At 36.8% G+C, this 119,712-nt stretch overlaps 8 protein-coding genes across 16 annotated transcripts; 4 read left to right on the top strand and 4 right to left on the bottom strand.

The window, feature by feature from the left end:
* Positions 1–5,228: 5,228 nt before the first annotated feature.
* On the bottom strand, positions 5,229–9,935 carry LOC117407244 (proteasome subunit alpha type-6). Its single transcript, XM_034012045.3, has 7 exons — positions 9,680–9,935; positions 9,002–9,096; positions 8,612–8,693; positions 7,986–8,141; positions 6,986–7,164; positions 5,841–5,935; positions 5,229–5,409 (listed from the first exon to the last, which is right to left on the bottom strand). The coding sequence occupies exons 1-7, from the start codon at positions 9,753–9,755 to the stop codon at positions 5,352–5,354; spliced, it is 741 nt and encodes a 246-aa protein (XP_033867936.1). The 5' UTR covers positions 9,756–9,935; the 3' UTR covers positions 5,229–5,351.
* Positions 9,936–11,109: 1,174 nt separating this feature from the next.
* LOC117423068 (mitochondrial ribonuclease P catalytic subunit-like) lies at positions 11,110–29,171 on the bottom strand. Of its 4 annotated transcripts, XM_058991690.1 has the most exons (8): positions 29,067–29,168; positions 27,595–27,801; positions 26,594–26,641; positions 26,193–26,325; positions 21,285–21,392; positions 13,307–13,455; positions 12,883–13,078; positions 11,245–12,440 (listed from the first exon to the last, which is right to left on the bottom strand). In XM_058991690.1, the coding sequence occupies exons 2-8, from the start codon at positions 27,765–27,767 to the stop codon at positions 12,309–12,311; spliced, it is 939 nt and encodes a 312-aa protein (XP_058847673.1). In that variant the 5' UTR covers positions 27,768–27,801; positions 29,067–29,168; the 3' UTR covers positions 11,245–12,308. The 4 variants fall into 4 exon arrangements, with proteins under 4 accessions (XP_058847672.1, XP_058847671.1, XP_058847673.1 ...); XM_058991688.1 differs by having other exon boundaries at positions 11,240–12,440; positions 27,595–29,170; XM_058991691.1 differs by lacking the exons at positions 27,595–27,801; positions 29,067–29,168 and adding an exon at positions 27,131–27,221.
* A 53-nt stretch (positions 29,172–29,224) lies between these two features.
* LOC131698670 (serine/threonine-protein phosphatase 2A regulatory subunit B'' subunit gamma) lies at positions 29,225–37,047 on the top strand. Its single transcript, XM_058991693.1, has 13 exons — positions 29,225–29,396; positions 29,748–29,872; positions 30,302–30,406; positions 30,650–30,762; positions 30,851–30,948; positions 31,751–31,821; positions 32,207–32,339; positions 32,924–32,979; positions 33,753–33,828; positions 33,968–34,104; positions 34,595–34,732; positions 36,049–36,108; positions 36,245–37,047. The coding sequence occupies exons 1-13, from the start codon at positions 29,348–29,350 to the stop codon at positions 36,431–36,433; spliced, it is 1,350 nt and encodes a 449-aa protein (XP_058847676.1). The 5' UTR covers positions 29,225–29,347; the 3' UTR covers positions 36,434–37,047.
* A 515-nt stretch (positions 37,048–37,562) lies between these two features.
* LOC117423088 (protein FAM177A1) lies at positions 37,563–40,346 on the bottom strand. Its single transcript, XM_034038520.3, has 6 exons — positions 40,242–40,346; positions 39,874–40,029; positions 38,993–39,163; positions 38,466–38,532; positions 38,242–38,339; positions 37,563–37,982 (listed from the first exon to the last, which is right to left on the bottom strand). Exons 2-6 carry the CDS (start codon positions 39,940–39,942, stop codon positions 37,782–37,784), a joined length of 606 nt encoding a protein of 201 aa, XP_033894411.3. The 5' UTR covers positions 39,943–40,029; positions 40,242–40,346; the 3' UTR covers positions 37,563–37,781.
* Positions 40,347–40,440: 94 nt separating this feature from the next.
* LOC131698669 (F-box only protein 33-like) lies at positions 40,441–48,062 on the top strand. Its single transcript, XM_058991692.1, has 4 exons — positions 40,441–41,068; positions 42,471–42,581; positions 42,928–43,610; positions 44,568–48,062. Exons 1-4 carry the CDS (start codon positions 40,701–40,703, stop codon positions 44,831–44,833), a joined length of 1,428 nt encoding a protein of 475 aa, XP_058847675.1. The 5' UTR covers positions 40,441–40,700; the 3' UTR covers positions 44,834–48,062.
* Positions 48,063–49,452: 1,390 nt separating this feature from the next.
* Positions 49,453–72,003, bottom strand: mia2 (MIA SH3 domain ER export factor 2). Of its 6 annotated transcripts, none has more exons than XM_058991683.1 (29): positions 71,674–71,998; positions 70,811–70,944; positions 70,348–70,434; positions 66,089–70,100; positions 65,090–65,416; positions 64,833–64,939; positions 60,853–60,984; positions 59,951–59,972; positions 59,723–59,811; positions 59,548–59,619; positions 58,780–58,890; positions 58,447–58,518; positions 57,726–57,830; positions 57,400–57,522; positions 57,033–57,123; positions 56,709–56,752; positions 56,522–56,612; positions 55,802–55,940; positions 55,594–55,695; positions 55,344–55,404; positions 55,186–55,221; positions 54,916–54,983; positions 54,680–54,762; positions 54,289–54,423; positions 53,518–53,676; positions 52,439–52,567; positions 51,956–52,017; positions 51,346–51,538; positions 49,453–50,661 (listed from the first exon to the last, which is right to left on the bottom strand). In XM_058991683.1, exons 1-29 carry the CDS (start codon positions 71,780–71,782, stop codon positions 50,480–50,482), a joined length of 7,077 nt encoding a protein of 2,358 aa, XP_058847666.1. In that variant the 5' UTR covers positions 71,783–71,998; the 3' UTR covers positions 49,453–50,479. The 6 variants fall into 6 exon arrangements, with proteins under 6 accessions (XP_058847666.1, XP_034761553.2, XP_058847669.1 ...); XM_034905662.2 differs by having other exon boundaries at positions 70,348–70,405; positions 71,674–71,997; XM_058991686.1 differs by having other exon boundaries at positions 69,200–70,100; positions 71,674–71,972.
* A 328-nt stretch (positions 72,004–72,331) lies between these two features.
* On the top strand, positions 72,332–77,174 carry LOC117422625 (gem-associated protein 2). The gene is made up of 10 exons (XM_034037832.3): positions 72,332–72,690; positions 73,257–73,341; positions 74,311–74,400; positions 74,660–74,719; positions 74,816–74,935; positions 75,162–75,206; positions 75,494–75,562; positions 76,026–76,136; positions 76,465–76,523; positions 76,891–77,174. The coding sequence occupies exons 1-10, from the start codon at positions 72,572–72,574 to the stop codon at positions 76,925–76,927; spliced, it is 795 nt and encodes a 264-aa protein (XP_033893723.3). The 5' UTR covers positions 72,332–72,571; the 3' UTR covers positions 76,928–77,174.
* A 1,264-nt stretch (positions 77,175–78,438) lies between these two features.
* On the top strand, positions 78,439–85,788 carry LOC131698668 (pinin-like). Its single transcript, XM_058991682.1, has 9 exons — positions 78,439–78,638; positions 80,050–80,121; positions 80,394–80,462; positions 82,034–82,109; positions 82,246–82,340; positions 82,613–82,688; positions 82,878–83,033; positions 83,161–83,299; positions 83,717–85,788. Exons 1-9 carry the CDS (start codon positions 78,469–78,471, stop codon positions 84,943–84,945), a joined length of 2,082 nt encoding a protein of 693 aa, XP_058847665.1. The 5' UTR covers positions 78,439–78,468; the 3' UTR covers positions 84,946–85,788.
* The last annotated feature ends 33,924 nt before the right edge of the window (positions 85,789–119,712 follow it).

The raw sequence follows: 119,712 nt of genomic DNA, 5'->3' as shown, positions 1-119,712 counted from the left end.
ACATTTTAGAGCATTACTAATTACAGTAAAACATCTTACTGTGGGTGTTTTGGGGTATTTTTTAAAACATGTTTTTCCTTTCCTGGGTTTGGAGTTTATTCAGCTCGTCTATGACTGGTTTACTTTTTTTTTGTTGTTGTTGAGAATTTCCCAGGATTGTTAACAGCTCACGTCCCCTTACTAAAACTGTGAGAATTCTCATCTGTCTCATTGTCTGAATAAAGTGGACATGCTCTGTATATTAACTAATGTCAGACAGTTTCTCCCACCAACGTCATGCAATAATGAGAATTAGTCATTATAGTAACCCATGTTCACTTCCAGGAACAGGAACTGCGTAACAATAAAAAGTACAATTGATGCAGCTTGATGAGTCTCATTAGCTTGCATTGGATCACACGATTCAGAGAGCTCTAAGTCAGAGATAAGCAAGATATGTGTGACAGAGAAAGAGGATGCGCTGAAAAATAAAGCTCTGCAATGTTTGATACAATGAAGGAGAAGGGAGCAACTGTACTGTAGTTCTGCATGAACCAACACTGTATCATATTCAGGTAGGCAATGCTGACAGGAGATGAGAGTTACTGACCAGTCGCGTGCTGAACATTCATGTTTCATTGCATGCAGTGCATTCAAAACATTTTTCATAGCCATTTTCTACTGTTCTTTAACAGGTACGCTGAAAAAAAAACCCTGGAAATCCGCAATTTAAAGGACAAAATTATTACAGAATGTGAAACATCCCACTTAACATGATGGATAATGTCCTTTACTAATGTAACTGAAATAAGAAAATAACCATTTGCCAGGCCATTTTTAATGTTCTGTAATAAAAAAAAAAAATTCTTGCAAGTGTATCCAGCTTGGCTTAAGTATGCTGTATACGTTTATGTTGCTACCATCTACTGTATACTTATGATGCTAGTGAATATATGAATGCAACTTTTAACCTCACAGCCCCCTCTAACACGATATATATCACTTTGAAAATAAATGAACAAGTATGTTAGTAATATGCATCCCCTGCCACAACATCCAATTCAAATTTAGAGCATCAATATGATGAAAAAGTTGCTGAGCGTGCATGCACATGGATTAGGGAGTGGTTAACATGTAGAAAACAAAAAGTACTGATTAGAGGAGAAAAGGTTTCATTATTAAGAACAGAACATTTGTTTCTCTTTTATTTACTTGCTAGTTCAACACTGCTGCTGTTTTATTACAGTGCAGCTGGTTTGCATTGCAACTGCAAGAAACGAATGCCTGGAAATAAAAACAAAAATAACACACACACACGCACACACACACACGCACACACACACTGACACACACATTCACTGACACACACATACACACATACACACACGCACGCATGCACGCACACATGCACACACACGCACACACACACACACACACATGCATGCACGCACGCACGCACACACACGCACACACGCACGCACACATGCACACACACATGCACACATGCACACACACATGCACACACACACAATTCTGGGCTAATCTGGTGATTTATTTAAATTATGAAACTGACAACAAGGCTCTATTTTTCTGATCTTCTGCTCTGCAAATAAGCTTGTCATGTGACTATTTGCGTATGTCTCTTAACCAAACAGGAAATACAGATGATAACTGATTCTCTTTTCCTCTGAAATAAACCCCCACTTGAATTCCCCTGCCTTAACCCTGTAACCATCAAAGAAGCATTTTTACATTTGACTGGCAAAAAGGGGACATGTTTGATTTTTTTAAACCATAGGCTTACCAGCAGGAAGTAAGTTCTATTTATAGAACTACCAGTATCATGAACATCATTCACTGTTGAAATAAGAAATAATTTGAATGTTATAATATGTAAGGGGTTTTCATACTGAGCATCCCCGGACAGCAGGCAAGTGCGTACTGAATTGGTTAATTCTCATACTTTGAATTGAATGTGTCAAATGTCCAGGATGTGTTTTAATAGGTATTTATTTACAGAGTGTGGTAATTAAGAATAATCTGGCCAAAAGATGAATGGGTGTCTCGTAAAATGCTGATAAGGGTTTTTGGAGGGGTTCAATTATGGTGTTCGGAGGAACTGCTGTAGCCGCTAAATGAAGATCCTGTATACATTTATCAGCCTTAGGCATCATTTCAAATACAGTGTTAACTCAGGCTTGGCTCAGTCCTAATACAGGTAATTAAAATATGGCTAAATTCCCTTCCCTATGTGACTGGGGGCTGCACACAAGATATTGAATGTAATCTGTACTACAGCTTATATGAACCCTTACCTGAAATGGGATGGTTCTCTTGGAAACAGTAGTTGAAGCCTTCCTTGGCTCGAAGGTGATACTGTTTTTTAAAGGCTGGTGGTTCTTTTACTGTGGCTGCTCCGGTCAGACTTGGGTAGGTCTTGTTTTTGAAGCTGGTCACCTTAGAGGTCAGTGGGCATTCAGGGAGCAGACTGGAGCCAGCTGCAGGAAGAGATAGCCTCAAGAGGTGACACATATTTGAACAAAAGTACTATGTTGACCTGGAGACGGTATACTAAGTTGCCCTAGCAATAAATAAATAAATAAATAAATAACTGTGCTGGTTTGTGGTGCTTATATATGAACATAGCAACTTTCAGGAAAGAGGTGTTAAGTTGTTTATTGCTAGTTTTATATTGTTACAATTATTTATTCCTATCTGAAAATGTGCCTTATTTAATGTACTAGGGCCTGTTTCTAACTGGGACCAGTTCAGTTCAGACAGCTTTTAAACACCAGACAGCATTTCAACACAAGATGCTTTCTTCTTTTCAAATAACTGAAAAAAAATGCATTAAAAAATACTGTGGGTTTAAGTTTCTATAAGTGAATGGGAGAAACCAATTTATTATACCTGATGTGAAGGTGCTTCTAGCCTGGTCTGAGTCGGTATCCCTGAAGCCACTTCTGAATCTTCTGGCATATCTTCCTACTGGCAGAACTGGGATTGGCTCACCAAAGCTAGACTTGGTGAACAAGTCTTGAACTAGAAACAACACAGACAACACAAAATGATTAGTCACAGTGCACTACAGCATCATCATCAGTTGACCTACTGTAACCTCAAAACAGACCGTTACAGTTGATTAAGCCATTTGTATTTATTTATTTTTTTATAAATAAACATTTGTTTTGGTTTCAATGAGGGTGACAATACCACAGTTTATGCGCATGTGTGTCCCGGTGGGTGCTTGTGTGTTTTGATGGATTCTGTATGTGTGTTTTTGTGTGTGTGTGTGTCTCAGACTTTACACGCTACTTTCACTTTCCCTACAGTACAGGAAAGGAACGCTGCTGAAGCAATCGATTTCCCTTTCCTCAGAAATGAGAAGTAGTTTGAAAAATAAACGTGGTGAAAAACTACCTTTCGTGGCCCGTGCAGATATATATTGGTATTTTTTTCAGGATCTGTAGTGGACCAGTTGAAGTGCACTGGCTCTACAAAAGAAACAAGAAACAGGGTTCTGGAGAAGAAAAGGAGGCACATAAACATTGAAACTTTTTTTTTTTTTTTGGTTTTTTAAACTTTCTTTTGGCTTTGATATTTTAGTACGATACTGTATTTGAAGATACAGATCCCTGTAGTGGTTACTTTCAGTTTAACAATACGCTCACCTTTACGCAGTTCAAATGGGTTGTTTATCTGCGGTAATTATAAATTGTTGAGTGATGATTTGTTATGAAATTGGTTTAACCATCAAATAATGTGCATTCTGATTCCCAATAATGGGTACTAACCGCAATTCCTGGAAAATTTTAAAATGGCAGTTTCCCTGTTTAGAACTGTTCCAGTAAAACATGCTCCAGTGACATGGAAATATATATTTTTACAGCCCTGACAGCTTTAACTTAACTTTAAAAATGAAATGCAGAAAGGACTGTTGATTTAATAACTGACATAGCCAATGAAATATATATATATATATTAAATATTATTTATAATCAGTACCAATTACAAAATATAACATTTAGTTAAAAATATTATCCTACAATAATAATAATGTAATATATATATATATATATATATATATATATATATATATATATATATATATAGTAACACAGCAGGGAGGGGGTTAATATCCTCCCTGCAGAAAACATGTGCGTATGCACATTTTGTTAATTTGCTTATTGTTTAATTGTTTTTCTGTTAATTGTTTTATTGTTAATTATCACCTGCACCTGGCTATGATTGTAAATTAGAGTCAGGTGCAGGGTTTATAAGGAGAGCAGTCAGTCTGCTCTAGGCTGCTGAGTAGAAGGAGGCAGAAAGAGGTGCTCTGCTTCTAGCAGTCGTGAGGTAAAGTTTGTTGTATTAAACCTGTGTGGTTTTATTTACTGTTTGGTGGGGAAACAGCCTAGCTGTCCCACTTGTAGTCAGGGTGTACCTGTGTGTTAGTTAGTGCTCGTAAAAGAGTTAAGTGTTTGTTTTGTTTATTTTGGTTTTTGTGACTTTTAAAAAAAATAGCGCAACAGCGCTTTTAAAAATCAAGTTTTGTGTGTGGCTGGGTCATTTAAAGTGCTGGAAAAGAACCCGAAGGACTAAAACCCTTCACAATATATATATATATATATATATAATAATTACAAACCTTTGAGAGAATGTTCTACTTAAACATTGGCTCATATTAAGTCTCAAGCTACTTATTTATGACATCACATCAGCTGTGGTCATCAATGTTTTGATTTAATCATCTTTTTTTATGGTAACATCAGCTTCAGTATGCAGCATTTTCTAATGAGGGGAGGAATTTTAAAATACGCTTCTTGCAGTTCATTATGCATGTTCTATTTACAAACTGGTGCCTTTTCAGCTTTTCATTGTCATTGTGATTGATGACCAGCCTATCAGTGTAAAACTATGAGCCTATTGTGTATGCAAGTCATGGTGATCAACAGTACTAACAGCTCCAGTGTGCTATTTATATTGTAAGTAATACATATCAAGTTCATTACATACTCTACTTCATCGGATTAAGGAAAAACTACAACCCGATATTTCTCAGCAGAGGGGAAATCAGCTAGAATAACCACATGTAGTTACTTATGGCAACTGCCATATTTCCATGTACGTCAGCAGTCAATCTCAAATAAATATGATAATGTACTGTCACTGTTCAAAATAGCAACATATTTGGCATAATGTCTGAATAAAGTGTTAAGTGTTTCACTTCAAAGAAAAAAGACGACATATTTTCCAAAAACCTCAGCTTTATTTGAACAGGGTAAATGTACAGCAAACAATGGGCATACAGCTCTCAACCTGCAGTCTATATTCTTAAACAGTGCTCTAAGGGGCATACTCCCAGTCCAGTTTCAATCTCTCTCTGCTAGGGACACCAGGTGTGTATCAATCTCTGCTTCTGAAAGAATCCTGGAAAACAGAAGAGATGCAAAACATCTTGTACTGGTTTATGTCATTTAGATAAATGTGAACCATAAAATCCTGATTCAGGAAAGTATAAAAATGAGAAAAGTATAAAACCACAAACATTCAGCCATCTTCACATTCAGTAACCCTGGCAATATAAACACACTTTAAAAATACTTGGTTGTTACACCTTTAAAAACTGAAGCCAACCCTTTACGTCACTATTATTAAACCACCCAAAAATCCCCTTTCATTTATAGCCTTTGTTTTATATAGCCAAATGAAAGTGAAAAGTTTGTGGTGACTTGAACTTGGCCAACAATACTACAAACAAAAATGACAAACTAAAGTTTGTATTAGTAGTTCATCACAACACAAAACGAATGTTCTCCTTGTTAAAAAGCTCTTTTTTTTTTTACAGAAGACCCACTCACCTGAATTTCGCGTTTTCTGTTGTCACAACACCAATTTCTAGCTCAGAGGGCTTGAAGTCAATAGACAGGACTGTTGACAGGCAGGTTATTGCGGTCTGGAAAACAAAAATAATATTCTTTCATAACATGATCTGTAACGCAAGTTACAAAACCTAGACCAATGTACTAATCACTTCAATGAACAAAAGCAAAATATCCTCTTTGGAACACCGAAATGCGAGGACTACTTCAGAATACAGAGACACACAAAGACAGGCATGTGTACAATGTCATGCAACATCGCATTTGACTGAAAATATGGTTGTACCTGTAAGTGAACATTTAAAAAGTATACATTGCAAATTAACTGCACTTGAAATCTGCATGCCCCATTCTGATCACAGGCATTTTAAAACCACAAAAGCAAGGCGTCCTCAAACATCAGGGTATTGCGCATATTGGAAACGCTGACGACTTGCATCCAGTTTGCTGTTCATAGGCCTGTATTATTGTACCCTGTTTTTTCAGAATAATTGACAAAGTGTTCAGAGGAATGTTGAAATCTACAACATCTTTCTTTTTCTTGTACAGTTACCCGCCGCTTTCAACACTTGCACTTTTGTCTGCAGATAATGCATGTTTCTTGGCACTTCATAATCCACGTTATGAAAGAGCATCACCAGAAGTAGAGCAGTACCTATCAAACTTAAGAATAACATGGCTTCTTCTAACAATTTTACTGAACACTAAGCAACTAACAAAAATAGATTAGATCTTATATACTGCACAATCAATTGAGTGAAACATGATTCAGCTCCTTAATTATCAACATTAAGGAAACACAACCATTAATGAGATGATCATACGGGCTAAACATGGCATTATGGCTATTGTCCATTGACAATAGTTTGGGTTGAATCATGTTTGCAAGCTTGTGATGTTTCTTTAGCCAGACAACTGATGTACAGCGAGTGTTACACAATTAGACGTTGAGGAGCTTTGACATAACCCAAAATAAAATACAATAAAATGAATAAATGAAAAAAGGTTTGGGCATATCTAATGGAAACACAATCTGAACATTTCTTACTTGGCTACAAGAGTCAGTTTTGGAAGATGTTTGCAGATGAAAACCTCAAAAGTCACCTTGATGAGCTGCTTCTTACCTCTACTGTCTGCTCGAAAGTCCAATCCAATTTCTTCTTTACTTTCTTCTCCAGGAAGCTTGTGGCCTCTGTTTGTTTGACCCCAGCAGCAGTGGCCTTGAATCCACAGTAATAGCCTGCTGGGTCACACTTGTATACCTGAGGACCATTCTCTGCATCCACTCCTATCAGGATCATGCCTGCAATGAACCAAACCTTTATAAAAACCTAAATATTTCAGTCAGAAATGTGGTAAACATTGACAATCAATGGACTAATGGGTTAGCAGACGTGAGCTCACGTAACGCAAGTCTAAATTTGGGAAATAAAATAAAGGCATTTGCCAAATAAATAAATACATAAAAAAGACAACAATCTTGTGCATCTACAATTGTTTTTTATTTACTTATTTTTTTATTTGGAGTGCACAATTGTTTCCCCCCTGCCAGCAGCAATTCCCCCACACAGCTTAGGAGAACTGAAGGCTCAGCAGGTGTCCTCCGAAACCGTGACCAAGCCAGCTTCCTCTTTTACACCCAGGAACCCGAAAGCGGATGTAAGCGAGCTACCGGCCTCTGGAGGTCAAAGGCCAGCCCTGTAGGTGTGTGCCTGAGCTCACTAGGCACCTGGCCAGCAGAGTTCACTGTAGCACAATGAGGTTTTACCCACGGGAGCGTCAGACCCATTGCAACGCTCCGTCCGGAATCCCCAGCGAAAACCGGCGACCACATAGCCAGGACGCGAACCCCTGCACCTTCAGACTGTATGACTCACCGTGCACACCACAAGGTCATGCTTTTACCATGTGAGCCACAACTTGTAGATAACTAGCTGCTCTGGGTCATATTGCCCCGTGCAAGCAATACATATCACTGAACAGATTATTATTCTACAAACTGTCTTTCTAATAGGCTTAAAGTTACAGTGTATATAAACCCTAGGTGAGCGTTTACTACTTTCTTCCACACCGGACCTTTAACTTACACATGCAAATAATTTCTAGTAGCAGAACAATACTTACAACAGCCGAGAGGTCTCATCTCAGCGTTTTGTGTGTACACTTGAGAAATGTCTGCGATTCTCTTACACAGCATGTCTACTGGGATCTCATAGCCGTACTTGTATTTCCAGTTAGCAGCTTCATAGCGTGCTCTCTGGACCTGAGACCTGCTGTCAGCTGAAAGAGGTAGACAAAACCCAGGAACACAGTGAAATACAGTAAACAATCACATGAAATTAGAGTCAAGCACTGTGTGTGGTACCTCAGGCCAAGCATCATCAGCTGCTTGTGAATAATACACACTATGACTCAACATAAAAACTAATCGGAGGGGTAGAGAGCTGTATAAACTGATTAGAACAGTCAGCCCATCAGACTGCTGGAGCCACACAGCTGACAGTGAAAATCAAAATAAAACTTAGATAAGCACAGTACTACTTTCATTATCAAATATTTATTTGTAAATATTTGTTTTGCTACAAACAAGTTTCTACACTCTCATTCCCTATATAACAAACTGTACAGCATACACAACAACCCATGTTTATTACTGAAATGTTATAGTTGAAACATTTCCTTAATTCATCCTATCAGGATTTCTCTGTTTGAGACAGTTTGTACAGATGTTTCTTTCACAAGTAGTTTACCTGTCATCCCTGACATTACACAGCCAATGTTTTCAGTTATTCTGAACAAATGAGAGACAGTGTTGGAGTCCAAAAGCTTGTCCTGAAAGACAGAATTAAAATGACCTAATAAAAAGGCTTTCTGTTAAGTCTGTGCATAATCTGATTCAGAAAAGTGCACCCCACACACCTCTCTCAAAGATGCTCTTTTGCTTCATTTTTCAAAATTAAGTAATAGATTACCTCATTAAAGTGAGTGTGTTTCTAAGAAAAGTCAAAACTGCTAACTTGACTCTGGTCAACAGAGAGTCACGGAGGTTATTTTGTGGTCTAATCGTTATTTGGTGGTAAAACTGATCATACTAAACAGGGTTACTGCTAATTTGGGCACCTGCATCTTTGCATACATACCGGTACTTTTTTCTGTGTGACAACGACTGCACATTCCTTCCCACGGACAGCTACTGAGGTAAGGCCACCTTGGTTTATAGCCTTGAATGCATATTCTAAAATATTAAAATGAATACGTTAAAAATGGTAGCAGCAGAAATTCTCCCTACATGCAAAACTCTGTTTATGAATGCAAGTGCGTAAAAAAAAAAAAATCTGTAAAGATGCTATATCACAACTGCAACGGTTTACAGTGATAATCCTGATACCAATAGATCCTGAAACAGCTAACATAGCTCCCGTTTGTACTGCTTATGAAAGCAACACAAATTCACAAAAACATCAAATTAGAAACGAATGTGCAAACATTGTAAAATACTCTAAACGAAGTATTTCAAAATGCATATCAAAATGTTGCACGTTCCTTACGTAACACTAAACCCAACATAAGGCCTCATAGCCTGCAATTTCTATCGCACAACTATTCAATAAATACAAAATAAAAAATAAAAAAACCGAGGCACACCGTACAAATCCAAATAGTATTCAATACCTTAACTGATCTGAAAAAGGTACATTAAAAATAAACATATTTTAATATTCTAGTTGTGGGGGATGGGAGATCCATAATGACTGGGCAGTTACTAGAGATGCCGCTATACGTAATAAAAGTTGAAGATAAATAACTTTTATACTGACCTACTTGGTAGAGTCTGCCTTCGGGAGAGAAGATGGTAATGTGCCGATCAAAGCCCGCACTCGATCCCCGGGACATTTTGATACAATTCTACACGTACTTATATAAAAAACGATTGAACTGTATTACAAACTGAACTGAACTAGTCACAACATGCAGAATTCACCCGGAAGAAATTTACCCCTGCACCGAAAAAATTACTACCGGGGTCACCGGTGAGAGGGAGGCGTTCTGTGAGACAAAGGAACAGAGCAGCGGCGCAGAACTGAGTTTGCTTTTTGCGTTAGACCTACCTTACTGACGTGGCTGGTTGCAAGAGGTGGTGGGTTTTATTTTAGGCGAGATGTTTGTGTGTGTTTATAATATATATATATATATATATATAGAGAGAGAGAGAGAGAGAAAATAAATAAATAAACAAATAAACAAACACTGGAGCTGGAATGATTTCCTTAAAGAAAACATCTAATATTATTTGAATAATTACAGTATTTTTTGTTCACAATGCTCTGCAGAGCCATTTTCCGAGTGCTATGTCCAAGTTTTGCACCACCCAATAAAATTAACTAATTCTGCTTCATAAAGAATGAAACCTGCTGAACAATGTCATGTTAACATATTGAATTACATTGCTCTTTGTAGTTTTCTATATACTTAACAAAAAACTGACAAATTAAAATATGTGACATTTTCAAATCTAGTTTATTTGATTACATGATGTTGAATAAAATATCAAAATTATGTTCATTATATATTATTATTATTATTTTTATTTTAAATGATGTCTCATTCCTAAAATGCAAAACTTTTGGCTATAGCTGTAGATGGGGCCATAGAGGATAACATGAAGAAAAGCAGTGGGAGGATTCAGAGTGCATCAACAGTAAGGAAGTGGGCTGCTTGAAAGGTTAAGAATGGACTCGACAAGGGACACTGGTTCATTTGTAACTTTGCCTCATTCACAGTATTCCCTAATATTTTTAAATAAATTAAGTTAATGGTACTGAATTTGGTAGCTTCTTAGTGTGCTAAGTATGACATATTGAAAACTAGAGACTGAGGCTAAAGTAGAGAAAGTGAGGCAAAAGTATATTAAAAAAGCGGGTTTTAGATTTTAAACTTTTAGTAAATGCGTTCTGTGATTCTTACTGACCTGAAAATACCCAATATAAAATGCACAGAGTTAGACACTATCACATGTAGTCCTGTGTAAACAAAACAGACTGTCATCAATTCAGGCTAACATACACCAGTAATTCCTATTTCTGTGTAAAATTAAAGATTCATATTATTGTCTTTACAATCAACAGTAAATTACATTATACGAGACTGTTGGAAAGATAATTTGCTTCTTAGTTACTGTTGTGAAAGATTGTAACTATTATTTATTTAGGTGTGACAAATATGCAAATCTTCAGGAAAAGGAAACAACTTCATTTTTGTAGTAAGACTGACACACATGGCAGGAAGTTGATGTTGGTTAAACAATTAGTTGTAAAAATACATATCTTAACAGGAAATCTACACTGTAAAATAGGTCAGTTAACAATAGAACAATATAAAAAACTGATCCTTTAATAGTAGGTAATATATGCAAACTCACTTTTCAGTGGAGGGAGTTTATGTTTTATTAAGTTACTGTTCTTTGTTTAAGATAATATAAAGTTCAAAGTGAGCAGGACAACAATTTTGAAGTAGACTGGTTTATTTAACATATTTATAACATCATAATACATTAGGACACCCTGGTTCACATAAATGTTATTGATAATGAAATTAGGTACTCTCGGACTAAACCATTTATAGTAGGTAGGGGGTTTGTTCTGCTCTGTCTAAACTATAGGAAGCTTACATTTATTCACTCTTTGAGACATATACAAAATCTATCTGTACCACCTAAATATAGTCAATACCACACCCACTGAGTTAAACTCATTGCCAGGAAGGTAACTGACAATTTAACTACCACTTGTTAATTCCTGCTGAGCATAGATTGCTATAGTTAACTGTTTGTTTTTTCTCATTTACCTTTTTGAAAAGTGGCAGGTGAGCTACATTTGGAGTTTTAATAGGCGTGTGACTGTGCTTTTTGGTGAAGGAAGAATTGAAAAGGATCACTGGGCTCATCCCAAGCAAACTGTGACTACTGAAGCCTGTCTTCCCTTAACCCATGCAGCTGCAGGTATTTTAGGGGAAATTTGGTTTTTTTTATTCACAAATAGAGATCTGTAGTTGAACTTCTTTCTCTTTACATCAACTGCTTTTATACAAACCCTAAAATGCAGACCATATCAACTGATGTTCAATGGTGGATTATGAATTTAGTTCATAAAAACAGATCATTAGGTTGTTTCTTTTATCTAACTTTATTTTCTGGATGTGAATACTGAGATAATGAAGTTTCATACAGAAAGTTGTACACAGAACTACAGTCCAAGCACATTTTTAGAATATTTGTTTACAGAATTTGTTCCTAGCAGGGCATTTCTTTGTTTGTTTTATATATCACAAAATATGTAACCCTATTATCAATATACACACCATTTTTCAGAATACACTCCTATAGTACTGAAATATGTTTTGCGCTTTCAATAAAAATACACAGGGAAATACACATTTTGGTAGCTTTCCTCATCTTTTCATTTCAAGACACAACCATTTTCTTGGCACTTCATAAGAGTATCTCTCCACTCCGTCTTCATCATAAGGAATGTGCCAGGAGTTCTCTTCTGTCTGGATTATAGTGTCATACTTGGGCACAGTCTGGGAATAAAAAAAAAAAAAAGTTTAAATGACCTGCTCTTGAAGAGTTATTAGAGATTAGCCCTGATTAATAAAGTTAAGATTACCATCAAAAAAAGTGATAACAAAAATGTCGTATTAAAAGAAGAAGGTTCTGAATTTGTTTGGTTTTTTATTGGACTACCCCTCCAGTAAAATCAATCAGACCTGCCGAGTTACTGGTTCTCAGGTTCTGGTTGTCCATTTCTTTATTGTTCCTTAAGTTATTCCCTTTGTTTTACCTCATCTTCAACCATGCATTTCCTGATAAAACTCCACTACCTTAAAAAGGTGATCTGCTGGCAGAGGCAGGATAGAATGAGTATCCCCAGTTTCACCCAAAGCAGCTTTCTCAATGGTTCTGCTGCATGCACTGGCCTACTTTCTGAATCACTATTAACTCAAGCATTCTGTCCAGTCCCACCTCAAAGCGAATCCTCCTTCCAGCGGTGTAGCTGGACAGAACTAGCTGATGCCCGCGCTGCCACTTAAAGAAGAGGCGTCGGGTGCTGCTGTCGGGCAGACAGGCCTTGTGGTCTCTCATGAGGTCTCTACTCAGGAACTTGCAGTGGTTTCCTGAGTGTAGGGTGGCATACAGCAGGAATGGATCATCTTCTGAACTGGTTTAGAAAAATAAGTAAAACAGTTACGCCAGTAGATCTTTTGAGAACTTGAGCATTTTATGTTTAAGGTTTCAATAATGCTATGTCTTCTACATTTACCATTTTCTTTAAAACTCCATCAGTACTGATGAACTACCCACCCCCAGGACAGGCAGAATAAATCTTGAAACTGCATCTCATTTGTGGGTGTATATTCCCTATATTACTGTAGCTCATTGAACTCACATGTTGTCGGTGAAGAAACAGTCTGCCTTTTGCTGAATAACAGACATGTTTTTCCTGTCCCAACTGCGAGATCCCCTCAGCATGTGCTTGCGACCCAGAACGAGCAGTCTCAGGTTCTGCTGGGCCAGATGAGACACTACCTCCAGCAGCTGAGAGAGGGGGAAACAGGGATATCACATACCAGTATAAAAAAACGTACACTAAAAGCACCTCTTGCAAATGAGATTTGAAAGAACAGGCTGAGAGTGGGCGTTTGGTTGTCAGGTGTTTCCACACCGAGCTCTGTTTGCATTTCTGAGCTATCATAGTAGCAAAAGTGACATGACTGGAGATTTTCAAACGCAAGCAATGAGAATCAGTAATTGGCAAGGTGTGGTTTTGCATTTCTCCAAAACAACTTAAACACCCAACAACTAAACAATGGAAGTTTTTTATTGTCCAATTCCTAGCTATGCCCAGCTGGCCAACCACTTAACGTTAACAGTGTCATATTTTAAAACACAGAACACATTTTTGTTCAAACTTACTGTGCATACTACAATATTTAGAACAGCTAGACCCCTTATGTACGGCACAAGGAGGAGAAAGGGATTTATCCCAATAGAAGGCACATACTCCACACTGGTAAAGTGAAATCAGAACATGGTAAAGTGAAATCAAAAGTGACCGAATCTATTGTCAGCTTTTTACAATGAGATTCTCTTTGCGGAGTTCTAGAAGAATGAACCTACTCCACAGACAGGCAGGCACGTTTTAGACTTATCTAACCACACTTTTGTGCATTTCTGTTTTACCTTTTTACAAAGGAATATACTGTATAGTACATACTGTGTTTATTCCATCACTAAGTGATGTTTTGTACTTGTAGCTGAACCTAATGAGACCAAGAGATATACTTGTCCCCCCCCCCCCCAGTGAATGAGGGCATATTTGTGGAACCTTATGTTCGTCTGGTTATATCTAGATTTACTCCCCTGTGGTCCTCCCCCTAGTGTTGCATTCTTATTCTTTAAGAGATCACTGGGGGGATTTCCTGATGACAAGGAAGTGGGCAAAACATTTTTGCAAAGGCAGTTCTGAATTGAAGTTCAAGAATGAAGAGGACGTGTGATATTGTAGGAGGGACCGTGTTTTTTAGTTTTAGTTTAACTTGGCAGATTAAGTCATTGTAATACCCAACTTTTCTGAAGATTTCATCAGCTTTTGTAATGAGCCATAATCAGTGGCAGTGTAAAAAACGTTACTACTGTCTGGAATGAGGTGGGTGAGCTATTAAGTCAAATTCTGTGATTATTTTTCCTGCCATTTCAGGAATCACTGGGCTGGCGTATGTATTTGCAACATGATTTAGGTTAAAGGAGTGATAACCCAGGTTTAAAAGCTTTTTTTTTTTAGCATTTGTAATATTATCCCTACCTCCCTTTTGTTGTGTTGAAGGCAAGTGCATGAATTTTAAAGCCTTGGTAATCACTCAGTTAAATCTTGCTGAGTATACCTAAATGTAAACTGAATTTACTAACAGATACATTCAAACAAAGGCCTCCCCTGTAGAAAGGAGAACAGGATTCTCGAGTTTCTGCTAATTCACTGCAAGGAAGTGGTATACAGTCAGAGAGGTGTAATGTTTTACCTGGGAAACCACCACTGGCTGAGCTTTCCCCTTCCATCCCTGACATGCAATGGTACATGTTCATGTTGCATTGAGATGCATAAGACAGACTGCAATACAAACATGACAGAAATTCCTCTGAAAATTCCCCTAATGTCTTCCATTGTTTCACTCGCATGGAATTATGAAGGATCTACAAACAAACTGATGCACTTCATAATTACATTTATAGTGATGTGAATCATAAAACAGGGATAGAATTATGACTCATATTGTATAACAATTTGACACATTTCAGGTTTTACTAAGGAGTTAATTATTCGCTTCTGAGCTTAATTCAGGATAACCTTGGCGCAAAACCATTGTGCTAAAATGTGTGATAGTAGAAAGGGACTTGCTTTCTAACAGAGCCTACCGTAATGCTTTACAATGTCTTGTAGGTATGTGACATGGATAACAGCTCAGCTACATATTGGAGATTCTAAAGGCTTAAAATGCCCAGTTGGAACCTACCCACTAGGGACCCGGTGTCATGTCGGCCGGCTACATGATTTCACACTGCTTTTCGACCTGGGTGACAGAAGTAAATACACAACGTGCATAGGATTGAACTGTCGGCTCAAATGTTGATTAGAGCAAATGTTTCTTCATCCCTACTGCAATCTGGATTTATGGTGCGTCTCAAGCAACAAAAATATGGCTAAACAGAACAAACAGAAATGTTCCTTGCGGAAGTGAAACCTTCATGCATGTGTGGCTGTTTGTTATTTTGTCAGTTTACGAATGGCCGTCATACATTTTATCTCGCTCGTTACCCGGGTCAAAGTGTGTCGACCCACATCCTGAGGTGGGTCGCTGCGACCCAGGTACGACCCAGGTACATGGTTTCACACTATGCGGAATTGTGACCCGGGTAGCCAGAACCCAGGTCGGGACCTAGGAGTGTCAGTGTGAAAGGGGCTTTAGCAAACAAGTGCAATGCTCAAGTCTAAACTGTACTAATACTGCAGTATCATAACAACACCTTAAATAAGATTAGAAATTGAACCGAAAGGCTCACAATGTTCCCATTTAGACAAAGGAATGAAAAAAAAACAACACATACTTAGAAATGTGAATAGCTTTGGATCATGTTTCTGGATGCCAAACCCCTTTTATTTTTTAAACAGAAGGCCCAGAAACTTAAAACCACAAAAATAAAAAGAACAAAGTAGACTACGCTGTGGCAGAACTCAACTTCTAAAAGGATTGTGCGAGGATTGTGTTACAGATTATGTTAATATCTGTATCCAGATAGACTTAAAAGAGATCCCATTAGATATTAGCGCACCTTTCAATTGTACTTTTTTCTATTCTATTTTGTCTTAGGGGGAGCTTGATTTTCGTGTTTTTATTATTAGCTGCAAATACTGATTTTGGGCAGGTGTAAGTGGGCTGCACCTGCAATGGTGCATCTGATGCACCACGAGGATTCATAAAAGGAAAGACATTTATGCGTCTGTCATCCCACATGTTTCAAAGACACCTCTCCCCCCTCCCTCTCTCTTTCACTCTCACTCTCTCTTTTGTACGGGTGGGACTTTTCTGATTTTGTCACCCTGATTTGAGAAAGTCCCTGAGAGCTAGCGTGGAGATTATGGTACTCTTTTGGAAAGATATAACGTTTCCAACCCACAGTTCAGTAAAAACAGGCCTGCGAGATTCTTTCCAGCACACCAGCTTCCTGGATCCCAGCTCAGACTACTCCCTCATAAACTACAACAAAGCAGTTCTAAATGCTAGGCATTGTTTGAAATACTTAAAATATTATATATATTTTCTTTAACAAAACTAAATAAATACAGTAATTTAACAAACAGAATGTACAAAACAAAAGCAGCACCCAAGCTAATGCTATCGCGGTGCAGGGACAGAGAACACAAATTACTGTTCCCAGTCTATTCCGAAATCAACTCACTCCAGGAGCTGTCTCAGATCCTATATATGTGGCCAAGCTATATTAAATGATTAACTGCCAATCTAGCTTGACCACAATTCTCACATGCTTTTTTTCTTTCCCCTCCAGTGAGGTCAGGCCTTCCATTCAAACACACATTCTCACATGTTTGGTGGCCTGGCCATTTGGAGGGGTAAGTACATAGAATTCAACACTGCAGGGATGGGTTTTCACACATAATACTAATTAAGAAATCACAAATATATACACAATTACATACCACACACACGATTATATATATATATATATTTTTTTTTAAATGCACAGGGCCTCTGTCCTGCTACAAACACGTAATCATTATATCCCTGTTTTCCAGGTTCCTGAAGGTTTAATGGGATCAAATGGCAGCACAGCTTCTGTAATATTGTTAAAAAAACAATTATATGGGTTTGCTTTTTTAAATTCCATTGATTTTTTTTTTTTTTTACCACCTAATTCATTTTATTTGCATCATGCATAATCTTTGCACTTCATGTCTGGTGTTTGTTGCCAATACTATTTTCTACCACCAACAAAAACTACATGGTATAACTGAGACAAAGCCACAGACACGCACATAAATAAACAGACCAGTTTTAATAATAAGAATCTTTCACTGCTGCATTAGTCACTTCTAGGCCTGGTGGAAAGAAGAAATCCCCTTTCAGGCTCTGTGGGTGCACTTGTTTCCTGTGCAACATGGCCCTCCTGCTAGAAGCAGCATTTGACACAGCCTTTAACCCTGATTTTACTACTGCATTTTTTTCATTTTAACTGTGCCCCATCAGGTTTAGCAGGGTCCCCTTATTGCACTTGTTTAATAAAAGCTGGTTCAGTCCCTAAACATTCAGAGTAGGAATACCCTAGCTGGTAAAACAGGCTGCTAGTTAGGAGCACCACATTAGACAGAGATGAGGTACTATTCAAGACACCTCACAAACCTACGCCAAACAACCCAATTCTAAGAGGAAGGACCACTGTTGCTATTTGCTAATGTGCCACATTTGAGATCACTAAACTCATTTTGTTTATACCGTTATAATTATTTACTTTTCACAGAAAATGTGCCATTGCATTTGCACTTGTTTCAAAATAGGACCTCACAAAATTTCCAAACCTAAGAATTCAGGTAGTTTTGCAAAGGCAGTTTTTCATTTTGGTTGTACTAAATTGTTCTTTACTCAGACAGTCAGGTATGTCTCTTCATCTTCCTGCAAAAAATGCATAATTAATAAGGGGTTTTCCCCACTGTGCAGCAGAAGCAGCACTGTTGAAGCTGAGCTGCTTTGAAAGCTGAGCACAAGGACTTGGAGCTCCATGACAATATAGCCACTACAGAGAGCGTCAGCTCAATAGAAGGACAGACTTTTATGTTTTCATCCCTATGATATCAAGTAGTGAGTTAAAACACAAAGTTTTTCTTCAAATTACAGTGCAGCCATTATGCTTGTAATGGCTATTGCTGTGGGAAAAGTCAGTGTGTGTCTGTGTAAAAACCCCTCTTTTTATACAGTAAAATAGTATATCGTCTACTTTGTATACATAGAAAGAGAGAGAAACTCAACATTGAGTTGTAGTGTATGCTTAGGTTTGCTTCTAAACTGTTTCAGTTAAATATCTAAAAATATACTATCTTCCCCCACAGGAAGTTACTGTGGTAACAGCGCTCAGCTAACAGAGGCTGCAAAGCACCTACCTACCTCAGACCAAAAGTCAACAAGATTCCACCATGGGCTACAGTCAGGTGGAAAATACAGTTATTACATCAAAAATTCCTTTATTAAATGTGATCTGATTTCCAGCCACACACTGGACTGTAAAATACAAACAGAATATCACAAGGGAAGCAGTTTATAGAGTACAGGAAATGCTGCCTCAGAGAACTTGCAAAATGCAGTATAAACAAGTGTTTTAAGTTTGTGAACAGAAGTAGTAACGTGGCGCATGCACCAAGAGTTATTTAAAACCTTCTCACTTAAACAAGTCGTTTTAGTAAGCATTTAGGAACACAAAGGAAAAATATTGCACAAAGGATAAAACATTGCACTGAATGACAGACAATGTGTCATCTAGCCTAGGTTAGAATAATTAAAAATAAAAATAAAAAGGTTCAACCCAAGCTGTTACAGGTACTTTTATTTCTCCGATTGTCAATTTCAACATACCACTATTAGATTACCCCCAGTACTGTAAGTCAACTCTCTCTCGATTTCAATCCAAAACAGCTGAATAAAAAGACTGCATCATGCTAAGATGTAGTTCATGGGGTTTATTTGATTCTATTCAATCAATTTAATGCAGAGATTGCCCCTTTGAGTGTAATGGAATGTAAACAACATGGGGTCTTTACCGATTGCTGATGGAAACTCTGAAGAGATCCATGACTGCCCTTCGCTTCTGTATTAGCGGCTCTGGAAACTTCCTTTACCTGTGTGCACAGCTACTCTTGCAGCTCCACTACCCCCCCTGTGGCTGCTCTAGTGTTACACGCAGATCAGATTACACTTTTTATCTGTAAATGGTCTGTTTCTTTTCTTTATACTTCTATTCCAAAACCCCATCAAACGTGACATCTGCAGTTGACTGACTTCACTCTGTCTTGCTAAAAGTTCATTAATATGCCTGTAAGGGCTTAGGTGCAGTCATTGGCTCATATGATACTAAAAAAGAAAGGCGACTCAAAGTCACCACTACTCCTTGTTCACACCTTGTTGGAAAACCAAACCATTCCGGCTACTTTAAAGTACACATACTCTCAATACAAGGTACAACAGAGAGCTAAAATAGGATTGGGTTTATGTAATAAGACTAGCTGTCATCTGATGCATTGCGATTTACTTCTTTCTAAAGAGGTGGATCTCTCTCTATATTTAGTTTGGAAACGCAACTGAATATTACAAAGATGTGGGACAGATTTTACGTTGCATTCCTGTTGCCATAGTTCCCAGAAAACACAGTGAGAATGTTTGCTATGTTGTCATAGGTGCATAAAAATAGCGACACACCTTGTACTGAAACACACTGACGTTAACAGTGATGCAGGCAAGTCACTAAGCAAGCATTGTAATAAACTGTATCCTTACAGTGTAATAAGTGTAATAATCTTGGTGAAAGAAAGATACTGGAAAAGAAACCTACACTTAGCTCAGTGACTAGCACTATTAAAATGTATATACTTATTTTCACTTTGCAGGCCAAGCTTTCTATAGTGGTTTGATGGTTCTGTCATGGGATTTTGTACAAAAGAGTTGATGCTAATAATTTTATGCAATATATCCTTTTATACATATGCCCCATGTGGTAGTGCGTACATACTGAACTTGTAGTTCAAAGGGGGAAAGCCATGTATTTGGAAATAAAGAAATGCTCTAGAATTTAAATAAAAACAAAATGCTCAAAGTATGATGGAAAAATAACAATGCATTTCTAACTGGAAAAACACAATCCTAGTTCAAAGCTGGAAGTACAGTGATAATGGTTTAGGAATAACATTATTCTGTATATCTGGTTAGGGTTAAAGTCACCCTGCACTGCCACTGTGCAGTTCATAGGATCTGGTTCTATTTTAAAAACAATGCTCTGAGGGACTTTTTGCACTGAAGAAAGAGCTTTTTTTTACATCATTAAATGCTGACACATGCTGTGGCTTGTAGCTTCCTGAGATTTTCATTTCATAAGACAGAGCTGTAAGCGACCTCTCCACTGCTTTTATTAAGTTCCTCCTAGCCAGTGAGAACTGAAAACCACAGCATGTCATCTGGTTATCACTGACTTCCGATTTGTACATGTTGGATTTGCCATGTTGTGTGTGGATATATTGCTATTCCCCCGCCCAAATTAGGGAGAAATTCAAAGCTACAGTATTTATGGCTATAAACACAACAGTATATATATATATATATATATATATATATATATATATATATATATATATATATATATACATACATACTACTTACCAACAAGAAATGGGACAGATGAATATGTGTATAAGATGACTATGATATTTGCTGCTCATCGGACCCCTTGCTCACTAAATCCCTAAATAGATACACTTCAGATACAGGCAAACGATTTTAATGAACAATCTTTAATATTGAATGTTGTAACAGAGTAAACCAGTTAAGTAAATTAACCAATAGTTCTGCATTGGCAGTAAATGCATAATGTTTGTTCATGTTTTTAACACTTCCCATTGCATTGGTTGACAAAAGGTAACACTGTTCAGATTTAGAACATTGAAAAACAGGCTTAATGGAATAATGCTAAAAGATTCAGTTTCTGTCTAACGATACCCAGCCCTAGTCTGATACAGTATATACAGTACTACAGATTAGGAATCATGAGAGACCTGAAGCAAATAAGGGAGGTAGAAATATCTAACCACTACTCACTGTTTCTGACTGGTTTCCTTTACTGGTGGTGTTGGCAACGTTCAGTCCATCAATTACAACATCAAAGGGGGGTCTCTTCTTCACAAAACTCTTGAAGCTCTCCAATTCCTTAAAAATAAATCGACCTTTCCATTTTAAATCATGGAACATCAAGTGATTACTCTTTGTGATTGCACCTGAACTATCATCTAACGAATAAGGAATAATCCCAAATAAATATAACTGTGATCAGCCCTCAGAACATTGTTGTGTATTACATTGCTTCCTTACTAGCTGTAGATCAAAAACATACAATCAAAACACATTTGCAAAGCCAGCAATAAACATAAGCAGTCTGGATGTAAAGAATGAATATTTAAGAACATTAACTAATCCCATGCAGTAAGCTTTTAGAAACCCTTATTCTCACTAGTAGCTATGATAATAAATCCCATTTTTTACTGGTTATAGTTTTTTTGTAATTCGAGTATTTCCACAGTACTTGGAAAGGCACTATTGGCCTTGCATTGAACTGACTGTTCCAGGAATTTTACTTTCCATTAAATTGGCTGATGTGCACATACACTATGAATGATTCCAAAGTACGGGATGCCTTTTGCTGAATCCACGCTTCAGGGGAATTTCCAACTGTTTGCTTATTCACCTTTCAACTTGTAAACAACTCCTTAATGCTGCTCAGCTGGTGCTGAATAGTCCACATTATTTAGAAGAAGAAGGATCTCTTCACATTTTTAAAATTCAGTTTATTACGATTTTAAATTTTCATTGGTCAAAGGGGTACAATACATCACTGGAATCAACAAGCTATCAGCTATACTGTTTAATTGTTCTTAATTATATGATAAAATATATAGTTTAGTGTGCTGTGTAAGATATAAGCTGATTTCCACCCACTCAAAGACAGAACGGACAGCAAGTCCACTTGTGTGATATTCTATATATAAGTCGGACTACACTGAGCACTCCCCCTCCACCTTCTAAAGACATTCTTTTTTTAAACTTTTTTTTTAAAATTCTAGTGCACATTTCTGCCTTCCCTGTATTTCCTCTGGACAAAACTATGACTTCTCCTTTTTCAGCATAAAGTCTGCAGCTGCTGGCTCCAAATAAAACTGTAGTGTAGTCCCTCCCCTGGAGTCTAACCTGCCACAGTATACAGTATATTATCAGTAGTCTACCATGAAACCTTTCAAGGATCTTGTTTCGAAAGGACACACTATGTACTGACTTTGATAAACCCTTTGAAAGGTAAGAAATGCTAGCACCTATTAGAACACCACAGCTGCATATGGTGAATTGCACAACAAAATATTTACATCAATGCAGCATTAAAATGCATTTAAAATTTAAGCAACTGATTCTAAATGAGACCTTTTGATGCAACTAAAAGCTTCTGCCCTTAAGTTTTAAGAAGTCCCTAAAGGAGGATGGTTTATTCATTAATTATATGGTTCCTTTCGGTCATTGTCTGGCCTGAAAAGCAGAACCGCACTCCAGTTGTTAAAAGTGGGGAATCCCAGACTGAGCATGCTTATATGCACTGTACACATTCCAAAGCCTCGGGGATATTTAAAAGCAGGCGTGCCAAGAACAAAATGTTCTGTCTTTAGATACCTGAACTCGCAAGCTACCTGTACAGAACAAATGGTAACATTTAAACAAATGTCTACTCACATCCTTAAATAGACACTCACTTGCTCAACCAGTTTTAAAGACAAAAATGCTGTAACATAGCTTTCATTTTTTTTATATTTTGAAAGCTGGCTGATGTTGAGTTGCTATATTTTAATTTCTTTCTATATTTTATATTTTAAAATGCTTGCTTAAAAAACCTGTTAGGTTGGGAAAAGAACAACCCTTTCTTGTTTTCACAAGTAATAAAACAAGGTGTTTTCAACAGGTATTTAAGCTGGTACTTAAGAGTACTTGGCTTGGGTCCACTTCAAACAAAGGCTTGTACAAACAGGAATATGTAGTAGCATTGCTGTACATGAAAAAGGCATGAGGCAGTCATATTTTAGGTTAGTATCATATAGTGTTTTGATTGCACAAGCCAGTATTAAAAGCTCTGAAAATCCAACTATAGCACATAGCTAGTGCCTAGTCATTTGTGGTTTAAGATAGAACAGCATTTGCCACAAAATTCCTACATGTATGTGCAAGCAAGGACACAGGAAAGGATTTTATATGTAAGTGCATGGAAATTCCAACACTGGTGTATCATATGTTTGCAGTGCTTGATATATTTATAATCTTCCTTTTTTTCTTAATCCACACAGGAAACACCAAGTAGAAAGGAAAAATACCAAAACGTGATGTGATGCCAAAAGTCACAAAAACCCTTACTGTGCTAGCTGCTAATGCAACAGAAAGAGGAGTCAGCTTAAATACTGGAAATCACTAGCAAGCATTTTTTTTTGTAAAGATTTTAGTAACTGGCGATAGGTGGAACCATATGACTTATTAACACTGGGACCATAGATTCCACCTAGTTCTTCAGTGTGTTCCTGGGTGTATACAGCTGAACTGCTATTGGGGGTTAAAGCACAATGAGAAGGGACTTTCCAGGGTCATGCTGTGTTATCAGTTAATGGCTGAAATTTGAAACCAGTATCTGTTTTTTACACTGCTTTCGCTCTAGAACAGATTCAGAAAGCAAAAAGAAAAACTAAATGTTCATGTTACAAAACATGAAATGAATAACCCAGCTTGAGAGCTACCATGTACTGCACGTAGCTGCTTCTTGCTAGTGGTGTAACATTACCAGTTTATTGTTAATGTTACCAAAACCGTTGCAAACTACTTTATGCACTGAAGTAAATGCTTAGTGAAACTGCCTCAAGGTTGAAAGTCTTAGGCAAGTACATTTGAGCAAAATTAACACAATAAGCATAAACTTGCAGCAATGGCTTAATATTAATTATAAACTACATACTTAATCATGGCTTACTTTGCAGTGATATTACATAACTGTAGTTTATTTTTTTAAATCTTGTGAACCACTGAATTTGTACACAAGTCAAAGTCAAGATTCTGCAGGATGTAAAAGCAGTTAAATAATGGAAGCTCATCATATAAGATCAATACAAGGCAACACTGAAGGTGCAAGGCTTTACCACACAGTACTGCAAAACTGCAGACAGATACTTATTTTTTATTTTTTAAATGAACCTTTAAACAAGCTTTTTTGACAAAATATAATGAAACGTGGAATTTAGTAAGACTGGTCTTTACATTTTGGGCTATAAATTAGAGTTTTAAAATAGAAATATATTGCAGATTATGTACTATCCTGCAGAAGTGCGCAGGACACATTGCTGGAAATCCCCCGTTTAAGACGGAAGTTTGGAGCCAGCCTGGTGGAGGAATGGACAGCTTTCTGTTTTGATTCAAACTGTAGCGCATGACTGTAGGTGGGCTTTCTGTCTTCTGAAGAACATGAGCTCACCTTCTTGTAAGAAAATAACTTTTCCAATTAGTTTGTAAGGACTTGTCAATTTGAGAAGCCACTATTTCTTTGATTACTACCAAAGTAATATAACCCAGGATTTTCTGTTCATGAATCTTCAAAGCAAGTGCAAATGAAAATATAGAGAGATGAATACAGCAATTGCAAATGTATAAAATAAGCTAGAAAGAAGTGCTGTGCCAAGTGCTTTCCAGCTTTTTTTAGTTGACTACATTTGTTTTTAAAATGTGCATTTACTTTAGGAAAAATTGGGCCAATTATGTTTAGAAATATTCATGCATTTTATTAAAAAACAAAACAAAAACAAACAAACAAAAAAAAAACTGCAGTGAACTGTGGCCAAAACACTCCCAAACGGATTTCCCCTCATTTTTTCAAAATGTTAATGGGACAGTGGTGCCACCTAGGGGAAGCCATTTGTTTAGCTTCTGTTTTCTTTTTCTGCTTAAAATGTCGGCAAACTAGCCGAGTACTAGAATTTAGCATCGAAGTAAAATGGAGTTTTTAAAACAGGAAAGCATGCCAGAGCTACTTTGAAAAAAAAAAAAAAGCAACTACAGTGCACTTGTTCATATTAACAGATTATTTTTTTTCTCTTGATATTTCCTGTCTGGTAGATATTTAAATTTGCTCACTTCTCTTTTGAATCATGTATTTCGTTTTCCCCTTTAAACTGCAAATTGCTTTCGATACTTTGAAGCAGGAGGAAAGTAATGCTAATGTAATGACTGGAGTAATCTGCATAGTGGGGAAAAATGCTTTTAGTCCTCTTGCATTTGTTATAAATAAGTGTTAATCTAATTTAATGCTACAAAATAAGAATTTCACAGTTGATTCAACATAATGTGAATATCTCAACAGTATGCCCCTGTACTTTCCCATTTTACTGCAGTGTGGAGTAGTGGTTAGGGCTCTGGACTCTTGACCAGAGGGTTGTGGGTTCAATCCCCAGTGGGGACACTGCTGCTGTACCATTGAGCAAGGTACTTTACCTAGATTGCTCCAGTAAAAACCCAACTGTATAAATGGGTAATTGTATGTAAAAATAATGTGATATCTTGTAACAATTGTAAGTCGCCCTGGATAAGGGCGTCAGCTAAGAAATAAATAATAATAATAATAATAATTTTCACATTGTCAATTCATCTCATCTCCCACTTTGCTTTGTACAGTTTAGCAATCACAACCCCAGGCACTGCCCCCTGCGTCACTGAAATGCAAAAAAAACACAACCAAGCATGCAAACAAAACAACATATCTATTGCAAAAGCACTGCAATTAACTTCAAGGCCATCCAAAATGTTTAATTGGTTTAAAATGTAATCATACTTAATTGGGGCTTTAAAATACCTTACATTATTATTATATTGCCAGTTATGAAATTAAAATAAAGGTTAGATGGATACATGCTTTTAAAATAACATCCACTGTGAGCTTACCTGAGGAGTTGTCTTCTTAAACACGTCTTTGCCCTGTATGACATCATTCATCACCTTCTCCTTCAACTGGTTATACTCTTCCTCAGTCAGCTGGATGGACTCCAGGCTTGAACAGCAGTTCCTACAGTGGCCACTAAACCAAAGGGAATGACAAGGGGAAGCATCAGTGAAGCATGATGGCTGTTGCACTTGACTCAGCATTTATCACTTTTGTCAGACATTATCAGTAGAACGGACTCACTGTTTGAAGATGTGTCTTCGCTGGGTTTTCCAAGTATTATTTATTTATATATATAAAGAATGCATGTATGTATAATGCAATTGCTGCTTGCTAAGTAAGTACAAATGACTGTAAAAGAGAACAAGCTATCTCTTCTGAAAAGGGTGTTTACATTATGTACCTGTTTTCAGGGGTTGTCCAACTTCCATTCCATTTGTTACCTGGAACACTTAGAGAAAAAGCAAACAGAAAAAAACAAACATAATTTATCTTCATAAATTGGGTATTATTATTAAAACGTAACGCCTCACCCGTAACACTAAATAATATGAGATTCTGTATATCTTAAACACAACTCTTTAAATTTAAACATTGCTTACTAGATATAAGGCAGTACATGTTTCCCAGCTTTATAATGTGTTCTTGTGTAAAACTGTACACATTAAAATTAATGGTCAAAAGTGCACATATAATCTGACCTTGGATTTCATTAATTTATCCGAAAATACATATCCTATAATATTGTGGGATATGATGCCATTTTGTGACAGCTCACTAATGCTGCCACCTACTGTGCACTTAAAAGCATGTCACCACAAACTGCATGTTGGAATGAATGTATGATTGTCTACATTCGTAGATAATATAGATTAGACAAGCATAGTAAACTCATAGTGTAGGTATGGTAAAATCATGGTAAATCACCAAGCAAACTTACCATAGTAAACTTTATAACAGCAGGGAAATACAGAGTATTCGTTACTTATCATCAAACTACAGCATGGTCATTTGTTTTCCAAGGTCTTTGTCTTTACTTTAAAGCTTTTGTCATGTTACTCTCCTTTGATCTGCTCTGCTAACTGTCTATAAACCCTTTAAACCCTTTTTTAAGCAGGTCAAAGTGATTATAGGGAGAATTTCAATTGCTGCTCCATGTGTTGACGGAAGTACCAGTATGACTGGCTGTAATATAACTGCCATATGCATCACCTGGGTGAAACTCATGAGTTGCATCTAATCAGATGGCTGAACAGAACCTTTAAATTTAATTAATTAATCTGTCAATCAAGTCTATAGACTTCTAATCTGCACCTTGCCCATATAATAAACTCACATTATATCCATCCCCTACGGTTTCTTTAGTTTTTATGATTATTTGAGGCCTGTAGAACTGAAGCCTACCTTTCAAACCACGCCTTGATGCTTTTCACCAGTGCCTCTCCAGGATATATCTGATTGTTCCTCATATACAACAGAAGTGACGACAACTTGCTTTCACTGTCATGGGCTGAAAGGTCACTGTCGAAGAATGCCTGCCAGGTTTCCTGATTGGGAGTCAGTCCCTTCTCCACCATTTCTTCGTACAAAACCCAAGCAGTCCTGCTGTCACTGTGTAAGAGAGCACCGTTGATTGCATATCCATAGTTGCGAGGGGAGGGGGTGATGACCCTCTTGATGCTTTCTAAGAGCAATAGACATTCTCGCCACTTCTCTGTCCTGCTGAACCCTTTAATGAAGAGGCTGTAAGCCCCGGTTTCCAAGGTCTTGAACCGTTTTTTCATTATATCATACACATCAAAGACCTCTGATTCATGGTTGCCATGAACACAAAGTGTCAAGTACCTAAGCAGCAGTTCGTAGCTAACTGTCCCTGTCTCCATAGCAACGTAGGCCAGAAGGGACTTGGCCACATCAATGTCACTATTGGCAGCTAACATCTTCTCCATCATGCTCACTTCAAAATGATGGCTGGCCCTGGCATCATCCTTCAGTGTCTTCCATTGGGCTGCTGTGAGTGGTTGGCTTGGGATGTTGTTTTCTTTAGGCTTTCTGGGTCCTTTTAGCTCTTTGTCAAAGTCGTTCCCCCATTTCTGCTTCAAAAACTCTGCTTTTTTCCTTGCAGTTCCAGCTGCAAATACTGATTTGGGTAAAGCATGCGGTACTTTGCCCGACTGCTCTTTTTGCTTTGTGTTTGGTCTCTTATTATCTCCTTCATGACTGTTCCCAACTCGTGTTGAAAACCTCTGCACTTTAAGTGGCACCCAGACTTTAAAAAATGATGAGACATTTTTATGAACAGCAAAACAACTGGACCTTGAACGCACCAATAATGGATATATATTGTTTAAAGTGCATGAAATAAGGAGTGTTCCCATGCTTAAAAATGTTGACTAAACCTTTACTGCATCATTTAGTGGAATTACTGCTGACTTATTTGGCTGTGATCTTATTAATGGTACCAGTAATGGTTAGCCAAGTAGGACAATTTTCAGCTAGGTTCAAATTTTAAGATTGCATGTGTAAATTAAAACTAAGGAAGAGTGTGTATTGTGTGATACCCCTGAACTTTGGAAACTGGATGCCAGTTGTATACTTGAAGGAGTTCCTCTCATAAAATCTCTTATTTGCTCGGGTGTATTGTTTTCTAATACTTTTTTCAGAATCAGTAGCATAGACAATGCTGTTCAAAGATTTAGAAACCAGTTAATACACTGTATTGTTGTGGAGTGGTTTTAACATAGGACTCAGTTCAGTTATGAAACACAAAACGTTTCTTGTCGGAAGCCTAAATATCATTTCTAAGATCAGCGTAACAAAATGTTAATAATTTATCACTAGAAAAACAACATATAGTAATTCACGTATTACATTACCACAAAACACTGGCATCGATTCATTGCCCCCCTCTGTCAGTCACTGTCAGAAACGAAAACCATGCCTTTTGCTAATCGTACATTGTGACTTCTTTAGTGACGTCATAATAAAGCGATGCGGAGACACCGAGGTTAGAGGTCATTAGTACCCGCCCCTTCACTCTGTGTGAGCCAATCAGTTTGTGATTATGCGCTTTGGAAACAGACGTTAACTTCTTCAGAAGGGATAGGATATTTTTTATTTTGTTAATTTGATATTTAATGTGTCGAATAATAGCGTAATGGACTGGAAAGAGGTTCTTAAAAACAGACTTTCTGCTTCTAAGAAAGGTACAGTAAGTTAAACCCTCCCCCAGTTATCAAGTTAACGAGCGGAGCGGCGTAGGTATTTGTTATGACATATTTATTTTATAGTGATCCTCAAAATGATATACAGTATATACGTTGTATTGACTATAACTGAAGACAAAATGGAACATAAATGGTAATTTTAAACAAGTATAGCCTTTAGTAAAATATTACGATACTGCAATAAATGTACCGGGCGGTATAACTTATTTCATTCGCTTGCAAGGTTGAAGGAATATCTCCGTGGCCGGCAAGCGCTGGCAATTATATTTCATGACAACCTTAAGAAAATGTGCACAACTGTCTGTCTAAACTCTTCTATATTTCCTACAGTTGAAAAGATGGAGGAAGAGAAGAAGGAGGAAGAGATGGCACTGTTTACCAAGAATTACATGGAGTGGAAAGGGGGAGGAAAAAGAGATTATTCCTATAACAATATACCAAGATTTTACTACAGGGTACGTATACAGTATGCATGTATATATAATTAATTAATAATAATAAAAAAGTACCCATATGTATGTATGTTGAAGTACAGTGTTCTGTGGCAACCTTGTAAATATAATGTAAGCAGTGTTAGGAAATGTAGAGGATATGGGGCCATCGCCACAATATTCTGCATAAATGAGTAAGAGTCAGAATTTGTTTTCTCTAATACAAATGTATAAAGTTTGGTCGCATCTATTCTGTCTCAAAACTATCACCATCTGCAGCATAGGGCTCGAGACTACTTGTATGTTTGCTACAGCTGAACAAAAACAAAACAAAAAAACTATATAAAAGAAGAAAAAAACAACAATATGGTATTTATTTTTATTCATTTTAAAATGATTGAATATGAAAACAAAAAAAACCCTTTAATGTATGGCTTACATTCTTCCCCCAAGCTGCCAGCTGAAGATGAGGTTTTGCAACAGAAGTTACGTGAGGAATCAAGAGCAGTCTTCCTCCAGAGGAAAAGTCGTGAGCTGCTGGATAATGAAGAATTACAGGTACTCAATCAAGTGGTGACAAATATCTTGTACTGTAATTGTTTAGTTACTATGGTGATGGGCAAGAAGCTTGTTTTTATCAGGGAATGAATGAACAAGGCTTTAGGCACTGGTGTGTCTGGCTGTGAGTCCTTCAGCACACTTCTGTGCATTTATTTAGCAGATTATTGTTAGTGCTTGGATTGCTTTAATCTTTGTTAATTGCTCCTGTAGCTGTACATGTGTTTGTGCTTGTTGTTTTAGAACCTGTGGTTCCTGCTGGACAAACACCAGACACCACCAATGATAGGGGAGGAAGCAATGATTAATTATGACAACTTCTTAAAAGTCGGGGAAAAAGCAGGAGCGAAATGCATGTAAGTATTATTTATGATTAAGCATGGTGTACATTTACAGCGTATTGCCTTTAGAAATGCTAACTGCATTTTCTTTTTTGCAAAATAGGCAGTTCTTCACCGCCAGGGTTTTTGCCAAACTGTTACACAGCGACCCATATGGAAGGATATCAATAATGCAGTTCTTTAACTATGTAATGCGAAAAGGTTTGTACTTCTTTCTACTTGTTTATTAGCAATCTAGAAAATGAGTGTAGTGCGCAAGACAAGTTTGTTTTATTTGATTTCCTATACTATTGAACATTTAATTGACAAGGGACGCATTGCCCTCCAGAGGCTTTATAGGAAATTATTTGAGGGAACTTGAACAAGTTAAAATTTGAGTCTCAGCAGTACTGTAACTCTTCTGCTTTAAGGAGTCAAACTTTTTATTGTAGGAAATTTGTTCTGTTTATAAAAATGACTACAATACTTGCACGAGTAGCACATTTACATACCCACTGAATACCACAGAGTATTAATAGTCAATCTTTGAGAAGACCAGGTTTGGTTTGGTTTTAACAATCATCACAGGTTTGTACTATTAAAACTGAATTATTAATAATATTATTAATAATAATTTTCAAATGTGCCTGAGTGAGCTAACAAAAGCAGACTTAAACTACTAAAAAAATAAAATGTCGCCAAAAATTACAGTTCAATTATATCACATAGAAAAGATTCAATCCACAAACAACATATAAACAAAAACAATCAAAGTTAATAATAAATGTTCAACACCTACAAATAGCTAATGAGGCTTCAAAAAAAAAAAAAAAAAAAAAAAAAAAATATATATATATATATATAATTTTCATTATAAGAGAAGTTATGGTTTATAGTATTGTAGCAAGTATGTATTGCAAATACTTTTAAAAATCAGTTGTACATGTCTATCTATCAGATACATTGGAAATTATGTGTATTTCCATTTTTCTAAGTTTGAATTTCACTCTACATTACTTTCCAGTATGGCTTCATCAGACCAGGATTGGCCTTAGCCTGTATGATGTTGCTGGCCAAGGCTATCTCAGGGAGTCGGTGGGTGTTTTAATAAAGAGCCCAGTTCAATTAATTTTTTGCTGAGAGAAAAATATGTAATAAAATATAACAGAATGTTTAGAGCATTTTGCTGTATACATCATATTGTTTCAATCGTTTTGATATTTATATCCTTGAGCTTTACCGCTATTTGTTTATGATTACTTTGCTGCCTGCAATATGTTGTATTTATTCATAGTTGCAAAATATTAAAAATATATTTACAGAGCTTTTCTGGAGTATGTTCCATTAAAATGGATGTAGACTGTGGCAGAGTTTGTTTAAATCATTACAAGGACATAGCTTGAGTCTTGACTTGCACATATTGTTCACAGAAATCTTATACAGAGAACAGTAAAACAGGTTTATGTTTGCTATTTTTTAGGATTTAGAGAATTACATTCTGGAGCTGATTCCCACATTGCCACAGCTAGATGGCTTAGAGAAATCCTTCTATTCGTTTTATGTCTGTACGGCTGTTCGTAAATTCTTCTTCTTTCTGGATCCTCTTCGGACAGGTATTTAAAATGATATATATATATATATATATATATATATAATTACACATTATTGTAACACACACTTTAATTTTCTGTGTGTTATAGCTTTCATATGAAGGGCATCTGCTTGTTAGTGTTTATACAATTTTCCACGGGTAACATAAGTATGTTTACCAGGTGTTCATGTGACAGATTGGATTACATTGTAGTTTGCCTTCACTGAGCCTCTATAGAATTTCTTGGCTTGGCTGCAGAGGTGTGATGGTTGTGAATGGTTGGGGTGTTTTAATCCAACATATTTGTGATCTGTTCCATTGATCTAAATTGAAGAAGAGTTGAAGAGTTATTGAGAAGAATACATGTTATTGATTGCATAATGAAACCTCAGTGTCCCTTCACCTATCAGATCTTTAACAATGTAGAACATTTTTGTAATAAAATAACTAGTAGTTGTTTTTTTTAAATGTATGTCTGCAAATTAAAAGTTTTAACAAATAAAAGTATCACTGTTTAATGAAGATAGGTAGAATTACCATTGATGTATCTGAATTAATGTTTATCCACCAGAAATATAATTATTAACTTTTTTATTGTTGTTGCAGGCAAGATTAAAATCCAGGATATTTTAGCCTGCAGTTTCCTGGATGATTTACTAGAGGTAAAAGCTTCTTGTATTTTGTTTAACACTTTCAGGGCTAAATTCTCAATGCTACAGTATTTACTTCAATTCGTCATTAGCACAAATTTTTCAGAAAGGAGAAGCACACGCAATAAAGTTACCAAACCAGAAACAAACAACCAAGACTTTTAATTCAGGGGCTTGAATTAAGTATTAAGTTGTTTCTTATCTGTTTTACATGTTTAATTGGTGTTTTTTCCATTCTAGAAAAATTGCGCTAATGATGATTTGGAGTAAATAGTTTTGAGAATCTAGCCCTCAGTTTCCTTATGGGAAAATTAAACTTAATGGTATTACTTTGGGAGATCCTTTTGCAAAATCTGCTTGGATAGACTATTAGCGAGGATTCAGTTATTAAACTAATGGGACAATAGTGGGAGAGACGGATTATAAAAGATGTTTTTCAGTGAGGCCCTGTCCACACTACATAACTGATCCCGAGAACCATATTCAAAAACGCTTTAATTAATCCAGCTCAAAGCGTCCACACTAAAGTACCGTTTCATGTTTAGTTGGGCTTAATGTATACAAACACTATTAAAATAGTTTGGTTACAGTTCCTAGCAGCACAAAGGTGGTCTTGAGTACAGTATTAAAAGCTGCGTGGTATGGACGCTAAACATATTGCCAGTTTAAAGGCAACTAACACAGTTTAAAGGCATAGTGTGAACAGGGCCTGAATCAAGTGATAATTACCAGTGATCCTGTCAATTTTCAACACAATATATTTCCTGTCTTAATTTTTATTCCAGCTAAGAGATGAGGAACTTTCTAAAGAGAGTCAAGAATCAAACTGGTTTTCTGCTCCTTCAGCACTGCGTGTTTATGGTATGTTATAAGTCAGCGTATTCAAATTGTGTATGATATATTATTAGAGATAAAAAAGGAGGTGTAAATTATTTTCTTGGTATGTGGCATGTTTGCATCACTGGAATTGTATAATCTTTTTCATTGCTTTGCCCTGCAGGTCAGTATTTAAATCTAGACAAAGACCACAATGGGATGTTGAGCAAGGAGGAGCTGTCTCGCTATGGCACAGGAACCTTCACCAATGTCTTTCTTGACCAAGTCTATCAGGAGTGCCTCACTTACGATGGAGAGATGGTAATTTTAAGTTAGAATGAAGAGCTCTTTGAAATTTGGTAACGTTCCTTTGTATTAACCAACGACTTGGATAGGTGACCAGCAAGGAAACTGGGTACTGACATTATGGAGCTCTGTGCTGTAAATGATGGACATTAAATATTGTCAGGAATCTTTCAGGAAGACTAGTGATTTTCACCCAGGGGTCCTGATTAATTTCATGAGGCATATCAGTGTCACTGTCTGTCTTCTAGATAGACAGTAACCCGGGGTGTAATACTAGAACAAAAAAAAGTGAACCATGTACACGATAATGACAACAACAAAAAATCTGTATAGTACAGGTTGAAGTGTTCTAACAAATTGTGACATGCATTCAAGTATTGTTTGTGTGTTATGTGGTGCAGATTGCTGTCAATAAGACAAAGTAGATCATGGCAAAATGGTTAGTCCACTGGGCCAGTAAGCATACCTTTTATTTAACTAGTTTGTTTTATTGGGATTGTTTTAGGATTACAAGACCTATCTTGATTTTGTGCTGGCTCTGGAGAACAGGAAAGAACCTGCTGCTCTCCAGTACATTTTTAAGTTGCTGGACATTGAAAACAAGGGCTACCTCAATGTCTTCACACTCAACTACTTTTTCAGGGTGAGTAATCTTCTTTAAACAGACTAGCAAAACCGAATGTAGTTATTTACTATTACCGAAGTGCTGTTTTTCACTGGAAATCCAGCCCACACAACACTCAGTATTACTACTGGGAACAAAACATTTAATCAATGAGTTACGTTGGTTAACCTCTTCATCTGCTGTGTTTCTTAGCAACCAGTGGTGTCACATAATATTTCTATAAAAACCAGCCATTTCACAACCATATAATGTGTGCCGTTTTAGTCTTTTAAATTATATTGTTTTTAGAATATGATAATTTCAAAGAATTGCAAATATTGTTTTTTGAGTGTGTATTTGTAAATAAGGTATTACTGTGTACTTCTAGTATTTAGGACTGATATTGCCTTACAGACCCAGGTTGACTACAATTGTGTTTCATACGCAATTACACTTGCTACAAAATAATAAACATAAAACAATCATGTGTTTTATTTTAATTTTACTTTTTGTACTAATTTTAGGCATGTTTACTAAAAATAGCAGTTGCGTAGTTGGATAATTCTACTATTAACAATTTAAATAGACACTTCCAGACTCTCTTGACGACACACATTTTGTTCTAATAATCCAATTTATGTTTAATTTCCAGTATGTGTACTATAAAATACCATCAAATTTAGTAACAGTAGTAACTGCATTGAAGGAAATGTATATACTCTGAATACCTGTAAAGCTATTATTTTTAGGAAACTTTTACATTCTACTTTAAGGATGTACTGCATGTTTATTTATTTATTTATTTAAATATCTGCGTTGAAATAAGTCTGTAGACTCCTCCAAAGGTTACAGTGAAACAAAACCACTTTGTGTGTGAGCTGTCCCGTTTGCCCTTGGCCCTTGGCCTTCCTGTTTCCTGAAATAATACCTTCTTTGTGGTAATTACAGTAGTGCTGAATTGCTCAGCTCCAGTATTTCTCTAAGGGAAAGAAAGTGCCTTTATGCAACTAACGCAGGTGCACAAGTCTTAAATTGTGGCCTTGTTATATGTATAGGGTCTCTGATTTATTTTATCCAGTAGTTTGTGATTACTGAAATAGTGGTATTGAATTTTTTTTCTCCACCAGCTGTGCCTGAAGTCCATGGCTTTAAGATAATGAGATGCTAGAGACCTAGTGAAACTGAACCTCGTTTGTCATTCAATAGGCATTTGCCTGCTCTTGTTCAATAAATAACAGCCATCTATCCTGAGCTGCGTAATAGTGGGCTATAATTTATGACCAAAGAACAGTACCAAAAAAAGTGTCAATTAAATTAAGCAGATTATTAGACTTTTTGTTTTGAATTGTACACAGGCCATCCAGGAACAAATGAAATTACATGGACAGGAGCAAGTATCTTTCCAAGATGTAAAGGTAAAGATGACACTCTCTATCATTTTTCTTTGGTGCACTGATGATTGAAAAGCAAAATTAATGTTTTTTAAACATCCTATCTATTTTTTTAAGTGGAACATTTCAGATTTAATATGGTCCTTTTCTTGTATTGAAGGATGAAATCTTTGACATGGTGAAGCCCAAGGACCCTTGTAAGATCACCCTTCAGGATTTAGTGAACAGCAGCCAGGGAGACACTGTCACTAGTATCCTCATTGACCTAAATGGCTTCTGGACCTATGAAAACAGAGAAGTCCTTGTGGCTAATGACAATGACAGCAGTGCTGATCTGGATGATACATGATAAACATATCATCAACATATTTGTAACCATCAAATTGCAGAAGCAGACTATCTCTCACCTCCCCAAACACCTGGTGCATGCAACAATTAGTGCACTTTAAATACAAGAGCAAAATCTACTGGCCATTATTTGGATCACTCGTGACAAACAAGTGGCACCTTGGAACCAAGCAAGGAAAATTGATTACTGTAGCTTTGTAGCCTCTAGGGTTTGCCCCTGCCATTTTATTTATGAACATATTCAATTAACAATGTCATGGTTGTGCCTTTCTAAGCTGGACTCAACCTCCAAGGTTGTTCTAGTTGGTTGTTGCTGGAGATCAGCTGTACAAGGGAAAACACTGCAAATTACATTAGCCTATTAATATTTTAATTACATTCTCAGACAATGACATACAGTACATAAATACAGGTCTGATTAATAAAGTTTATTAAGCTGTATTATATACAAAATAACATACAAAACATTTTTTGCTCATTATAAAATCCTTCCCTTTTTAAACATTTGCATAAATAAATTATAAAATTGATTTATAGACAAAGGTATCTGTCGTGGATTCAAACAAAAAGTGCAAAACTGATTCCATATGGTGTGTTATTTTTAGTTTTTGTTATTTTGTAATTTAAGGCATGCACTTAATTTTCCAAGAACATGTTCCAAAAGTTTTGCAAATAAATATTCTATATATTTAATTTTCATTGTTGTGAAAAATGACGTCAATCTAATTCCCTTAAACCTAACGCACATGTAATTCTGTGCAAAAAAACAGTTTGTATGGCTGCGGTATACTGCCATTTTAGTATGGGTGTTTATATATATATATATATATATATATATATATATATATATATATATATATATATATATATATATATATATATATATATATATATATATAGCAGTACCAGATGTATCCCTTACATAAAAAAATGACAATCAGATATTCTGTTAAAACTTAAGTGAATAATCCTGTTAAAGCACTTTACAACCAATTGTGTTGATGCAAATGGTCACATATACACTGCAATAGCAAGATGCCCCAATGTTTCTAATTAAGCATTAGAACTAGTTGCAGGAGGCAGGTTTTCAAATTAAATTTCAGGCTTTACTACACTACTGTTAGCCAGTATTTTATTTTTTTAATTTTTTAAACCTCCATAGGCTTGTTGTATAAATGTCACTGGGATATAAAATATATGTATGATCTCAGATGTATGTGGTAAGACTATCTAAAAATTTTGCAATATTGTATATTTCACAAGGGAGATGTTAATGGCAAGAAAAACAAAAATAAGAACTGAAAACTTTTGCAAAGGATTTGATTCCGTTTTTTTAAATGGTTGTACTATTATGTGGGAATGGGTGCTGGAACTCTGCTGTTCTCCGGACTTGCACAGGGATCGTTTTCCAGCTCGAAAGTAACATTAACAAACGAAGCAGATCCCTCTGGCTGTTCAGTGTGCGGTTCTGGACTTTCCTGGCTCTGCTGCTCCTGGAAATTACGCTCTGCCTCCTCAGACATGCGGTTCTCCTCCTCCTCTTCTTCTTCCTACAGGAAATATAGCATAATAAGTCAAAGTGAGGGAATACATGCACAAGAGATGTACGGATAGCCCTTAACTGGATGAGGACACCAAGACAAAAAAATAATCATATCTTCTCTACAGATCTAAAAGACTGGTGGATCTAAATAATGTCACTCTTTAAACTAATCCTGATGTTGTTTACCCTTAAGGGTGATGTTACCTGATTGAGTGTGGCTCTGTTTAGTCTGAAGTTTTAAAACTATTGCACCCATAAATACACACCTCCTTCTTCATCCTGTAGTACTCATCAATGGCATACTGGTATTTAGGTGTACTTATTCCAAACAGTGAGGCCATTTTTTCTCCAAGAAAGTCACACACTGAAATAAATAAAATAGATTTTACTGTTATTTAAAATGCATCTTCCTACCATGATTTTGGCTATATCTCAACCTTCCTAGCAGAAACAGTTTTCCAGTCTCATTAATAGAATATTATGAAAGTACCTGATATCGTGGTAGTGGCTGCCCTCCACATGTGGAAAAAGAGGTATGGTCTCCAAGTCAGCTTTGACTGAAAAACAAAAATGTTCAATTTTCTGTATTGTCGTGCTCAATATTTATTTTAAAGATCCGATTTTATTTGAGAGCAAAACCAGTTGTTCTCAAAGCTGTGGCCAGCTGACTTGCAGGGGTTATAAAGCCATGTACTCACTGTTTTTGCTTTTGCACTATTTGATAAATTTAAATTGTATTTTACTTTTTGAAATAAGTAGTTAGTTAAAAGTCAAGATTGAAAATGATCATGCCCTCAGTCTTACGAGCGTAAAAAAAAAACCAGAATATGTGCCGTTGGACAAAAAACAAACGATAACTACTTAAATTAATATCCGGATTTGCCTACAGCCGCACAATCAGTAAAGTTAAATTCATGGTGGATATTGCAATAATAATAATAATAATAATATTAACAATAAAGTGCCTTTATCAACGTTGTGACAGTAGTGAAAAAATGTTTTCAGCAACCCACTTACTGGATCGACTGCAGGAAGCATTTCTTTTTTCTCCGGCTCCTGTTCTTCATCCGTGCTGTACTCTTCCATGGTGTCTCCGCTGGCAAAGTGAATAATCCGCCGTGGCACCTTCTGCTGCTTCTCCTTTCCAATCTCCCCTAGTTCCACACTTTCAAAGTCTTTCCCAGCATTCTGAGACATAAAAATACAGTTCATGGTGTGTCTGAGCACAAAGCACAAACAATCGGCCATTCCAGCCCAAGCTGAAGTCACAGCCTGAGTCTGCATTTAACATACTACACTACACATACAATATATTTGTACAAAAAGAGAGAGAGAATTGCTTAGACATTTTTTAAAAAAGTACCTCTGTATTATGATCTACGGAAAGTGAAGCAGACGAATATTGTATTGTGATGTTTGACTTGTACTGAAATGTAGCCATACTTCATGTACCTAAGGCTAAGCAGACATTTTCCGTGTAGCTTTGCCTTGGTTCTTTTGACACTGGAGGACATACTTCAAAATGATGTATTTAACATATTCGTGTCTTCAATAAAATGGTGATAGGACTATAGAACATGTCATTAAATGTTTAGTGGCTGCAACAGCAAACAAAACATTACAAAATAACTTGGTAGGAGTCTTAAACTGAGGGCCGCATTACCGTAATTAGAAAGGTGTAACGTACATAAATTCAACACAACCGTTTACCCTTTGAATATAAAAACAACATACTTTTTGTGATCACATAATTCTGCCACCTGGTTACTTCTGTTGCTGGTAGTTTCTCAAACGGCAACTTACAAACAAGTTCCACTAATTAAGAGTTTTAGTATTGTTGATTAAATCATGCATTGTCACCAAACCATTAAAATCATACCCATTACAGGTTAATTTACCTTACTGCCATCCATTTTTTGTCCCAAGGAAACGTTGACATTTGTTAGATAAAGCGACAGATCAGCCATCTCCAATTTCCCCTCCTACCGAGTATCTCGTTTGTGGTGCTTTTCTTCAGTGAATAAAACCAGGAAGTGACACAGCGTGAGTAAATGCTGGAGATTTAAAGAGACAGTTCTCGTTATAAGAGGTTGCGCTTAAAAAATGGAGGGATGGAGGACTTAGGAGACAAATCAAAACCGGCAGGGCAGAATATCACAAACGACTCAGTGACTGAACACATCAAACTACTGGCAGTTGAGACTAACTGATTTTTTTGTCATGACTTACATGTTATTGTTTAACTATAATCTATAATAAACTTCACCTTATTAATGTTGTTTATCCCGTTCTTCAGTCTTCGTTTTGGGCACGCAGATAAAACAGTATAACAAACTCCCTCTGCTGGAAGCAGGCAGGTATAGCAAAAATAACAGGTTGGACCATACCATAACTTTAAGCGTGTTTATCAGCATTGTGTCACCTTCAAGCAAGGGAGTAAACATGGGTAATAAAAATGGTATTATAGCGGGTAAAATCAAACGCTTTTTTTTCAATACTGTTATTATATTTGAATAAATAAAAAATAAATTAAAGTGTTGTTCCCCCTGTGTTAGGTTTGTGGTTCGCTCCAATAGTAGTGAAGGGGATGCTGCTGGGCGCTGTTTGTTTTCTCTAGTGAATCTCTGTTGAGTGCTGTAATTGTTGCATATTGATAGACTGTGTCTCAGAAACACAGATCGGTTAAATTACTTTATCAGGAGCAACAGTACATAGTGTACCGGCCATGGCTCTATACGGGGGTGTTGGAGCCTCGGCCTTGCCCAGCGAGCTGATAGTCCACATCTTCTCCTTCTTGTCGGCCCGGGATAAGCTGCGGGCCTCGGCTGTGTGCTCCCGTTGGAGGGAGTGTCTCTTTTATCCAGCGCTGTGGCCTGAGCTCAAACTGCGGCTCGGCAGAGGCACTGGCGGAGCAGGCTCCAGCTCTGACGAGACCCCCAAGCTGGAGTTTCTCATGCGGAAGTTTGGCTCGTTTGTTCGTGAGCTGCAGCTGGAGTTTGCTCCAGTCGAAGGCTACCCTGTCCGCTGGAGGGATTCCCTGAACAACTACCTGGAACAGGTGCTGTGCGTGCTGAGGAGTCTGAAAAATAACAGGTAATGAAAACCTGGCAAGTGTTGCATTATTAAATATATTGGTGGGTGCATTATTTTATAGTTTGATATGTCGTCCGTTTATACCTTAATATTACGTACCATTCCCTACTATACTTCCACTACGCATCTGTTACCCTGCTTTCCATTTAGGATATATATATATATATATATATATATATATATATATATATATATATATATTACAGGCGCCCTCTTTGTCATTCCCATGTCATTTATGAGATACACTACTAGTCACTTAGACAGTTGACCATCGATTTAACTCAGCAGCTCCAACTACGACGCATCTGGAAAAAGACCAAAAAAAACAGGTAGCTAGCATTGCCTGAGCACGCGCAAACAGAAGCATCGTATATTGTGTATTAAGCCCTAGTAAGTGTTGTAATAGCTTATTGTAATTTCACTACACACCGTGTGTTAATTAAATAAATAAATAATTGTCATTAAAAATTACATATCAATTGTTTTCAGGTGAAAGTTTATGTATTTATTTTCTAAATATAGGCCTAATGTTTACCTTTGTTGTATTCATAAATATTTACCGTGTTGGAAAATACTGTCACTGTAAGTTAAATTATATAACTGCATGGAATAAACATATAAGTATTTATTATGTGTGCAAACCTGACGCAGTTAAACCGTAGGCTAATTTTAATGTGATGTCATTTCCATCTGATACAAGCAATGCCTCCACTCCCAAAGTGATTTGAATCGTGACCCTTTTCTAAGATTTCCTTTTTTAAAATGTAGCATCACTGAATTTATTTTAAGTTACATTGTGTATATGCAGTACAAAAAAAGGACAACATTAAAAAAAACAAACAAAAGAACAACAACAATCCAAAAGTATATTATAGAAGAATGTTGTAGAGTCAAACAATTTACGGAACGTACGGTGCCTTTCTGTGCATTTTTTTTTTCTGCTGGAACAGCAAATCTGTTGTAGAATGGGGTTTACTCGTGTTTAGAAAACGATAGACTAGGCCAAGAGATTCGATTACTATTACAAGTAATGTATAAGTAAAGATGAGAATCCTTTTTATGTGATTATGCTATTTTAATTTAGTTTTGAACTTTACCAATAAGGCTATGTATATTTCTGATAAATGGTTACAAGACTTACGGGTCAGTGTTTAATAAACCAAAAACTTTTCTTTCTTATGATCATGTTCAGAGACTACAGGCATTTGTCATCTCAGTGTTCTGAACAAAGTGGGACAAAAAATGTTCATTTATTCAGCTTCACTACAAAGGATGTCTTGGCTACCATAGCTGAACTTTTCGACTTTCGTTTTTATCTTTCCCAGTTTCCCTAATCTGCGACTATCATGGCGATTTGCTCCCAGCTAGTCATCATTATAAGATTCTTGCTTGTGTTTTACAGGAATCTACAGAAGTTGAGCCTCTATGGAGACACATGCATCCTCCAGGAGGAAGGGATTCTAGATGGCACCCATCTCACCCAGGTGGACCAGGGAGGCAAGAAAATTAAAGAGTGAGTTAACTTACATAAATGTGTTCCAGGCCAAGGATGGGCAGTTCCTAATCTGGAGTTTTGTGGGGTCTAGTTACATTCCTTTTTCTGCTTTAGCTGTTTTGATGTTGTTCATAGTAGCAACCAGTATCCAGTTTCCAAATCGTTTATCAGACGCTAATCAACAATAATTGAAGCATTGAGAACACACACATTTTAACAAAAGCCTTTAAAAGCAACTGAAAACATTTAATGTGCTGGTAATATAATATACACGAGGTGTGAGCACAACGTTTTTCATAATGTTTCTTTTTTTATTTTATTGTTGTTTAGTTTTAGGGTTTTTAGCTATGCTCTATGCTTGCAGGATAAAGCAGCTGTTTGAAGAGACCCTGGCCAGTAGCAGGCAGCTGAAATGGCTGTCTTCTGCGTTCATGCTGGATATGGTTACCCCTAACTCTCTGTCGACAATGTCCAACCTCAGTGCCAACTCCCTGGAGCATCTGAGCCTGCTGGACAACCAGGCCCCACCCCTTATTCCATCTATCGAGTTGGGGCGCCTGCTTAACCTGCACTCCCTCGCCTTGGACTTCTGTGACTTCACCTCCGAGATGTGCCAGGTACTCTCCAACAGTGACCACATGCCTTTGCACCGACTCTCCCTCGTGCTCCACGGCACAGTGCTGCACAATAAACCACTGGACATCACGCCTGGCGAGGTGGATTGGCAGGCGCTAGTCCGCCACAGTGCCAATTTGCGGGTGTACATCATGGCACTGGATGTACACAGCCAAGATCTGCTGAGCGTGCTGAAGCCTAGCCTGCCCCTGGAGAGGATCCACTTTGACAGCTACTCCACCTGCGCCTCCGAGGCTGCCCTGGATCTCATTTCCAGGCAGTACTGCAAGACCCTCTCCCACTTCATCCTCGTGAGGGACCTGATGGAGAGGGATGACACCGGCTTCCCTGACCTCAGTGACAACCGCAACGAGGACCCCTTGGTCCTCCTCGCCTGGAGGTGCACGCATCTCTCTCTCCTCATCATTCACGGTGAGTCTTGGCACTTTAATTTGTATGGAGAATTTAATAATACAAATCTGGGCATTTCGGAAAGACCGTCATTTTTAAAATGTAATTGTTAATGCTAGTTGGCAGAGACTGAAAAAATGCTACAACTAAACTGTGAAATTCATTATTGTACACCCATTTGCAGAAATTCCAAGCAGTAAGAAACCCGAGTCATGCAACCTTTTAATTAAGACTGATCTTGAGTAAAGTTTGTAGCATCATAATTTTAACAGTGTCTTTAGATTGTATTTATAGTTTTCAAAGCTTTCTTTTTTTGAGGATCTGACCATGTTTAGATTTTCACTGCTTGTAATATATATTCTGTGAATAAAGCATGTATGATGGTGGTGGTGTGTTCTCTAACTTCACCTATGCATTATACCCAGGAAGGTGCATTATTAAATGATGATTTGCATTCCACTAAATTGCTGAACTGCAAGTTGAGTTTGCAATTTAAATGTTAATTTTAGTTTGTCATTAATTGGATTAATATTGTACTGTTCTGTAACACCAGGGATATTGTAGTTGTTCATAGCAACATTTTTAAAAAATACATATATTTAAGGTTGTCCATTAGATTAATGGAAACACAAACCCAATCAAAAAAGGGAACATTTAAGGTATTAGCATTTGGGGTATAAGCAAAATATGATTGTGTTGAAGTGTGTGTTGTATTTGGATGAAGATCTAGGCTTTTTCAGGGAATAATAATCATCATCATTTGTGGTCAATAATAATAATAATAATAATCGGACTGTTCTCAGCTTAAAAAGATGATGGATATAGTAGTATCAGTTTTATTTAGGTGTTGCCATCTAGGCTAAAAAAAGCGGAAACATTTTTGATAATCCATAATCACCCACTTTCCATTTTGTTCAATGAGTAGTTTATTTAAAACCCCAAACACTTTGAACATATCTATTTGTACATTGTATTTAGGTTACACTGTGTGGGCTCACAATTTGATTGCGATATCTCGGCTCCGTGGCTCCAACTTGAAGGTGCTGGCAGTATCTGAGGAGAGCATCGACTTTGACCAGGATCAGCTGCTGTTCCAGGATGAGGACCCCATCCACAACCTGATCGAGGAGGTGTCCTTGGGCCTTGGTCGACCCTGGAACCCCATGATGGACACCAATATTGTCCTCAGTGAACCAACACAGCACTTTTTCCGGGAGATGCAGCGATTTAGCGAGGGCATTTAGCCAGTTCTCCTTGTGGCTCCTTTAGGCAAATAAGGGCCACATCTTTTTCATTATTCTAATTATTATTTTTGTTTTCCTGTAGTGTGAACTAACCCTTTATATGTGCTGTGTTTAATCAGTATTAGCTCTATATTTATATCTATCTATATATCTTGCTTTTTATCTGAGAGTATAGTCGGGTATTGGTTTAGTAGCTAATGAGTGAATGTGAGGGAAGGGATTTCACGGCTAGCTAGCAAAATGATTGGACGGGTGATTCTTCATAGGATTTTTAGAGCAGTCATAAACTAGAAAACCCCTAGTCTACCATTAGTATATCCGTCCCTGCAACTGAAGTGATTGTGATCCTGTTCCTTGCTTGTCTTCCAGTCAAGGAAGGAAGACTGATGAAAACTGGTACTGTCCTATACTTCAGCCATCCTAATCATTTTCTAAGGTGTTGCTGAACTTGAGCAGAGGACCCTGCTGACTCCATTTGATATTTACAAACATATGGTTATATCTTTAACCTTCATTCCCAGGTCACTGTCAAGAGTTGCAGTCTACAAGAAGTGATGGGCAGAGCTGGGATCTAAACTTTCAACCTGCTCTGCCACATGTGGGTTAGTAGTTTTCTAGACTCATTATACCTCTCTTACAGATCAGATGTCGTGGAAGCAGCCTATTTTCAGTACTGTGTCTCAGAAAGGCAGCACAATGCTAGCTGTATGACGCAATCTATTTATTGGTCTTGAGTCACAGTTGCCTTGGATATCCAATTGTTCCTATAAACTGCTGATCTTCTGTAAACCTGTTATAGGCCCAGTCCTGTGCCAGTAGTCGGCGAGTATGTGACTGGTTGTTTGTCTGCCAACATTCTCCAAAGCAAGACTAAAATCATATTAACATCACTAGATGAAATTTCCGATTACAGCAAAAGTGAGCCGTTTAATGTTCGTGTACGTGTGAGTTGGTGATCAGAGGTCAGTTGTCCTGCAATTTATATTTAATTTATTAAACTACCTTTGTTCTAAACATCCAGTTAAACAGAACATATGCACTTATTTGGTACCAGTGCTGTTCACACTGACTTCATAGGCATAGGCCACTTATTGCAAAGAGTGATGAATGCTGTAAGGAATTTTTTTATTTTTTTTTGCAGTTGTTAAAATCTTCTAAGGAATGAAACATGTGTATACTTTGTTGCAGTTTAAACTGATACTAATTGATCATGCTGTGCCACATTCCAGAAAGTTTGCTTGTTTAACCAATATCTGTTTTTTTGTTCAATTGCATTTAGTTTTGTGAGTTAAATATTAATGATGATAGTCGAAGAATATACAAATGCTTCAATGTGTTTTGCTAGGAGGAGAAATGCAAGAGTTAAGATAGAGGTTTGCCTCATGGAAATATATCAATATGTCAAATCTTACCAGTGAACAGTGGGCAACAATCTTTCTCAGGGTTACTGTTAGACTAAGGGGTGGGAGAGGAGTTTACCTACTCAGGCCTGTGATTGAAAGCTAGTCGTGAAAAACCCTTCTCAGCAAGTCACTGGATTTTAATTCTGTCAGCGCCTGTGTCAGCTGCCAAAGATAATGGAAATAAAAACCTTATGAAGTGCCCACATGCTGGCAGGGGCAGACCAATGGCTGGTCAGCCAGGGTATACTACTAGATTTACGTACTAAGAAGTCAAAGTTCGACCTGTGTGGGACACAGCTGTGCTGTGGCTTGGTCAACAACTTTAGAACTCTTTAACCATGCACCTGTTTCACTGTGAAGAGTGAATGTAATTCATGAAAACAACTGAAACCGTTGGTTCTATCAAACCTGTAAGCTGCTATGAAACGTAAAGGAACATTCCACTGGGGAGTTGAAAGGCCAAATGTCTGCATTAAATAATTTTTATTTTTTTATTTGTTCTGTTTGGAAAGGGGTCCAAAAGCATCCAGATAACTGGTCTGTGATGAGTGAATACTATTTTTCAAATAGTCCTAAAAAGGGTTCAGTGTTTTCTTTGCACCGATCTTTATAGCAAGGGACGGACTATCAGTTGCTCATTAAAGTGGACGACCAGTTACTTATTTTAAAACTTGGAGCCCCATTTCTCTCTCTTTTTTTTTTTTTTTTTTTCTTTTTTTTTTTTTTCTTTGTTGGTTGGGTGGGAAAAAACTTCATAAGACAATGTACGCATTCCTAATCCAAATGCATCATTGCATTTTAATGAAAGCTCTTTCTACACTCCAGTGTTTTAATGCGGTCCAACAGTTGGCTTTGCTGTGTGTTTTACCTTGCATATTGTCAGTTTACCTTGTTTTTTAAGGTGGGACATACCAGCCTGAGCTTGGTAATAAAATCAGTGTGTGGCCTTTTACAGGAGGAGATGACCGTAGATGCTTCCTATTTTCAGGTTAATCCCATTTTGATGACGTCTTTTAAAACCAGAGATGTCTGAACAAAATCAATCTTGCATAATAAAAAATAGCAAACTATGCAAGAGGGATGCATACAAGCGATGTCTTAGGAAGTTTTTTTTTCTGTATGTATATCATTTAAAAAGGTAAAAAACATATTTGCATTGATACTTGGCCTTATTGTTTTAAAATCTTGATGCTTCGGAAGCCAATTTAGTTTCAGGGGCAACCGCGGGTACAGACATGGTCTCTGTGAGACTTTCCACCTGACCCCAGTTTTAAGTGGTACGAATGTTGTGCATTTATTGTTTAAATAAATCAGGACAGTTTGCAATAATGAAGTCGTAAAGTGGCTACCGTGGGTTACTAGCAGTGCTAAGACCTGGCTGCTACCTTATAAACTTCTTTGAAAATAAATAAATAAACTGTGTGTATGTATGTATGTGTGTGTCTGTATACATACAGTACATACATACATATGCAACAGATGTCCAGATTCTATTTATGAACAAAAAAAGTTTATAAGCGTATCGTTTTACAAAAATGGTTTTACCATCTTAATGTTTAATATTTTGACAGGTGTGCACTGTCTCTATTTTTGTCTCCAGTGAGCACATAGCGTTCGGATTTTATATGTACATCAGCAAACGTGAATCCACTGGCACCGTGAACATGCCAGATGTGGTGAGATTTTATTGAATGAAAGTGATCAGATTTATCTAAAGGAAAAAAAAAACCTGACAGACATGAGTAAGGCAATCCAGATGAATGTTGTTGTTTGATTTAGTGTTGAATGCATTTTATTTTAATCGATGAATAAAGCATTTAAGAAAATGCTGTTTTTGTTTTGAATTTATTTCAACTTTATTTACATTTTGATTTCTGCTAACCAGCTAATGTAATGCTACTAGTAATTCTGTCTTTTAATAGTCATTTAATAACCACAGTGCTCCCTTGTTTGACGATCTGGTAATTCACAAATTGAGCTAATTAACTGTTAGACCACCTTGACAGTAAAATGCACTGTGTGAAACTCTACTGTGTAAGGCCCATTCACTGCTTTTTTTTTTTTATGTTCACGACACATGGCATAATTTTGAGTTTTTAAAAATAACCCACTATTCCCTGGATGCACATGACATTTACACCCCCCTCCCACCCAAAAATTCCTCAAGCACAATAAAAATAAACGGTCAATCTGCTTTGTGAAGTAGGGGGCTAGGATTTGGATGGAGCACTGCAAATTGCCACACATCTTATTGACGGTGATGTAGGATCCAACATCATGCAAGTTTTTAGAAAGCACTTTCACATTTCACTTCCTGAAACTGCATATTTGTGGAGATTGAGAACTAGGAAGCTGGTTCTTTGTATGTGATGTGTTTTTGGACAGATTAAGTTTACAGTAAAATCTGGAATAGAACAGAAATGCCTATGCAGAAAAGACATGTTCTCCTCTATTCATCAATGCAAATGTTTGCATTATTCAAAACCAAACCAACTGCCCCAGTTTTATGAACATACCCTTACACACTAAGGTCTATTCAACTGATCTAATACTGTGAAGGTATGTAATACTTGTTAGTGTTAGTGAAATAGGGTCTTTATTGACAGTAACATCTTTCATAAAATAAAATGTGCAAGTTACCTTGAAAGGGTAAGACCATGACCTGCAATAAAGAGTATAAACATTGGAAGAAGTTTCCAAGATTTAAAAAATGTATCAATCAGGTATCCTTTCTATGATGAATTGGGTCCCCATTATTAAGTAGAGTAATATCTCCTAGCAATTGAACATGCATACATTGAGCAAAGTTAAAGTGCTTCCAGAGATGTTGAGAAGGTACTGTCCAACTAATCGGAGGCTAGATAAGTAGGTCATGGCGATCGGCTTTGCTTCAGAATAGATAACTAAAAGATAAGGATTCCCAAGATATAACCAAAACAAGGCATGACATAAAAATGAACAATTTATAGTACTTGGTATAGGTTTGGTATTGTAAATTACTTTGAAGATGTCAGCCCTTTGTTTTTGGTTCAGTAGACTTTGGCTGCAAGAGCCAAGACATGTTCTCTATTTGTTAGGTTGATTTGCTTTTTTTCCTTAACACTCCTATGGTGTGGAAGTAATAATGGGGAAGTAAAATAAATAAAATTATATATATATATATATATATATATATATAATAAACAACATTAGTAAAATTTGAACACATGAAAGAAGTCTGTAATAAATCTTTATTTTTACAATACACAATTATGCAATTTAAAAAAGTATCCTCCCAGTCAACTGTATACATAATTACAATGCAGTGTGTAACATGGACGGTTTAAAGACTTGCAGATTAAATAGGTGTAAAACTGAGAACACCTCAATAACAGTTTATACTCCTGTAGACTGAAATAATTAAAAAAAAAAAACAAACAAAAAAAAACACTACATTAAAATGACGCATGACAGGGACTCTTATACAAAGCCCATCTATTGACAACATTAACACAAATTCTCTACATACATTTAAAAATCCTGAGTCCAAACAATTCAGTAAAATCTGAAATGATTTAAAAATTAGAATGATGAATTAGCAATAATTAATAGAGTTGAAACATTACATGTGCAAAGCTGACAAGTTGCTCTGGGTATATTTGCTCATTCTGTGGGTTATCTAGTCGGCTAGCTGATTTTGGTACGGTTGCAAAACAAGGCATGGGGAACAGTGACAAAAAAATAAAATACAAATATGTTCAAATCACATGGAAAATAAACTATCAAATCCAAAATTAAAATAAAAAAAGACATGAAAACATCTGACTGTTGTTGCATCACTTTGTTTCACATTTCTTTTCTGTGCCAGTACCAATATTCAGAACTTGTCGGCTAGATAAGCCACGGCTGTGTGGATAAACCTTGTACATGATACTTTAGTTTAATTGTATGCAGGGTTTACAGGAAGCCAGACATGTGGTTCTTTCTTGCAGCAAAGCAAGTCTGTATGAAACAGCCCTGTGCTACAATATAGAAGGTTCCAAGTCAGGTTTGAGTACTGAACAAAGAATTCATTATGTGACTCGAATTTTCTTGAACACCAAATCACACAGGGCCAACATTGTTATTTCTTGGTGCACATCAAATCACTCTTGTATGTCTATATAGGCTCACTACCGCTTTAAAATCAGTACTATGACATTTCCACAATGAAAGAGATTGTGGCACATCTAGTAATACATGAACATAGTATCCGGAAGCTATTTCAAATAATATCCTGAGGTGGTTGTGGTGCTGCATGTTCTCCCGGCTGTTCACTTGTGGGAGGAGATGGTCTGGGTGGAGGTTCACTTGCACTTTCTGTTGGGTACCTTGCAGGGGGGTATCCAGGATGCAGTTGAGGAGGAGGGAACCTAGGGAACATTCCTGGTGGAGGGGGGCCACGCACTAAATAACACAAAGGAAATAAAAAAGAGGATTGTCAAGGAAGGAGATATGCTAGAGCAAACGTATATTAAAATGTAAACCAAAAGGTCATTAAAGATGAATTGCTTGAAGTAAATGATTTTATTTGTAGATTCCTTGCATACCATCTACAAAGTGGTGCCATTTATTTAAATATTGTGGTCTGTGTTTTTATGCAGCCTACATAAATAGTTTGTCTTTAAAAGGAAATTACAATTTGCATTTAACAAAACCATATGCACAACCACATGCTTTCTACATTGTTTTTTTTCTATGTTACACATTTTTTTTTGTAGAAAGCTATTATATTTTTTACTGTATTGGCAACTGAAAAAAATGTGAGGAATCGAGTTGCTTTTTTTTTTTTTTTTTTTTTTTTTAATAACATTGTTATTATTTATTGATTTTGCTTAAGGTTACTATATGGTGACATACCTGTACTGCACTTCAGACACCCGGCAGGCATTATTGTCAAGTAATTGCGCTGTAAAGGTACTCTTGTGGTATAAAAACATTTACATTACCACTTATAACTGTAAAGTCTGTATTTACTGTAATACATTATACTGTGTCTATGTGAACGGGGTAGCTGATTTTGGGTATGGACGAATCTTAGTAACTTCCAGTTGCCATAACAGAATTGTTAGGAAAGCAAAAGGCACTTACTACATAGTAGGGGACCACTTGGCCCTCTCGGGGGGAAAAACTCTGAAGGCCCATATGGGCCCCTACGAGGAAAGTGACCTCTCGCATCCATTGGAAGAAGAGGTCCTCGCATCACTGGAGGCCCAAAACCAGGGTCCATCCTTAACTCAGCATCAGAGGGAAGAGGCAGATCTCCAGACATAGGCAAGAGACTCTATACAGACCCAACATCAGTATAAACAGTTACATTGATACATAATTTGCTTTCATACTATTCATATTCATGTTGCAACCCTTGCCAGCGATTTCACCATAAGACAAATCTAGAAAGGTAAAACCTTCCACAAATGCTCGCTCCCCCCCGACCAATTTGGTGTTTGTGGAATTTTATGGGGGGTGGGGGGGGCTACAGTTATAAAATATATACATTTACATCGAATAGATAGTAGCTTATGTCTAGTTGTTATACTGACTGCATTTTATATTGTATAAACAGAATAAAATGATCTGGTGAGTTGCTTTTACTCTCAAAAAAAACAAATACCAGACAAATACATTTTAAATGTCTAAAATAATAATTACTTTAAATGTTCTACATTCTTCTAACAAATTAACAAGTTGTGTTACTTACATCCTTGTTTTCATTTCCAGCTGCCCCTGAATTGTCTAAACTGTTTAGAAGATACGATCCATCTAAAAAGAAGAAATTGAAAAGTTATTCAAAATACTGTGTTAATGTATGTATGTAGTGTATAGATTAATCTGCTCCATTTACCCTGTAAAATCTTTATCAGTGTTATTCCTTGCACTTGATGTAACCCTATTTTGACAAATTGTTGTTTCAAACAACATTTTATGTTTTTGTTTCTATATTGAACTGTAACATACACCACAAATGAAAATGTATAGCTGTGGGTGAAATACATATACCAATTTCTGGGGCATATTACAGTAAAATGATATATCATTGTATTTGTCAATTTAGTGATAATGACATTTCAATACAACCATTACAGAAATCAAATGCTGTATGAATTCATTTAGACTATTAACAATGTTCAAAATATGCTTCTAGCAGTTGTTCTCAAATTTAACATTCATCAAGATGGCTTACCTGCTGAAAGAGGGCTGTAACCACGTATTTCAGCTGGTCCTGATAATCTTCCTGACAGGGGAGGCATGGGGTATCCCCTCTCTGGGGGAGGTCTTCGGTAAGGAAAGGTGGGGTCTGGGTAGGGGTATCCTGTTACCACATCAAATAAAGTGAAGTCTTACAAAACTCATACAAAACTGAAAGAGGGACAAACATGTTTAGGGAAAGAAAGGTAATTTATAAGTATATAGTATCTTGAGAGCAGTGAGATTTCATTTTAAGGGACAGTGCGACAACCATACTAGAAGAAGTACACAAATACAAGGAGAAACACTGTAGTAGGTTGCAGTACTGTGAGAAAAGGAATCAAGTAACTTAGAAATAAGTGCAATATACAGTGATGCTTACATGTATTAGCACCCTCAATAATGAAAACAAATGTTTTTCATTCTACACAATTAATAACAACATAAAGTATTGTAAAAGACACACTCAATTTTGGGAAATATATATTATCTGAAGTATTTAGAATGTTACATAACCATTCGTCGATTATCATTCAGTCTATGCCACAATTTAAATAGTGCTTTCCAATCAATGTGTTTAGAAATCTCTGGAACACACCAATTGATCAATTAGGTTCTGGGAGAATCTGTCTGCTAGGTCAGCTTTTCTACAGTAAGTGGCTGTGCGCTATTCATAGTGGTAAAGCTCAAAGAATTTCAACCAGCTTTGTGTGAAAGAGACACAAAATTGAGCAAGACAAAAAGTTAGGAGACACAGCCATAGATGTCAGAGAAAACAAACAGATTAAGACTACTTATGCACATACTAAGATACTAAGCAAACATAAGAAAAGCAAGGAAAACCAGATTGAATTCTGGGAACATTAAATCTGGTTCATACAGGATTTCTGTTGATCAGAAGGGCTGTCACCATGATATCTGCAGGCTCCATTGCACAAGCCAAATGAGCAGTCCATTTTACAATGAACAATTGATTACTGTGATTTGTACAGTGTATATTTGATGAAGTAAATGTTTGTGTACAAACATTTGTTTTTTTTAATAGGATGCCAATACTTCTGAGCATCACTGTACCTGGTGGGGGTACATGAACCCTTCGTTCTCTTTCCCATGTCGGAGACAATGATCCACTGTCAGAATGAGTGCTGTAGTTATCAAAATTCCTGTCACAGTTTGGGTCCAAACTTTCACTAAGAACTGGATGAGCTGCATGATTTGGTGGACCTCTTGATGCTAACAAAAATATAAAAAATTGCTTTTTGTTAATATTTAAACACTAAATGTATTCCACAAATAATGCATCAGTCAAAAGTTAGGGATATTGAAATATACTATATGCTATAGTATGGAGTTCCATTTGAACAGGAGGTTGCTCAGATTGCACTCTCCTAAATGGTGCTGTAGCTAGAATAATCCTAACTGCTTACTAGTACTATTTTCTCCAACAGCCTTCACATAAGAGAAATCCTTGCTTCTGTGTTAAGGCAATGTAAGTGCGAGGATTAGTCACATAATAGCTCATTGTGTGGTATCCTTTAAATGTGCAACATTTGTTGTGTGTCAGCTGACAAACAGCAATGAACAGCAGATATACATTATATGTTCCTTTCATAGCAATGCCTCAGTTTTATGTATTTAGGCATTATATGCTCTTTCATGAGAACTACTTCACAGTGTTATGCAGTAACAGGAAGGCAATTAAGTATTAAGTATTTTAATTTCTAGGGGTTACATGGAGGCAGCACGAAAATGATACATGATGACAGAAAATAATGGTACATGATCTATTCTTATACTATGTTTGGCTAATTTAAAGCAAAAACTGTTTATACCAAAATACTATACCTCTACCGCCGAGCACTCCAGGAAACGCTGGGGAGACCCTGGGCGGACCGTCCATCAGGGTTGGTGGAGAAAGGAAGGCCCTTGTTTCAGATGCAGGTCTTCCCAAAGGTGAAGGTCCAAAAGGGGATCTTTCACCTACAAAATATTGGAGTAAGTTTAGTTTCTGTAGCTCTTAGTTTTAACCCCCCAGGCCAAAGTAATTAGTCTGTTTCCTATACAGTAACATTATACTGGTTCTGAATAATTTCATTTAAAACAAATGGATGCTACTAATTTTACACCATTATAATTGTTTATTCCCTCTATTAAAATGTGCCTTTATACTTGCCTATAGGCTTTAATGGTACAAAACAAGACGAAAGTGAGTATTACAGTAGGGAAACATTTTTACCTCTGAACTGTGGTCTTCCTGGAACATCAAGAGCGTACGGGTCCTTCTCTACCATCTCCAGCTTAAACTGTGAATCAGTTAGCCTGTGGGAAGAACAACCATTTCAAGACCGAGTGTCTCTTGCGTAGTAGCTTCCAAGGTTAATCATGTACATATGTAATTAGCAAGTAGGTTAGTAACATTCTTGTAAATATAAAATGTAAGAAACTTCCTGTATGGCTTCAGTAATTACTTACCTCTGTCTGAGGTGCGAGTTCTCTCTCTTTATTTCATTAAGGTCTCTTTCAGCTGCCCGTGCTGCCAGCTATAAACAAACAAATCAAATCTTAGAAATGTACATTGCTTTTAAACAATAAAATATTGTACTTCTTGAACTACATCCACTTTCCAGTAAAAAAAGTTTACAGATAGTATTGTAATTACTTGTCTCACAATGTAGGAGAGTAATATGATCATTTCTGAGGTCTGTTATTTTTCAGATATTTATAACAATAGGCAGAACTTACCCAGTTATCATGTGCCTTCTTCTCATGAGAGGCAATCTATTGAAAATAAAAATAAATAGAAAAATAAAAATTCCAGCCAGATATTTGCACATAAACAGTAATATTTATATCAAGGGGTAGACATACACAAATCTTTAAAAACAAATTGGGATTAAAACCTGGTTTTTGTAGGCTTGGTTAGTCCTTTCTCGTTCTTCCTCAAGGTCTTTAGCTCTTTGTCTGCAACAAGAAAACAACACGATAGAAGAGAGAACATGCCAGTGAAGGGACAAAACCCATTGCAGTTTTACCCATTAGATATTTTCTTTCTAAAAAGGTGCCTTCTATTGCTTCATGTGGCTTAGGCTGAAGTAAAAGGAAACTTTATTCTTATGTATTAAAGCTCTTGGTGGTATGAAGTGGTGTTACCTGTAACTGCTAAGCTCTTCTGCTGCAAGGATAATTTTCTCATCTGCTTTGGTGAGCTTCTCCTCTTTCTGCGTGCGTTCTTTTTCTTCCACAGTCAGTTTTCTATACAATGCAAATGAATCAAAGTCTGTCACTAGGAAAGACAATATCCAGACAATATGTTCACAAAAAAGAGTTAGACTATTGCTGAAGAGTCTTGACTACCTACCTGTGTAATTTCAGTTCATTTTCCTGATACATCTCGGTCATAATCTTGAGTTTTTGTTGTAGTTTCTCAGCCTCTCTTGTGTACTTCATACTTTCAGAATGCAACACGTCTTTATCATTCTTAAGCTTTTCAATACGCTCTGAGAAAACAAAGGGTAAACAGTCTTTAAAAACTGCATTCTTTTCAAGGGACAGATTTTTCTGGTACTGCACATTCAAACCACTAAGAAAGAAAGTGTGGAACATATTGGTGTAAACTTAATTTCACTTATCAAGAATGTTGATTTTTAGCCATATTTTCTAATATTATAAAAATATTGACCAAAAAGATGATCTGTTCAGAAGGCCAAACTGTCTGCTATCACGAGTGCCCAATTAGGTATTTATCCCCTTTTCTTCTCAATTTTAAAATACCAAATTTTCTGTAATCCGCTGAAGATCAACAGGCATCCTCCGTTTCTACTGTCTAGCCAATCACCTTTTATTACTGCAACCTAAATTGTGGATGTTGTCAAGAATCCAGAAGGATAGAGTTCAGCTTGACCTGACTCCACCTGGTATTGTCTGATGCCTGACTAGTGGGGCCACTGTGACATGGTGAGGGAATCTATCATACGATTATCGCCATGAAGAGCAAGGGCAATTGTAGTGTTCTCTATGAACCCCCAGCCAATACAACCAACTGGGGACCCCCTTTATCACCATTACCTCAGCAACATACCTTTGAGATCCTCCTTTGCTTTCTCCTCATCAGCTAGTTTGGTGAAAATCCTGTTTTTATCTTCTTCAATGGATTTCAACCCAGCATGCATCTGAAAGGGCGTGACAGTCATTTTTAGTGAAACTTTTCTTTAAAAATCACCAGGTGTATTTTTTATTTGGTGTGCTGGTTAAAAAAGTAAACGTACCTTCACTGCATAAATAAGATTCTGTATTTGTTCTTTCTGATGATCTGTTTTCAAGAGGGAAAAAAAAGCATATATAAATGTTTAACAGTAAATTGTACATCAGTTTAACTTACAGTTTCTATGCATTTTCTACATGCATGTTGAGAGTATGACCTAAACAAAATTATTACTAAAGACAGCTTATGTTAATTAGAAATCTTGGCTACTGATGAATGGGTTGAGTCTCATTTCTACAAGACCTCTTTCAGAGCTTGAGGTCCTCTCTAAACTAAAAGTATGATAATAGTTCAATTTCATCAGGATGGCAGGTTACATAAGTTGTACCTAAGTATTCTCCATTTTCGGTTTGAGTCGTTTGGTCATCTTCCAGCTCAGAATCCCAATCTTTCATCTTGAGCAGGCAGTCTGTCAGAGTCTTTGATCATCAAGGGAAATAAGGGATTTTAATACCGTTATAAACTGGCGCAGAGCAGAGATACTTCTACTCGAGACTTGAGCACTCGCTCTATATCCACCCTTTTTTGATAATACTAAGGAACATACTGTATTAGACTCTCAACATCTACATTTTAGTATAAGCTCTGTATTGTTTAACTAATACAACTGAATCATTACAGGAACTATGCTATACAGTAGCAGGTTATATTCTACTTATATAGAGTGATGGTATTGTACAAAAATAGGTTCTTACCTTAATCTGCTCATCCTTATTTGAGCAATCCTCTTGCATATCTTTCTGAGACTCCTCACACATCTTAATCTGTTCAGCGAGTTCATTTAGTCGTTCATCCCATCCTTCAGCTTCTTGCACAAGCTGCAAAAACAACTTATTCGTCTCAATGCATACAGAAATACATATATGTGGATGTCTAAAAAATACTTGAATCTGGTGTACAATGTACTGCAGCTCTAGAACCAAAGCAAGAATGTAAATATTTATAAAAAAAAATACTCAATAAAGTACTGTAATAAGATAGTAATAAGAAAGGTGAATGACAAAAATGTGTTCCAACACACCTGTGCTTTGCTTTCTTGAAGTTGGCAATTCTCTTCCTTTGCAGCTTGTAGATTTGTTTGCAGTCGTTCACTGTTGATTTGGTAGATTTTTAATGTAGTTTGAGCCTAAAAATATTTAAAAAAATATCTGTATTATTATCTACAGATTTGATATGATAAAAATAATGAGGCAGACAGACAAAACAACATTCACTAGCTCTTCAGTACTTTATTTTTGTGTTTATGAAATGTACCCCAAAGGTTCAAATTTTGCAAAAAGTATACATACTGATCATCCCAAAACCAAACGACAAATAACCAACTCCTCACGAAAGCAGAACAGAAACTGAAAAAAATGCAAATGCTGGGTTTCAACTTATCTTGATCTGTTTTTTTTTAAAAATAAATTATAAAAGGGCAGTTTGATAAAGTTTCAGATCACTTTAATTATTAAAACAATGACATAATATTTTATAAACCCTTACGAAGCAGTAAAAAATACTATTTATGTTCATTTATACAATATCTGGAGATTAGTGTGTGTTTATCTAGTTTGTAAAGGTAATAATAATCCCCAGCAGCCACATTAGATCAGAGATCAATGCCAAAAACACAGGTACATTTTGCCTGTTGTTTATTAACCCTGCACATAAATAGTATGTATTCCCATGGGGGTGTTTAAATATATTTCTTAATATTTTACACACACAGTACATTAAGTTATGCAAAGCGGTTCAAATACCTGCTCCATTTGTGACTTCAGGCCTATAGCTTCTTCTTCTAAACTTTTCAAGGACCTCTGCATTTCTGCAAGCTGTGGAAATCAAATTAACGCAATGTTTTCTTTATATTACATTAAATTCCAATCTGAACAAAGGAAACTTAATTTGCACCCACATTGTCTATAATTAAAAAACAAAAGGGCCGTAATACATTTTCTAGAGGGGGCAATTTAATTGTGACTTGCCCATTAGAGATAAAAAAAGGCCTAAAAATATGTATCCCAATGTACTTATTGGATTTATAAATCTTTAAAAAAAATAAAAAACACACATTAAAATAGAACAAATCATACCAGTTCATCTTGTTGTGCTCTTGTAGTTCTCTGAGAATCCAGATCCTGCTTTAGTTGATCAATTTCCTCTTTTAACTCAGAGTTAGAGTTTTCCAATTTCACAGACATAACCTACAATACCGGATAATTAAAAGTATGAATTTAGTTTCATCTGGAACATAGGCTTTTTTTCTACAGATACAGTATGTTCTGTTTGAATTTATAAATATAAAATCTGTCTTTCTGTCTTCACACAAAATTTGCATGTATTCTTGGGAACTTCCTATAAATAGAGTGAAAACTCCCTAAAACCAATGATCACTCTCCCGCCCCACAACAAGTTATACTACACTTTCTGGGCACTACTAACTGTGACATATGTCCTATGTAAATGGAGCTATGCCTGAGCTTCAATACAATAACATCTACAACTAACTTGGCCATCTTACCAACACCAAGTTCTGGTTGAGGAAATGAAAACCATGAAGCTTAAACTAAAAAGTGTTTGGGAGACTTGTTTATGTTTTTTTTTTAAATCCTTAAAAGGAGTTAAAAAAGTTAACCCCAGTACAAACCAGGAGCAGAGGTCACATTTGGAAGTTGAGTGAATTTGGATTCAGAGCAGAGGGTAGTAGGTCCCTTTGGAATGGTTTGTCAAAAAATTTTGTTGCAGCCAATTCACCATGATTCTTCTGAATGCAGTCTTGGAATAGCTAAAGGCCAAATGACCTCTCATTTATAACTTTATCGTGCAGAAAATTTGCAGTGCAGTTTTACGCTGAGGGTTACCTGAAGATTTTCTTTTTCTGAAGCTTGTTTTGAATGGCCGCCATTTTTCAAGGTTGCGTCAAGTTTTTCATACTGTGAAATATAAAATGTTCAGTATAAATAAAACAAAATATAAGGCAGCAAATACAATAACTGTTTAAAAAAAGGAAGTACAAATGGATGTTGACCAACTTACTTGCTGTTTGCACTCACTAAGTGTTTCAAGAACTTTGCATTTTTCTTCAAGTAATTCAGCCACTTTGGTGGCAAGTTTTTTCTCCCTTCCTGAAAACATTTAAAAACAAATAAAGCAGTGTCTTGCAGTAGACAAAGAATATACTGAAATAATGTCTTTAAATTGATTTTAAAGAGGTTTCCGGTTTAAAATAAGTGAAAGTTCTGTTTTAAAATACAAACAACTCACCAACATATAATCTGCTTTTAATCTGCAAGACAAAAAAAGAAAGAAAAATTAAGATCTATGACATTTCTTAATTTTAAATATCTCAGTTACTTCAAAATGTTTTCAGTTTTCCCTTTTAAATTGAAGGTTTCAAAGTGTACTGGAATATTCAACTCAGAACCACACAAAAGGCCCTGCTTCAATCACTTCAAACCCCCGGTTTTGCTTACAGTGTAGACCTGAGTGTGGGAATTGCCAGGTGCTGAACAATACCCAACCTGCACCACACACACTGCTGAAAATCTAACTGCCAACAGTAATGAAAATATTACACAGTAAACTCTGGAGAGATCGTGTTTTGCGTTTTTTCAGGTCTACATTATTAATTTCAATAAAAGAAACCACAGACAGAATAGTAATTTTGAGAAACCGTTATCAATAGGACTAGTCGTCGCAGCGTGACCACACAACAACCATGTATTTAGATCAACTTTGAACATAATTATTACCCAATTTCTCAGCTCAAAAGTCAATCAATAATGATGTTCAATACGTTTCAATGACTTGGCACCCAGAATGGAGCGTCGTTTTTCTAGAATTGTGAAGTCATCATACCGTCACTGTACTATACTTTTCTAGATTTTGGATACACACATTCCAAGAATGGAACATCTGGAGGGGGCATGCCAGTGCCAATTTGGTATGAGTAACAAATTTGAGGGACAAATTTAAGAATCATCATCTTACTAGACAGAAATACACTTCCTTATCACCTCTCTTTGAAAATGTAATTGATTTGGAAAGATTTATTTTCACATTTAAATAGACTATATTGCAGTACACTTACTAAACTGATATGATTTTTTTCAAAACAAAGTTATTCAAATAAATAAAAAAACATACAAGAAAAATGATTAACTTACTGATTGCCAGAATCTACAAAGAAAGAGAAGTGCAGATAATATTCCCACAAATGCTGTTACTATCACCACTTCCCATGGTAATCCATACATGTCTGGACCAGGTCTCATGTCCTCTGGAAGCAATGACACAGCCTTGGGAGAAAAAAAGCAAATATAAGGAAAACTGACAGTTGTCACAATGATTATCTTAGAGTTTCAAACAAAAAAGCTAATAAACAGTCCTGATTTCTTCATTAGTCCTAATAGGTTACCATGTGAACCATACATGCATTACTTATTAATAGTCAAATTAGTTGCCATAAAAATGTATTGGACGTACACTTCCTGTGCATTATTCATAAAATCATGGAAAACCCTGGTCTATTTCACAAAATAGCTGAATAGCACCAGCCCTTAAATAATGAGTCTCCTACATGATTTTTTGGCTTTTGCATTCAAGACAAGCAGACAAACATTGTGCTTGTGCCTTCAACAGAAATGTTTTCAGTTTTCCCTTTTAAATTGAAGGTTTCAAAGTGTACTGGAATATTCAACTCAGAACCACACAAAAGGCCCTGCTTCAATCACTTCAAACCCCCGGTTTTGCTTACAGTGTACACCTGTGTGTGGGAATTGCCAGGTGCTGAACAATACCCAACCTGCACCACACACACTGCTGAAAATCTGACTGCCAACAGTAATGAAAATATTACACAGTAAACTCTGGAGAGATCGTGTTTTGCGTTTTTTCAGGTCTACATTATTAATTTCAATAAAAGAAACCACAGACAGAATAGTAATTTTGAGAAACCGTTATCAATAGGACTAGTCGTCGCAGCGTGACAACACAACAACCATAAGCTTGCTAGTTATGGACTTGTCTACGACACTTCAATAACTAGCTCACAAATTAACAGTTTTTCTCATAGTTTCAAACTAAATACATATTTTGAAAAATAAAGAATTATATGATACAGTACTCTTAATATTAAAACCAATTCTGAGGATACCGCACTTACATCTTTCACTTTCTCTAAAGCCAGGGAGCAGTACAATTTGGCTACCACGGCAAAACCGGGTTCCTCTGTGGGCGCTCCAACCAAATCGCTGGTTCCTTTATCTACCATTGTTATTATTTGCTATTAAATACATATATTTTACGACACAATGGATATAAATCATCATCCAATTCTGCAATACGTCGCGCTGTCAGTCACCAGGATGAGCTTAGACTACAGCAGCGGAAATCGGAACGTCTTAATATAAATACTAGAGGGACGCGGAAGTATTATAAAAAAAAAAACAACATATTTTTTCAGCAGTTGCGCTATAATCTTTAGTTCAAATATACTGAATATCAAGCTAATTACGGTAAATGCACATATATGTCTTACATTCACGGTGGCCCACTTACAAAGAGTTATTTAAAAATGACCCCCCTTTTATTGTACACTAAATTTGAAGTGGTTTGTTCCGAGCGTCACCAATGGATTGCCACTCTGACTGTCTGACTCGGGTAGTGAAGATAATGTGGATAGCTTGAAAAATAACCTGATATTACACACTTGCCTCGTTATAATCCGCAAAAAGGGTAATATTTAAAATTATTTTGTTACTGTTTAACGTAATTCTTAAGGCCGATCTATCATACTCAGTCAGGATATGCAGTATGCCTTAGACAAGAAAACATCAGACAGTAATTCTACTCCAAATTTAAATACTGTCGACTTCAAAATAAATAAATAAATAAATAAATAAATAAATAAATGTTCAATTTATTTTTTTAAGCTTTACTACCGGTAGTTACTTGACATAATATGTACAGTGCTAATTTACCGCGAGTTTCGAGAATGTCATCATTGGGCTGACCTTGCAAATTTTGACAACATGTTAATTTTGGATTAAAAAAAAAGAAAAAAAAAAGCGGTTAGTGAAGCTAATAGTATTAGCGCAAGGTGTTGGGCCAACAACCTGATTAGAAATAGAATACACGTTTTTCACAAATCATAACTAGCCTACATCCAGTACAATTCAAATGGTTCTATCAAATTTGTCCACGTATCAACTGCCTGCCTTTGGCTTAACAAATATAAAGACGTTACATGTCAAGTTAAAAATACTTACCTCAGCGGTGACTTCGTCAAGTGTCATTTTGATTATTCACATTAACCATTGACATGCTTTCAAACGAGAGGAAATTGAAAAAGAAGACTCAGAACCTCTGTGCTATCCAGTTAAAAAATAAATAAACGACGGACTGTGAGGACAAAAATTCAGATGAAACTGATCCTGCCACCGACATCTGATTTGAAAGGGGTGGCGCTGGTAGATTAACGACAACCAACAGTATTAAAAAAAAATAGAAATAAAGTTTTTTTTTTTTTTCAACAACTGATCAAAGTAAATTGGCAAAGTGAAAGTAATGACGTCAAACAACAAGTAAGAGACTGAAAACACTTTAAAATAATTTAAATATTAACTGATACACCCAGAACTACAGGGGGATTCCCTCTACTGGAACTACTGCCAAGCAGCAGTGACATTCTGAAGAGCAAATTCACTGCTGAACTGTCATATTGCAAGGGCCAGCGGGGCTTTTGCACAATACTCTACAGATAAAAATGATAAAGAGATTATTTAAATATTGGGATCAGTTTATGGGAAAACAAACAAACTCTGCAACTCCCTCCTGGCTGGCCTCCCTGCGTCCGCCACCCGTCCGCTCCAGCTCATCCAGAACTCTGCTGCTCGCCTGGTGTTCTCTCTACCTCGCTTCGCCCACGCTACTCCACTACTCCGCTCGCTCCACTGGCTCCCGATCACCGCTCGCATCCAGTTCAAGACTCTTGTACTAGCCTACAGATGCCTTGATCAGACTGCACCCAGCTACCTCCAGACCCTCATCTCTCCCTACACCCCCACTCGACTTCTCCGCTCCGCCTGCACTAGAAGACTGGCTCTACCTCCGCTACGCTCCCCTGCCTCCCGATCCCGCTCCTTCTCCACCCTTGCTCCACAGTGGTGGAACGACCTTCCTACAGATGTCAGGACTGCCCAGTCCCTGACCACATTCCGGCGCCTCCTTAAGACTCACCTCTTCAAACAGCACCTGTAGAACTCCTCTGTTGTATCCTGGGACACTATCACCCTTCATTTAAATATGCTTTATTTTGCTCTTATCTGCCCCCTATTTTACTGCATTTAATCCTGTACCTCAGAATATTGTAATCTGCCAAGTGTTTAATCTGTAGTATTTTGTACTTAATCATATCCTGATGTAACTATCACTACTTAATCATATCCTGATGTAACTTTCACTATTATCTGCTGTATTATTGAATTGTGGTTTGTCACACTTGAGAATTATTGTATTTCTTGTTCTTATTGTATGACTTATATTGTAACACTTGAATGTATTTGTATTTGCTTGCGATTGTAAGTCGCCCTGGATAAGGGCGTCTGCTAAGAAATAAATAATAATAATAATAATAATAATAATTTAACTCGCAGTTTTGTGTAAATGCACCATTTCCTACTGATTGATGGATATGCAACCTTTGACATATATTCTGTAATGTCAGTTTCAGTCCCAGTAGTCATGATAGCAGATTACTTTGTACGTGAACTGCTACTGCATAAACAGAATGTTATAAAACCCAAAACTATTCATCGTAAATAAAAAAAGGAAACAAATTAAAAACATACTAACAAACAAACAAAAAATCTTTTCAAATAAAAATCTCTAACTTTTTTTCCAGGTGCCATTTCTATTATAGTGGATATCTCTATAGTAATTTTGTTTTCAGAAAGACAAGAACATGACCCAGTGATTAAGCACTGAAAACACCTTACACACTTGTCACAGTAATTCAATGTCATCTTGACTGCCTATGGTAGCCCTACACTTTATTTATAGTAATATGGCATGTGTTTCAAATGTTTGTCAGATTGCCAATAATGGGGACGTAGATTGAATGTCAGTTTAATAAAACATTATTTACCGTTTTGGCAAAATGTTGAACACGTGGCCAGAGAGGTCTAAGAAGGCTAGATGCTTCATACAGGGCATGCAGTGCTTTTCCTACAACAGACACGCCTTCTGTTTTGTCTGCAATATATAAAAAAAAAGGGTTTACTGAATTTTCCTTTGTTTGTAAGGATAAAGCATATCAAATAAATACATTTACCCAGCATTGCCAGAATAATATATTTCTTAGCTAATATAAGCACAACAATAGTTCACAATATTTTTACATACCGTTTTGTGAAGACGCGTCCTCCTTTAACTGTAAAATAATTTGGGATGTTGTGTTCCTGCTTAAAGTTTTATCTTTTCCTTCTTGAACACTCTCTGAAGGCCATTCTGTTTCTGTTTGCATGGTTCTTGTAGTATCTGTAATACCTTTGGGAAGTCCAATTGTACTAATAGACTTTTCATCTCCCTTGTTGCTTCTTACCATTACAGAACTCAATGTACTGTCTTCTTTAGTCCCTTCAGTTATTTTAGCACCTTGATCACTATTCTTCTCTTCAGTTTTTTCTGCCTGAATGCAAGTGTCTGTGGTACAGCCTAAGATGTATTTATCTGTAAAAGAAAACAGCTATTGACTGTCTTAATTTTAGTTATAAAAATATGTATCTATAAATTTTAAACATTTGTTTTACAAATTTTACAATCTGTTTTCTTGCGTTGTGTCCAATATAATTTACATTAGCACGTATTAGATCTGCTATATTGCAGTATTGTGGCTGTGTATTTTTTAAATTATAAAATGTTACAGTGTAACTCCCCTTGTAAATTTTACTTTTTAAAAAAACACTATGGCAATTGACATGTTTAAACAGTAATAGCAATCAATTGCATTTAAAATGACAGCACTGTTATAGGTCTGTTATACTATATTTGCTACAAAAATAATTTGATAAATAACGCAGAACAGTAATGTGGTGAAGTGGAAATTCATCATGTAAATCAACATATGAATAAAATATTGGACAGTCCAAACAGAGGAGAAAATCAGGGGTAAAATAATTGGGCACACTAAATAAAAAATAAATAAATAAACAAAACTAATATTTACTTAATTAAGAAATACCTTTGTATAAACACACATTGACATGGGTGGAGCACTAAACATGTCTTACTGTCTTGTACTTCCTACAACTACACAAATATGTATTTATTAATACTTAAGTCAACTGTGAATTTCCACTACATGCACATTCCTCATTAGCAAATACATCAAGTAACCAGTACCTTGGTCTTCAATTCTAACAGATGTCTTTGCAGTGTATCTACTTTTCAGGGTAGACAGAAGATCTTCTAGTTTTTGAAGTGCCATGTTATTGTCATGAAGACGGTCTCCTTTTATGTTTTCTTGAACACTTGATTTTTTTGCAGCAGAAATTATTCTTTGATGTTTGAGACTATGTTCAAAGTCAGAAATTAAAGTAAGAATGTCTTCATCATTTTGGCTAGAAAGTTCTGCCTCTGTATTGTCAAGACAATAGTCGAGCCATAGAAGCTTCCGATATCCAAATGCATGTATCAAATACTCAATATCTTCCGCAGTCATATATTTTCTCATCCTTCTAAGATCCTTAAAAGCCTTTGTAGCCTTGGGGACTGGTGTATGTATCTGATCCTGGTGTTTAGTTTCTTGGAGTGAATCTACTGTCTGGGTTGAGGATATGCTTGTTTCTTCTTCACCCTCTAATGAAAATGTCGATTTTGTACTATGATCATGTGGTTGTAGCCCTAAACTCCCTTCGTCTCTAAAGCTATTGCTATACTCTGGCTCATCACTATTTAATTCCACATGGTTAATACCTGATTCTTTTTCAACTTGACCTGAATCTTTCTTGTCAGCAACTGGGTTATCTTCTTCCCCACATTTGGCTTCCAAATTATTTTGTGTCTTATCTACCCCCTCTTTAAATGTCAATGAATCTAATTTGTTTTGAACTTCTTTTTCAGCAGTTAGTTTGTTTTCTATTTTACCAATACTTGTTTCACTATGAACATCGTTAGTTTTAGGTAGCTTGTGTAGATCTTGGACCACATTTTCTTTTTTGATTAAGTCAAGATGAAGCCCTGCAATCCCTTTAATTGATTCAGTGTTTGTTTTATCTGTATAAATAGATTTATCCATAACTGCACCAAGGGGGATCTCAGTACTGGAACTATGCTCTACTAGAGGACTATCTGAAGCAAGCTTCCCATTAGCCTGCTTGGCTTCAGTCCTGAGGTTCTGCTCAAAATTTAAGGTACCAGGTTGTTCGTTTTTCATTTCTAAGAGTAATCGTTCTTCAACTCTATTGAACTCTTGTGGAACATAAGGGCTTTCCTCAGAAACATGCAATACAGATGTTTCCTGATTTGGGGCAGAAACAGACTCTGATTTTATAATCTTAGTTTGTTGCTGTGAGAATGGTTGAGATTCATGTGTTTTTGTATCAGTCTGTTCTGGAGACAAAGCTTCACTTTCTATCACTGGGCTGATCCCCTGTTCAGTGATTAGTTTTTGTGCCAACAATACTAGTTCTTGGCTTGAATGACTGCTGTCTTCAGAATCTGCATCTAGTTTTAATCCTTTACTGTCTAAAGAATGTTTATCATTGTCACCATCACGATGATCAGTACTGGTTTCATGCAAAATAACTTCATCCGTATCTATGACAATTGTTTTTTCAGGTTTCAAACTAGACTCTAACAGCATATCTTGAGTAACTGGTGTCATCTGTGCATTGTCACTGTTGATAGATTCGTAATGATCTTTGGTATCTAAAGTTAACTTTTCTAAAGACTGAAGTTCTGGTAGATGTTTTGTTGTGCTTTCAAAAATACCTTGGTCTTTATCTTTTACATTGTGTTTTTTCTCTTCAGGTGGAACTACTTTACTGTCATGTGTTTGTGGTAAATACTCGTTTGACATATCTTTAATGCTTAAGTGATTCAACGACTTATCTGCATGAGCTAATGATTCACGACAACTTAGCTTTTCTTCATTTAACATTTTGTGCTGAATCTTCATTATTTCTTCAGCATCTTCTGGCTTTCTGACCTTTTTATTGTCTTCCTTTAGTTTTGCCTGAGCTTCAATTGAAGGTTGATCCTGACTTTGAAAACCTTCCTTTATAGACAAATTCATTTTTATTAATCCTTCTTCCTGCACTAATATGGAAGTAAGCTCCTTCAATGTTAGTGAGGATGTTGTATCAGTTGCTTCAAGAATCCCTCCATCAATGGCTGTGTCACCTGGTAAATTTGCATAATTGTAGTGTTCCTGTTTGGAAACTAAGTGCAGTTGATCTTGATTATCGTCTTCATTTTGCAGTTGTTTAGTAAAATCTGTAGCTGATAATGGATCTGACTCTTTATTGAATAATGTGCTTTCAGAAGGAGAATGTATAGTTTCTTTTAAATTATGGTTCACAGTGGTTTCTGCATGTTCTTTGTCCTGCAGAACATTATGTTTTTCAGTGTCACTTTCGAAAACATCCTTATTGAGTCCAGCATCATTTAAATGATAATTATATGACTTGGTACTTGGTTTCCCCACAACAGATCCTTCAGAAAGGTTTAGTATAGTATTTTTAGTAGTATGTTCTGGAATTGTTCTTTCAATCTGTTCATGCTCTGCTTCTTTTTCAATATCATTGTCATTGTCTTTTGGAAGGTCAGATTCCTTGCTAAAATGGTTGCTGTTTCCTGTTAATTTTATTGGATCTTCTGAGTCTGAAATAAAAACATCTTGAAAATCGTGGTGGTTGCCAGTGCCTTCTTTAACTACGCCTAATTCCTCAAGGAACTGTACGTTGTTTCCTACATTACTACCAAAAGGAAAATCCAGCTCTGCCCGATGTTCAGGTCCTGGTTTATTGGCTGTTGGAATGCCAATCTCATTTTCACCACCTTGATCTCCTTCTAGCATTTCTTCCATTTCATTTAAACCAGCTACCTGTACAGAGTCTGACATTGATTGTTCTTGTAAGTTCTCCATGGGATGCATGTTGTCTAAAACATCCTGATCCGATTCTGTTAATTTCTTGTGCTCTGTGCTTTCTACTGAGGCTTCCTCTTTTGGGAGGTCTTTTTTGGTATCTGAATTGTCTTGCTGAAACCTTGATGTTAGGCTTCCATACATGTTTTGAATACCCCCTACAGAAAGCATAGACTGAGATTCCTCTTCTTCTCTGTTATCTGTGATTTCAGTGCTTACTTTAACCTCTTCCCCCAAATCAGGCTCTTGTATATCTAAAGCCATTTCTGTTGATTCAGCATCTTTTAAAAAATGTACTTCCCTCTGTCCTGACATCTCTTCCCTGACAAACCCAAGGGTATTATTAGAGACATTATCATACCAACCTGTTTTTTCCCCTTTCATATTCGTCTCTCCCTCAACAGTCTCTTTGTCAGGGTGTGAAGTTGAATCTTTTTTCTCCGTATTTGGAACAATGGACCTCTGTTCTCCAGTCTGTGTTGATGTCTCCTCGCGATTGAGCTCCTGTTCTCCGTCACTACTTATTTTATCATCTTCAACCTGACCATCATATTTTTCTTTAAGTGTACCATCCTTTGGTTTTGAATTTCCATTCCAGCTGTTCCGACTAAAGCTTAAAACATCACTGATTCCAATATTAAGCCAGTTAGATTTTGACCCATCACCTGCAGCTTTTTCTTCCTGTGAATTGTGCTCCATTTCTGTCTGGCCTGCTTCTCCTGTGTTAGTCATAGTTGCCTTTTTTCTGTGCTGTGCTGTAATTTTGTCATCAGCATTTTCAGGTTTATTATTGGCTAAAACCTCTGGCGCCTGACCTCTAAAATTCATTAAGTTTGATAAACTTCCACTTAACCAGCCGTTTTTTTTAGGTTCTGTCTCTTTTTCTATGTCACTTTTAAATGCATTATCATTGAAATCCATGGCAATCTTCCTGCTTTTAAACGAGAGTTGTTCTGCTTTCTTCTGCTCACCATTATCCTCTTGGCTTCCTAAACCCAGCCATCCAGTAACTCGAGATCCAAGCCAGTGAGACCCCTCTTGTTCTGCAACCTTCAAGTCCTTATTGACATGACCCAGCTGTTCAGCTGAGTCACTGGGTTCTCCTTTTCCTGCATTTTCATTCTGTTCTGTTTTAGAACCAATTTTTACTGAACTTCCTGTTTCACTTGCAGGCACTTCTGACTTATGAGGCTCCTGGCTCTCCAATTGGCTTGATTCACTTTCAGTGAAATACCCAGTTCCATCAAGACAGAAGAAGTCAGTTTCCTAAAACAAATTAAGCAATTGTTAATTTACCAAAGTTTATTAGGTTAACTACAAAGCATAGCGAGACTTAATAATGTTCAAGTCGGGTACCAACTGCTTTAGAAGATAATGCATTCCAGTTCAATAGAAATTAAGCAGAACAGAAAATCCACAACTACAGCTATGAGAGAGAAACAACAAATCAGGGATAACAATATTAAATCCTTATTTGGGGAAAAGCGTTAAAAAAAATGTATATATGTTTTACCTTTGCAGGAATCTGAACTTCATTTGATACATAAACCTCTTCAATTTCCACTGCATCCCTTGGGAAATAGCCAAACTGTTTGTCAATCTACAACATTAGAAAAATAATAATTTGGAGAGCACTAGTGTTTACAAATGATTACATGTATATAGTTAAGTGGTAACTACATGGTACATTGAACCTGGAGAACTACTGGATAAAATATCTGACAAGTGCTTGGTCTTTCCTTTTTTAAGGTTACGGATTTTAATTAAAATAAAAGTCAGATGAGAGGCAATTCCACTCTGAGTTTGATTTCAACCGAATCAGTTATTCGGTTCAATGTCAGACTGGTGAAGCTCTACTGTTACAACGTTTTGGTAACTTTTGTTTATGCAAACTGTTTTGGTCAGATACTGTAGTATATGTCCTTGACTTTTAATAGCCCAGTAGATACTGTTTCTTAATTCAATCAAATACTTACACTGCCAGCCCACAGGTCATCTCTTTGTCCTGCTAGTTTATAATACACAAATATCACAGCACCAGATTTAAAGTTTAGGAATCTACAGTCAGGTCCTTTGTGGTCTCTTATGGCTTGCACACGGCTTATTAAACCTGAAAGCAAAAAACATATGAACAAGTTTTAAGTTATTTAAAGACTTGAGCAAACAATTTGAAACTATACTATGGACTGAAAAATAATGACCATACTGCACTGTCATATACAACAACGTTCCTTGGTGTAAAGTGAACTCCAAAGCACACAAATGTATAAATACTGATACTATGACATGCATTAAAAAGTAGTGCTAAAAAGAAAGTAGTAAACTTGACAAAGGTACGGACAAGAAGTCTTTATCAATAGGTTAACTTAAGTATGAGGCAAGCAAGATAACACTACACATTTTTCTATAATGCTAAATTAAATATTTAAAGAAGAAGCAGTGTTGTCTTCTTTCATTTTATTTTTCAAACTGAATTAAATGGCTGTTTAGTATTTCTGTTTACTCGTTTCGACTATTGGCTTAGCTGGTTTTGTGAACTTTGCCCTGCTATTTGCAAAATCAGTGCCACACAATCGAGAGACATGCCGTGTAATACGACCCATTGGACCTGATAAAGAATGTTAATGATTTGACATGTACAAATATGCTTATATTATATGGTTCTGTCAAATGAATTTCCAACAAAACATGTACTATATGAGTATATTAATTTAATTACTAATAAAATAAATACCATACAGCCAACACATCACATTGTTTTTGTAATACAAATTACCATAGTAAGAATAGTTTAACCCGCTGCTGGAACTCTGTAAGGTACTGCACTGTTGTCACTTACTTTCACACTCGGCATCTCCGCATTTTTTGAAGTCCGACAGCAGCCCCTGACTTCTTGTCGACATTAGCAAAACCAAAAGAACTGAAAGCAAACTGCCCCAAACTGCCATGTTTTCAGAGGCATGAGAACGTTGTGTTAAGTTACGATGTGGCAAGCTAAACAACACAGGAAAAGGAGGTTAACAAACGGTAATTGAGGAAGTTTCCAAGCAGGTTTGCGAAACGCTCTCTAAAAAGTCGTGTACACTGCAGCAGGCTGCAGAGTGGTCTAGGTGTAAATCAGGAAGGTCTCTTGCTGAGTGCAAAGGTTTAATGATTAACTTATTTCTGGTAATACACAAAGAGCTTGCCATATCAGCAAAACTGAATGTATGGGTGATCTGATCATGTAAATTCCACACGAGGCACGCGCGCGCATCTATATATATATATATATATATATATATATATATATATATATATATATATATATATATATATTCAAATATCAATATTTTTGATGCTCTCTGCCCTTGGCATCTAATTTAGTCTGTCAGGATTCTAATAAATTCTACTTGGCCATCAATCATGTACGTTTATTTTTTAATTTTAAAAGCAATATTATATGACAATGCATATTACTGTAGAAAGTTATGTGATCTCAGTCCTGTACTCTGTACGACGGGGCAATTTCTGGCAACAACACAGTAACCATAGCAGCGGGCGCTTGATGATAACGTCAGAATCAAAATGGCAGCTAGCAGAATGTGAAAACGTAGTAAGCAAAAAAGCCTTTGGAACCTGAAATAAATTAAACATTCTGTGTTTATTAAGTGAACTTTGCAAACGGTACATTTCTTGTTTACTCCAGCCACCCATACGAAGTGCAAAAGTATATTCGTATTAATAGCAACGGCACTATGAAATCAGATGTAGAGGAGTTGATGCCCAGGCTCCTGCCTGTAGAAGAATATGACGTTGAAGATTTTGATCCCAGCGTGCCCCCGAGGAACCCCCAAGAATATTTAAGACAGGTTCAGTAAGTCCGTTTTTAGCTTGTTGTGGTTCTACTTAATATAATACAAGTAGGTTTGCGCCTGTGATGGTGAAAGCATTGAGATTTGGGCTGTGTTCTAAGTTATAAATTGATCAAGTGCGATCACCAATTCAGTACAGTTCACTGAAGCAAAGAAACTAGAATACGAATATCCGTTCAGGCTTTTAGAACTTTCGATTAAAAATTTAAATGTATTATGGATTATACAATCCCAGGTTGATCATACAGTAGTAACCTAGACGTTAAATGCCAGTTTGTTTAGAGTGAAGGTTTATAATTCACCTGGTTTGTGTTGATCTTTGTTTCCCTAAATCTGTTGTATTTTGCCCCTAAATGTTAATGCCCCAGTGGTGGATTTCTATTTCTGGATTATGTTTATTATTAGAAGAAGCCATGTTTATTTTTTAGAGTGACATTTATGAAACTACATCAGCACTAGGAAAAAAAAATGCCACTGATAATTTTATTAAAGATATGGACCTTGATTCTTTGTGTCACAAAAATGTCTGATCTTAATCTTGTAAAATACTGTCCCTTTTCTTTAATAGGCTTGAGGCTTCAATGTGCCCTGATGTTATGGTGGCTCAGATCGACCCAAAGAAGCTTAAGAAGAACCAGACTGTAAACATTTCAGTAAGTATGGACAGGGGTTCATTTGTGCAGGATCACACCGGATCCCATCTGGTACTGTTTTGTCTGACAGGCGAGAATTATACAGTTTGAAAATGATGAACAGTATACAAAAAAAAAAAAAAAATGGACATTACATGAACAATAATAATAAAAAAACGCTTTCCTGTTCCAGAAATTGATTGACAAATTGATTGTAACAATAAATGGCCAAACGCCAAAAACGAGTGCTCTTAACAACAACAGTGTAGTCGTTCCTGTTCATCAGATTAGTAGGCCCACCACTGGTTTTGTTCAGAACTGAAGATCATGTTAAAACACGGCTAGGCAAAGGTTGGCATGCAGCTACCAACACCAACAATAGGCACGAAACCAACAAACAGATGAGAACTTGAAGCTACTGTAAATCAAGGTCAGTTCATTAGGTCTAGAAACAAAAATGCTATCTCTCGCCTTAATTTTAAGATCCGGTACCAATTAATTTTTTTACAAATTAACCATTGAGTATGGACTATGGGAACTTGAATTTCTGAAACTAGCGACATGATCCAAGGATGTTGTTTTTTTAATCATATTTAAATAAACTTTAATTAGAGGAGATTCATTTACTGGTATGAAACTCCAGTTTGAGGTGATCAAATCTATGACAAGTATAAAAGAGCTACTGGTCGTTTACAGACAATACCAATGAGAGCTTAGTTTCAAACTGTGTTTGACTCCACCAAACACACATCTTTTCATGTTGAAGGACAACCTTCATATGTAGAAGAGGACAGGCTTGGACCTTGCCTTGGGTTTAATAGGTTGGTTACATCCATTGCTTTGGTTTAGCGGGTGAAAAGAGGATTGACTTTCATGACATAGACCCGATTGTTAGGTAGGTTGAGTGCAGGTTTGTATGGCCATTTCAAAATTAAGAGAAACAAAGAACAAAAAAACATTCTGCAAATTTATATCTATTTTTTTTTTAAGCTTTCGGGATGCCAGCCTGCCCCTGAAGGGTTTTCACCCAGTCTCAAGTGGCAGCAACTGCAAGTTGCCAATTTTTCAGATGTTAGACAGGTAAATATAACAAAAAGGATTATGAAGGACTCCTACCGAATAGCTGGATTGGATGTAGGCTTATATTATAATGTTTGTCTTTTAATATGAAATTCCTTGCATGTGAAAAGTATTATTGTATAACAAGATATGCAGTATGACTATTCAAGAAGTGTTAAAGTAAATATTTTCATTTTGTATAACTGCAATTTTAAATGTAAATGTTTTCAATGGTTATCTATGTCAATACCCCCCTAATGTTTACTGTTACACTTTATAGAATGTTAACAAGCACAGAGAACATTGGAAGTTACAGTCTTTGGACAATAATGTAGTGATGGTGAGTACAGAGTTGTTAGAAATCATAAATAACCTACCATATACCTAACCCACATTTATGTATATCATGAAATTAGTTTTGCTGTCTTTCTTTTAGCCCAATCCGGAAGATGAGGAAGGCTGGCTGAAATTTTGCCTGGGTGAAAAGGTGTACTTTGAAAGGCTTCTTTCACAGGATGATAATGATAATGAGAACCCAGGCATTGATTATGTAAAGGTAAAAAAAAATACCATACAATGCTTTTTAAATGAAATGTGTTTTCTGACAGTCTGAGGGCTAAAAACTCTCAAGTGAACTTACACTGAAGGAGGTCTGGCACCCATCTATGCTATATGAATGTTCTTGTACTTTTTAAAAATGGCATTTAAAAATATTACAGCATGTTAAGAAATGAATATGTGTGTGTGCTGGTATGTCCTTTTGAAGACGGTTTGTTTTCCAGATGGGATTCCCGCCTCTGCTTAGCATTGTCAGCAGATTGAGTCAAGTAAGTATCACATTATGATATAGAACTTCTATTTTCATTTTCTTAACCTTTCTGTTGTGCTAAGATTAACAAAGTATGTAATTATCATGGCAAAGCCAACACCAAATTCTGTTCCCCAACCCCATAAACCTTAACTATAAAAACTGTGATATCTTCTATATAAGCTACCAAAAATATGACTATTCCTCTGATGTTTTGCAAAGGAGCATATGTAGCCAATGCTGACCATAATATTGTTGGTCTGTAAGATGCTTGTGTTTATTGTGTTTTTCTCTTTGCTTTTAAAGGCGTCAGTAACTATTGTTTTGGAGTATTTGATGAACTGGTTAGGAGAGAAAGCCTTTACTTCTGAACTGGTGAGTCTTAAATAATATACAAGATGCTTTGTGGACCGGTTTACTTTACAGAGATGTTACTGTGTGTTGTAGACTAGTGTCACAGCAGGAAATGGAAAGATAGATGAGGATGCAGAATGTGTAAGTGGAAGAACACATTGCTTTGTATTGTGATTAATCCTAGTCATAAAGTGAGAGCCAATATTACGATAACAGCAGGCATTGTACCTGCCTCGTTTGGAAACCAAGTCTACAATACCTACCTAGAATAGTTGGTATAAATTATTATATCAGTTTAAAGCTAAATAGCCTAAAAAGTATGCAGTGCTGCCTCTCTGTATCATGTTTGTTTAATTTGTTTAATGGAGAGAAATTATGCTTTTTAATCAGATGTTGATTACAATTTTCTCAAGCCATTAAAACATTGGCCAGTATGAATTTTGCATTCTAATGAAGTTGTTCTTTGATGATTTTGCACCTACAGGGACGATGGTTGTATGCATTGCTGGCTTGCCTTGAAAAACCTTTGCTGCCAGAAGCCCATTCCCTCATCCGACAGTTGGCAAGACGTTGCTCTGAAGTCCGTGCCAGTCTTGTACGTTTATTTTTTCTGGAAATAGTTTAGTATACTACAAATGTTAAGGCCTAAACTCAAGTATATTTGGGGTTTTGAACTTACTGATTAATTGTAATTCATTTCTGAAAACTGATGAATATTACTTAGGAAGGATTCCTCATTTTCTTAATAATGTATTGGAGTGTCCTGCTCTAAAGGCTACTGTTCATAGAACCCATATTGTGTTACAATTAGTACATATTGTCCTATTATTTTTATTACACAAACACAATTCTAGACCAGTGACAAAATTGACAGACTGGCTTATGGTTTTAGCATGGCTAACTTTTTTTTTGTTTTATTTTAGGAGAGTAAAGAGGATAAGAGACTATCTGCGCTGAATTTACTGATTTGTCTGGTGGCCAGGTAGATACAGCAGACTTTATTTAATCTATATTTTTACAATAAAAAATTAACGAACCCCTGTTTCAGACAGAGCAATGTAAAAATTAAATGTAAAAAATGTACTAAAACACAGCTATGCCTTTTAAAACAGTTTGATTGTATATGATTTTACTTATATAATAGATGGTTGATGAAATCCAGGGTGATTCCCCATTGCAGTAAAATGCTCCATTAAAATCTTTACATGGTTTATCCTAGCAGGGTATAGGTTGATCAAATCAACCCATAAATGTCCCATTTAGAAATCCTATATTCTTTTTTATTTTATTTGTTATCACAATTACTAGTCTATGTAAGTGTAAGTTAACAGTATCCTTTATTTTTTCAGGTATTTCGAACAGAATGACTTGGCTGATAAGGAGTGATGCTTCTGCAGAATTGTGGTTGGGATTTATCAGTATAGTAACCACATTGGGATGTGAAGCTAGGCTACAGAACCCCTAGTGGTAACAAAACTGTAGTCTTATTGCAGTTTGCACAGCAAGGACACTGATCTTTTTTTTTTTTTTTTTAAGTAAATGTCTTCTATGAAAATTGTTTGGGTCTATTATATAATTTGGAACTGTTGATACATGATAGAGATCATGTTAATAAACCAGACATATAAAGTGGTGTGTGCTTCAGTTATTTTTTCTTTCTATTACATTACATTTCTATAAGAATGAGAATGCAGCCAATCGTGGAACCAGTATAAATCTGGAGTCAATGTATTCAGATTTTTTTTTTAAATATATACTGTATATATTTACTTTGATATTCTATTTTTCAAAATTAAATTATTTTGTACTAGTCATCCTCAGTTTTCTTGTACACCCTTTAATTAATGGAGTTCAGTGCAAATACATCTAGATTACTCCTTCAGTGAGATACACTGCATAATCTCTATATAACATTTTTTAAAGCATATGTATAAAAAGATAACACAGTTGTCTGTGCAAGGACATGCTACAGTTTTGTGGCTCTGTTGAAATTGTACACTGGTACTTACAAAATCCCTTTAAAAAATGCAACTTTAACAGTATCTTTGTTTAACCTTAGGACAAAGTCCAAATCCATCTGTGCTTTGGAAAGAATAACGTTCCTTATCACATACAAAAGATTTAACTATGTCTTAACTCGGATGATACGTATTCAAGTCACTTCTAAAGATTACATTGGAATCATAACACATCAAATTGACCAATGGTCCTCAATTCACAGATTATTTTTATAATACGTACAGTGATCATTTCCATCTGACACAGGCACGCATCCACATAAACCATAGTGACCAGTGTGGTGTCAAAGAGTAACTTGGTATAGGTATGACATATCAGGTTCATCTAAACGTATTATTCTTGATGTTACAGGTACTTCTGGAACACTGCCTGAAGTTGATGTAAGAAATACCCCATGTGTTCAATGTAGTATTTATCACTGAAGTATCTCTTGCATCCACTGGAGGCAGATTGTTGCATGGGGACATATTAATGGATACATCCCAAGTTGCTCTTTAAATTAATATGCTTCCTAAAGCATATATTTTGGTAAAAGTCAGTTACTAAAAACATAATTGTATTACCAAAATTTTTTTGCAATATAATATAGTCTTTACACTATCTCAAGATTACGCAATATGAAAAAGCGCCCATGTATATGATGTAATAATATACCACCGTCGTTTTTACATTGTAGTTTGTCTAAATACATTAAAGGGTTAAACGTCCCCCCCCCCCCCCCGCCCCCCCGCCCCCAATCAAATCATGTCCTTACAGTTACTACCTCTCAACCAAACTACAATGACGACGACCCGCCCTCTTAGGCGCCACTTAATATTTCCCCTTTGATTGGCTCAGCGGGAAGCAATTTGTTTTTCTATTGGATTTGCTGCCAGTCAAACATTGGTTGCACGAGTTACTGAGACGAAATGACCCGGAGGTGCTTTGCGGCGGAGAAGGCAGGCAGTGTTGAGACGAGAGATAAGATGGCGGTAGCTGTGAGGTCTTTTCAGGAGCAGCTTGAAAAAGCAAAAGAAGGATTAAAAAATGTAGACGAAAATATTCGCAAATTGATTGGCAGGGACCCGAACGAACTTAGGTATGTGAACGTTTAAAAATAAAAACAAACAAAAAAAGACAATGGCGAGAAAAATCCTAACCCATGCTCTTTTTGGAACTAGGCGTGTTCGTGAGGCGCCTGTTCTGATGTGATTTTATTGTGTAACCTGCAGGATATACTAAATGCCAATGTCGTGTATTAATTGGATGATGCAAATGCCAATAATAATAATTACGACTGTCTTGAAGTGGTTTAAAGCAATATCTGTCTCTTGCTATACGTTTTTATAATGTGAAGATGCAGACGAAATCAAACACAAAACAATTTCTGAATGGCCCAAACATCGATTACTACGTATAGTACTAGTTTATAATCTTTCTAACTTGTGTAATCCGAATACATATATTATAGTAGGTCAATGTCTTCTGAACTGTGATATCATACTAAATGTTAACTGTAGTGTTAGTTAATTTTGGTCGTTTATAACAATATATAGGCCTCTTTTTTATATAACCAGATCTACTCAGTAAGTAGAGATGACCACATTTATGGCTATTTTGAATGAATCTCAGTCGATTTTCCACCATCAGTTACTATTTACAAGTGCTTGTATCAGAAATATCCTTTGTTCGACATTTTATATAGACCTGAAACGAAACTGATAGTGTATTGTAATTTAGAATTTTTGCTGGCGGTAAGCACCTTTTGTGACAACATTTTTGTGTTATGCCAGTGTTTTCATTATCACAGTAATGTCCTAAGCACACCATTTTCTGTAAATGTGAAGATGAATTGATCTTTTGCCATAACATTAATTGATCAGGAAAGATAGTTACTGAGAACGTAGGTTTTAGTCTTCATTTGAGTGGGCGTCTGTCTACCCGTCTGGAAATAAAAGAAACCTAGTATTCATTGACGCCACAAGGGACACGCAGTGAGGTGGTTTTCTTGAACATTAAAGCAGTTCCATTTTTAAATACCGCATAAACCATTCAAACTCTTAACTGTTCGCAGCAGAGTCACACTTTAATTCTGATAGTGGGGTAAACCAAAGAATTATAATAGACCTCAGGGGTGGAAATAAGACAAATTGCATTGCCGTTTAATCCATTGCAGGTTTTGCTGTGAGTTTAATAAGACATACCTGAGCTTGTTACCCGTAGTACACTGTGGCTAATCAAGCATGTAGTAAAACTTGGAATGGGTAAAACTGCTATGGAATAGGAGTGTTATTACCACCCCTGGAGTGAATGGTGATATTTTTGACTTCGACAATCTAATGAACCTCTGTTTTGGCTGCACTGTTTCTATTTGTGTTTCATTAATCTAATGTTGCAGCAAGTTAAAGTGACTTCTTAATAAAAATGTTTTTTTACTACATTGGTCCCATTTCTATCCTCAATATCTTGTTCTTCTTAAGGCAAGATTGTAATAAGTTTATGTTTTTCAGGCCAGGCCAAGCAAGGCGGCTAACCATCCCAGGCCCAGGAGGAGGTAGGGGGCGAGGAATTAATTTACTGAGGTATGAAAAGTGGAGATTGATAACTTTCTATTCTTATCCTTTGACATTATGCTTGGTTTTAGGTGATATGAGGAAGTTCATCTTATGTTATGACTTTGCCATGTTTAAGATGTCTGATAACCGACACCTTAACAAATACAATGGTTTAAGATATTTAAGCGAAAAACCTAGATAACAATAGGAAAATTAATACATCAATGTATAGCACTTAAAGACGGACTTGACAGAATTTGGTCAGCTTCAGAAATATATACGTGTGTTTCATTTTTTAGGCGTGGACTCTCGGACAGCGGAGGAGGACCCCCAGCTAAACATAGGGATATTGACGGGGCACTCTTGAGGTATGTTCATCAGGGTTCATGTGTGGAAGTCTACTGGTCACACTGAGCTAAAGTACAGCTCTCAATATTGGAGAGTCATTCACCCAAATTGTTGGAACCAGTGCATGTTTGGAAATCATGAAACACTATCTGATGTGCAATTTTACACAAAGTGGTGTTAATCAGGGATTCGAAATGGAACCGGAACAATAGTTGAGAGGTTTTTTTTTTGTTCCCTTTCAGCCTGTTCTCTCGGTCTCTTTCCATTGTTTTCGAACATACAATAATTTGAAAAAGGCACTCTTCCCGTGGTACACCTCAGTGGTCAATGACAAAGCATTATATCCCAGCCAGCTAATGAAATTCAACATTATTTAGCTTGTTTTTTCGGAGCAGCCAGCAAATCAAATAGCACTATATTTGCCTTCAGTTCAGGCTTCCACCTTGGGGTTGGCTACATGCTGGATCCACATTACATGATCGGTCTTGTATTCACTCAAAATAAACAAATACTGTTAACTTAAGTTATGTACACAGAAAACAAGCTGTAAAAGAAGTATGTGTGGCAAGTGAAGCACTTTGTTAACAATCGGAGGTTTGCTAGTTATATTCCTGGATATTAAGAGTTGACATTTTACCGTCGACTTGAGAACGTTTATTGTATAATGAATTTATTTAATTATGTTTAGTCATTTTAACGATTAATGATTTAATTGTTCAGTGTTTCATTTTCATTGTTCTATCAAAGTATGTAGAGAAGTTGCACGTGTGTACATGTTACATTTGTTGTATGTCTTGCTGTGAAATGTGTATACCGATAACAATATTCCCCTTAGTGCTTAATAGTAGTGTACATACGTAATTGATTACTTGGTTTTGGAGAGGATTTTTTTCTGCATATCGTCTGTTTAAAACAGAGCAGCTGTGCAATAAGAAATATGTAGATTATGGTAAATATATAGTGCTTTGAAGAGATTTTTGTCGCAATTATTATTTTTTTTGGTATTGCCTTTCAAATATACAGCAGGGGAAAAAAAACATTTTTTAAATTTTTTTTAAATATCAAGTTAAAAACACCACAAAGTTAAAAGGTGGAACAGGTTGGTGAAAAAGGCAAGTGGCATATTTGATGGAGCCATGATCTTGATTAGCTGCATAGTTTATTTCAAACAAACTTTGCATTACATTATTACGTTGAATGTAAGGACGCTAACCCACATAGTGTTGGGAAATGTTGCTGTTTTTAATTGCTTAAAAAAAAAATTTGTAAACTCGAACTGAGGCAGAGAAGTTGCAACGGAGAAAAACAAAGCACACTGCTGTCATTTTCTTTTAAGGATGCAACATTAGGCATTGTTTCTATAGACAGGAAGTAAGTGCATTTCTTGATACAGATGGATAACTTGTCACACCGTTTTCCCTTTGAGTGGTGAGTTATCTGGAGTTAACTGTATTTCATGCTGTTTTTGTTTAATTCGAGAATGTAAACCTGTGAACACCAATACAATAGCCTATTTGGTTAGAAAAAAAACTTCACTATCAGTTTACCTAAAGCTAAGCATGTTAAGGCCCTTTATGTTCTTGTTTTCCAGGCTGGCTGGAGATCGACGGGCAAGGAGAGATTCACGCCATGAAAGCGACGCAGAGGACGATGAAGATGATAAAAAGGTAAAACTTCATAAAAGAACCTTTTTTTTTCATGTCTGCAGAAATTGATAAGAATTAGCAGTGGTGTTGGGGGTGACGTAGTGATTTATCTAATGCCTCGGTTTAAATTTCTTTATTTTTTATTTTTAAAATCCAGCCAGCGTTGCAGTCTTCAGTTGTTGCTACCTCCAAAGAACGAACGCGTCGAGACCTTATTCAAGACCAAAATACGGATGAGAAAGGCAAACAAAGGTAGGAGTTATTTGTGCCTGGCAAATGGTAGATTAGAGCTTTCTAATGTTAAAAGTAGATCTGGTTAATTCATGGTGCTGTCCTGTCTTCTGTTGTGTGCAATAGATGTGTTGGAATGGAAAACAAACATTACAAAGTTGAAATGTATAATTGAGTAAAATATGTTGGATTCAAGATTCTCACAGGATGATGTTTTTATGTGGTAGTGGTGCTTGCATTACAATGTAGTTCATTAGTATCCTAAGGGGCTTGTCTTTTTCTTTCCTCTCAAGGAATCGACGTATGTTTGGCCTGTTGATGGGTACTCTTCAGAAGTTCAAACAAGAATCTACAGTGGCGACAGAAAGGGTAATGCTCCAATTCAAGGCATCTAAGACATCCATTTTAACCATTTATTCACAATGAATGAACTTAACACAAGTCTCAGCAACCACAATTCAGTATCCTAAACACAGCTTACTCTATTCTACTGAATTCTTAATATGTAGCAGACCAGTGATTTTGGCTTTTTACAAATGTTGACCTCTTTCTATTTAGCAAAAAAGGCGTCACGAGATAGAACACAAGCTAGAAATCCAAGCAGAAGCGGAACGCAAAAAGGTTGAAAATGAACGACGAGAACTCTTTGAAGAACGTCGTGCCAAACAATCAGAGCTGAGACTTTTGGAACAAAAAGTGGAACTGGCTCAGTTGGTAAGATATGTTTCAGTGTATTGGGGAGGGGACAGGAGAGTTGGGGCTTGGTTTTAAGCATTAATGGAATGCTAAATTACAGCACACCTTGTTAAAGTGGAACTGTTTTTAAACTTTATTTTCACAGCAAGAAGAATGGAATGAGCACAACTCTAAAATAATAAAATATATAAGAACAAAGACAAAGCCGCCAATCTTCTATATGCCTGGCAAAATGTGTTCAGCCACTCGTAAGCTCTTTGAGGAGTCTCAGAAAAAAATGAATGGTAAGTAACTGACTGGGTGTTTTAAACTAAAACTAGTATCATATAATGTATGCATCACAAACAAATTATTGTGGCTTGGAACATGCTATATATATATATATATATATATATATATATCTTGTGCTTTGTAGACCAATTATCAAAGAGCAAAAATAACACTTGCACTGGACAATTGAATAAAGTAGTAATGGTGTTTTAAATGTAATTTATTTAATTTAAAATAACGTGCAGTGCAGAAACTAAGCTTTCTTTGAAATATGTATACCTGTATGTTTCAGTGAAGATCATTGTGGTAAACTGAATCTATGATGTGTAGCTTCATCACAACAAAATATTTTGTGCCATCTATCTTCTCTGTGACACCATGGGAAGAATGATGGCTGTTCTACAAGATGATTGTTTTTGATCTTGTTACAGCCATATTTGAGGAAAGGCGTGAAGAGTTTGCAGAGCATCTCAACAAAATGGTGGCCCGTCCCAGACGCCAGTCAGTGAAGGAGAAACAGGAGGAATTACACAATGAAGATCTGCAGAACGAAGAGCAAGAGGAGGGTAAGCCGCCTCTGCAGGAGGCAGAGATGGAGGAGACAGGTAACCAGAAACATGATGTAGAGATGGAGGAAGCAGGAGAGGGGGAGGTGAGCATAGTTCATAGTGATTTGGAGCCAGAGCAGGAAGAGGTTACAAAACTGGAGGAGGAGCAGGGGCAGCCAATGGAGCTTAGAGGAGAAGAGGAGGAGGAGGTTGCTGATGCTAGGGAAGAAAGGCAGCCAGTGAGTCAGCCGGAGAGCATTTCAGAGGCTAAGGAGGATGAAAGGGTTCAGCAGGGAGAGAGTGATCAGGAGATGGAGTTTAAAGAGAGCCCAGAGGTAGCGGAAATGGAGGTTAGCCAGGATAAAAAGGAAGAGGAGGAAGTAGTTAAGGATGAGGCAGAGCAGAAACAGGAGTCCATAATGGAACCTGAAAGGGAGAATGGCCTTGAAGCTGAATCCCCTGTTGAACAGGAGCCAGTGCCTGATCCTGAGCCAGTTCTAGAAATGGTAGCAGTGAAGGAGCCCGAAAGCCAGTCTCCCACAGAGGAAATTGGTTTTGTGGCCCCTGGACCAGAGGACAGGCAGCAGCTGCAGCAACAGTTGCAGCAGGCGACAGAAAAGCAGCCTAAGGCAGTGTCAGCAGTTCGCAGCAAAAACAGGACTAGGAGCCAGAGCAGGGGGAGGGTGGGGGAGAAGAAGAAAAGCAGGAGCAGCAGTAGCTCCTCCTCCAGCAGCACCTCGAGCTCCAGCAGCAGTGGCAGCAGCTCTAGCAGTAGCGGCAGCAGCCAGAGCAGCTCCAGCAGTAGTAGTAGCAGCAGCACCAGCAGCAGCAGTAGCCGCAGCCGGAGCCGGGCAAGGGGACACAACCGGGACAGAAAGCGCAGGCAAAGGAGTACAGAGAAGGACAGGGAAAGGGAGAGGAAAAGAGGCAGTTCAGGAGTGGACAGGAACCACAAGTCCTCCAAAAACAGCAGCCGGGATGCGAAGGGGTCCAAAGAGAAGAGCTCCAGGTCAGACGGGAAGAGGTCAGTGACAGAGGGCAGTCGACTGGATAAAAAGCCATCGCGCAGCGAGAGAGATCGCAAACAAGACAAAAAGGACAAGCGGCGCTAAATGGGCTGATCTGGCTTTTCATGTATATTTAAAAAAAAAAAAAAAAAAAAAAAAAAAAAGTCCTCCTCTGCAGCCGAAGAGGATTGTTGTAGTTGGACGCCGAGGAGCAACAGTTCCTTTGTAAGGAACGGATCATTTAAGTCCTAATTGTGTATTGACTTTCTAGCACCTGCTGTGGGACTTTTTTAAGTTTAAAAGATAAAATAAAAATTGAAATTGAAAAAACTCCCGAAGGTACTTGGTACTGTTTAGTAGTTTTCATATGGTTTCTCAGACTGACACAATGCAATTTTACTTCTATACAAAAGATTGATCCATACCCTTTTCAGCAATTTGGTAAGATGTATAAATTTGAAATGAATATCTCTTGTGCATTTTAATAAAGTTGATAAATGTAATTCTGATTAAGTGCTGTCCCTCTGGGTTTTGAATATTGATATTTGGTTCATTTTTTGTGATTTACACCTTGTTTGTTTTTTTTTAAATTTTTTATCATTAATTGTTGCATGTTAAATGATCATCGAAGACTTGGTGCTAGTCTTTGGTGGTACAATGGTGTTGAACCCACATGTCCTGGTATAACTTTTTTTGCCTTCCTACTTCAATGCTTTCGTTGCCCCTCTCCTCCCTCCCCCCAGTGGGTTAATTCCTCTTGTTTTTTTTTTTTTTTCCAATTTTGCTTTACACCCATGAGGGACAAAGTGACCCCTGAGAACATTTGATCGGTTTTTAGTTTATTTTGTTGACCTGCTTTGAAATGCTGTTCAAAAATGTTAATGCCATGTATAATTTTGTACAAATTGAACATCTTCAAAAATAAAGAGCATTTGTGTTGGTACTATACCTGTGATCCTATTTATAATCCTGCTGTGACTCTCACATACGTTATATACACAATACCTGGTGAATTATTTATAATCCTGCTATGACTGTCACACACGTTATATATATACGATTGTCAATGGATGGGTAATGTAAAATGAGTGAAAGTTGATGGAGGGCTTTTAAAGTGTAATATGGGGTTTATTGAATGCTGAAATCTTCACGGAAGATGTCTGGATTTAAATTGATTTTGCTGTTTGTACTAACTTGGCCGTGGCTGAAATACATATTACATACTCTTTTTCATTTCGGTGCATGTCAAAGCAGGATGTCGCCAGGGTTTTTCCGGTTCTGCCAAGTGGCATCTGCTACGGTCCTGTTTTTAAATAAGAAATAAAACAGAATGGTCGCACTGTAATCGGTCATTCTTGAGCCAAATACATTGTTTTATATTACAAAAATCATGTTAATATTTGTTAGCTTTAGGTTACAATGCACCATAGAGTGATCATTATTATTTGTTTATTTAGCAGACACCTTGATCCAAGGCGACTTACAGAGTCTAGGGTGTGTGAACTATGCATCAGCTGCAGAGTCACTTACAATTACGTCTCACCCGAAAGACGGAGCACAAGGAGGTTAAGTGACTTGCTCAGGGTCACACAATGAGTCAGTGGCTGAGGGGGATTTGAACCGGGGACCTTCTGGTTACAAGCCCTTTTCTTTAACCACTGGACCACACAGCTGGAGCACACAGCTGATCATAAGAAGCATTGTGTCTGAACCTCCCTGTATACCCAAGTGCAGTAAAGCGGCACTTCTGTATTCTGCAAATCAGCTGTAGAATGAAATACAATCTTTGTTTTCATATGCTATGGTGCTTTGCTGTCAACACCTCCACCTATTTGGTCATGAAACATTTAGGCTGACTCACAAAAGACCTGGAATTACAAATGTTATCACTGGTACATGTTTCTGTATAAAAGCACTAATTTAAGAATGGTATTGAAAACATTGTGTTTATAGAGTGAAGGAAGGTAAGGTCTCCTATCATACTTTGAAGGGTTCTTGACAAACAGGCCTCCTGTAATACCTACAGGAGGAGAATACTACCTGAAGGTTTCTTTGGCGATTCATATGACAAATTAGCTAATTTTGATCAAAGTACCACTTTGTGTGAACAGAACGTCTTATTGTTTAAAGTGTGTCTGTTTTGAAAATACAGTAACATGTAGGCCAAAGCAAGGCCTGTTATAATTTAGGGGTGTAACTGTGGCCTAGTGCATAAAGGAGTACTACTTCTTAATTAATGGGATTCAACTTTGAATCATTTCAAAGCTGGTCTATGCCTAAATCAAATAACTTTTAGGTCTTACTTAAATCTAGACCAGTGCTATACAGGTGGCTGTGTGTGTGTATATATATATATATATATATATATATATATAATTTATTTATTTTTGTGAGAAATCATAATCACAATGGTGTGTCTTTTGTACGTGTGTTGCCTTAGGGCAGTGTTACTCAACTCTGGCCCTCGAGATCCCTCCAGTTCAGGTTTTTAGTTGGAGCAGGTTCTAATGTAGTTAATTGGTTAGAATACAGACCAGGACTGGAATAGATCTTGAGGGCCAGAGTTGAGTACCACTGCTTTAGGGTTAAGGAGGGGAGGGGGGTGTAGTCATAAAAAACATTGCGATGGTTATTCATTCTCTTGAGGGGGATTAACTTGAGTGATAGAAAATGCCTTCAGTGTAAACTTCTTGGATAGAATTATATTCTACCTAGGGGGAGCAATCTAACTTTTGGAGATGGCAAACAGAAAGTACTGCATACATGAATAACAATTAGAAACATTTGCATATTGATTTGTTATCTCTTTCTGCACCTGTGAAAAAAAAATGGGTCCTCGGAGCTCCGTGCTGGAATCATTAAAACCCAAGACACAGCAGCAGGGTCCAAATTCAGTGTTATTACTGTGGATTGAAAGAAATGACCAATACATATATTCAGAAGAAATTGATTTACTGATATGATATCATATGTTTAAGCACATGACCAAACAGAATTCTGTTCCTATTTTTGTGCTTTATGTTAATTATGACACCCTGTAGATCTGAGAATTGCATATTTGAAAAGCATAGCAACACATTTTCTATTTATTTTATAAATACTTAAACTGAATATTGTATGCATAGTGCAGCAGTTTAATATACTAATAATGTATTGAACAGTGGAAAATACCTGTCAAAGTTGTGTTTAGTTGACCTATTTTATCAATATATGATCATTTTATTTCTAGCCCCACTACATTTAAAAAAATAAATAAATAAAAGATTCACAGACCAGTCATGACTAAATGCAGCCAGAACAATTGGCTCTGTTCACAAAACTGTAACCCTCTCTAAAACTGTTGAATGAAGGTTCATTCACTCTTTATCATCCAATCTTTTTAATTGTGTCTTCTGTATTTGACTGCCTCAAAAAAAAATTACATAGATTTAATCCAGTGTTTGCTACAGAAGAGATGACATCATTTACAATATTAGGGCAGCAGTGTGGAGTAGTGGTTAGGGTTCTGGACTCTTGACCGGAGGGTTGTGGGTTCAATCCCCAGGGGGGGACGCTGCTGTTGTACCCTTGAGCAAGGTACTTTAGCTAGATTGCTCCAGTAAAAACCCAACTGTATAAATGGGTAATTGTATGTAAAAATAATGTGATATCTGTATAATGTGAAAAAATGTATAATGTGATATGTTGTAACAATTGTAAGTCGCCCTGGATAAGGACGTCTGCTAAGAAATAAATAAATAATAATAATAATAATAATAATAATAATAATAATAATAATAATAATAATAATGTCATTTTACTATTCTAAGGATTAGATGTTAGAAGTCTGTGTGGGTGATATTTTCTTTCTAATGGAAAACGTCTTAATCAAAACTGTTTTTGGAAAGGTATTTTGTTGGGGGAAAAACAAAACAAAAAAACCCAAACAAAAACATAAAACTTGACATTAAAGCCAAAACTGGAAAATGAACTACAACTATGCTGATTTATTTGGAGATTTGAATCCCTGCTCGTTTCTATCATAATCATTATCATAAAGAAGGCATCAGCATGATTGATTAATTAAATATGCAAGTCACTTATTTACTTACTAACCTAGTAATTAATTAGCAAGTCATCATTTTAATCCTTGGGTAATACCTTTTGACAGATCTGAATTGTTTTGAGAAGTAAGCACTCATTGGGGCGGCAAGCGATCACAAAATGCAGTAATACATGATTAACAAATGTAATTAACTACAGACAAATGAAATAATATTCATTACCGCTTAATAAATCATTTTTACATATATAGCAGTTAATGATTCATTTAGAGTCTTTAATGTGTGCATAAAAATTATTTGAGAAGTACACACATCATTCTTAATTAACTGGTGAAACCTGTGCTACATTATCAAAGGTTATTAATTTATGTATTTTCTAGAGAAACCAAGAGGTTGATTTGATACCCCACAGAGATAAACCACAGCATTGCAACTCAAAGCAGGTTTGCCGCAACTATTGAATGCAGTTGGTAATCCCAGGGTAACCAGGTTCTTGAAACCAAGGACGTGATTCCCCAGTGCTGTTAAATTCTCTAAAAACTATCGAGCTGACTTATTCCCACAGTGTATTGGCTTGTTTAGTAAGTAATGTACCATTTCTTCCACTAGATGTCAGCAGCAACCCAATGATATGATATAGCTACTGCAAACAAGTTGCCAGACAGCCTTTTCATCCACAGAGTTCTTTTTTTTTTTTTTTTTAAATTTAGTCGTCGCCAATTATTTTTACCCCGGTTTTCACCCCAATTTAGCATGCCCAATTATTATCTGTATCCCCGGCTCACCGCTCGCAACCCCCCCGCCGACTCAGGAAACGGAGGCTGAAACACGCGTCCTCCGAAACGTGCTCCTTCCAAGCCGTCATTTTTCGCACTGCAGATCCACAGCAATGCTACCAGACCTATAGTGCCGGAGGACAACACAGATCTGGAGGCTCCGCTGCAGAGCCACAGGCGCCCTATCGGCCACAGGGGTCGCTGATGCGCGGTGAGCCGTGGATTCCCCTGCCGACCTAAGCCCTCCCTACCCGGGCAGCGCTCAGCCAATTGTGCGCCGCCCCCTAGGAACTCTCGGTCACGGTCAGCTGTGACATAGCCTGGATTCGAACCAGCGATCTCCAGGCTATAGGGCACATCCTGCGAGGAGCGCCTATACTGGATGCGCCACTCGGGAGCCCTCTCATCCACAGAGTTCTTGAAAAATAACAAGTTTACTGCACTGTGTTTACTTTTCTTTCTACACAGCTGAAGAAGGGCTTTTGTACGAAACATCCTGAAATATATATTTTTAATCATTTAAACCTTTTGTGTACATTAAAAAAACCTCAAAAAACGTTTATTTGTTTTTCTCATTTTTTTTTTAAATTTCAGCATATATATACCCTGCCAATATTTGTAATAAAAGCAATCAGCAAAATAGATAAATTGATTTCCTTTATTCCTTCCACATTGCGGTGTAGCCTGACTGTTACTGTGTGAAACTATAGATAAATACATAAATACTCATTATACTGTCGACCATGTAAGGAGCAGCATGACTCGGTGTCAGATCTGCTAGAATTGAACTTGGTAGTTTTATGGGAAGAGGAAGGCCATTCCATTAACACATTCAGAAAACTGATCAGTCAGCTGTTCTGGGCTCATTAGTAGCTTGTTTCTTTGATGACTGCATGATAAAACAATTCTATTGATCCCAGGAAATGTGCAGGATACACAAGCCTGCTTAATGATACCAGGGAGAGCTGTTCAAAAGAAACTGAAAAGAGTGCTGTTTTTGTTTTGAAAGAGCACATGAAAAGAATATTTCCATCTAACTGTGGAGAGAGAGAGAGACGTGCTAGATAATGCATTCTGACTCGAGAGAGGCTTTCTGAGACAGCAAGGAAAAGATGACGTCTCGGGCTGCTTACTGGCCTTTAACTAAACCAGCAGGAGCTGTAGTATAAGAATGCCTAAGAAGCCCAGTGGGTCACCCTTCATCTCGGATCGGGTTCAAATCCAGCCAGAGCACTAACAAGTGGATCAGATTCAGGTCGTTTCTAACAAGCTAGTGATCCTTCACAGCTGGAAGTAAAATATAGGCTGTGGCTGTGTTTAGGACTATTGCTGAGTGAGAAATGATTGCTACTGCAGGAGCAGTTCCTTGTCCTGTCACTTGTTTTGCTTGGATATTCTGTAGTGCATGAAAAAGAGGTTCATATCCTTTTTCACCCACTGTTACAGTATACTGTAAAAAAATAAAATTGATTCAATAGTACCCTAAGGTGGTAAGTGACTATGCACTACCTAGGGCTGTCCAACAAATCGCTCCCAAATATGAATCTTTTGATTTAGATGTGGGGTATCCTGTTTGTTTCTAAATGAGTTTCAAAAGACAAGGGCAATTGATAGTCTTAGGGAGGAGCAAGTAATGGCAGAAAAAAAGCTTGGCACATGACAGCATTGGGTAGTCCAACACTGAGCATGTTCCCACTGGGAATTTGATTTGTTTTGTTGAATGTTTAGCTGTTTTCCCAGGTCAGGTATTCTCTGGGAAGTAGAAATGAGGTAATCTGCCAGGGAGACGATTTCAAAAATGATGCAGAAACTGACCAGAATGTTTGTAGGAGTTACAGCAATACATATATATTTAATAAGAAACCAACTGCTTGTGTGTTTTTCTTTGTTTTTTACATTGAACTGAATACTGTTTCCTTGTATAAATGTATGCTTGTGCTGTGGAAGTCACAGACCTCTTCCTGTTACAGAGATGTTAACCCTCAAGCCAGCAGGCTAAACCTAATGAGATGAAACCCCTGTCACATAGATCTTAGTTAACAGACAACACGAGGGTTTTTTTTTATGCCACATACGACAGGTTACAAATAAATATTACCAAGACAGCTTTTTTTAATTTAAAAGTTGCTGCAAGCAAATTGAACAATCTAACAACTTCACAGCAGCTTCCTGGCTCATTGCCTCGTGTAGTTTAGATATAATCAGATAAAACATCCAGGTGCATGACATTACGGCTCTCTGCTTTACAAGCTTCGCAATTGGCAGCCATTCCTCATCCTGCATAAGGAGAAGATATGGTTATTACAGTGGTTATTTTTTTCTACTAATGGTAGTTACATTCTCACAGCAGAGAATGTATTTCTACACACACCACCTCATTTTGTTCTTTCTTAGCATGCAACAAATAGTTTTCATGATCATATCCGATATTGCATGGTGATTGTTGTTTGTATTTCATTGTTTTTTGGTTTGACAGAAAGTGAGTGGAAATATAAACATTCAAAAGAGACATGTTTCCATTTTAACCAAGAATGTTATCAGAATTTAAGAACTGACCACATGTGTACATTGACTTGTAAATGCTTTCCTTACTGAGAATTTCAGCAACTGCTGGTGAGCAAATATTCATTGGACTCTTACTGGGTACCCAGCAGATATATAAAACCCCAGACATGGTTCACATCAAATTGATAAATAAAGGAGTATTGACAACAAACAGCTGACATTCAAAATGTACAGTAAATTGATTTTTAATGGATCTGCTTTGTGTTTTTGTATTGGACAAGCTTAACCAGAAATCTCGTGTTTGATTTTATTACAGATTTACAGTATATGTTCAACAGAGATAGCACTTACATATATTTCATATGTACCAGTGATTGAGCTACTGGATATTATTTAAAACTTAAGCGATGAGGCAATGTTGGGCACTTCCTGACATCATTCTTCGTCAATCAAACAAGAGCTAAATGAGCAACAAAGCATTTTAAAATCTAACTGCATTCACACTGCGCTAAACTACTGCCACCTCTAGAGGGCACTGGTGTTCTATATAACCAATGCTTTGGGCAGTGTGATTGCACCACTACCCCATAATGTTGCTTTCAGCAATATCTAAAAGAAGCCTCGGGCACGGTTGCTGAGGAAGACTGGGAAGCTTATTAACTATCCTATTTAAATGCAATATGAGTATACCTTTCCTAACAGTGAATTGCATAATTAATTCATATTCACAGACTGACATTTTGCCAGGGTTCAAAACACAGTGATAATGCAAAACTATGTTCCTGCAAGGCTTTTTTTCATGACAGATAAATAAAATGTGAGTGGGCAGCAGTGGATTGCTGACACAATATAACGTTTCCTCTCTAAAGAGTTCAGCGGACATCTGACCAGATATCTGTTTTCTGATGCACCCACACCCCCTCAACCAGGCTCCACAACTGGAGAGTGCTGTTGGGGGTCATGTTGTTCTGAGTTTGGAATTCTGGAGTCCCCTAATTAAGCTAGGCTCCACTGGATATCAGGCAGGTATTGATTGATTAATTATTATTCAACTACAAAGCTGTTCATTGCCTTGGGCCTTCTTATCTGTAAGAGCTGATGTCAGTCTACACCCCTGGTTGCTCCCTGTGTGTGGTCTGCGGAGGCTGCTTTTAGCTACTATGAATAAAATTATAGGACTTCCTTCAAAAAGACATACATGATGCAGCAGGTTAAACAGCATCTCAAAATACATGTGCTTAGCTGACAAACACGACTAATGCACCCCATCAGTGTTTTACAGTCTTGAGACGCCTGCATTGAAGGTGCTATAAAAATGTACAATGTACTGCTGTGTATCGTAAAGCAGCCTTACCAATTCTTCAATTATGGATGCCACATGCCACATTTCTTGCTGCACAATGAAACCAGTGTGTAAAATTCCATCTCATCTCATTCCAATCCTCAATATACAATCAAATCTGGAACCGGACTAGCTTGGATCCGCCCCTGAAATGTGTTGCAATAATTGTGATGTTTCTGTATCTTGAATGACCTATGAATGTAATCAAATGTAATCATGTTTTGAATATTATCATCAGTTAACAATCATCTTTCATAAATAAATAAACTGTGTAATTCGAATATTATATCAAAGTAGAATTGCCTGATTTATCATAATAAATAATAAAGCAACAGGATGGGAGTCTCTGATGAGTGCACTTCTAACCTCTAACCACTGTAAGCACCCACTACTATATAAACCAATCCCTAACATGCTTAATCTGTAGCGACTTTTCTGTTTCGAGATTAAACAAACACACTACTTGTTATATGCATGTAGCAGCAAGAGCACTAATTCATTTGTTGTTCATTCACTGAAACCTAGTATTGAGTATAATTTGGTCTTTACGACACAAGGGCATAAATGCATAGGCTGCTCGTGATTTTTAAGATCAATATTCCTCATTAGCCAAATTTAAGTATGCTATGTTTTCAGAAGACAGGATTGCAAAGCAATGTTTTAAGTTACCCGTTTGCTTTTTCCTTAGAGTATTATAATATTATGCAATACACCAATGTTAATGGATCCAGGTGGCTGACATTGCATCATACTGTCGCCATTTGTGAGTTAAAAAACAAATCGCCCTATGTTTATGATTATGATGATCTTTGACATTTCATTCAACTGATGATACTGCCCTGATATACAATAGATTAATCCAAACCTCCTTTTCTGGACCTGAGAACTCAAGTTTTGACTGTAAAACTAAATAGCTTCAGGTGCTTATTGTGAAGGATCAACATTATTACAGCATTACTCAACCTAGCCTGGATCAGACAGAGTGATACATTTTATCATATATGGCAAAGGGGATAATGGTTTTAAAGTCACAGTTCTTGGGGCAATGGAATATTGGATGGAGAGTATTAAATAATGATTTTCATGTTACATCCTTTTTAAGGTTTCCCAGTTTCCCATCAGTGACATTCTGCACAAATACATCCAATTTAGAGAACTCCATCAGATGTTCCAAGCTGTACTCACAACTCACCTTTACTTGTCCTCTTTGATCTTGCAGCTGCCATTCCTGCTGTGCACAGAGTGTTCTCATTATTAGCGCTTTCCACTCTGAAAATACTGCAACATAAAGAGTCTTCTTCACAGGAATAACACTGCCAGTATGTTATTACGGTGTAGTTATCTGGGGTTTAAGAAAAGCCACCATAACATGGAAACTAAATATTACACAAGTAGAAAAAAATGCAGGGAGTGGAAGTTTCAATATACTTTTGCCACATGAAGAACATTTTTTTTTTTAATCTTGAAGCAAAGGCTGTTTTTGACAGGAAATAATGAACAAGCCTTATTTAAGTGTTCAGGGAGGTTCTCTTAAACCACCGCTGGTGCAATTGTTCCTGAAACTACAATGACTGACTGGCAGTTTTATTTAAGTTGTTCCTGTAAATCTAGTGGCTCTGAGTTGAACATTTTTTGTTACTGTGTGGAAGAAAGACCAAAGTAATTTCACCCGTCCATGTGATATATTAACTATAGTGTTCTCACAGTCCAGATAAGCCATCTTGTCTGTAGGCTAGCTCTTGCTACTTGGCAGGGATCTTGTTTTTTTTTTTTTTTTAAGGCACACACAAATAATATAGCACCAGCTTGTAGTTAAATGTATTGCCCAATAAAAAGACATAATGAAAATAGTATTTCTTACCAATGAAAGTAGTGAAAAACTATTTATTCTGTTTATAAAAATGATACCACCAAACTAACTCTGCAATGCACAAAGTAAAGGGGAAGAAATGCATAAGAAATAAATGCTTTGCCATACACATGGAGTATGCAATTTAATTTAATTTCCATAATTGAAATATATTTAAAAAAACAAACAATATGAGCCTTGGCAGGAATGTATTCAATTAGTTGGAACATCTTGGTGTCCAGGCTGTAAATGTTAAGTAATTGCATCTATAAACTTATTTTGCTATGATCATATACAGTATATTGCAAGGTTGAGTTAATAACTATACATACAAACTGTAAATGTGGCAGCTACAATACAAGTACTATACTGGTTTTATCCAATAAAAACAACATATTTATAATTGCAACATCTATAAACCATCTTCGTATAATCTCAAAGGACCACTTTGATTAAACTATGAACTATGATGCTAAAGGTCAGACAATCTGGCAGTGTGCTCAGACTCCTGGAGTTTGTGTGCACTAATGTGGTTATTTAAACAAAACTAGAAACTAATTTACAGTTGTACAATAATCAATAAAGGTTATGGCCAATTTCAGATTATAAAAACATAAAGCATGACCAAGTGAAGAATCTTTAAACAGCATCTCAACATTGTAATGGTATATTTGTTATAGTATCTTGATTCCATATATATATATATATATATATATATATATATATATATATATATATATATATATATAATCAACCGTTGAAACCGTTGTACTTTTTGTGTTAAAGTACATTTTATTTCACTTCTTCAATTGAACAAAATGTAATACATGCTATTCTAAGTTCTATGAGGCTTGTGAGAAATTGTGTGCAACTGTAAAAATTGTGGGGAAAAAAGCCAATATATTTTACAGGAAGATACAAACTACTGTTACAAAATATATTTGTTTCTGTCACAAGACTTATGTGAGGTAGTTTATGGGCTCTACAAATAGAACAACATGTTTATTAAGTTATTATGATATGATATTGAATGGTTTTATATTAGATATTGTATTAATACAAGATACTGCATCATTTCACACTACCTTTTTGTTATATACATTTTTATTTAGGCTAAAGAGGCATTAGCAATCACTATAAAAACATACAAACATAAAATCACAGGTGAATGTGATCTTAGTCTTTTTTCTAAAGGAAGGACTATTTAGAAACATGTAATAGACATTGAAAAGTAACCTCTGCATTGTCAGTTTGACATACACATCCACCATGGAAAAGAAACAATGTGAATCAATTGGCAATCCAAACAATTACTGTATCTTTCAGATAATGAAAATACCATATGAGAAAATAAGACATGTGTTTAATAGTCCTGTATCCTGCTCGGGACTTAGGTTTGAAGTGCTTTCTTCATTAGGTGTCCGCACCTTGAAGTTCTGAATCCAGTCTGATTCTTGTTCTGATTAAGGAAGATAAACAGACTGGGATGTTTATGTGACCTTTATAGATCAATCCAGCTGAAGCTTTTGAACTTTGAAAAAATGATTTGGGCAACTGATAAGGGGCGTCTGAGGAACGATCCTCAAAAGAGATATTGCGCTGTTGTCTCTAATCTTTTCACTGAGGTCAAGTTAAGTGATTCAAGGATTATGGTATCTCAGTGTGAGTCTTAGTACTTTCATATGGCTTTAGGTCCTCGTAACATTTGAACACTGAATGACTAGGTTAGCTTTTCCAGAAAAAAATCAGCATTATTGCACTTTGTTATGGATGAACAAATATGTTCCCAAATATAGATGTGGTCCATATGAGCTCAGTAACTTTTCACATTTTCTCTGAGGTTATACTTAACTGTGGCCCTCATGGTACTAGAAATGTAAGAGTATGAGATTCTCAGTGTGAAAGGTGTCAGCTCAGGAGCTGACATAGTTAGCAGCCTGACAAGTTGTACCTCCTGGTTGAACATGGGTTGACATACAATTATCACTTTTCACACTTAGACCATAGCAACAATCACCACTCACGGGGAGGGTCACAATTAGACTTAAGTGTGTTAGCAAAATAAACTGTGTGAATTACTAACCAAAATGTTTACACCAGGTGGAGATGTTCATCTGGAGATATGCAGAAGCATAACTGCCTGTTCTTGGTTGGTGTCAATTTGTGGTTCATTCATTTGGAAAAGAAATGAAGATAAAAAATCTGTGGTAAACTGCCTTTCTTGTGTGATATCTAATGCAAAACAAGAGATAAAAGATGTTTAGAATCATAAATTATAACAAATGGGGGAGGGGTGTGTGACAGGGAGTACCCTGGGAGCAGCTGGGATGCGCAACAGGAGACGCGTTGCTAAGCAACTCATTGAGCAGGTAGGCTTGCCCGGTGCTGAGTTGATCGGGAGGTCCTGATTGGCTGCTCGTGAAAGGATTGCCCAGCCGAGGCCGTTTGAAGAGGCTGGAACTACTGCAACTACCTCCAGGTGTGGAAGAGTGCAAAAGAAGAAGAATCAGTAGATGAATCCGTCCACAATTTTAATAAAGGCAATGTCTCATAGCGGCTGTCTTGCATAGTTATACTTAAAAAATCAATATTGCAATCTTAAAAAATAATAAGCCCAATGGGAAGTATTTGATTGCGTAAAAAAGATAAATGAAGTATTATGATTGTATTTTTCATTTATATGATTAGATGAGCATACTTTGCTTTATAATCAATGTTTTTAATTATTCAATTTGCATGAATGACTATTTCTTGAATTGGAAGTTTATTGTGTTTTGTAATAGATGCATTGCTATTTATGTACACAACTTTTTTTTAAGTTTGTGTAATTGAATCTACTAATTGAATTATCATTTAATTAAGATGATGCATATAAATGGGGGTTGTTTCTATCTGTTTGTGCGCTGCTTTTGTTTTTAACAATAAAATGAAATCCATTTTAATAAGTAATCTGTAGTGGTCATGTTCTTATAAATATAAGTTATATGATGAGTGTGCAACCAAGACATCTTTACAAGGTCTACTATCAAGCTATAAGCCTTTGCTAACAGCGATAAAAGCATCTGGATCTTTATTGACACTTATATATATATATATATATAAGTATATATATATATATATACTTATATATATATATATATATATATATATATATATATATATATATATATATATATATATATATATATATATATATATATTCATTCAGCAACATCAACAGCAAGCAAAAAGAGAAATCACCTTTCGCCTCAATACTGTGAACATTGAATCCATTTCTAAGACTTTGCTACAGGGATAATTTCACTTTTTTATTCAAGTCAGGTATGAAACTCAAGGCTACAGAGGTGAAAGATTGGCCTTTGGATCACTCACCCAGAGCACAAAAGGGGGTTTCAATTGCTGCTTCATATCAGAGATGTTTTTCTTCTTTGGGATCACATAAACGTCAACACCTATATTATTATTAATATAAGCACACACGCTTCTGTGCGAGCTAAGACCTTTTTGACAGATTCTTTGTGCTTGTTTCTGTACGTGTTTTATTTTTCCTTTGTGTAACAAGGAATAAGCTGCGAACAAACCAACAACCATGCACGTCCCAAGTCAGCATCTTAACCCTTCACAAAAGAGCTTCATCTTATCAGTAGGAGCAGACTCTATATAGGCAATATATCTGTAACGACATTGGCTTCTACATTCTTGCATAAGTGCACCCTGGAATATAATGTCAATTAATACAAGCCTTTAGATGAAGATTTCAGGCTATAAATTACTGTGTGTTGAGACCTGTAGAAGACATTGAGAAAAACTTGTAATCAAAATACATTAAGACCTGGAGATACTTTATACAGTACCTTGCAGTTTTTAGTACACAAATGCACAATCTGTGCACCTGTTATTCAGCTACATGCTATGATTGATTTGTAGTTATCTGATAACTAGCTGTATTCCCTTTATAGAAATGGAGAACTCCAACTATAGAAATGGAGGCAATATCGTTCTCTCCTCTACCTTGCTCATCCCTCACCTGGCTCCTATTCAGCTAATTTCTAATCCCATTGTGCCCTCTACAACAGTTAAACCATTTGATCTGAGACGTTGCTTTTCCATATCAGTTGCAGTAATAATATGCAATGAGATTATAATGTTGAATGTTTAAAATGGAACCCATTCACATCTATGGCTGGATTAGCTGCAGAACTGGCACACAAAGCACTGGCATTGTAACACAGGCTAAACACCAAAGAATGTAAGTTGCAGAATCCACAATGAGACCTCTTGACATTCAGTTTTGTTCGTGATGGTTTTACATATGGAGGTAAGAGCCTATCAGGAATGCAGCAGTGAGATAACGCTAAGCCCCTTTTGTAGAACTTCAAGACAGGTCCCTCAGCTGCAGGTTAGTTGGCAGCCTCCCAAAAAGTCCTAGTCATAACATTATATTTCTCTTTCTCTCCCTGTAATACCTGTAATGTAACAATAGCAAAAGAAACATCAACTTCATTCTTTTCTTTATCTATACCTCCTTAACAGCCATGCTGTGGAAAAATTCTGGACTGGCATGAACAGTGTTGGCTCATGAAAGGCAAATCCTTGGTAAAGGGTGCATTAACACATTAACTACACTGTAATTACACTATAATAACACAGGAATTACACTGATGGCTGTGTAGTTACAATATCACCACAAGATTAATTGAATAATTGTACCTGTTTGCAGTTGCTTGTGTCTTTTGTAATTAACTGCATGTTTACGTATGCTTGTACATGTATTATGTAAATACAGTGTAACCACACATGAACACTAGAATTACAGTGCAGTTAGAATTTTTTGTAATTGCATTTATAATACAACCTGTAATATAATTGAATAACTGATGCATTCCCCTGCTTGACCAAGAGTGGTGGCTGATCTATAAAAAAACGAAATGTGTATATCACGTTGTACATTAGATTGTGTAATTTTGTTTCTTTAATATCACTCAGCCCTATTTCCGCCTGGTTTTCAATTATGTATGTTTAACTACTAGATAGTTTGTGCTGCATGCATGTAACTTATATCAAATAGAAGGCCACAAAATGTCCTTTCATAGTATGTAAGTTGAAACAGGATCAGGCATACTATATGTGGTAGAGACAAGAATATATGTAAAAAAAAACATTTTTCACCCCCCAAAAAAGCTTTCCAACGATACTACCCTGTTTACTAACATGTTGTCTAATTTCCCCATATATCTATGTAAATAAGGTTTTGATGAGCTAGAAGGATCAAACCAAAAGATTATCTCACTGCCGTACAACCCCTAGCAAAACACAGTGCATGTATTCAAGAATATATGAGTTTGGAATGAACATCAAACCACATGCAAGAACTCTTTGCTTCAAATGATTTTTTTCCCTGAAAGCATACTGTATTTTTGGACCTTCTTCCGACCCTTTTGCCACAGATCAAAATGTAGAAAAAGAAATGGAAAGAACTTGGCTTTCTTTTCTTGTCTCTTGTGTGTGAACAAAAATTTACATAAACATAAGGGTGACAACTTGATAACTGGAGAAACAACACACACCAATATAGAGTACTATTCAAATGTTTTTGGCTAGTATTTTCCATATAGGACCTCCTCCTGGCACCACCCCCCATACAAACAAACAGTACTTACCGTAGTAAAGCCACCTTATTACCTCTCTGGCCAGTCCATGTCATGGTTAGTCATATAGCAAATAAATCCTATCTATTTTGAGTCTTCGAAGCACAGCATTTTGAGTTAGGCGCTAAAAGGTTTTACTTGTACTTCCCTACTCTGAGTCACCACAAGCCTGTAACACCCACAGAATGACCTCTCCTCAAGCATCTTTCCATGTTCCTGCCTGACAGTGAGTTGCCGTGACATAGCAAATTTGAAAGAACTGTGAGTCTCAACATTACCCCCCAGGGACCATGTCCCCACCGGTCTTGGGTCGAGTCTCTGTCATTGAATTCATTATGTTTTTTTTAGTATTTCTAGTGTTGAGTCTTGTCAGCTGGCTTTAGGGCAATACGAATGTGAAAGTTCCTTACTCACTCTGAAGGAACGTAAAAGTGTTGTACTTGTATGATTGAGTGGTTATTACTGAATTTCAAAATATAAAAAATGAAATACGAGTTGCATATGGATTAAATCTCAGAAATGTAAAAAAAAACTCATAACACAAAGCTATAATTAAAGCCTTCTCCTAGAAATTGAAAATGTCTTCTTGCTTACTATTTTTTTTTTCCATACTTTTAACCCCAACAAACCTGCAGGCAAATATCATCAACCTGCCTACTTGGAGAAACTGCAGACAGCTTAACTTGCCCTCAGAAGCTTCCTTGCAGCACAGTTATGCAGGTTTCCATGGACACTAAGTCAGAGTTAAGGTGACATGTCAAAATGGTTTAGCGAATTCTCGTTCACAAATATTAAGTTTGAAACAGGCAATTGTTTTTATTCTTTTTTGTAGAATCACGGGATTTTAGCGACTGGGAGTAAGCCCTTTGCTTTGTTCCAGCAAGAGTTGGAATGGGAACAAATATTTTCTGATTTCCTACTGTGTATACCCAGCTGGGATATATGGAGTGCAGGTTTACAGCAATTTGCTTCATTTAGAAGCACAGACAACTAATTGGCTTTAGAAATTTACAATAAAGTAACTTTAAATTATTATTTTTTTTTTTTTCTTGAACCAGTATGACCAGCCAGCTACCAGCTCTCACCAGGATAGGACAGGCACAGCCGGTTATTGGTGGGATTTTATATTTTTAGGATCTGGCTCACCTAACATGTTTGTCCCCACACAGCACAGACGTTCTGAGGGCATGCGAGCGTCCTCCGATCTCACAAGCCTAAAGTCAGAATTGCTTTTACACCGAGCAATCCAGAGCAGAGGTGGACGGGCTACCGATCCCAGAGAACAGAGATCAGCCCTGCTTTTTATCCACTCTGAATGTGCTTGGTGTCTGGCCAGTAGGGTTGACTGTTGTGCGATGAGGAGAATGAGTCCCTGCTGGTTTCCCATCCCCCACCCCATAAGCGTCAGGCATTTATGGGCTCCCTCTGCATAATAATAAAACTCTGCAACAAACTTTAAAAAAAAAAAAACTGGCACTGCATGAATAAACCGAGTGAAGCAGCGGATATCGTCTAGGCTTCATTTTTGCAAAGATATCAACCAGGACATCAAAATCAAGCTTTTTACCAATGATTTTTCAGTTGCCATTAGAAACAGACCACTCAGATAGGACACTCAGAGTTTAGCTTTTCGTTCCCCTCTTCGACTCAGTAACTTCTTAATTAGCTGAAATAGCACTGGCTATTATTTTGCTATTTGAAATCAGCTTAGTTGCTGTGATGTGATAGATCTTATTAGCTAAGCACTTTTACTGACAAGTTCACAAAACACATCATAAACACTTGAACAGAATTATTAGTAAAATATACCTTTCTCTTTTTCTTTGTGTAACACAATGTACACAACAGCTGCTATCGTTAATATGAAATTTCAACAAATGCAAATTATCGCGATAACTTGGGAGAGGCTGTTGCTATGGTGTTACATTGCTGTTACATTGTCAGGCTAGTCCCTGCACTTTTGATGCCATGAAGCATGAACACTTTCCTTTGAGCCTTTTAACTTCTCACAGAAACTGCCATTTGGGGGCCCCCCTGGCAAGCGTGGAGGGGGCGGCTGACCCTGTCAACCCCCAAAATGACGCTCCTATTCTAGACTGCTATTACAGGCACAGCAAGCTACAGTGGTAGCACAATGTAATTGCTGGCTTGTCAATAGGAACAAAATTGTAGTTTCAGTGGGCTGTTAGATTATGATGCTGTATTCTTTTTTACATGATGTGCTGAAAACATTTTGTCTGGCATTTATTTCCACAGAAGAAAACTTTAATTTTTTTTTTTTGTTGAATGTATAAAATGTCTTTTTATAGTCCTGTAAAGGCAAAAAAAAAAAAAAAAAAACCCTTCAATCTACCAACCCCACTACACAGCATGTTGGACGTGCTTCCCTTTTGATGTTTTAAACAGAAATGAGGTTCACCAAGTGGTAAAGGCACAATCATGTGATGTGCAGGTTGAGTCATATATATTAAAAAACAAGCAAAATAAAAAGCAGAAATGAAATGACTTCCAGCAAAGTGGACTATCATTTATCCCAAACCATAGAACCAGTATTCACAAGTAAACCAGAGCGCTCATGGTTTACACAAATATTTTAATCAGCCTCAAATAATATTGCTTGAGCCTTTAAATTACTCTCCAGATGCAATCTTGTTTTCAAATGTATATTAATGACAAAACAAATCAGAAGACATTTTTTTTGCTCTTCTTTGGTTAATTGAAAGACTGCATCCTGTATCGCACGAGGCCTTAATATTTAAGCATGATGACAGCTGGTTTGCAGTTTTTAATAGATTTTTAATAAAATGTACATAACAACCTGTCAAGTTTGATTAATATTTAATACGCTTCATTTATCAATGTCCTAGCCGTAACCAGCACTAGCAGAATATGCTGCAGTCCGATTCTTTTCAGATTGGATTGCAAATAGAACGTCTTTCTGAGGTTCAACATTGGAGATTCCTAAAGCCATTGCATCAATATTCATGTAATTAACCCTCACATTTTGGGGTCCACTCATAGTATATTGGAGAATTTACGAAACACTGTGAACATTTAACTTTTGAACGGCAAAATAAGAAATTATTCCTCAGCATCTGTAAAAGATTGGTTAACTGTTACAAAAAGAACTGTTCCCACGTTTTACTGCGAAACGCCTGCGCCTTTGTTACTGAACGCAAGACGCACTACCGTATTTACTGTTTAGAAGCTTACAGTCTTTTGCTAAAACCTTTTGTATACTACATAGATGCCAAATCTTGGAAGAGCAGTATACACACTTTGTCTTACCCTAGGGCCAGGAAGCTACAATTTCAGGGCTAATAACTTGGCACTCGATTTCAGTCAGTGGACCCCACAGCTTTCTCCCTTAAAGTACGGCACCCTAGTCTTGGCAGAACGATGACAAATTAAATTACATTACATACATGACTGCAGTGCTAGACAGGAAAGATCACATAACATTAGGTTCTGGAGAAGGAAAGAAACTTACCTCATCTCCAATCAATGAAGATGGAGGTTCACTAGAATCAACACACTTTTATGCTACATTTGCATTGGTTTTGCAGGTTTTGCATCTATTTACAAAACTTGAAGAAATTTTTAATGGAATGTTTTGTTAAGGACTGTTTCAAAGCCTATTTTGATTAATTAAATTATAAACACCCTAAAACATTTTGAATAGGGCCCTATATACAGTGCTCCCCCTTTATAAGGCGGCCCTTTATAAGGAGGTTATAAGGCGGTACGGTCATGGCTCCCCTTTGCCCCATAAAGCCATTACACTAACACTAGTAGTCTCGTTATAAGGCGGAACACAAATGGCATGGTCTCTTAACTATGGCTCCCGAGTACAGCGTTATAAAGGCACTGTATATTAATCTTTACAAAATACGACAACATGAAACAGTTTGTATAAAATAAAACAAACACCTCCTTTAGTCTTACTTTAGCAACCTCTGCTTGTCTTGGAGTCATTATGCAAGGTTCTTTTTAATCAAAAAACAATGATTCCATAGCAGGCTGAATCAAGCCCTACCATCCATGGGTCCACACCTATGTTATATGGAAGCACAATGTGTTACTAACAATGGTTATTTGCAAGTAACTGTGCTACTGGTTGCAGGGTTCTAGTCAGCCTCCCCGTTTCCTTTTTGTGTGCTACTGTATTTCAGCTGTCTTTACACATTATTAGCTTGCAAATGTGTGTACAGTGTGGTTGCTAGCAACTTTTTGGTCAACTAAATTGCTTTGGTGTGCAACATTAAAAAAATGATGCAGATATGCTTCTCATTAATATACTGGTATAACTGGTGATTTAATCTGTACCACAGCAAAACTTGTGAGTTATGTACTGCTATTGAAATTCCCACTTTTTGTGTCATTTCTATTTTAAAAATTGTGTTCCAGCAGTTGAAACAGACTACATTTTTCCTGCATATTTGCCTAAAATATTAGACAACTGCTCCACCTAGTTCCCAGCCTACTGTTTAATTATTATGTGTTTATTTAGCAGACGCCTTTATCCAAGGCAATTTACAGAGACTAGGGATTGTGAACTATGCATCAGCTGCAGAGTCACTTACAACAACATCTCACCTGAAAGACAGAGCACAAAGAGATTAAGTGACTTGCTCATGGTCACACAGTGAGTCAGTGAGTGACCTGGTTACAAGCCTTTTTCTTTAACCGCTGGACCACACAGTCGCTTAATACATCAATGGTTACATCAGATACTGTTGCATTATTACAGCCTTTGGATTTACAAAGATAGAAGGACTATAGGACCTTTCTGTAAAGTTGTGTATAAACCAGTGACAGTGTAGCAGGGTGAAAGCCTTGCCGGTGCACGTGTGTGTGTGTTGGTGTGAGGAATATTGGGTTGGCAGGGAGGGTGTTAAATTTCTCCCTGTCAAGACACGTGGGATTGTGGCTGGAGCCGTGAATTGAATAAATGAGTAAATTATTAATTAAGGCTCTAGCCAGAGGTGCATAAATAGGGTGATCACCGGTGTTAGTTAGAATTAGTAGAGTTAATGTTGGTGTGGAGGGCTGTGTGGTATGTGTTTTCGTGTTCCGAGTGGTATGTGTTTTCGTGTTCCGTGTGGTATGTGTTATTTCGTGTTCCGTGTGGTATGTGTTTTCGTGTTCCGTGTGGTATGTGTTTTCGTGTTCCGTGTGGTATGTGTTTTTATGTTCCGTGTGGTATGTGTTTTCATTTTCCGTGCAGTACCGTCTTGTTTACATTTGTGAGTTTTTTGTATAACCTTTTGTTTTGGCCTTTGTGCTGTTTGTTTTGTTAAATGTGTTCTGTGTTTGTTCGTGTCATTTATGTTTGTGTTGTAAATAAATGTGCGCATTAGCACTTAACCTGCAGCTCCTGTGTCTGAGTCTCACTTCCTGGCAGAAACAGCTTGCCAGTGACGCTGTCCTGTCTCAATACCAGTGACCTTTTATACAACAAACAGAATGCATACAGCACATACTAAGGGCTCAAAAAGCTTTAAAAGTCCCATAGGCAAAAATGATGGATTCTTTACAATAAAGCAAGGGATTCAACCACCACATATACTTTAATATAGTTCTTGCGTACTTGATTTGTGTATATCTTATTGCAGGGCTTACCATATTTATAAAAAAATGTCACAGTCTATTGGAGGGAATTTAAAATCAGGATGAAATATTACTCATCGCACAGAAGGATCTCTTTTTTTTCTTGTATTGTGAATGAAACTCTGTGAGCATGGAAATCAATTAAATTATCTTTTCCAGGTTGAATATAAATGATGGCTAAGCCCATAAAGCCTCTGATATTTAAACCCTGTGGTTCTTGAAAGGTGCTTCTTTTTTATACCTACCAAATTATAGGTCATCTCGTGCAGAAGGAATTGTGCAGATTATTAAAAAAATGGGCTATAATAAAGTGTAATAGACAAAACATTTAAGAAAAGTGCGTAGAAGCTATGAGGCATAACACTGACTTAATGTACTGTGTAATAATTTGTTGGATGTATTATTCTCTAAATAGTGTTTGAGATATGAGTCTTTGTTCTTTTGAAGAGGAAATTACAAATGCTGTCTTTTGCTTTTGTTTTAAAAATTTGATATGTTGAGTAAATATTGAGCAAATGTACTCACTTAAACAACTTCAAATTAATCTCCTTTGCTCTGTATTTGTCTTTAATTTCAGAGATTCAATATTAATATTTTCTCAACAAAAGTTACCAAGCTTATAAGGGAAATATTCATACACTTAGACGAAGCACTCTTGAAATGGTTCTGTAAGTCTGTGTCTGTGTGTGTGTGCATATAGCATGAAAGAACCTTCCCAACTCTCCAACTACTGTGTCATGCTCTCAGTTTGTTAAGAAGCTGGATGGAAACCAAATTGGATTATTTCAAATTAGAAACATTACTTTGAAGTGGTTGATGATGACAAAGCAGGATTGCACAGCTGTGTCTTCTTCAGTTTGCTCATGGTCTGCGTCCTGAAATAGTTTGTCAAGTAAGACCTGTGCATTCATAATCTGCCATTATTGGTCTTATATAATTTCCTCATCTTAGAAAGAAAAAAGTAACTGACATTTTGGCTGAAGGTCTGTCACCATGTAAGACATTTTACAACGTGCAACTGTGTGTCTATGAAGCAGTTGGTATTGTCTGTACAAGGGGCACTTGTCAGTTTCCAGCTTTCCAAATGAGCCCAGGATATCAAGATTATGTGTGAAAATCACATGGAATCATAGTGCTTTGGACACATGTTTTGTCTGTGAACGAGGGAAGAGTGTTTGTTTTTGTAGTTGATTTACTGTATATAAATAGTTAGTGTTAAAGAATGGTAATTTGGAGATTTCAACACAAACTTTTTTTTTTTTTTTAATTTAGTCGTCGCCAATTATTTTTACCCCGGTTTTCACCCCAATTTAGCATGCCCAATTATTATCTGTATCCCCGGCTCACCGCTCGCAACCCCCCCCGCCGACTCAGGAAACGGAGGCTGAAACACGCGTCCTCCGAAACGTGCTCCTTCCAAGCCGTCATTTTTCGCACTGCAGATCCACAGCAATGCTACCAGACCTATAGTGCCGGAGGACAACACAGATCTGGCGGCTCCGCTGCAGAGCCACAGGCGCCCTATCGGCCACAGGGGTCGCTAATGCGCGGTGAGCCGTGGATTCCCCTGCCGACCTAAGCCCTCCCTACCCGGGCAGCGCTCAGCCAATTGTGCGCCGCCCCCTAGGAACTCTCGGTCACGGTCAGCTGTGACATAGCCTGGATTCGAACCAGCGATCTCCAGGCTATAGGGCACATCCTGCGAAGAGCGCCTTTACTGGATGCGCCACTCGGGAGCCCTCTCAACACAAACTTAATATGCACTTTTACACGAAAATAAATTGCTCAACTAGTACCATTATAATGTAAAACTGTTCAGTCCAAAAGACCCAATACAGATCACAAAGATATATATATATATATATACACACACTTCTCTACAATAAATAAAGGCCTTCGATGAAAGGGGAAAGAACAGATTATAGATAAAAGCAGTTTGCAGTCACCAGGAGTCTTCTTTTTTCTGTCATAAACACAGCAATAGAAAAGCCATTTGGATGCAAGCATCTCACGGACTGGTAACTAATGACAGGTCCTGGAGTGACAATGTGGAGAATAAATGGGTTGTGATGTGAAAAGAATGACAAGAGAGGCAGTTGAGAAGCATGTTTCCTGAGAAGCCTCTAATCTCATCATTATGCTAGTGTGGAAAGTGGAGATTGTGAAAAGGCACTTCTTGTTTTACCTTGTGGACATCGGCAGTATTTTCCATATTTCCATGTTCTCCCTACACAATGAAAAAGTTGTTTCTTAGCTTACTTCTTTTGATATACTGCTGTGCCTATTTAGTCAAAGAATATCTCTCTTGTTTAAGCACTTTAAACTATTGTCAGGAGACGGCAAGTTCAGAAAATCAAGCAATGGCTACTTCTCTTCCCTTTCTCAAACCGAATGTTCTGCCTCCAATTAGTTATGCAATCAATTTAATCTTCGTGTCATCCACGCACGACAACTTATGATTACAAGGGCAGAATACTGACACCTACTGGAGAAAAAGTGATATGAACTCAGTAAAATGCAAATTCCTTTTACAGTCAGCACTCACATATCCGACCCTATAAAATTTTGACTTCAGTGACGGTTAAACGCGTGTGACGCATATCTGATTATTTCATTTTGGCCGTTCCAACCCTTGGCCATTTTTCAGGGAACACAAAAAAGATACAATATCAAAAATACATATCTGAAAGGACTGTGTTTTAAAATAAGTAAACTTCCATTTAGATGTACTGTATTGGTTTTGTTGGTACAGTACTATATTTTCAACAGAAGTAGTATTGTAGTTCAGAATGATGTGATTATGAAAATCAAAAATCAAACACAGTTTCCAGAATTAAAACAGTATCCCAAGTATTCAAAATTGCAGAATATAGTGCTCGATAAGACCCTAATGGCACGCTTGACTTGCAAATGAAAATGCACAAAAGCAACAAAAGATCTGATAATAATAATAATAATAATAATAATAATAATAATAATAATAATAATAATAATACATCACAGTAGCTAGAACTGTTTAATGATTAACTGTTACATTACCCTAGCTTGTCTCGTTCGCTTTGTTTTGGCTGCATTTTCGTCAGGTGAAACTGGAGGAAGCACTGTGTAACTGCACAATATAAGACAGACTGATTTGGCATTAGAGAGATGTTTTCATCCCTGTTAACATTTTCTATAGTTTTTTTATTTGTTTTAATTAGTGAATTAATTTTGAATTTAATGTGTATTATTATCTCCATATATATATATATATATATATATATATATATATATATATATATATATATATATATATATATATATATATACATACACACACACACATTGAGTCTACTGGACCTCTCTAACTGCTAGCTGTTACAATTACTGTGACAGAGCATTCAAAATAAAGTATTGGTTACTGGAGACACAGATCTCTAATAAAATTGTTTAGTCTTGCCATATTTTATTAATTTATAACTTTGTTTCCTCATTTCATGGTAATTTATTCCCTTGCCTTCATGGAAGACCTAGGAACCTTGACATGTGAAGTGATTTAATACTCAGACATCCATGTAACAATATCAGCAAAGCAAAGCAATCTTTATTGTATTAGCTATACTGATGCAACTTCCGTAGACTGTATGTAATCAGTTTCAGGCTGTTCTAATGTAACCTGTGCAGAACGTTACACATAGCAGTACCTGACAAGGTCATAAACAAATGAATACAATGATCCCACTTTCTTACAGAAGGCACCAGAGCCCAGTAAAACTATCCATCTATGATGAATTCCATCAATTTTGTTTGGACACCCAAAGCATATCAAATAGAAATGTATGGGGAAACCAAACTAACAATCCACAGATAGTTGTGGGCTGTTTACTGAAACTACAGACTTGATGTGGAAATATTTAAAAGGCTTAAGATCTGTCGGCCATTTCATTGGATCTGTATGATGTATTCAATGGCCAAAGGGTTTGTTATCCATTTAACCAATGACTATTCCTGTGGTAGTCCTGTGTAATGATAGAAGCACTGCTATAGAAATGGAGAGACTCTGTCCCAAGTGAGGAGTGTTGGCTACAAGCAGTTATCTACAGTACCCTTCTGGCAAGCTAGGAGACTTAAGTTCTCTGGGTAATCCTACACAAGATTTTAAACCAAGAGAAATCAGGGGGAAGTTCTATCCTTTTCACTCACCACAACCATACTATATCCTATTTGTTCTGTCCCAAGTATATTAACCATTTATATGATGAGCCATGAATGAAAAACAGATATTTTGCATCAATCCCAAATTAACCACTGCTTTGAAGAAACAAAATAGGGTTTCTACTGTGTTGTTTAATATCAATGTATTTAGGTACTAAATAACAGATTCTTTTGAAGTTAATTTCATTTTTATAGATACATGAAACATTTATTATATTCCCAGAGTCTGTTTTTAAGAAGCTTTTGAAAGTACATTTTTTTAAAATTAGACTCCTTTAATTACAACAATCATTGAAGATCACTAGGGGCTGATGGAAAAAAAGGACAGAAAACTAGTATGATTGTTCATTGTTTTTCAGAGCACTAAATCATAATCTCAATTCTGAATCTGCTAAATTGAAAGATGGTCCTGTCCTTTAGAGATACAGCATCCAGGATGGGATGGATATTTTATTACATTTGTTTAATAATTGAGCTATTTCTGCAGCTGGCATGTTTGATTTTTAAAGGTCAAGCACACTAAAATATTGATATAGAGAAAAATAATGTTGCACTGAAACCATTTGCTTGGCTGCCTCTATCTCTGTAATTATTTTCATTGAAATTCAATATAATTGTCTCTAGTGGGCCATTACTCCTCTGGTTGTTACCTATTTAATTGTGAATAAAAAAAACAAAAAAAAAAAAACACATGAACTTCAGTGGGAGGCAAATATAAACAGCAAGGTTCTTTGGGGGTAGACATTTGATAAGAAAGATATAGAACATGAGTCAGTCAAAAAATTATTATTTTGCTCAGTTTGAAAATCACACTGTAAGTGTCTTCAAAAAAAGTAAAGATCCAGTTGCCATGTAGCTATTTGTTGGGACCTCTACGACCTGTACAACAGCCTCTGTGATTTCTATCCTATTGTGCAATGGAAGATTTTACAGGAGGACAACAGATTTACTGCTAACTCTTTCACTATTATTCTCAGTAAAACTATGTTGGATTCAGACCCTGCCCTTCAATTCAAATTAATTTGTGCCCTCCATGGTCCAATTGGTCAGCTTGAATCCCTTGATCGATAGCAGTTTTGGGGGGGGGGGCACAAATTGCTATTGATAATACTTCATTTTTAAGATATTTCATTCTCCCGTTATGTCCCAACCCCCCAGATTAAGTCTCTTCACAAGACTGCAATAAGCTTCACATTTTATTTTTATATTTAGCTTTTTCCACACCCAGAGCTCTGTGTCATGCAGAAATCCAATTTAACCAGGCGATTTACATTCACTCTGCCTAAGGGAATTTGAAAACGTGCCCATTCACATAAGTCACACTTTTCAAAATACATTTTTCTTTCATAATTAAATTCATATGAAATCTTTGTTACACTTGTACAGTGCTCACAGAAGCCAATTGATTAAGCAGGGTTACTGAATAATTGAATGCTTCATATTAAAAATGAGATTAATGAAAGCAGTTAACATAATCATATTACTAAATAATTTGTGATTCTGGAACTTGATGTCAACACGCACACACATGCACACATACCACTGCAACCCTCTGTAATACCTCTTGACATTGCAAGATAGAATTTATTATGTAGGACCGTTGTGCATAATGGACATTAACTAGTGCTAATGACTTTTTGCCCTGATAGCCCAGGATCCCTACCAGTGTATTTTTAAGTGGCAAGCATCGACCTGAGATTGATAGCATGCACACATGTTTGCATAATGTACCTCTGTGAGTCACTTTGGTTGGGAGTATTGTATCGATTGACCCCATTTTGGATATTGCAGATTGAATCTCTTTACACAGTCAGGGGTCATGTCATGTGTCTGATTTATCACAGTGGCTTGACAGGCAATAATGAGGTATCTTATACATTTCAATTAGAAGTCTACCACTGGTACCACAATCTTTCAGATTACTGGATCAGCTCTCTTATTAGGGTACTAAATACATATTTCCCAGCTGCCATGTTCCATCCTCACTGTAGCCAGGGGCTGCTTTTGTAAATCTGGAAGTAATTATTTATTTCTTAGCAATATGTAATGTACAAAGAAATCTGTGGGCTGTTATTTGATTTATACACAAAGCCCATAGTCATCTTATTTTACCCACTGTAGGCTACGCTTTTATATAGTTCATGGAAAAATCTCCAGGGGAATAAGATGGCCAGCAGGCATGGGTAGCACAGATAATTACTCATTCAGATATAGCAGCAATTAGTTCCCTGCAACAACATTTTGAGGTCATTGCCGAGGTTTTCAACAGCAGACACTGTAGCAAAGCCGAAGTCCCCATGTACCAAATGAGTCTCTCTCTTGCTTAAGTAATACTGTATTCATTAGTACTATATTGAGGGGGTCCTTTAGCTCTGTTCCTGTTCCTGTGATACAGATCGCTGTTTGTTTGATTGGAGGTGCACGCCAAGGCTTTGTCTCAGTGAGTCATGCTGATCTTGGCTGTCCCAAAATGTAGTATTATTGTATGTTCATCCATTTTCTTTAACTGTTTTGATGGTCTTTTTAAGTTTAATATCTCAAATGTTGACTAAAATTGACATTTTGATTGAGAGGGCTTATTGTTCATAAAAACTCACCACAGCAGTGAGAGACAAAGGGATCATAAATGCATGACTAAAATGAATACAGTTATTTATTAAACTCTCCTCATGAAAGACTTAGCAAGACTGTATGAGTTGCGCTGTTCTCGGTTCAATATCTAGGGTGTAAATAGTGAACTACATGACACAGGTATACCTTGTTTACAATTTTACCGTTTAATCCCCTATGACAGTAAAAGTGTGCTACAAAAATACATACATTTACTGTAAAACAAAATATAAGGCTGGCATAAAATGATATATCCAACATGGTGTGCTGTATTTTGGAACTGGCACAGAACAAGCCATTGGGAACACAATGACACAATAGACAAATAGTCCCTATATGGTGATACAGTGCTGAGTGAGTGAGCTGTTCATATTTAATTGTGATGTACACATTTGGGCTTCCAAAGCTTCCCCTATGGGAAATATTTGTATTGCATCATGTTCTTCATGTTCACTATAGCTTGTGCTGTGACGGTACCAAAATGCTAAAGCCACCATTGAGTACTCGCAGAGCTTCATAATTAAAATGAAAATCAAGCTGGAATATGTTTCTGTCTCATCAGAACGCTAATCTAAGAAAAAAACATTGCACTGATGAACAAGACAACTGACTCCAGGAAACAGACTTGATAAACAGAACTCAATCAACAAAAGATAGGACACAGAGAAATTACTAAAAAGAGTTGGATATGTTGGAATCAAATAATGCAATATGATGGGATCAGGATATTGCATTATTGTGTACAATGCATTGTTGTAAAGATCTAAATTAATAACAGTTGTTTCCAATGCACACCAGTATAATGTTACGTTGGAATATGCCATAGGGAGGCAATCAAGCTTGTTGCCATGGTTATAAAGAACAGTGTGACTCTGGTAGAACAGGAAATAGAAACTGATAACAGATTCCTAAGCTCCAAACACTACAGAGTCTTTATTATTATTACGTATTATTATTATTTGTATTTATCCAAGGCGCCTTTACTGTTAGCAAATGTAAGTTAAATATAGCTGGGAAAAATCCCCCGAGAATTATAGATAAAGTCGAATAAAGACGGGCAATGACAGCTAAGTGAGAAACAGTGTTTAGACAACAAGCTTCTACTTTTGAAGAGGTGTAAGTAAGTGTGTTTTCAGTGCAAAACACTAATCTCCTGATTGATAGGCACTTTTCATCATCAGCCAACAAACTGACAGAACAGTCTAGATACATCTGGCAGCATGTTCATGTTAAAGAAAATGATTGCCAATATAAAGGGCAAAAAAACCCACAAAAACAATTTAACTTTCCTGATGGTTTTCAGTGTTGTACACATCGGCAGAGTTGCATTATAACTGGGAAGTAATTGAAGCAACAGCAGATGTAATAGGTTCAATATTCAATGGGACGTGTTGGGAGTAAAATATATGATCATAGCATGCATAGCAAGCAGACATGAATCTTTGAGGAGAGAGAGAGAGAGAGAGAGAGAGAGAGAGAGAGAGAGAGAGAGAGAGAGAGAGAGAGAGAGGCTGGAATGAAAAAGGATGTGCATGATTCTAGTTAGCAGTGGCTATGCCTTGTGAGCATATCTCTTAAGAAGGGGATGGAACTGTAATTTTATCTGAGACTGGAAATATGAAATAAAAGGTAGCGGATGTCATTCCACAGCACAGATACCAGCCAAGCAAGTCTTTATCTCTCTGGGGCTCATATGTGATAATATAACTTCCTCTTCTGATCCTTGACTTATTCCTTTATTGTAAAAAAAGTCTCTTCCCTAATCAGAAAGTCAAAGGATTCGGATTACTTGAACATGCTCTACATACAGTATATACCCATGTGGCCTGTGTGTGCATTGTGCAGTTAGAAACGCCCACTCCAAATGAGAAAATAAATTGAGGTCCCCTTGCTGTACACGCGTTCATTAATTTTGCAGATTTTCAGATCATACGATAGTGCCTTTGCTAAATTTGGCATTCGTGTCAATTGCTGTATACTGTGGCATATCTTGCCATTCCCACTCCCCAGCCAATTACATTTGTGTGACTATCAAGCTTGTTAAATCTCAGTTGTAATTAATCTCTTACTGTTTTACATACAGTATATATTGTTAGTGTCCCGGGAGGGGGCTCCCTGAAGGCATTTACACCAATCTGGCTCTTCCTGCTGACGTGGGATTGCGAGTCAGAATTGGTCTGAGGATCTGATGTTATTCCGCAGGTCAGTGAAGGGGTATTTAAAGGAGCCAGCAGGAGCAGGGAGACCCCTCCTAGTAGCTTTCCTCCCAGGAAACACCTCTTACTCCTGCCTGTAGGTTTGGTTCAAAGTCTCCAGTCTGTTTCCTGCTCCTGTTGCTTCCTGGAATGCTTCAATGCTTAACTCTTTGTGTTTGGGATATTGCTTAGGGCATATCCACATGTGGGAAAACCTTTATAGAATAACAGGCATGTTTAGTGTTTTACATTTTGACGTACATTTTTGAGTGATTGATAATCCCTAAACTGCTACATGTAATTTTGAGCACAGACTGAAGAATGTTTTATTATGTTTTGCAAAACTATGTAACATTGGAAAATACTGCATTTATTCCATAAGACGAATTAGTTTTCCGACACAGGGATCATAATGAAAATGCATTCATTCGGGTTTAAATTAATACAGCCGTCTCTACCAAATTGGAATTTAAAAGTAGGAGTATTTATCTTTAATTGTCTTGAATTAAACGGTAACAAAAAAGTAAAAAAAAAAAAAAAACAACGAAATCAAAAACTAAAGTAATGCAATTAGAAATAATATCCAAATGGCTGCAACTGAGAGTAAGTCACCAGAATTTAATAGTGAATAGTAATGGAAAAAAGGCTAGTTTAACTTGTGAAGCTTATTTTGAGGGGAAATGTTGGTCAGCAAATTAAAATGATAAATGGTCTTTATAGGCCACTGGGAGCCTTTTTTTTTCAATAACTCAGAGCTTAACATGAGCCGTGTTTGCAAAGTTTTAAAGTATTGAAATTGGCAAAACATCAAATTGGGCTACACTGAAGTTTGTTCTTTTTCGCTCGCAGTAAATATTCTCCCTTAGGAATACCTTCAGGCTTCGGATCACTAAAAAAGGGTAACAGGCAGGTGATTAACCTGACTGAAACAGATGAGCTCTGGTCTTTGTGAAAAGTGCTGACAAATAAGTAAGAACCAGAAGATGAGCAAGAGTAGGGCATTGGCTTTAATTGATTGGGACAACTACTCCAAAAGCACTGCAATTTCCCAAGCAAAGGCCCATTTTGTTGTTTCTGACAGCAAATGGCAAGAGAGGGTGCTGTTGTATTACAAATACAATACAGAGTGCATTCTTTTACTTCTGCATAAACTGACTGGATATTAACCAAAGGACCCTGCTTCATCAGAACAGCTCCATTATGAGATGTAGCCCACAGAAAACCTTGTGGAACAGTAATCAAAGTCTACAGTGTTTATTCACAACACTTAAACAAAAAACAAGCCATTATTGAATGTATTTTTACAATGAAGGGTGATCATAATAGGCTACTTATGCAATCATGCTGGATAAAGGGTCACATGGAACATGTTATACTACTTATTCTTTCATACCATAATTAATGCTGGTCTGCTAATATTTGATTTAGTGAGTATATTGGTAAAATGATTTCAGAGAAAAGCTTTGATTTAACTGCTTTACTTTCGTCTGACACTATGTAAAATCCCCAGCACAGATTTTCAATTTAGATTAATATAGACAACAATCACTTTACTAGCACTAACAGGCCTACTTTACCACCCATGCCACATAAATGTTATTTCATACACATACCCTGCTCACACTACTTAAATAATGCAGTCAGCAGCTATTTTTAAGATGATTGTGCATTATGTACAGTAGGTAGTGAATACAGTTAAAACATAAGAAGGGTAAGCTTTCACATTTTCAGACGCACTGTACTCTAACCTAAGGAACATCACTAAGAAGAAACCATGTTAAATGATTTGTATATTGTAAGACCATCATAACACGAGTGACCATGAGCCATGGTTTACTGAATATGCAGACATGCAGAACTTGGACCTTGTGTCAAATCCCAAGGCCACTACACAATGAGAAGTGTAATTGCAGTAGAGTACAACGGAAGCATTGGCATAAGAAGCAATGCCACAGCACCCAGTGTAGTTCAAGCCCTAGCTAGATAAATGGGCTTGTGAATACATCCTGAGGCTTCTACCCTCACATATCCTAACTCCTCAGCAAGAGCCCAATTAGTTAGTGAGCCTCTCTCTCTGTAAGATAACCTCCCTTGAGATTGTTGAGACATATACAACCTACACAACAGCACATAGTGTCTGACTTTCAGTGAGCAGGGCAAAGCTTGACAGAAAACTAGAATAGACTGGAGAGTCTAAGCCACCTTCTTGCAGTGCCTTTTACTGTATTTGTTGTGAAGTCTTATTGTGCAGGTTGACATAACAGAAAAAGGGCTATGTCTGTGCTGTTTAAGGAATAAGAGGATGCAGTACCAAGAGTGGTGAGCAACATATCCCTTGTTAAATATATTGTTAGTTTAACCTCTTTCCATATTGCTGAAAATCAAAACTGTTATAAAATGTAGACCGTGACTTGTCCATCATTTACCGTGGTTAACGGTTGCCAGGCCATATTTGGCAGATGGCAAAGCTGTGTTAAACTCACAGAAATTCACTGTCACACCATGTTTGTACACCAGAACCAGTCATTGTTATACCATGAGTGCCCATTAAACAACATGGTCAACAATGGTACACGGTTTACAAAATGTCTGGGAAATACTTTTTTCTGGACACGTGGGGCTAATTGCAATGAACTGAAAGTAGCTTACTAACTACCAATGATGCTGTGGTTAGTATGGAGGAATAGAACAAGAACAAGAAAATCTGCAGGATACCACGTTGATTCCACGTTGATAAGTGAGCTACTGCCTTGGAACAGCACATAGATTGAAACAGCTAGACTTGCTCCAAGAAGGCATATACTGACTTAAGCTTTCATTGTTATTTCATTTATTGATCACATCCAATTACACCCTAATAGTCTTCTAATGACTACATTTTTAAGCCCTTGTTGGTAAGCTTTTTGAGCAGGATTGTGTAACATAATTGCCTATTTGGCCCTGTTCCAGTTTGTAATGTTTATTTACATAATGCGAGAAATATGAGATGTTATAGATTTCATTTGAAAATGTATAGTCTGGATGTGTGTTTACACTATGGTAAGGGACATTGCAGTTGGAGGTTGTTATTTAAGGACTGAATAGTAGACAACCTCTTAGTATTATATAATTTCTCTCTTGCCTTTAAAATGCATTAGAAACTCACTCTTCCGTATTTTTCAATTTGACTCTTAATTTAGCAAGATGATTGTTTTAGAGCACATGATAAATGATGGCATAAAATAGCCTGCAATTTTCTTGCCTATGATTTATTGTATAATGCATAATTTTCAGTCTGTGAAGGAAACCCTAATACAAGCACTTATTCTATGTACATTGCGTCGAAATGCATCCCTAATAGCTGGAATAATAGTCTTGGGAAACAACTGATCTTTCATTGAACTTCCATTACAACCCTGGCCATAAATACCTTAATATCTTGTCCATTTAGGTGAGGGATTTGCCACCCTGGAATCATGATTAAAATGTATTTGTTTTTCAAATAACATGGCTACTTATAATGAGGAAGAGAGGTGGTGGTGGTGGTGTGTGTGTGTGTGTGTGTGTGTGTGTGTGTGTGTGGGGGGGGGGGGGGGTGGGTATGTGCAACCTCATTGCTTTGTACCTCTTCATTCATCAGGTCCTATTTTGAAGCACCGGAAAGACAACATTCACATATGTTTTTGTGTTTACCATGACACCCGTTCAAGGAGATGCATGTCTGTTTAGCCCTGGTTAATGGACAACATGTTTAATCCTGACTGCCCCTTTTCTTTGCTGCATAATTTCTTATGAAAGGGAACTTGAATTAATGGAGATGTAGGACTGACAAGAACTATGGAGAGAAAAACAGAAGGCAGAGAACAATGGGAGTGAGAGAGAAGAGGGAAGAGTAGAGATAAACAGTATAAAACTGATTTTATCTGCTTGACCAGTGACCTCCTTTCAATAAACCATAGAACATTTTTATACATCCTTCCGCACAGCATATACAGTGTGTGGTGAGCATGTCAAAACTTTGAAGAATGTGTTTGTTAGCAGCAAAGAGGACCAGGGTTTATTATCGTCACAATATTTTATATTTAAATATGCTCTGTCCCACTGATTACAGTCATGTAGGT

The sequence above is a fragment of the Acipenser ruthenus genome, chromosome 18, assembly GCF_902713425.1.
Source record: "Acipenser ruthenus chromosome 18, fAciRut3.2 maternal haplotype, whole genome shotgun sequence".
NCBI classification, from domain to species: Eukaryota; Metazoa; Chordata; class Actinopteri; order Acipenseriformes; family Acipenseridae; genus Acipenser; species Acipenser ruthenus.
Note: the sequence above shows the minus strand (reverse complement) of the source record. Positions and strands in the feature narration are given on the sequence as shown.

Coding starts and splice junctions, on each gene's coding strand:
- LOC117407244 (XM_034012045.3), bottom strand. CDS start 9,755: ATGTCCCGGGGATCGAGTGCGGGCTTTGATCGGCACATTACCATCTTC. Junction 9,097..9,679: donor AGGCAGACTCTACCAAGTAG/GTCAGTATAAAA, acceptor TTAATATTTTAG/AATATGCATTCAAGGCTATA. Junction 8,694..9,001: donor TCACACAGAAAAAAGTACCG/GTATGTATGCAA, acceptor TCTGTCTTTCAG/GACAAGCTTTTGGACTCCAA.
- LOC117423068 (XM_058991688.1), bottom strand. CDS start 28,568: ATGGGAACACTCCTTATTTCATGCACTTTAAACAATATATATCCATTA. Junction 26,642..27,594: donor ATCAAGGCGTGGTTTGAAAG/GTAGGCTTCAGT, acceptor TTTTTCTCTAAG/TGTTCCAGGTAACAAATGGA. Junction 13,456..21,284: donor AAGGAAACCAGTCAGAAACA/GTGAGTAGTGGT, acceptor CCCCTCTCTCAG/CTGCTGGAGGTAGTGTCTCA.
- LOC131698670 (XM_058991693.1), top strand. CDS start 29,348: ATGGACTGGAAAGAGGTTCTTAAAAACAGACTTTCTGCTTCTAAGAAA. Junction 30,407..30,649: donor TGGATAATGAAGAATTACAG/GTACTCAATCAA, acceptor TTGTTGTTTTAG/AACCTGTGGTTCCTGCTGGA. Junction 34,733..36,048: donor CACTCAACTACTTTTTCAGG/GTGAGTAATCTT, acceptor AATTGTACACAG/GCCATCCAGGAACAAATGAA.
- LOC117423088 (XM_034038520.3), bottom strand. CDS start 39,942: ATGGCTGATCTGTCGCTTTATCTAACAAATGTCAACGTTTCCTTGGGA. Junction 38,340..38,465: donor AGCCACTACCACGATATCAG/GTACTTTCATAA, acceptor TATTTATTTCAG/TGTGTGACTTTCTTGGAGAA. Junction 37,983..38,241: donor ACTACAGGATGAAGAAGGAG/GTGTGTATTTAT, acceptor TATTTCCTGTAG/GAAGAAGAAGAGGAGGAGGA.
- LOC131698669 (XM_058991692.1), top strand. CDS start 40,701: ATGGCTCTATACGGGGGTGTTGGAGCCTCGGCCTTGCCCAGCGAGCTG. Junction 41,069..42,470: donor AGGAGTCTGAAAAATAACAG/GTAATGAAAACC, acceptor TGTGTTTTACAG/GAATCTACAGAAGTTGAGCC. Junction 42,582..42,927: donor GGAGGCAAGAAAATTAAAGA/GTGAGTTAACTT, acceptor CTATGCTTGCAG/GATAAAGCAGCTGTTTGAAG.
- mia2 (XM_058991683.1), bottom strand. CDS start 71,782: ATGGCAGTTTGGGGCAGTTTGCTTTCAGTTCTTTTGGTTTTGCTAATG. Junction 65,417..66,088: donor TGTTAGAATTGAAGACCAAG/GTACTGGTTACT, acceptor TTTCTTTTACAG/ATAAATACATCTTAGGCTGT. Junction 60,985..64,832: donor TTCAACATTTTGCCAAAACG/GTAAATAATGTT, acceptor TTTTCTCCCAAG/GCTGTGTCATTGCTTCCAGA.
- LOC117422625 (XM_034037832.3), top strand. CDS start 72,572: ATGAAATCAGATGTAGAGGAGTTGATGCCCAGGCTCCTGCCTGTAGAA. Junction 73,342..74,310: donor ACCAGACTGTAAACATTTCA/GTAAGTATGGAC, acceptor TTTTTTTTTAAG/CTTTCGGGATGCCAGCCTGC. Junction 74,936..75,161: donor CAGGCATTGATTATGTAAAG/GTAAAAAAAAAT, acceptor TTTGTTTTCCAG/ATGGGATTCCCGCCTCTGCT.
- LOC131698668 (XM_058991682.1), top strand. CDS start 78,469: ATGACCCGGAGGTGCTTTGCGGCGGAGAAGGCAGGCAGTGTTGAGACG. Junction 80,463..82,033: donor ATTGACGGGGCACTCTTGAG/GTATGTTCATCA, acceptor CTTGTTTTCCAG/GCTGGCTGGAGATCGACGGG. Junction 82,689..82,877: donor CTACAGTGGCGACAGAAAGG/GTAATGCTCCAA, acceptor CTTTCTATTTAG/CAAAAAAGGCGTCACGAGAT.